General features: G+C 38.9%; 3 protein-coding genes across 3 annotated transcripts in view; 1 reads left to right on the top strand and 2 right to left on the bottom strand.

Moving 5' to 3' along the window:
- Positions 1-11,843: 11,843 nt before the first annotated feature.
- On the bottom strand, positions 11,844-19,693 carry LOC5565406 (putative tyrosine-protein kinase Wsck). Its single transcript, XM_001649703.2, has 4 exons — positions 19,229-19,693; positions 14,047-14,737; positions 12,859-13,737; positions 11,844-12,569 (listed from the first exon to the last, which is right to left on the bottom strand). The coding sequence occupies exons 1-4, from the start codon at positions 19,429-19,431 to the stop codon at positions 12,081-12,083; spliced, it is 2,262 nt and encodes a 753-aa protein (XP_001649753.1). The 5' UTR covers positions 19,432-19,693; the 3' UTR covers positions 11,844-12,080.
- Positions 19,694-32,368: 12,675 nt separating this feature from the next.
- On the bottom strand, positions 32,369-114,500 carry LOC5579516 (cholinesterase). Its single transcript, XM_021841821.1, has 2 exons — positions 114,481-114,500; positions 32,369-33,874 (listed from the first exon to the last, which is right to left on the bottom strand). Exon 2 carries the CDS (start codon positions 33,867-33,869, stop codon positions 32,385-32,387), a length of 1,485 nt encoding a protein of 494 aa, XP_021697513.1. The 5' UTR covers positions 33,870-33,874; positions 114,481-114,500; the 3' UTR covers positions 32,369-32,384.
- A 13,689-nt stretch (positions 114,501-128,189) lies between these two features.
- Positions 128,190-144,179, top strand: part of LOC5564960 — a 24,383-nt gene continuing 8,393 nt past the window's right edge. Inside the window, exons 1-2 of the mRNA XM_021841822.1 lie at positions 128,190-128,982; positions 129,554-129,729. Of these exons, the coding sequence (XP_021697514.1) occupies positions 128,937-128,982; positions 129,554-129,729 (222 nt within the window). The 5' untranslated portion in view covers positions 128,190-128,936. The remainder of the gene's footprint in view (positions 128,983-129,553; positions 129,730-144,179) is intronic.

Below are 144,179 nucleotides of genomic sequence, written 5' to 3'. Positions count from 1 at the left end.
TAAATTAGATCTGAAAGCGTCAATAATCATTAAAAATAATCGTCTTTCGAAGAAAAATATAAAAATAGGGGGTAAGGTCTGACGGAAATGGTCTATTGCTGAAAGTGCTCCTTCCACCTGGCAGCCACCGCCGTTTTATCGGTCAGCAAATTCCCTTCTCGGTCATTGCACATGGCGGGCACTGGTACGGTATTGTGCCGCGCACCATTGACCGTTGCATAAAATCTCCGCATATCATTCCGGCATGTCCGAAAAAGATAAAAACGTCAATGAAAAACTGAAATTTATTGTTTATTTTTCCAACACCCTTTATTGATTGACGTGATTCCAGGTTGGTTCCAAGTTGTTCCAGGGGAATGTTGAATATTCCGCAAAACATTATCTGCAAAACATGTTCATCGTTGGATTTAAATTGAGAGAAATGTAAATTTAAATTTTACCTCTAAATCCTCCATAGAAAAACAAAGGACGCATGACGGCAACTTTAACAAAAGTAATCTGAAATATAATTGAATAGACGGGGTTGGTGGTCTAATGGCTACCGCTTCTGCTTCATATGCAGAAGGGTTATTTTTCTCATACTTTGTACTTGCATCTTTCACTTGCTTCTATCTATCACACTCACACCCAACTCGTTCATAGCAATCGCTAGAACCAGAAACGGACAAGAAACCGTTTCCCTACGCCTGATACATAGGCAGTCTGCTAACCAAAGAGCAAACCTCTCTGCCATGCCTTTCCCCCAACCCATACACTTCCGCATGAACTGGCGTGAACGCGGTGTTATATAAGGTTTACGTGGGAGCCAGTTCAATGCATCATCAATTCCTCCCCCTTTCCCTCATTGGTCTGCATTCTGACGTGGCAGGCGCCATTGTTGCCTGAAAATAGAAGATCACCAGCACTTATATACTGAGGGTGTCTGTTAGTCCCAAGCAGTCATTCGGTTGGTTCCTTGTGTAAGTACAGCTGATCTGGCGATGCTGGAGTAGCAACCACGGGCGGCCAATCAAGCCCAAGCTCAAGCTCAAGTAATCTGAAATATAATTGAATGTTATAAAGATCGATATGTTTGGATAAATAAGGCATGCTTACCCAATAATGCACACTAGCGAAGATACAACACTTTACACGAACTGGTAAATAATAGTTACATAATTGATTAACAATGAATTAATTTTCACGGCTTTCTTCAAAAAGATGTCTGACAGTGATAGTTGTGAAAACAGAATTTATCAAAATAAATATTCAGTTAATTTTGAACCTTAAACATGATTGTTTACTTTTTCAAATCAAATCATAGTTTGGTTCAAACTTATGTTTCGGTTTGGTTTCTCGCAATCACTCCAAACAGAAACAACCTAGTTTATAGAAAAAGTAAATAAGATTTCGGTTGAAATGAACTAACATATCAATTAAATACAACTACAACCAATGTTGAATCAAACTGAAAGTGTTAGTTTAAAACATCGTCAATTTCAAGGTTGATTTAAACATTATCAGTAGTTTGTAGCAACAAATTCATGATTAGAAACAATCTAATTCTTAGTTTGAAAATCAACCAAAAAATTGGTTGTTTCAAACTGGCTTGATGTTTCTCCGTGTTAAGTAGTAGGGTGACCATATCCTGCAGATTCAAAATCAGGATATTTTGCAATACTCACAATTTACATGTGCAAATTCCATTTTGTCTCAAATTCTGAACATGCCTCAAATTCCTAACAGCAGTCATTAGAAAGATCTGGAGGTACTTCTAATAAGCGGCTATGAGCATGAGTAAAAATTCTTAAATATAACTAGCCTTTTGCTAAGACAGTAATCTATCACTTTTCAGAAGACGCTAGGGTTTAGAAATAGGCTTGGTGTCTGATCATGATCTCACTAGGAAATAACAAAGAATGTCAAAAAAAAAACATCCCAATTATGGTCAATAGTAGGGGAACTTACGTATTCTCGGCAGCTTAAGCAGATGACTTGCTTCTTTTATAACTTTCTCGGACATCAGCTGATAAATTCCGTGTTTGTCTATTTACATTCATGCGTTGCTCAATCCTTTAGCGATTCACACCGACAGACTTGTCAAAATGCTTTTGGAAACGTTTTTACAACGCTGCGAACATCCCTTGTCAGTGTGACTATTGTCGGCAGCCTCATTCTCTTCGGCAACTTTCCCATAACAACTGCTGGTGAATCTCTTCGGCATCTCCGGCGATATCGTTTGTTTAGTCTCGAAAATCTCGCCAGCGGGAAGCGGGCAGAACAAAAAATCATCTCAATGTTTCCACTGATGAGTTTTGATAGAAAAATACTGTGTATTTGGCGTTTGAAATTTGGTTGCCGATAATAGTCGAATGGTGCCGAAGCCGTAAGTCTCCCTATATTCAATGGAATCTGAAAAAACGGATTTTGAACGCTTAAAGTCTTTTTGGAGATTTATTACAGATCATTCATGGTAATGCCGCTTGGAATAATCGATCCATGATTTCACAAATAATCTGCTAAGAAGCTTTTAAAAAGTTTAAGAAAGAAGCATCCGTTAAGTTTTCTTTGAGATCTCGTGATAATTCGCCATAGATCACGCAAGAAATTTATGAAGTACTCCAAAAATTAACAGGGTGTCTACTCGTTTACCGAAATGAAATTCCCTGATATTTCTAGGTCTTTTCCAGGTTTTATAAATTAGTTCCAGGTTCAAGAAATACTCTAATTTTATATGACCAAAACAAACTAATGATAATTTCAAAAAGCGTTTTAAAGTGTATTCACTCTTCTAGACATTATAAAACAATGTGCTAACAACATTAAAGCTTAATTCGAATATTCATGTGAATTGTACTTAAATGATGGTGTTTTTTATTTTGTTTGTAAAAGTTCTGTCTATCATCGTGTTTATAAAACGGATAATAAAGTTCCCGTTTAATCGAATCCGACCTGTATAACATTTACAAATGTGGTAATTTAGGTAAATGAATAATTGTTTGCATTTCATTCGAAAACTTTCAAGAGCTCTGAATGAATCATGATTGTAAAAAAATAATTCGAAGTTGTTTAAATTCCAGATAACTTATCCGGAATCGGTTTTTCCGAAATTGAATATATTCCAATAATTTTGAAAATTGTTCATGAAGCATGGCTGGTAGTGTTTTGAAAATAGAAAATTCAGAAACCTCTTGCTTGAAGAAAGAGACCTAACAGTAATCGAAAAACAAATCGAAACCTAACAGGAACCAGGAGAAAAGAGTTTGATTTTTTATGGAATCAGACCTGACATTTCTCTTAGAATATTTTTTTGTTTGAACTTCCTCTAGATATTACGACAAATAATAGTGTTTGTATTACTGCTTTTTCAATGATTTTCTCAAGGAATTTCATCAGAAATCATCTCCAGGAGTTCATTTAGTAATTATTTCCCATAAAATCACTTCAAGAATTTTCTTAAGGTTTTTCGCTAAGAATTTTATTTTGGATATCTTAAATAACAATTTGTTTTTTTTTTTTCAAAAAATCACAGGAATTACCTCGAAGATTCCATCAGGAATTACTTCATGTATAATTTCAGATATTTTTCAAGAAAATCTCTAGTCCTCAAGGTTTTTTTTTCGGTGTTTTTCCCATCGGTTTCCTAGAACATCGTCCAAGGCTCCCGTTTTAAACATGTTGCAATATTCAACCTGAAATACCTTCAGGGATTTATCAGGATTTCCTATATAATTGTCCTTCAGAATTTCTTTAAGATTTTGACTACGATTTTCTCTAAGGATATCTTGAGAAATTACTCCAGAGATAGCTTCTAAGATTTCTTTGGAAATTACAGCAACAAGAAATCCAGGAAATTCTAGTATCAGTAACTCCTCCTGTAAAATTAAGAGATTTCTCAATGAAGTTTTCACAGATTTTCCCCAGCATTCTTCCATAAGTTTTTTCATGACGAATTTCCAAAGCAAATATTAGAGTAACCCCTAAAAAAACTTGTGTAAGTTCTTAAGTCATTCTTGATAAATAAGGTTTTTTAGGGAAACTCTTGACAAAACTTAAGAGTAATTGCTAAAATTATTGAAAAAAAAAAAACAGATCAATATTGAATCTCTGTGAAGCAACTCCTTGAAAAACGAAATCGCTAAGAAATTGGTAGGAATGATCGAAGGATTTCTTGGAAAAATAGTTGTAGTAGTAACTGATGTGGAATCTTAGATGAACTTTTGAGAATTCTATGGTATTTTTTTTATTTGATTCATTGAAGAATGTTTGGGACAACTGTAATCCTTGGTTGAAATGTAGAGGAAATTCCAAAAATAAATAATAGAGTAACTGAACCACGAAACACAGGTCGAATATGAAATGTTCTTAATAGATTTACTGATTAATTACTCGAAGATTTTTTGTAACAATTCTTTGGAGTGAATGTGGACATAATGGCGTAGAAATTCTTTAAAAAAAACCTGAAAGCTTATGAATCAACCTTTGCGGGCTTCTTGGAAGATATTCTGTGGGAATCTTTGGAAGATCTGATAGAGTTACAGCTGGAAAATTCGGTTGAAGAATTATTGAAAAAATATATCGAGGAAATCCTAGAATAGTCTTTGGAAAAACAATTTAAGTAATCTCTAAGGAAATGACTGGAGGTAGTAACGTTGAATTGCTTGAGGATGTCCTGAATCAAATTCTGGTGACATTCCCTTAAGCATCCTTTGAAAAATTGCTGGTAGAATTGGTAGAGGAATCTCTTGAAGAATTCTCTGAGAGAATCCTGCATTAGTCCCTGAAAGTATTCCAGATGAAATATCTGGAGAAAACACAAGGAAAATTCTTGGAACATTTTCTTTAGAAACATGTGAAGAATTTCTGAAAAAATTAGTTGAATAGTCTCGTAACAGGCTCTGAAAGTTTCTCGAGGCCTTATAGAATATTGCATCAGAATTCACTACAAGCAAGATAGGGAAAACGATCCTTAAGAGACCATATTGGTTAAAATAGGGACCTTTCATCATAAATAGAGACTTATTAGACATTTGAATAAAAATAGAGACCGTATCTGAAAAAAAACCCTGAAGATATTTGATGTTTAGATAAGGCGATAAAGTTCCATATCTGAAAAGATCCTCACTGAATAACTTAAGTAACGTTATGATAGCGGCGTAGCCAAATTTTTTTTTTATTGAAGAGAGTATTCTGGAAAGTAATGGTATCTCTGGATTTTAACGCAAAAATCCTTTAAAGTGAACATATTCTACCATGAATTACTGCCTCAAAATATTTTCCCTGATTGTAATTCAAATTCCCTGAGAATTCCAGGTTTTTTCCAGGTTGAATATAATTCCCTGATAATTCCAGGTTTTCCAGGTTTTTCCAGGTAGTAGACACCCTGTTTGAAAATGTTATTTTTAATCAATGTTAATCAAATTTTCGTTCTAACCAACAGGTAAAAGTTAATTTTGAACTTGTCTATAAAAATAATTTGTATTACGAACTTTGTTTTACAACAAAATACCCTACACTACGCTTTACATACCTCCACATAATTGTTGTTATCGCAATACTAAACTATCTTTGAGTTCATATTCTAATTATACTCAAAATTACACCCTGTTTTGCAGTTTACTAATTTTATAATAAAAATACAAAATACCTTGAACGAGCGGAGAGCATTGATATACTCTTTACTAGAATATATCCTGTAGTTTTCATTATTTCAAATAACATATTCGTTGCGGTTACAGCAATAATATTTATTTAACCAATGCCTATAATTATGTTTGGTAGTAAAATGTGAAATAAAAATTATAATTGCGCAATGATTTGATTGGACCATGGATTATGTACATGTATGTACATGTATGTATATCCACTTAAGAGCCAAAATTGGATTATTGCTTTAGTGAATTTATTTAGATTTTTGAAGATTTATGTCCGGAAAAAAGCGGCCTAAGCTTCGAGTTCGGTTTTCGCGTTGCCAGAATGAATTTTCGTGTGCGTATCGCGGATGGCTGCCCATTCACGGATGGATGTTTAATTTGGTGAGCCCGTTTACATGCTTTTATATTAAATTGTTGATTTTTATTAAATACTGTAGGCTCCGTGGCCGTGGTAGTGCTACCAAGCATTTAACCGCATCGAGTCAAAAAGTGTGGGCTCGATTCCCACTTCAGTCAGGAAAACGTTTCGTCAGGAAAGGTTTTCGACTGTGCCTGCTGTTACATGCTATTCCGTTGTCTAGTGTGGTGCTTCCATCAATGACAACGACATGAATCTTACTCTTATGCATTTATACAATAGAATCTGAATGGTTCGTCACTATAAGTGTCGACAAAAACTCTTGTTCATGTTTAAAAAACATACCTTTCCTTTCACCTATTTCTTGTAATTACAGAAACACCTTTGAATGGTTCAACACTGGAAGTGTTGACTTACAATAGGTTAACGTTTTCTTTAGTGTCTTATGTGTAATTTTTTGAACTGAGGCTGCGAAAATCACATCATTTACCAAGGTGAATCCTGATTGTGTAGCTTTTAAACCCTCCCTACAAATTCCTTCCTGTGACAACCATGGAGATGCAGAGGTGATCTCGGTCTCTAGTAATAATGGACGTCACACTCATTATCCTTCCCTTCCCCGATGACCGTAAAGACGTGGCCGGCGCCGTTGACTTTATAATGTTTGGGGTTCTCGAAAGTGTACATTGAAGATGGAAAGCTACTCCCAAGCTACATCTGTTGGCAGAGCCGTAGCGTGGCTTCATGGCGCCCTTGGCGAACCTCCATTTCAGCTCCCCTTAATCAAAGCCTAGCAAAAAACTGAGCGATTTCTACGAGAATTTTTATGAAAATCGTCAAAAGTGTCATAAAAGGTTATATTATTTCCTTAAGATCAGAACATATTAAATTATTGACTAAATCTCCTGCAAGAAAAAATAAGTATTCTTTTATCTTTCAATGAAAATTTTCTGAGTACTTTTGAATAATATCAGAAAAAATGCATTGACAAATTCCGAAGAAGTATAGAGTTTATATAGCTAAGAACAAATGTACAGTTTCTACTAGATGTTTCAAACAAAATTTGTAAATTTTGGTGAAATGCAAATTTTTAAAGAAATTCTCCTGTACATGTCGGACCATTTGCTTTCAAGCAGAGTTTTAAAATTTTTCGCTCTGAATAACTAGAAAGAATTTGAGAGCTTATGCCAGAAATACAACTCGAAAGCCATAGTAATCCTTTACAAAATTATAATTCTTAAACAAAGACCAACCTCATAATAGTAATCGTAAAGGAAAAATTGTTATATTTTCTGAGATATGATAGGATGGTTTAGATTCTTTGGACATTTTGAGAAATATAATTTTTCAGGAAATTCATAGAGAAAGCAAAGAAAATTCTCTAGGATTTAAAAGGAAATATTTTTATTTGAAATTTTGCGTAAATTTAACAAGACATCATTTAAAAGCTTTATTGCAAAACTGCTGTTTGTAAATCAAAAAAAAAATATTTGAAATATATCGAAGAGTTTTCAATTTACTTTCAAGGAATTGCTATTACCATTCTACTTGAAAGCATTCTTCAGTAAGGTATCGAAAAATGGAAATATCCACAAAAAATCTAAAGTTTTTTCCATGAACCTTTACGGTGGAAGAGAAGGTGAACATGGAAAATGTCAATCATGCAAACTTCTTGAAAGGTGATCAAATATTAACAATAATGTTAATGAAGAAGTCTAAATAGTTACATTCAACTTTTCCACCGCATTTTTTTTTTTTTACCAAACGAGTTTCAGCTAGTGTAAAACATGTTAACGGTTATCTATATAAATAAAAAAGAAATGGTGTTTGTATGTCACGAAATGGCTTACGAACGGGTCAACGGATTTGAATGATTTTTTCTCCGTTTTGTTCGTCAAGGGTTCCAACGAGTTTGTGTGTATGAAAATCCCAGGATATTCACCGGAAGGTTGAAAAAACGAGAGTACACGAAACTGTCATTTTGTATGGGACAATCCATAGCGTTTTTCAACAGACTACTTGATGGCAAGACGAAGTTTGCTGGGAGCACTAGTTAAAAATATATTACAAATTCTAGAATTATGTCTGGTGTGAGAATTTTCGTCTAGGTATAGAGCAGTTTACAAAATGATTAGAGTTATGAAAAAATTACGTAACATTATATCAGAATGACGCCTAGAATTATGTGAAAGACCGATCAAGATAAAGCAAGAGCCTGCTGCTTAGAATCTTGTAATTGATTCTGTGAGAATCTTGCCCAATTTTCTGTTGAAAATCTGCCCATAATTTCGTGGATCCGACTCAGGATAATCTTAGATTCATGTTCAGTATTCTGTGATAATATTTCTTGTAATTTTACTAAAATAACGAGTGATCGAAACATACAGTCTAAAAGTTAGCATACATACAAATCTGAATGATACAAATCTTTGTTTCTTATTATTAACAAACTTAATTTATGTGTATTTATTTGAACTTCAAACTTTAAAAATATATATAGGAATGAACAATATCTTTTGAAATACTTATTGCATATTTTGTTAAAGCCTTCCAAAACCTGTTTTGTATGTTTCTTTATTATGTCCTTTTTTTTTTTTTTGAATTGTTACTAAAAATAAGCCCTAATCTAATATGCACCTTTGAGAATTTTATCGAGTGATTCACGCATTTTGGCGCCCCCTTTAGGCTGGCGCCCTTGGCGGGTGCCAACCTGGCCAACCGCACGCTACGGCACTGTCTGTTGGTTCCTTCGATTATTCTGGTCAATCACGGAGTAGCAACTACGAATTGTACGGTCATCAATGTTTATGCTTATTATGTATATCCACTTGAGAGCTAAACTGAGAGAAATTCACAAAAAATTTTGGTTTCGAATTTGTTATAAACGTTATTGTAATCAACATTCTAAAGTATAAGATGCCGATATCCACTCGTAGCTACTCTAAAACTAGGTTTTTGAAACTTGTTTAATATGCGCAGTTATCAATCTTAAGGAATTGATCTAGAAATCTTACATCATTGTTCGACTTACTGGATTTGTTTTTAAGAAAAACATTGAAAAAGTGGTATTTTCATAAAATTTAATAAATTTCAAATATGTCCGCCTATGGTTGGTAAATGGCTGGGCCTCGCGTACCTAAAGGAATAAAATAGACCCCTCTGTGCGGTCCTTAGCTTCTTGCCCAGCAACTCCTATCCCCACCTCCTCGCGGGCTTTATAGTGATGGGTGATATGCAGATATGCGTGATCGGGTGGTGGCCGGCCGATCAATGAGAAAATGTGCAAGTTGAGGCTCAAAGGCCGGTTCTTCAACTTCAGCATAATAAACGTGCACATCCCTCACTCCGGAAGCACTGATGATGATAAAGACGCTTTTTACGCGCAGCTCAAACGCGAGTACGACAGCTGCCCAAGCCATGACGTCAAAATCATCATAAGAGATCTAAACGCTCAGGTTGGCCAGGAGGAGGGGTTCAGACCCACTATCGCCCACCGGCTGACGAATGAAAACGGCCTACGACTAATTGACTTCGCCACCTCCAAGAATATGGCCATTCACCTACTTCCAGCACAGCCTTCCATACCGATACACCTGGCGATCACCTCAGCAGACAGAATCACAAATCGACCACGTTCTGATTGATGGACGGCACTTCTCCGACATTATCGACGTCAGGACCTATCGTGGCGCTAACATCGACTCTGACCACTATCTGGTAATGATTAAACTGCGCCCAAAACTCTCCGTCGTTAACAACGTACGGTACCGACGGCCGCCGCGGTATGACCTAAAGCGGCTCAAGCAACCGGATGTCGTAGCGGCATACGCGCAACACCTCGAGGCTGCATTACCGGAAGAGGGTGAGCTGGATAAAGCCCCTCTTGAGGACTGCAACGTCGGGAGGAGCAACGTCGGGTACGAGGGACGGAGTCGACGGAACGATTGGTTCGACGAAGAATTTAGGCAGATTCTGGTGGAGAAGAACGCAGCGCGGGCGGTCATGCTGCAGCAAGGGACCCGGCAGAACGTGGAGCGTTATAGACGGAAACGGCAACAGCAGACCTGTCTCTTTCGGAAGAAAAAAAAAAAAAAAACGCCGCCTGTAGGAGACGGAGTGCGAGGAGATTAATAAATAAAAGCTAAAGTCTGGGAAACCAAGACTGACGTGGTGTTACTATCGGACTCATACCGCATACCAGCAAATAACGGAAACTGGGTGGCGAATAGGTCTCAACTCCCAGGTCTCAACCAGCTAGCAGCTACAGGGAGGACAGGACGATACCCAATCCAAGAAGTAGTCTCTATCTCAAATGACTTGTTTGCGATAGCAAAAATCAACGGCGCATTGCTGTTGTTGCGCGTCCCCAATGTGGTCGATCAAGGAATTTTCCCACATGGTCGACAGGATGATAGCCAAACTAGCTAATCGGCAGCCAGTAGTGGTGATAGCTGGTGACTTTAATGCATGGGCAGTGGATTGGGGTAGCCGCTGCACTAACCAAAGAGTCCATCTGTTGTTGGAATCCTTGGCCGCATTAAATGTAGAGCTGACAAAGCCCCTCCTAGAGAGAACAAGCCGCCGGTGTACTGCACCATGGTGATGCGAATCAATTGGGTTAATTCTACAAGTGGCGTGAGGTGACAATTCTCGACTCGAGTGAAGTGACTCGCCGTGAAAATCAAATGGAGAGTCACTTCACTCGAGTCGAGAATTGTCACCTCGCTATACGCTATTAGGGTCCTAAAGGCCTGTCCCAATTTTAATGCCAAACGCTTTAGTTTAGGCTAAAAACACATGTTTACTCATTTTTTTTTAATGTTTTCCTTTTGTTTAAGTCCAAAAAACATTTTTTTAGATTTTGTCACACTCCTTGGCTTAAACTCAAATTTTGGGTGTATTTTGCTTTCCGTGTCCCTTCCAAAATGTCAGATAGGAACAACCCCAGTGTTAAAACAAAAAGCCCTGTGGTGTTTTTGTCGATTAGGCGAAAGTCAAACATGATCAAAAGTGTCAAGGTTCATTTATGGATCCAATTTTTAAATTAAAGTTTAAATATGATGTAGCCGTTATTTGAGCGGGAAAAAATGCTAATAGTTGCAATAACATGCTCTTTCGTGTCATTAAATAAAAACAAGATTTCATTAAACATTTTAGGACCCAATTGTCACCTCACACCACTCGTAGAATTAACCAAAATTGCAAATCTTCGAGCGATCTGCCTTCGGGCTAGACGAAGAATGCAATGCGCACGTACATAAGAACAAAGAGAAGAACGCGGTGCAGCATTCAGAGAGGCAAAGTTGGCTCTCAAAAAGGAAATCAAGAGTCGAAAACGGACATGCTTTGATGCTCTATGCTAGAGTACCAATTCGAGTCCGTGGGGTGATGCCTACAGAGTGGTAATGGCTAAGACTACAGGTGCCATAGCGCCCCAAGAGAAGCCATCCGAGTTGCTACGATTGATAATCGATGTACTCTTCCCGCATCATCCCACAATCCCATGGCCCTCAGCGCCGTATGTGGCTGATGAAAGAGAAGGAGTGGCAAGGATGACGAACGAAGTGCTGGCAGAAGTCGTGAAAGATTGACTGAGGTGCAGCAGTCCGAGCAACAGGCGCTTATCTTGGTAGGTGATTGCACCATAGACTGCAAGCGATCCCCTAGGTATTTTGGGGTAATGATCGATGAAAAGCTCAGCTTCGCTAGCTACGTTGAATATGCCTATAAAAGGGCATCTACGGCTATAGCGGCGCTTTTGATGATGATGTCTAACAGCTCCGCTGTAATTGCCAGCAAACGCAAGCTCCTGGCTAGTTACATATCATCAAGTAATCAATAATACCTCAAAGTTTTACTCCATTTCAAAGGTTCAATATATTTCTGTGTAAAAAAAAACTAATACAACAATTTACGTTTATACTGTTAGGCACTATTAGCTAGATAAAAAATATCTTCCATAGTCTTAAAAAATATCTTTTGATTTGATAAAATGGACGGAATTCAGAGAATAGAATACTTAACGTTCCTAAAATATTGTCCTAAGGTTACAATTTGATCTTGGTTTTGTTGGATCGGAATCCACCTCATCACGGAATCAGCTCCAGGTCCGGTAAGTACGGAGGTATCTGCGCGTTTTGGGTCCGTTCAAAGGACAGCATGTAGCGCAGCATGGGCAGCGTTTGTCTCAGGTATCGGCTCACGTCGTCGAACTCGGGTCGGTCTGCCGCGTCCGGATCCCAACAGTTAAGGCACATCTGGTAGAGGTCGTCGTAGACGAAGCTGGGTTTTTCGGGCCTACTGCCCGCCCGGATGCTGGCAAACAGATTATCGGTGGTGATTGTCCCGAATGGGGTCGCGCCCAAACAGCAACACTCCCAGATGAGCAACCCGAACGACCAGACGTCACTCTTGGCAGTGTGGTTTTGGAACTTGATCACCTCCGGGGCGTTCCAACGGATGATGTCCACCTGCTGGCCGTTGTCGTCCCCGTAGAGTGGCGGCCCGAAGGCACTTACCTTCACCTCGAACTTGGTGTTGACGTAGACGGTTCGGGCGCAGAGCTTCTTGTTGACGATCTGGAATGGGATGATGACGGTTAGGAAGGAACACAAAATTGCCATGAATAGCAAATCAGATAAAAAATTATCTCAAAGAATCCTCCAGATTTAGGTATTTCAAAGAAGGCTTAGTTCCCCATAAAACTCATCCAGTTATTCTTCCATAGATTTTCTTAGTCTTGTTCGAGAAAAAACAAGCAATCTCTTCTCAGAAATTACTCCAGTTCAATCCAACTCAATTTCGGCGAAACCATAGATAGGACCGACTTGCGATTCAAAGGCACAAAACATGCTCGTTCATACTCACATTGTTCTCAACCAGGTACTGCATGCCGTCGCACACCAGACACAGAATGTTCACGACAATTTCCTCCGAGATGGTGGAAAACTTTGGACTGTTCACGTTATTTGGTATCCTCGCGTTGAGCAGCGTCTGCTTGAGGGTGGTCTGCATCTCCTCGAACAGCACGTAGCACCAGTCCGGCGTGACGCACACCCCGTAGAGCTGCAGAACGTTCGGGTGCTGTTCCAGCTTGATGACCCGCCGGAACTCGTTCAGGAAGCCAATCTGATCGATCTTGTCCATGTCGTCGGATATGACGTGCACCTGGGCCGGCAGTTCGATGCCCTCGCGCTGGAGGCTTCCTTTGAGTATGTCCCCGTACTTGCCCGAACCCAGGATGGTATTGATCTCCAGCGACAGATGCTTCCGAGGATGCTTCTGGTGCGGTGCTAGAGATTCAATGATGTCGTGCAGTTCCGCCTCGAATCCGCGCTGTTCGTAAATGTCCGGAATGAAGCCGTTGTTCTCCACTTCCAAGATCGGTCCCTGCAGGGCCATTTCGTGGTGATCCCGAAGGGGACGAGTATTTCTCGATGTTTTATAGCGCAGGTAAACGTACAGGACGATACTGGCCAACAGTACGATTCCGAAGAGGACGCAAGCCACGGCCAGTACCGTGATCAGCGCTTCGTTCCGCTCCGGAGCATTGGTAGAATTCACGTGGTGGTGATCCGGGTGCTGGTGCTGCTCGTGGGTCGTGGTAGCGTACCGCACCTTTACCACGTTGTTCAAGATGCTGACGATTCCGATGGAGATGTGCACGTGCTTCCGGGCAGGAATTTCCGGATTGAAGTAGTTTCGATAGTGTCGCTTGTCGCCAACGGTGAACAGCAGTGAGTCCTCCTGAAATAGATGGATTAATTTATTGGTAGTTTGAACGACAATTGACTAAAACATTTCTTCTTCTCCTCTCAGAGATATAAGTTTAGTTTTAATTTTGGGTAAAGTCAGAAAATCAAGCTAGTGGTGGCAATGTCGACAAAACAAGGATAATCCCCATTTGATTCAGACGATGAAGCACTTCATTGTAGTCGAGTATTGCCACCTTACTCCACTCCTAGCATAAGTCCAAATATTTGTAAAGGTCGAAGGGCTCTGATTCAATATTTTTTCATAATTACCAGATGTTATGACTTCAAAGATGCTACAAACCTTCATCTCCACCTCGGCAGCAATGTAGTACGGAACGCCCTTCTCCCGTGACCGTTGGTACGTATCCAGCAGGGTCTCGTCGAACGTTTGCACCAGATCATCGTCCACGTAGTGCACCACCACTCGGTAATAGTTAACCGGGCCGTTGTTGTTAATGGCCTTCTGAATCTGGATCTGAACGGTCGAATCCAGCCGTCGCAATATCACCGGTTCTTCCGGTTCCGGATCCGGAACGCCAATTTCCGTCTGGGCCACCATCCAAGCCATCCCTCCGGCGCCCTTTTCCGAAACACTCGTCACGGTTATGTTGTAACGCGTACCCGGAACCAAACTGGCCAGTTCGAATGACTGCGAGTTATTGTGGACACTCCAGCTCATCGGATACAGTCGATAGTTGGCAAAGGTGGACAGTGCGACGGCATTGATCTCATACTCGTCCACCGGCACTCCATCCAAGGACGGAGCATCCCAAGAAATTTTGATCGTGCTTTCCGTTTCCTTTTCTGCCAGTTTGAGATTCTTAACGGGTCCGGCCACATCCACCCCGGTTTCGTAGAAACTTTGCGCATTATCACCGCCACAAGAATGCTCCGCACTTTGGCGACAGCTAAGATTGCAATTTTTGTCCTCTATCTGGCGCAGACGAATCATGTTGAAGCAGAAGCACTGCGTATCCGATAGTGCCGCGTACCTAAAAAAGATGCGAGAGGTCATTTATTGGTTTCTCCATAATTCAAAGTTGGTAGCGATTGAGGGTTTCAAAAATTGAAATTCTAATAGATATCACAAAAAAAGTCTCAAAAAGAAAAAAACTGATTCAATAGGAGAACCAAAAAGAGGCCAATTGGGATTCACAAAAAATAAAAAAGGGCCAGGGAATACTCTAAGAGTAATTTTAGAAGAATCTTATAAAGATCCCTCAAAGAATCCGAGCAGATTTGTTTTTCAGAGGGCATTTCCGAAAAATTCGTGACATAACGCTGGGTATTACCCTAGGATTTTTTCATGATTTCTCCTAAAATTTCATAGGATTTAGGAAGTTGCCCAAAATTTCATTCATGTATTACTTCCAAGTTATGATCGAGATTTCATCCAGTGATTGTTTCATGAAGGCTGCTAGAAATACCTTCCAGATTTTTGTTTAAGATACATTCAAGAAGGCAAATAGTATTTTTTGAAAATGTCTTCATTATATACTCCAGAGATACCTTTAAATAGTATTGCTGAAATTTCTCAATAAACTTCTCAATGTTTTATGAACTTTAGATGACTCCTTTAGGAATATTCTCAGCGACTTCCTTAGGATCTCCTCAAAAAATTTGTTCAGAATTTTCTTTTTAACACATCTTTTGCTATCAACACTTTCTTGTAGACTGTACCTTTTCACACTTCCTTCCTCTGCCCAGAGCCTTGCGTGGCGTTATCGTGCATGAAGGTGGGGCGTGGAAGAAAAATCTCCACACGCGCGGGATAGAAACGGTAGGAAAAGGAAATACAAAAGATGTTCACGCATCGCATGACTTCTGACCCGTAACGCGGGTAGATCACCTTTTCGTGGTGCGTTACGGGGTAAGATCTACCAATTTGAATCCTAGTCTCATCTGGTTTGTCGGGCTAGGGTAATATGTTTTGGTAATTCAAGGATTCGCGGTACAAAGTCCTTGTTACTGGCAACAGTTTCTGAAAATTAATCTATTATACCTAGCAGATGGTTAAAGACTCGGAGTTGGTCAGTCCCGAGACTACACTTGAAGCCAGGATAACAATCATGAGTATTAACTAAACAAGGACTGTAAGTTCTGTTAATTCAAGGACTCACGTGAATTCTGATTACTAAACAAATTTTCTAGCTTGATTCGGTTTTGCTGCTAGCATAAAGCCCCTTTTTTTCCAGTATTTTTCTGGGACTAAACTAAAAGCGAAACAAGGATGGGACTAGAGTTCCGTTGCATGGTCAAATATCAGTAGTACCGATTTGGTTTCTCAGAAATTTAATCGATTATGTTTGCTAAGAAGCGCGCCTTCGCTGAGATGTAAATTTCTATGAAGGGTGTAAATAGCGGGACCTTTTCATCATAGTCGATTTGCATCAATATCTGAGGAATCAAAACAAGAACTGTACAGAAATCGATGCTTTATTACCTATCAATGGAAATGGAGTAATGCGACATGCACTATACACTAAGGATACGGGTAATGCCACAATAGATCTAAATACTGGTCGCGCCACTGCGAAAACTCCGAGCAGAGAAAAAAAAAGTCTATTTCTATATTAAACATCGTTTCTACTCGTGATCAAACGTCAACATCCCACCGCAAAATCGCTAGTGTTTGGAGGTGATTTTAACCTCCAAATTGCTAAATAACCTCCAAATCATCACCTCCAAGTTAGTTTTAATAACCTCCGTTATATGAAATATGGTGGCGCGTCGATCGTCGCAAGTTTATCGTTAAACAGTCAATAAAAAGCACTAAAACTTTCTTTATCAGTTTTAATTTTCTCATCTATTTTTTTAAATAGTAATTTAATTGTTTGTTCCACTATTGGAACAATAACTTGATTACTAAATTTTTCTAATCTATATAGAATCTTATTCTGAAAACTATGACATAGTATTCATCTTAATAGATTTATCGCGCGTTAGTCGAAAATCAATGGAGCTCTAGAGCTACCATGAAAAAAGGTAGTTAATTGTGCTAATAAAACGGATCCTATTCTTGGCACGACAGGGGATAAATTTGAATGCTACTAAAACCATATTTATCAACAAGATGTCCCTTAAAGTGATTTTAAAACGAAGGCAAACTTCGAATTTTTAGGTTCAAGTTTTAAGATCTAGAAAACCTGACAACCATTCGCGTTGAAAATTCGATAGATTGGTTACATTCTGGTGATAATCAAACGATCAAAATTTCAGCTCAGAGCGCTGTTTGGTTCTCTAGACTCGTGCTCTAGAGAATTCGGTTTGGCTTTGGTTTATAATCATCTTAAGTGCATCTTACTGCTGAGTTTCAGATAATTTGACAGACAAAAGCCCCAGATGCCTAAGTAAATCATCAAGATGCCCAAGTAGTTCTTTACCGTAATTTAAAGTATTTCATTTCTTAATCGTTTGAATTTGAGTTTGAGAGTTCTCTATAGTGAATGAGTTCAAAGTGGGGATTAAACAAGCACATGTAGAAGCACTTACTTAGGGCTTATTCACAATTTTAATAACACCGAAAATTATCATTTTTGACACCCAGTTGTTGATTTCGACAACTAGTGACAAATTGGAACCATTTAAAAATAAGATTGTTTTCAAAACTTGTTGTGGTACATATATTTAGCAACTACAGAAGAGTGCTAAACCAATCTGCGATAAGGAATTGGACATTAATTCAAAACTTCGAATAAAAAAGTTAGAGAAAAGATCAAAAATGTGAGCCCTGACAAGGCGAGAAAAAAAAATTCCAAAACATGCTTCCATTGCGAAGAATAGAGTGAAACATGTTTAAGAAATATGGTGCAGCATAGCAGAAATTAAGTTACTAATGTTTGAAACATATTTGTTCATAATTAATTCATAATTGACAATATCATCAAACATAAAACTTTCTGCAACTTATTTTATGGAGATAACAGCTGAAAGTGTGTTCGTTTAAAACGATTTTCCCGATGATCTTCTCAGATTCCCGGTTTTTCCCGTCTTTTTCCCGGTGGATTCGAATTCCCGCTTTTCCCGTTTTTCCCGGTTCGGTGGCCACCCTGAATTCTGGATAAACTACTTTGATTATTCATTTAAAAATCTCTGAAGAAGTTTCTGGACGAATTTCGAGAAGCGTTTGTGAGAAATCTCTGCATGAATTTCTGGAGGAAAGCCTGGAGGAACATCACTACTCCAGAAGAAATCTCTGAAAAAAAAAAATACAGAAAACAATAGCGTAAGAGTCTCTGAAGGCTTCTCTCGGCCCTCTAGAGTTCTACACCAGGAATCACTGTAAAGCCTCAAGCACAATGTGAGCGGCAGCGCGGTACAACGGCAAAACGGCAAGCCCATCTTGAGCTACACTCTACTTGTCAAGTCAATGTTGAAAAGGATTTAGTCAACATGGGATTGATAAGTAAAGTGTAGATCAAGATGGGCATGCCGTTTTGCCGTTGTACCGCGTTGCCGTGCACATTGTGCTTGGGGCCTAAGGAGAAAGAAGAAAATAGTCACTTTAGGGACAATTTTGGTTTAAAAATGACTTTAGAAACTTTTTATTATACTTAGTCTTATAAAAAAACCTGTATTAAAATAAAGACCAAGTCTGAAGAACGAGACCTGCTATCGGTCCTAAACCCTGTAACTGCAGACATCAGTTGAACAATTCCTAGTATGATTGCTGGACGATTTCTCGAAAAATGTCAGGATGAATTTGTTCAGGAACCTATGTGGAAAAAGTTTTATCTCCTGAACGAATCCACATACGATTTCTTGGAGGTTTTTCTCTCGAGGAGAACTGAAGAAGTAGGTAGTTCTATAAACTGGAGAAGTCGGTGAAATATTTTGCGGAAAAATCTCTGGAGAAAGTCTTGGGATAATTCCTAGAATTTTTTTAAAAGAATAATCCCTTTTTCCTGCAGATAATAGCGTTGAAGTGATATTTTGGAGTGAATTCTGGAGAAAAGTAGGAGGAGATCCTGAAAGTATTCCATAAGAAATCTCTAATGTAACCTCAAGTAAAGGAATGTCTAAAGCTTTTCCTCGAGGAATTTGAGAAAAAAAACCCTAAAGCACCTGTACAGTAATAGCGATAGATTTCTCTGAAGCCTCTAGAATTTTGTACTAGCAAGCCAAACAGGAAACAAGTTACTTTAAATACAATTTGAATTTAAGAGACTTTGGAGACCTTTCATTTAAAATAAACTTGACGTCCCTAAAAGGAAGCCTGCTACCAGCTTGGGAATCCTTGGGAGTTTTGGACGAAATTCTGTAAACTGAACATTCCTTGTGAAATCGCTGGGGAATTTCTGTACGAAGCACTGGGAGACTTGCTGATCGAATATAAGGAGGAACTATAAAAGGTATCCCTGAATGTATTTCAGCAGAATCTCTGGAGTGAGCACAGAAAAAATTCGATACATATTACCTAAAAGATTCGAGAGGTCATTAACCTTTTCCCCCATAAAAATTGAGCCCCACCTTTCGGCCATTACCTGAAGAAGCCAAGCTCGCAGTGGCCAACGCATTTGTCCAAACTGTCGGTCAGCAGCTCCAGCTGCCCGGATCGATCTCGCTGGTAGCACCCGAAGAAGATCCCTTTCTGGGCTTCCACCAAACGGGCCACAATCACCAAACAGATTACCGGAAGACACCGCCGAAGCGACATTGATGACGCATAACATTTTGATCGTGGCATCGTTTCTGTTCTGACGGGTTCCCCGTCTTAGATTCCTATCTGTTGTATTTACTAGAAACCGTCAAGCACTGAACATTTTCACTGAAATTTTCACACCACTCGGACGGAGCGCACATCGATTGAAAAATTTGGGGGAAAATCACGACGAAACAAAGGAAAACAACGGAAAACAATGATGGGAAAACACAACACACGCTCTTTTGTTTATGTTCAGTGCGACCGAACCCGACTGCGAATGACGATTTTGATGAATGATGATGATTGCAGCAGGTGACGTCAAAGTGACACACCCCGCGCGCGTGTAGCATTGGGCGAATTCAAGACCAACAATAGAAAAGGCCTCAATCCCAAAATGTATAAACAAATCGGCAAGCAAATCGGTTTCCTGGGTATATACACAGACAAACAGACGTCACACTCTCATCATTGTCCATCGACCACCTTTTTAACGGTCGATTCAAAAATATGTTAGGTGGCCAATCCGCCACCCGCAGCGCTTGCTTCGTTTTTGTTCGTGTTTGGCGTTTACACACTACCGCCATCTGTTGGCCCATCGGCCAAACACGCTGATTTTAACATTGGGCGTACATGTCCTCGTGACTATGATTTTGATCGAGATTTGTTCTAAGTGTTACGTCTGTTTGTCTGTGGTATATATTTTCGTGAAAACAAAAAGTTATTCAATGGAAATCGATTAGCTAGGTGACGATGATAAAATTCCCGTATAGTGAAGGCTTTTTATTTTATTTTTTTCACATGAACCGAATAATTGATTTGTAATCTATAGATTCGGAAATGTTGCAATGCAATGTTAGAAACACAGACAAACAGACGTAACACTTAGAACAAATCTCGATCAAAATCATAGTCACGAGGACATGTACGCCCAATGCTAAAACTAGTTCGTTTGGCCGACAGGCCAACAGATGGCGGTAGTGTGTAAACGTCAAACGCGAACAAAAACGATGCGAGCGCTGCAGGTGGTGGATTGGCCACCTACCATATTTTTGAATCGACCGTTAAAAAGGTGGTCGATGCACAATGATGAGAGTGTGACGTCTGTTTGTCTGTGTTAGAAACAAATTAGGTCTGACAGCTATCGAAGTTAAGTGAAAAGTAAAATCACTTTTTGAAGTTTTCAATCAAAAAGCTGAATGTTCAGTATTTTTCATGATTTACAATTAATACCCAGTGAAATAAAGTACCGAACAAGCAAATTCTAAATTCTGTTCTGAATTTCCGCAAGTATGAAAAAAATGTTTCTATATCAATTTGTTCCACACTAAGCTCACAGACAAACAGACGTCACACTCTCATCATTGTGCATCGACCACCTTTTTAACGGTCGATTCAAAAATATGGTAGGTGGCCAATCCACCACCTGCAGCGCTCGCATCGTTTTTGTTCGCGTTTGACGTTTACACACTACCGCCATCTGTTGGCCTGTCGGCCAAACGAACTAGTTTTAGCATTGGGCGTACATGTCCTCGTGACTATGATTTTGATCGAGATTTGTTCTAAGTGTTACGTCTGTTTGTCTGTGCTAAGCTCTTACGGTGAATTTCACCGTAATCTCAACAGCTGAACAGTTCGGTGAAATAAAACACCGTTACTTCGTCGGAATTTAACGGATTCCGGTGATTTTTTACCGAATACTGTGAAAATTCACCGTACTCCGTTAATTTATACTACCGAACTGTTCAGCTGTTGAAATTTCACAGGAATCCGTAAAATAATTTAAGTGTGTCACGATAGTATCATGAAACTTCGGAGGATTGTTTGAATGTATTAAAAATTTCATTGGGAGTCGTTTTTGAAGAAATTTAAATATAATTTTGGAAAAAGTTTTGAGAGAATGCAGGAACAACATAAAATTGATTTGTAGAGAAAATAGGGTGTTTTATGTATTTTGGACAGAGCGTTACGCGTATATAATTTGGCCACCTCCATTTGATTTTGCCGTAAATGGCTAAATTATATACGCGTAACGGTCTGTCCAAAATACTTTGATCACTCTAGCACCTATAGAATTTTCTGTTAAAAAATGCAAATTCATCTGCAGTGAACTTATCTGAGATTTTGTTAAGAACATTTTCCCAATTGGGTCCTTAGATGTTTAATAAATTTTTGTTTTTATTCAATAATACGAAATAGCATGTTCTTGTAACTACTTCAGCAGCTCAAATAACGGCTATAATATTTAAATATTTGAAATTCAATATTAAAAATTGTTCCAAATATGAATCTTGACATTTTTGATCATGTTTGACATTCACTTTGTCGACAAAAATGCCACAGGGCTTTTAGTTTTAACACTGGGGTTGTTCCTATCTGACAGTTTGGAAGGGACACGGAAAACACCCCCGCTAATTTGAACGGTACCTCATGCAAACCATCGGGGTTCATTTTTAATTTGAACATTTAGTCACCCTAGAAACGTGTTTCTGGTAACCTCTTTCACTGTTTTGTTTTGATTCTGCGTTTCGTTCCACAGCGTTCCATTTCACTTTTCTCCGTTCCATTTGCTAAACGACGTTTGAACCATTTTTAATCTGAACGATGTGCAAATTAGTGGGGTACAGATTAAAAAGTGTTCAGATTAAATGTGGTCGAACCAACGGGGGTACCCGGTATTCCAAAAAAATTGAGTTTAAACCAAGGGGTGTTACAAAATCTTAAAAACAATGAAAAATGTTTTATTGGCTTTATCCAACGAAATTCATTTATGAATTGAGTAAACTGTGTTTTTGGCCTAAACTTAAGCGTTTGGTATCAAAATTGGGACAGGGCTTTAGGATCCTATTGAATTTATATATCACTGCGAATTTTTCAAGCAATCGTCGAAGAATTTTCGGCAGATTTTCTGAAAGGTTTGTTGATGGAATCTGAATACCGTTTTGTCTCATATTCCGAACACTCGGTTTTTGTATGGCGATTTGGTTGAAATGTTTCGCTGAAATATGTCATCAAATTACAAGAGAATGGCAGTCAATTGCAATTAAATTTAAACATATTCCAATATGATGGACCTCGGAAGTAGTGATGATTCTCTAGTTCGAGGTCAGTAAAACTAACTCAGATAAATTTATTTGCAAAATTATTCATTTGAATACGATTTATTCGTGCTGTTCGGAATTTGAATCAAGGTGTTCGGAATATGAGACAGAATAAAGACAGTGTTCGGGATTTGAATTAAAATGTTGTTCCATACTTTTACATAAAAATAATACTAAACATGTTTAAATAAACATTTTTACCGGCACACCCAACAGCTAACAGTCAGACTTTGCGAAGAAATTGAAATTTTCACAAATATCATCTAATTTATGTCCATGAGATGCATTTACGGACCTGAAACGTAAATCACTCAAGTAAAATTTCTCCTTTTTACCCAAGTAATTTTGACAGCTGATTCAGTATGAGCGAAATGTCACTTTTACTTGCGGAATAATTGAGCGGCACATTTTTCCGTTCGGAAAAGTGACAGCTCCCTTTGATTTGTACGGCAGGCGTTACCGACGTTATGAAACCAGCTCTACTTCTCAGCTGCATACAGCTAAAGTAATTTCGGTAGCGGAATCATTCCTTGACCGTTTCTTGTCCTATCCTTTTGCACAGTACTTATGATCAGCGTACCGGCCATTACACTGAAATGAATTTTATTGTAGAAACTATCCCGCATAGAAAAATACAATTTGTCGTATTTTTCAAACTATAAGATTCTTTTATCTGTTAGAGTCAATATATCACAAACGGTACATTTTTTGTTGGACTATATGAATTCCACAGCTCTAGACTATTAAAAACTGTTTTTGTGATGTATGGAAAATAGTGACAGTATATGAAACTGTTCAGAAATTGTTAAATTATATGGGAATGAAGACCCGGTCAACCATTTCTTCAATTTTCTTCACATTTCTTTATGTCGAGCTTTAAAGACGCTCATATAACAAATCGATAGCGATCGTCATCGATTCATAAAGAAATTTAACGCTCATTAAGTAGCATCGTGAAATGTTGATACAGATTTTTATCAAAATTTCGAGACCAAAATCTCCTACTTTATCGACTTGCAAAAATTTTTATCGTGAACCAAAACATTTGTGGGGTTCTACGCACTTTGTCAATTTGTTTATGTTTATGATGAACTTTTTTGTCACTTTTTTAAATTGAGATTTGAACTCTAATGATACGGGAAATCGGAGGATACTTACCAACTAAGCCAAACTTTATTTTATAACTAAGGGTGGCAGAAAGTATTCATAAACTATTGATTCATTTGCAGTTCAATACAGGGGAAGAGTTGGCCTCAAGAATAGCCAGAACTTTAACTGCAAGCATGCTTACTGCCGAAAAATATTTGTAATAATACCTACTGGTTAAATAGCATCCTTCTGGTAATACGAAAGCCGATAATCCGTAATGCTTTGGATCTGAAAAGAATGATTTAAAAGAGTCGAGGAGAATCATCATTGGTCTCAAATAGTTCGATCTTTGCAAAATCAAAACATCGAAACCTGTCATACGATATACCAGAAAATCTTTACGCTGATTTACGAAATGATATTGAAAAGAGTAATAAAGGTGCCTCGATACCAAGCTTAATTTTTCGTTGTCAATTTATGACGTTACTTTGGCATCATTCGTGACACATTTTCCGATGAATATTCATAAAGGTAACTGAAGTTCCACCGATAAAAGATGATTGAACGAAATTTAGTACCGTTTCGTTGAAGATTTATATCGCATGCTTGATAAAGGAAGTTACTTATGAAGTGTTATGGATCGATGAAGATACATAAATAAACGTAACAAAATTATCAATAAAGTAAAAACGACAGAAATCTATATTATTGGATAAAGATATTTAAAGTAGCGCATAGGATGGTTGACCGGGGACTTGTGTGAAATTGTAGCATTATAAAACAACCATCTGTGAAATTGTTCGTACTGCTATTTGCGCAGCACACTTACACACATGTGTCTTTTACTTTATTTTACCTTAACATAACTGTTTGGGAAATAGTTACCCGCTATAGTATTCGTGAGCAGATTCGTGAGCGTGTCGTAACATCCACTGTTGAAAAATTCCCATAACAGCTATGTGATTTTTGCTAAGTGACATACTAAAATTTTAGTTTTATTGAATAACTTGATCTGAAAATATTTTTTCATTGTGTTTTAACACTTTTTGAACAAATTGCGTGAAAACAGATAATTAAAATAAATAATTTAGGTATGATTATAATAAAATAAGAAAAGCTGATGTGATAGTTTTCTAGCGTGTGTGTTTTAATCAATCATAACAAGAGTGAACAAAGTGAAAATAATTTTCTGGTTTGTATTTGGAAAATATTTGTAGTTTTTGAGCGGAACACCAAGAATTATTCGGTTAAATAGTAGTAATGGTGAGTAATAAATCGAACTAATCACAGGTAACACACGACTCATTTCATTTTTTTTTAATACTAACAGGCTTTGATGCAGATTTCTCTACGACGGAAACTGATGCGGAACCAGGCCCATTGCACGGGACGACTTTTAGCGTAGCCAACATGTCCATGTGTTTACTCATTTTCGGGTAATTTAAATCGAGAGTGCAATCAGAATGCAAAGTTTTGTTTAATGTTTATGATCCATACTCGAGCAAGTGTCGCAATCAAATCACTGATTGCTTGCAGGATGCCTTTTAATGTTTGCTCTCCTTCCAAAACTATCGAAATGTTGAATGTGCTTCAACTTTTTGGCACTTTGTTAGCTGATTTAACAATATCAAAAATTGATAATCAAACCATAACAAACAATTAAACAAAGCAATGGTCTTTATTTTCACAGTTGTCACAACTGACAGTGGGCGATATTCATTTATCGCCCGGGACATCCTGGCTACGAAGAACACTGTGTATCGATATATGGTTGTCATGGGCCTGTGCGGAACCAATCGAACCCTCCAACCCAGTAAAATTACCGGAACCAGACTGCTGCTGCTGCTACCCCCACAAGAATATGGAAAGCTTGGAGCTTGGAATTCAATGTTTTCCGAGACACATTTCCGTAAAGAAGCTGTTAAATGATTGGTATACTAGCGGAAGCTATAAGCTGCTCGGAAGATGCCAACTAGGAATCTATCGGAAACTTTTTCATTGCGGTCGGCAAAATAGTGTACACCCGATTCTGTTAGTGGAGAATAAAACATTGATAGTCTAAATTTTTCTTAATGTGGAATAATGCAACATGTTATCAATGCAGATTTTGTTCATTTGAAAGTGTTCTTTTGTAAATAAATGACCGGAGCTGAACGTATCAAAATAATTTTTCCTACAAATAACTTATTGTATTATTTCCTACATTTTTTCCTTTATTTCTTCTAAAAATATCTTCAGCAGATTTACAAATCGTATGGCGAGTTATGAAAATAGTTAAATTTGCCATACGATTTGTAATACTGCTTAAGATGCTCGAAATGGGTTATTTATTTTTTTAATGGTATAAATTTAAAAAAATTATACTGAATACAGTAAAAAGCACATAAAGTACAATAAACCAACAATTAACCAAACATTATTCATTTTCTTAGAATTTTATGGTTTTAATGTAACTTAACTGTTTACCATACCATAAATTTGAACTGTTCATGAAAAATTTTGTTTGAAAAAAATCGTCGTTTTCAAATGGTTACATAACTTAACCGCCTATTCCCAACATTGTTATTTTCTCATTTACTATTACCCAATCTGTCAGAACCGTTCGCCGTATGGTTCATTTATTGTTACATGGCATGTTGTATAAAATTATTCAGATACGGTTGGAAATGGTTGAGTACACTACGGGAAACAGTACAAATATGGTTCGTATCTATGCGGGTACTGAATCCATGGTAAAATTAAGAACTGCACCAACGATTTTCAACCGAATACAATAATCTGTTAACTCTACCAAAACATAGTCAACATCACTACACAAGAAAATTTCTTCTGTTGATTTAACCAGAGTTGTAGTATTTTTAACTAGAAACATTCTTGATTTGAGACGTTTAGCATCATACTTTCGACCACACTGTGTTGTGCGGTGGGTGTCACGGATTCAAATACAATGCTTTGTAGTGGATGCTACTACACGGGAAAAAAATCTGTGGTAAAAATAACTATTTTAGCTGACTACGCCCATTCTTAAAACTACCATGGAAATTCAGACCAATTTACTATGTTTACGGTACACCCCACCGCATTACTGGTACATTTGACAGAAATAATTTACAATAATCTGATTCCAACTACAGACATGGTAAAATCAAGTGCATTTCTGGTCTGTTGAAAATTGCCGGTGCGAGCGCTTAAGTTAACCCCCTAAAATGGTAGTTTTTACCGCACAATTTTTTTTGCGTGTATGGACATAGTCAAATTTACTGCACTGCTCAGTGATTTTCACCATTTTATAGTAAACTTAACAGATTTTAGTAGTCTGTTGAAAATCGTTGGTGCAGTTCCTAATTCTACCATGGATTTGGTAGATTATACAACAAAATTTTTTTGCGTGTACGGAAAAATGTGCCGCTCTATAATAGGCCTTTTCATGTGACAGATCCGTCTATGCATTTATTTACATCGGTGGAGGATCGGTGCTAACACGGGCCTGTCATTTTCATAGAAGAACTGTCAAAGTGTTTCCCGATCAGCTGATTTGAGACGTCATGTGAATAGGCCCATTCCGCAAGCAAAAGTGACACTTCGGCAATATATCGGCAATTATAATTGCCTTTCATTGTTTCAATAACAACTCGTAATTTGGTTCAAAAATATTTATTGTTGAATTTGACAGCTGGGTTAAATGCGGGGCAACAAAAATATTTTTTGTTTCAACTTTCTTTTTTTTTTTGAAACAATAATTTTCTGCATTAAAATAAAACCTATAGCACAGACAAACAGACGTTACACTCTCATCGTTGTCCATCGACCACCTTTTTAACGGTCGATTCAAAAATATGGTAGGTGGACGATCCGCCACCCGCAGCGCTCGTATCGTTTTTTTTAAACAAAATTACAATGTTTTTAATGTGATATTGTTTTTGTTTGAAATAAAAACTCGTTTTTATTTATCTCAGTCCTCTGCACTCTTTATTTTTTTTATAGAATAAACAGCCATAATCGTTCTGAATAGCCTACTTTATGTTCTCTTACGTAAGAAGTTCTTGAAACTTGCTCCATAATTCGTTCAACTGGCGAATGAATTTTATCCGCTCTGCGACAAGAAAGAATGAAATCATCAGCTCGTGTAGGAATTGACTGCAATAATTTAGAATGCATTAGTGGAAACAACAATTTAGAAAGAATGGCCGAAACTTACCAAAAACAGCTTCGATTATGGTTTATGGATACCTGAACTCCTTACACAGCAGTTTTTGCACGCTTTTCACTTAAATACAACGCACCGAATGAATATTTCCACTTTCGTGCCGTTTCAAATGAGAACCAAAATGGCTGGACAGTTTTCATGCTACACGCATGGTTAATTGAACCAACAGTGAAGGAAATTGAAACAAATAAAACTTTTATTTGATGTAATGATTTGCTTTTGTTGTTTCAACAAATTTCTTGTTGGGATTGCTCCTATTCAACTCAACAAAATTTTTGATTTATTCTGATAAAAAATATTGTTGTTCCAACGCATTTTTGAATTGCAACAAATCAAAAACGTTTATTTAAAACAATACAAATATTTATTATTTTGAATAGCTGCTAATTCTCTGCGTGTAGTTATTTCAGAACAAAGTTGACAGATGATTAGTTATTCTCAAATTCAAGGGAGCAGGAACTGTCAAGTTTAACCATGCTCCAAAGCAGGGTTATTTTAAACCGGAGGGGAAATAACTATCGAGCTTTCAAATTTTAACTAAAAGTTAAACGATTCGGTGAAACGGTTCACACCCTCAAAAGCTCCAGAGAACAGAACGAATTTCTGTATGCACAGTCAGTGCCGTAGCGTGCGGTTGGCCAGGTTGGCACCCGCCAAGGGCATCAGGCTTTAGGGGCACCAAAATGCGTGACGCACCTTAGAATCTTTGGGGATAAATATTTAGTGAGGGCGTTGCTGGAGTCACAGTGTCAAGAAAAAACAATTATAGACATAAACAAATAGCGATAGAGGGCTAATGTTGCATCACACACAGAGTTCCATCATTCCTCTTATATAAATGATTAGCTCTATTCATAACCTAGGTAGATTTTAACTATTTCTGGAACGATTTCAACAAAATATTTTGGAAGCATCTCAGAAGGTGTTGAATGATTCATCAATAGAAAGTTCAGCTAATGCACGGTGCCTACTTTAAAAATATCTATAAAATATACACAAAACGAATATGTATATTCTTCCAACTGGTAGTTAAAATAGTAAGATTACACAAAAAAAAACTGGAAGAATTTTCATACCACTCGGCATATAATTTCCACAAAAAACGTAAATAACTCCCTTATAACCGATATAATAAACCAATACTAGGCGGGTCCCAGACAGTTTTTTAAGCAGGATTATTTGATATTAGTGGATGGTTTTCTCACAAAACCTCAAGCCAGATTTGCGTATAATATTTTTAAAAAATTAAAAAAATCCTGGGCGAAAAAATCATTGAATCCCGAAAAAAATTATCAGATAATTATATACAGTCATCTCTCCCTTACTCGATATTGAAGGGACCATCGGGTTATGGAGGTATCGAGTTACAGAACACAGAATCAATGCAACTGCGATCCAAGGGACCATCGAGGTAGCCATGAAAACCAACTTTTACTATGGTTCTCTAACTCGATATCGAGATACGAAATATCGAGTAAGCGAGAGATGACTGTAACACTGAAATAATAAACTAAGTGATAAACGGGAGCAGGCCATTTGTCACGAAAGACTGTTATGCCAAATGATCATTATGCCAAATGATCGTTTTGCTAAATGCCCTTTATCTCGAATGGCGTTATGCCAAATGACTTTAAGCCAAATGGATTTATGCCAAATGACCCAGACCCGTGAAAAACAACGTCTCTTAAACACCATTCTGATCTGACTGATAAATGTTTGAATACGTACAGAACGTTTCGTAACATCCATTTCATTGAATGACAATGTTTGGTATTTAACCCGTAGGCTACGGGGCTGACACACAAAATTCAAATTACTCGTATTTGAGCATAACTCAATATTTTTCAATGAAGTTTTGAGGATTGCTTCACTATTAGTTGTAGTTTCATGAGTAATGGAAAAGTATACATTCGGATATTGTTGATAAAGTTATTCCAGAACATCTCTGGGTCAGGTAGGGTAAAAATCACATAAACTTCCTTCTAAAACTCATTCATCATTTGCAAACTAAATGTTTTCATACAAAAAGTGTACATACCAGTTATTTGTAATTGGTAACGATACACCAGGGGATTAAGAAATGTATAATTAACCTAGAATAATGCTAAGGCCTCCAGAAAATTATGAAGTTTTGACTATAATATACACAGGCTCATTAATTATTTTAAGCGATTGATGTCTACGTTTAGTAGTAGTATACATGGGACTAGGAACATGGGACAGTTATGCGTATAATGGCAGTACACTTTCCGAGCCATATGAAGCTTTATGGGTAGGAATGAGAATGTTTCACTAGAATTTGGGTGAGTATAGACTGTAGTAGATTTTGTAGATCATAAGGACCTGAACTCCAGGACGATTTGGATGACTTCCAATATCCAATATCTTTGCAAAGTTTGTGGGTACGTCTGTTAAGGCTTAATGAGTTCTTTGAAGCACTAAACTTAGACATCAATCGCATAAAATAATGTTTGAACCTGTGTAGATAATGGTCAAAACTTCATAATTTTCTGGAGGCTTTAGCATTATTCTAGGTTGATTATACATTTATAAATTCCCTGGTGCATCGTAACTTATTACAAATAATTGGTCTGTACACTTTTTGTATGAAAACATTTAGTTTCCATATGATAAATGAGTTCTTAAAGGAAGTTTATGTGTTTTTTACCCTACCTGACCCAAAGATGTTCTGGAATTGCTTTATCAACAATATTCCGAATGTATACTTTTCCATTACTCATAAAACTACAACTAATAGTGAAACCCTCAAAATTCCATTGAAAAATATTGGATTATACTCAAATACGAGGAATTTGAATTTTGTATGTCCGCCCCGTAGCCTACGGGTTTATTCTTTTTGTTATTTTTAATTATACTTCTATAGAAGATCTCAAGGTAAGATTTCCTTAAAAATCTTCTTTTGGTCTCTTTGAATAATTCCTGAGGGTAAAGTATCAAACATTATACAAAAATTCATTGCGCTACTTTGACAATTTTTTTTTTTAAATTACTCTTGTATGTTTTAAGGCAAAAATATTCGAAATATTCTTGATTATAAATGGATTTGATCGAGCACTTTTTTGAATCTAATCTACAATTGAATTGTTGTTTTAAGTTAACAAAATATGACTAATAAATAGTATTACCGAAATTTGTGCATGATTTCTCTGAAATATAAAAAAAATGTATTAAAAAAATATGGAGAAATAAATGCATCAACAATGTCTACAATAATCTTTTTGCAATTCGATTGCGTATCGGCTTACTTTTTATCAAGGAAATGACCTACATAACAGCCTACTTTTCCTACCGATACAAACAGTGCTGAAAAGTGTTACTTTTCAGCACTGATAACAGTATCGAAAAGTAGCACTTTTCAGTTCTGTTTTGGAAGTTACCGAATCGGCGTCGGATCACCTCCATACGTCATTTATTGAAATGCAATTCGGTTCGTCAAATGGATGTAGAATCAGAACTTAAGTTGATTCTTCATCCATTTGACGAACTGAATTAAATCGGATTCGGATCCTAGATTCAGAAGCTGGTTGACCGTGGGGATTCTGAGTCTTGCGAAAGTAGAGGATTTATGGGTTCACTATATAAAAGGACGGGAGCGTTGTAATCTTGGCAATTCAGCATATACAATATGGTTGAAAATTCTAAGCGGGGCGTCCTTACTTGGTCTGTCATTAAAAGTAGAATCAGCAATGGAAGTGTGAAAATTTGTTACAGTCATTCCACAGCCTACCTGATTGAGAAACATTGAGTTGCTACAACGCATGGATGGCCATGTGGATTTTCTTGAAATATCCCCAACAATCCAATAATACCGGCATTTTTCGTTATTGCAAAAAATGTTGTATGCAACTCGTTGCAAAACTCGATTTTTTCAGCACTCGTCGTATTTTTATCCAACGAGGCTCGCCGACTCGTGCTGAAAAAATCATCATTTTGCAACTTGTTGCATAAATAACTATTTCAGGTGTATGTATTTCATTGAACTTTGATAAAGGCACATTTAAGACGTAACGCCAAGCTCTGGGCAGCGAATCCAGTAGTTTTTTTTTCGTATCTGGCCATATAAACGTTAATTTTCTTTGCAATTTTTCAAAAAATTTCAAGAACTTCTAATTTTTCAGACAATTTACCTTTAAAAAAGATTTGAAAAATTTAGTATGACTTCTTGCACAAGCCTTTCCAAAGTAAGCTAATGTTTAAGTATTACGTGTTCTTTTTTAATTTCAATATTTTCAAGAAACGCTCTAGAATTTCGAAAAAAAAAAATCTTTAGAAACCTTGTGTAACTTTACGTAAACCTGTAAAAATAAAAAGTAGAATAGGAATAAGATTTTTGAATAAAAGGCGCTCAAATCACGGTTCTCCAAGGACGCCATGAGGCTACGCTACGGCTCTGTGCACAGTACGAGTTTACGATGCGCACTAGTAATACGATGTATGATACCTTTAAGTGTTGTAAAAATCATCATTCTGCAATTTTTTGGCTAAACTACTATTTCAATATGGAAAACATTTCACATCGGCATTGTGATATCTGTATAAAAACAATGCTTACAACCGGACGCAGTTCCCCCATCCGACGGTTACGTCTGGAAAAAATATTGTATTTGCATGTAAATAAATGATTGTAACAATATAAAATTCACTACTAGTACACTAAGGACTACGGAACTACTCAACATCGTCTGGTAACTGTTGCCGGCGCCGGCCATGTAGGTGGCGTTGCAGCATTGCGCCGCAAACTGGATCACGTTCGGGTAGTACTGGTTCCAAAACTTGACCGCCCCGAAGCTCATCGTCGAGTGGTCGCTCATGTTGAACGAGCGGTCGATGATTAGCACGCCCGGTTCGTCATTGGTGAACGTATCCCACTTGATGTACACGCCCACCTGGGTCGGGTTGGTGAACTTGGCAAAGTTTGCCCACAGGGTCATTACGATATCCGCTACCCGTTTGTCCGCACTGTCCCACTGCATCCCATCGGCTAGCATCAGCCAGTACGGAAGACCCCACAGGAAGATCAATTCAAAGTTGTGCGGCACTCCCATCCACTCGGGAATGTCCTTCATGGCCGCTTCGGTTCGCGGCTTAATGTCGAAGCGGTACACGTACGTCTCGGCCAGTTGACTCATGTGCATTGCCAGCTCTATCGTTGGCGCTACGAATTTTCTCTCCGTTGCAAACTCTATATATCGTCTTCGTAACTTCATCGGATCTGTCGTCGGTGGATAAGGTTTGTACTGGAACTGTACGGCATCCATTACAATTTCCATATTTCCACCGCAAAGTGTGTCGTTGAAATCAAGCTGATTCAGATCCATCATAACTGCATCTCCAAGCAAGGTTTCGAACATTTCTGATCCGATACCGTGCTCCAGCATATCTCCCATAGCCAACTCTAGTCCTTCCTCCATATCGGTATGGCCGATCAACAGAGGAACCTTCCTTAGTTTCCCCTGATGGACCAACATCATAGGAAAGTCCGGTATAAAGGGAGTCGTTATATTACTAAGCCCGCTATCTACCACCGGACCCCAATCAATGACCGGCGAATTCTCTGCCAAAAGCTGACCACCTACTCTGCGAAGACAATCAATCAAACTGGCCGTCGGTTTTCGAAAGCAACCAAAGGACGTGGCCATCTCATCCAGCGCTGACCCGTACATCTTGGGACTCTTGACCATAGCATCCAGCAGCACGCTTCCGGACATCATGATCGCTTTGTGGAACATCTCGTCGGTCCACTCGCCGGACATCAAGTGCAACCCGACGCAGACCGCTCCCGTACCGTGACCCATAATGGTCACCGAGGCCTCATTCCCATTGAACAGCTTGATATTCCGCTTGATCCACAGCAACGCCGCCGATTGGTCCATCAGGCCAAAGTTGCCCGGCGCCGAGCCGTCCATCGTCGTGAAGAATCCAAAGATGCCCAATCGATACTGGACGGTGATGACGATCAGTTTCTGCTTGAACACCATCTGGAAGGGGTTCAACTGGAACGGGGTGTCCCCATCGAAGTCCCCCGTCGGGAACCACACTAGCACCGAGTAGCCTTCGGTTGGCATCGTGGCTGGAATTAAAGAATGGAGAAAGGATGGGTGTGTTATTATGGGATAACATATTCGGTTGTTAAACTAGTCAGCATTTAACTTATTATTTTAATTGAGTATCTAAGAAAAAAATCTGAACACACTTAAGCGGATTCGCCGAGAACCCAACAGCTGATATCTCGGTAATAATTAGACGATTCTCGGTAACACTTTTACCGAGATCACGGTAAACGTTTACCGAATCTCGGTAACGTTCGCCGAGATCTCGGCAAAACATTTGGATTGCCGAAATCTCGGTAAAATAAGTTTCGAAATTCGGCATTAAAATTATCAAATTCTCAGCTGTTGGGTTCTCGGCGAAACGTTTTGCTGACAAGGGAAGGTCACGATGGTGTTACACGGGATTTTTAACCGGACTATTTTTGTTAGATTCTACATGTCGAAATATGAAAAACCCCAAAGCCTTTCGGGTGATGGACCAGTGGTGTATCCAGGAGGGGCTCTGAAAGGGGTAATTTTGTACGTATATTATATTATTGAGCTAATTAGAAATTTGACAAAAATATTTTTTTAGTATTTATTGTGATGGTAGAGAACAGAATTGACATTAATGTATGTTTAAAATGTATTTTCCATGCCATTGGCGTAACTAACATGGAATATGGACACCTAAAAAAAATTGGTTTTATTAGAATAGTATACCAATACTAAACCCATCCCGATTGCGCCTATCGCATGGAAAATACATTTTAAACATAAATTAATGTCAATTCTGTTCTGTTCATCACAATAGATATTTAAAAAATATTTATGTCAAATTTCCAATTAGCTTAATAATTCAATATACTTACAAAATTGCCCCTTTCAGAGCCCCTCCTGGCTACATCACTGGTCCATCACCCGAAAGGCTTTGGGGTTCTTCATATTTCGACATGTAGAATCTAACAAAAATAGTTTGGTTGAAAACCCCGTGTAACACTATCGTGACCTTCCCTTGTGAGGTCGGTGAAATAATTGAAGTTTGAACGAAGCCTTTGCAATGGCATAGGCTTCGTAGATTTTTGCAGTGGAGAACTAGACGGCATAGGACGTGACGGGAAGCGTTTTGCTTAGATCTATCGAATTACTATCTAAGGGAAGCAAACAGTGAAAACGGAAGCAAATCCGTTCAGAAATGGCTGTGTTAGAGCCTCTAACTTAGAGGTCACATACGAAGTCTTCACCGTGATCTAATCCTAAGGTGAAGATGCATCGAATTCAAACCTCAAATTTTAAAGAGCACAAATCTAGAGAAATCAAACGTCAGATTAGTGAACTAGTGCATCGGTCCATAGTCGTAGCGATAAATGCGCCCAAGCAACGCAGTGAAGAACATCATCACTGAGAGATTTGAATGCACAGGTTGGCCACGAAATTTAAGCGCCTGCTGGCTGGCGAGCTAGAGCACTGTCCATAACTGCATATTTGTATTATGTGTGGCGCAAAAAATTCTCGCGCCGGCGATCTTAAAAAAACGCTTGTAGATCGTCGCAGTCACTTCAGATAGTTTACTGAGAGCTTTATTTGCCAAAGTTGCCATTTTCGCATTAGTATATCGTGTGACATGGGTGGTAAATGACTGGACAATGCGTACCATTGGTACTTCGCGTACCTGCAGGTATAAAATAGACCCCATTTGTGGTCCTTAGCCTCTTGTCCAGTAACTCCTATCCCTCCTCCCCGTGGTGCCGCCTGGGATACGAGTAACCGTAGGGAAGATCGGGTAACCAACCCTGGTGGAACCTTGGTCGTATGCTGACAGGGAAGGGGGGCTCCTCTCTTCTGAGGGTGTAGCTTATCAGAGCGTCTGTTCTCCATGTTAGGAGCGGCTGATCATCGTCCTAGTGCCAGCGTGGGACTCTAAACAGTGCTGTGCACGATGATCCTCCGGCAAGACAGGGGGTTGGTGCAGGCCTTACAAGCCAGCCGTAAAAATCATCAGTACAGGAAGCATACAATGTAAATTCGGACCGGAACAATCGGCATAGACCCAGGCATCGAAAACGGACTAACGATTGGAAACTCGGATCATGGAACTGTAAGTCTCTCAATTTCTTGGGAAGTACCCGCATTCTTTCCGAATTATTGAGGGTCCGCAAGTTCGACATCGTAGCGCTGCAGGAGGTTTGCTGGAAAGGGTCGACGGTACATACGTATAGGGATGGTTATACCATATACCAGAGCTGCGGCAACAGACATGAGCTGGGCACAGCTTTTATCGTGATGGGCGAAATGCAGAGGCGCGTGATTGGGTGGTGGCCAATCGACAACAGAATGTGCAAGTTGAGGATCAAAGGCCGTTTCTTCAATATCAGCATAATCAACGTGCACAGCCCTCACCTAGCAAGTGACGATGACGATAAGGACGCTTTCTACGCGCAGCTGGAACGTGAATACGACGGCTGCCCAAGCCATGATGTCAAAATCGTTATCGGAGATCTCAACGCTCAGGTTGGCCAGGAGGAGGAATTTAGACCGATTATAGGGAAGTTCAGCGCTCACCAGCTTACGAACGAAAACGGCCTTAGACTGATTGATTTCGCCGCCTCCAAAAACATGGCCATACGTAGTACCTACTTCCAGCACAGCCTCCCGTATCGGTACACCTGGAGATCACCCCAACAGACTGAATCACAAATCGACCACGTTTTGATTGATGGAAGGCACTTCTCGGACATTATCGACGTCAGAACCTATCGCGGCGCAAACATCGATTCGGACCACTACCTTGTGACGGTTAAAGTGCGCCAACGACTCTCCGTTGTAAACAACATTCGGTACCGACGCCCGCCCCGGTACAATCTGGAGCGACTCAAGCAACCCGAAGTCGCAACTGAATACGCGCAAAGCCTTGAGGCAGCGTTGCCGGAAGAGGGAGAGCTCACCGAAGCCCCTCTTGAGGACTGCTGGATTAGTCTCAAAGCAGCCATAAACAACGCAGCGGAAGGTGCCATTGGGTTCGTGGAAGCAAATCGACGGAACGGTTGGTTCGACGAGGAGTGTTAGACGGTTTTGGACGAGAAGAATGCAGCGCGGGCGATGATGCTGCAGCAAGGCACCCGTGAAAACGTGGAACGATACAAACAGAAGCGAAGACAGCAAACCCATCTATTCCGGGATAAAAAGCGCCGCCTGGAAGAGTTGGAGTGCGAAGAGATGGAGCAGTTGTATCGTTCTCAAGAAACACGTAAGTTCTACAAGAAACTAAATGCATCCCGCAAAGGCTTTGTGCCGCGAGCCGAAATGTGCCGGGATAAGGATGGTGGTATCTTGACGGACGAACGTGAGGTGATTGAAAGGTGGAAGCAGCACTACGATGAACACCTAAACGGTGCAGAGGAGGAAGATCAAGACAGCAGGAGGAATGGCTTCATCAGTACGGCGGATGAGGGAGACGTGCCAACTCCCACAATAGGTGAAGTTAAGGATGCTATCAAACAGCTCAAGAACAACAAAGCAGCTGGAAAGGATGGTATTGGAGCGGGACTTATTAAAATGGGCCCGGACAGGTTGGCCATTTGTCTGCACCGATTGATAGCCAGGATCTGGGATACAGAACAGCTACCGGAGGAGTAGAAGGAGGGAATAATATACCCAATATACAAAAAGGGTGACAAGTTAGAATGTGAGAACTATCGAGCGATCACCATTCTTAATGCAGCCTATAAAGTGCTTTCCCAGATCATCTTCCGCCGTCTATCGCCACTGGCAAGCAGATTTGTGGGAAGTTATCAAGCCGGTTTTGTGGACGGGCGATCGACGACAGACCAAATCTTTATGTTGCGGCAGATCCTCCAAAAGTGTCGCGAATATCAAGTCCCTACGCACCACCTATTCATCGATTTCAAAGCGGCCTATGATACCATCGACCGCGAAGAGCTATGGAAGATTATGGACGAGAACGGTTTTCCCGGGAAACTGACTAGACTGATCAAAGCTACGATGGATAGTGTACAGTGCTGTGTGAAGATATCGGGTGCTTTATCGGACCCGTTTGAAACACGCAAAGGACTTCGACAAGGCGATGGTCTTTCCTGCCTCCTGTTCAATATTGCGCTAGAAGGTGTTATGAAACGGGCGGGCTTCAACATGCGGGGCACGATCTTCAATAAATCCAGCCAGTTCATTTGTTTCGCTGACGACGTGGACATTGTCGGAAGAACGTTCCAGGTGGTTGCTGAACAGTATACCAGGCTGAAACGTGAAGCAGATCGGGTTGGATTGAAGGTAAATACGTCGAAGACGAAATATCTGCTGGCTGGAGAAACCGAGCGCGATACAGCTCACATAGGCAGACGCGTGACGATCGACGGGGATGAGTTCGAGGTGGTGGACGAATTCGTCTACCTCGGATCATTGATAACGTCGGGTAACAACTGCAGCAGAGAAATTCGAAGACGTATCATCGCCGGAAGTCGTGCTTACTATGGACTCCACAAGACCTTGCGGTCTGGTAAACTTCACTTCCGTACTAAGTGTACCATGTACAAGACGCTAATAAGACCGGTAGTCCTCTACGGGCATGAGACGTGGACAATGCTCGAAGAGGACCTGCAAGCGCTAGGAGTTTTTGAACGACGTGTGCTTAGGACGATCTTCGGTGGAGTATGTGAGAACGGCGTATGGAGGAGAAGAATGAACCACGAGCTTGCGCAACTCTACGGTGAACCCAGTATCACGAAAGTCGCCAAAGCTGGAAGGGTACGATGGGCGGGACACGTTGTGAGAATGCCGGACAACAATCCCGCAAAAATGGTGTTCAACTCAAATCCGGCCGGTACAAGACGGAGGGGAGCGCAACGAGCTAGGTGGTTTGACCAAGTGGAGCAGGATCTTGGAAGTGTGGGGCAATCGAGGAATTGGAGATTAGCAGCCATGGACCGAGTTAGTTGGCGTAACATTGTGGCGCAGGTCATGTCTTGAAGGACGTAGCGCCAGCAAAAGTAAAGTAAGTAATATCGTGTGACATGTACGATTATACTCTATGCCCAGGGAAGTCAAGGTAATTTCCTTTATGAAAAGATCCTGGACCGCCCGGGAATCGAATCCAGAGCAAAGCCATGCTGCTTTGTAGCCGCGGACTCTAACCAATCGGCCAAGGAAGGCCCTATAAGGCCAATCTATAAGTATCATATACTTATCTATCAATAAGATACAATCTCAATGTGATTGTTATGCGGTTACAATTAGCAATGTGACATAACTACTTGGTATTTTTTTAATTTCTAGAACAGTCTCACAGATTTGAGTAAGCTGATTGAAAGTGTGGTTTGATTACTTTCCATGGTATCAACTATAAATTGTCTAAAATATAGAATGTGACGTACGATTGTAAATGATTGTATTGTCGAATGTAGAAGCCTACGATTGATTGTATGATGCCTCAAGAATATAGGGTATCCCAGAAAGTATGGGCACGTTTTCTTAGATTCCGGATGCCAGCAGAAACTTTTGAAAAAAAAAAAAAAATAGGAATCACCCTATTTTTTTTCAAAAGTTTCTGCTGGCATCCGGAATTTTCTTCAGCCAGTGAACCTAAAGGTGCAGGTGAGTGAATTATTATTTCACCAGCATGAACCAGAAATTTATGAACAGTTGCAAGAATTATATACCAACTATACAAATTGAAATTTTATTTATTGGCTCTTGACAGTTGATTGCTCTCAGATATTATGTAGCCTTTCAATAAATCTTTAGTATGATAAGCTTCCTTCCGCTTTGTTACAAATTTACAATCCAATTTCTATAGCTTCGTGATTAACTTCTGCTATTCCATAATTGGCACAAAAATGTTTGAAAGCATTTTCAACATTCTTCATATGATTTAATTTTACATCGGAAAAAGAATTAGCAGAAAGATTATCGATATCTTCACTTATGACTGTTTTTGATGGTGCTTATACTTTTTCTAGTTTTTCAACAAAAGCATCATTTTCAGAAGCACGGGCAGTGAAATACTCGACTCATATATAAAATTCAATTGCCAGTATTAGGTACTAGCTGTTGTCGAAGAAATCAAACAAGCATATTTTTGTTTGTGCTCAACAAAGAGCGATTGATGTTTCCTAGATACCTAATGGATAAATATTATTCCGAATCTTATGGCGGTGGTGGTCGTGGTTATGAATAAACAAGTAACAAAACCACGCATTTACTACCTTTGGTCACAGAGAACTTTGGTTTAAAAATAACTATAGTTCATATTTCCTAAAATCATGTTTTCTGACCACCCTATCCTTTAGATGGCTACCCTAAGGGTAAAATAAAAATAAATGTTATACGAAATAAATCAAAAACTTGTAGGCAAACAAAAAACAACAATATTCTGACCATCTGTAAACTTTGTTAAAAAAAATGTGGGGAATTGCGAGGTAAAAAAGTTCTTGACAATCAAATTTGGCATTATTTTCTAAAATGTTCAATTTATTTCATTTTTAATACCTTTTCTATTAGTGATCTGACATTATTTTAATAGTCCAACAGAAAGCTTCTGTAAAAACCTTTATGGGAACGTCTTCAGATGAGGTGCATTAATGAAAAATGTAATTGATCAATGGGCTTGAAGAAAAAGGGTTTTTTCGCCGAAAAGTGTAAATTTTGCATTCCTTTTGAAACTGTATATCTCAGAAACTGAGAAACAGAACTTCAAATTTTGGATTTAATTTAATAATATTGTTGGTGATAGGTAAAAAATAACAAAAAATGATTTAGGAAACAACATTTTTCGATTTATGACCGCCTGATCCCCCATAGTGGGCAGGCCGTTATTGACTTTATAATATTTTTAATTCTCGAAATAATACACTGAAAATGGTAAACTACTCCCAAGCTCCATCTGTTGGTTCCTTGTGCCATTTCGATTATTCTGGTCAATCACGGAGTAGCAACTACGAATTGTAAGGTCATCAATTTTCAAGCTCATGCTCATTCTCCACTTTAAGTTTTCTAGCTTGTAGTGTTTTATTAACATTCACTATATGCCTTGACCTCACAATATTGTAACCTTCTTAGGTTGATTGATTGACGGTAAGTATAGTCAATTTGGGTCACTGTCCATCGAAATTCGGTCAGCGACCCCTGCCATTCATACGTAGTCGTGCACGTTAAAATTTCCATATTGGTTTCCGTATCGCCACCCGTTCAAGATTACCAAACTTATCCTCTCCGTCGCTCTGATGGTGGGTATTGGAAACTGCTGTAAAGTAGCTGATGGATGGTGGTATGTTCTACTATGGTCTAACATGGGACTAACTGTTGAAAAAAACTGCACAACATATACGGATACAACCCGTACTATATTTTTAACAACTTCACGATATAAGTTAAAACAAAATCTCAAAACACTCCACACTGAACTACGAATATATATTGTATGGCAGGTACGAAGATACTCTATGCCCTGGGAAGCCAAGGAAATTTCCAACACGAAAAGATCCTGGACCGACCGGGAATCGAACACAGACACCTTCAGCATGGCTTTGCTTTGTAGTCGCGGACTCTAACCACTCGGCTAAGGAAGGCCCCTGCAAAGTGCTATTCCAGATTGTCTTCCGTCTATCATGTGTAGCTAAAGAGTTCATGGAAAGTTATTAAGCGGGTTTTGGTTACAAAGCAATGTCATACTGATGATGTCTGGGTTCTATTTCTTGTTGGTCCAGGATCTTTTTGTAATTAAAATTTCCTTGAATACCTTTGGCATAGAGTATTATGTGCCTGCCACGATAGACAAATGCGAAAATGGAAATTTTGGCTATGTAAGCTCTTGGTTAATAACTGTGGAAGTGCTCAGAAGAACACTAGATGAGAAGCAGACTCTGTTACAGTATGGACGTTAACGCCAAGAAAAAGCAGAAGAATTAACTGTTGGAAAATTTAACAGCTTTAAGGTGAAGATGAATCGAAACCAAACCTCAAATTTTCAAGAGCACGGATCTGGAAAACCGAACACCCGTTTCAGCTGAAAATTTAATCGATTGGTCACCACCAGCGAGTGACCAATCGATTAAATTTTCAGTTTAAACGGACGTTTGATTCTCCAGATCCGTGCTCTTGAAAATTTGAGGTTTGGCTTCGATTTATCTTCACCTTAATAGATCTTTGCCATTCAAATAATTGAAATTCTTAAAATACACTGCAGAATACGTTTTTGTCTCAGGCACCAAAATACCGCTATTTACTAAGCGGGTTGCTGAATCTATCGCAGTTTTCAAAAATAGCATAGCACGTCTAGTTTTTGAGGTATTGACTGTTGAAAATGCAAAATTTGACGATTTTGGCCAACTTGTATGCAAGTTCGCCAACTTGTATGACTATTTATACGCTTAATTTGCCACAGAATCCAAACTTCATGTGTTTTACAATTATTATCAATGGGGGACGGACCTGGTGTAGTGGTTAGAACACTCGCCTCTCACGCCGAGGACCTGGGATCGAATCCCATCCCCGACATAGTCACTTATGACGTAAAAAGTTATAGTGACGACTTCCTTCGGAAGGGAAGTAAAGCCGTTGGTCCCGAGATGAACTAGCCCAGGGCTAAAAATCTCGTTAATAAAGTCAAACCAACCAATTATTATCAACACAATTCGTAATACTTTCGATGCGCAGAAGTTATATTTTGATGGTTTAGAAAAGTATTGTATTTTGCCATATAACAGAAATGAAAAGTTTTGTATGGAGACTGCAAGCGTGTTGGAAAAATCTCAAAGTCATATATTGCATGTTAGATCACTGAAAAAGTTTGATAAATCATACTTTAAATTTCATGTATACATCAATGAAGCCACTGTTTTACACAACTTTGGCAACATGTAGCAAAACATTGTGACGTGTTGGAACATTTCTGAAAACGGCATCAAATTCAGCAAACCCAAATCAACTAAAGACACATAATTTGATGCTTGAGACACGCAAACATGTCATTTTTGTTACGCTGTGATATTGGATATCTAAAAATATTCGGAATATTTTATTTTTTTTCATCCGCGTGTAAAAACTTGACTATACAATTTTGTTTCTAACTTTCACGCCACTGTTCTAGCCACAGTTGCGGTTTTGAACATTGCATCAATCATTTGTTGCATTTTTTTTAGATAAGAATTCAAAATCAGAAGCACCGTGCTACCAGAACTGCATAGATACATTTCGGGAATATTCCGTTGGTGAGACAAAATTCCCCGTTGTTGTAAACGATGAATTTTGCTTTGTTATCGTACAATGAATTATACATGACATTTTCAATGTCCATGCCATACATACTATTAACAGATGCCACTTGTAGGAGTACGCTTCTTAAACTATTCTCAACAGCCGGAAATACTTTATGCTCAAACCACTAACTGCCGTGACCTTGAACATTGTTCCTTACTCATGCATTGGCTGACATTTATGAAAGGACGAACCTTCACGACGAGCTTGGGAAAGCCTCCCTGCTGCAATCGAAACAATTTGAATAAAGGCTAAGCTATGCGGCAGCCTCGTGAAATAATATAAGGCAAACCAAGTGCCCGTTTAATGGTGGGCCATTATGGAAGATACCAATCTAGGCGTTTGCCGAGCCAGTAAATATTCCACCGCATTCTGACTACTAACCGTATGAGCATCCCAAGGTGAAAACAAAAAATGGTGTGGGCCTTTTGCGGGTCCTGGTGATGCGTTGATCGAGCCCGAAGCCAAAATTGACGGCGAAGGAAACCAATTCGGGCCGCTAGTGGCTGCAACAGGAAATGCCTTCGAATCATGAAGAATGTTTTTGTACATGGCAACGAAGCCTCGAAAGTAATGAAAGCACCTCTCTAGGGTGCGGATTAGTTTTCAAAAGTTCCCAAAACCAATAGTTCATAAACTATCCTGAATTCGAATAGTATAAAAAGCCAAAAATATAAAGTATTAGAGATGGCGTAAGCGACTTGAGGTGAATCCTTGATTTCTAATATGTGACCTTTATTGAAGTTCATATATGTAACCTTACTTTTAAAATAATTTCTGAATCTTTTTGCATCATTTTCTCTCAAATGGAATTTATGAACAGTTTGTAGAAAATCTAATTTGTCTAAAATTGTGAAAAATCTTTGTAGAAAAGGAAGAACAAAAATAAGTTTGAATTAGTTTTTTTTATACAAAATTGTGCAAATTATTTAAAAACTTCGTGAATCTTTTCTGAGACTTTTAATAGTTTTATGTTAAAAAAATATGTAATAACTTAATTGTAATTATAATTGGTAGACATATTGAAACACGTGTTTTAGCTGAACATCATAACTCTTAATCTTTCAGAGCCAATTTCTTCACCTTCGCTCAGGCCTTAAACCTAGTTTAATCATATGGGTAAACGTGGTTTACTGTTTAAGCGAAGGTGACAAAATCGGCCCTTAGAGAAAATAAGTTGTTTATTGATTTGTGATTCATAAGCCTTATCTGTTAGATATTAAAACGCACGAGAAGACTCTTATGAAAAAATGTTTTTTTTTGGAGTCCGGAAGTGGAGATATGATACTTTCAGAACTTGTAAGGGTTGTCTGCATTATTTTGCTCTAGAAACAGGTATGCGAGCTAAAACTATCCCTTGAAAAAATATTTTTTTGAATTATTCTATGGTTTTAAAAGATAGCGTATAGCAAAAATCTCGTGTTTTTGTATGGCCGTCAACTTTTTAGAATGCAGAAAAAAATAGAAAAGTCTTGGGAAAAAGTTATAGTAGTTTACGCAACAAGTTGTAGAATGATGGTTCATACAGCACGAGTTGTACATTTGTCCAACGAGGCTTGTCAATTTGGATAATTACGACGCGTGCTTTAAAAACCGATTCCGCACCGAGTTGCGTACAACGTTTTTGACAATTTTTATGAAGACTACATAAGGATAGCACAAATTATTTTGGGATGCCTTCACCCTTTTTTTGCAGTTTCTGAATATTGTTCTGTAATGATTCATTACGCAACTCAAAACAATTGCATAATAAAAAAGCGTTTCATAATAGTCATTTTGCAACTTATTTGTGTTACATAATGATTATTTCGACACAGCATAATTCAGCGCATGAAAGAAGGACATAATTGCAATATTATTTAATAAATCGTGTCTTTGAAAAAGTTGTTTCTAATCGCCATCTCTACAGTCAAAAACTCCATATTAGAATGCCATGACAAAATATTTTCACTATATCAAGTGACAAGTTGGTGAGCTGTTGGCTTAATTGTATGTATGAAAAATATTGGAATTGAGCATAAATTTTGTTTTATTGATTTGATATAGATCACCAGAACCAGTTTTGGCTACATTTTCAACTTCGGTTCCTAGATTGACCAGTAATTTTGGTTTCTTATGTGAATGGTTAAATCAGGAATGCCTTGGCCAAATTAGATGTAAAGGAGTAAAAATCATAAGAGAAATGATTTTTTTTATTTTTGAAAAAGAAATGGACGATCAATTGAATGTTGCTCTATCATATGAATGTGTTCAATATCCAGTCATTCGACTGAACATCATTTGGCTTAATAGGATGATAGGCCGAATGCCATCTGGCCGAATGAGTCGTTTGGGCGAATGCCACTTGGCCGAATTATGAACTTAACCCGTATACTGCCGTGAATCGCAAGTCAGTCCCATCTGCATTTTGATGAACCGTGTTGTGATCATCTTTATATTTTTCTCGAAAAGATATCGTAGCGAAAACCAAATTGTGAAAGTTTCATTAGGATTTGAACATATTCCAATCCTCTGGACTTTTTTGAATATTCGTATGGAAAACGAGTTTGGAAACTTCACAAGCCATTTTCTTTTCTCAATGCCTACTTTTACAGATGGTACTGACTTGCGATTCACCAAATATATAACCGGTACTTCTACATTAGTTAAAAAAAGTATTATCCAAATTATTCCTCATTTGTTTTAGATGGTTTTGAAGCTAATTTAACTGTGTGTAAATAGTGTAAACAAAATACATAGCAAAAACATTTATTTTTTGACTCGATTATTTTACAAAAACTATTTAAAAATTGATTGAAAAAATCAATTTTAAATGTAATACTTTTTTTATTCATATTACAGACACTTCCTAAGTAACCATGCTGCTCAAACTGCAATTCATGCATGAATATGGAGTATATAAAGCTAGCATTACTGTATAACAACAATTAAAGCTGATTTAAAGTAGCAAAGGGCCCTACTAGAGCCGTATTTAAGTTATAATTCATTCGATATTTGTGGCCCTATCTCATTTTAAATCAACTTTAAATGTGGTTAGTATATTATATACACCGTATTTATCCATAAATTGCAGCTTGAGCAGCATGATATATAAGTTAAGGCCTCGGTGACGTTTAATATGATTTCTTAGTATTATTCAGCTTTGTAAACTCTTAACTTTCGAATGATGATTAAAGATTTCGTTTCTGCTACTTGGATTATTTAAAATAAATAGAAATGTGTGGCCTTTTCATGTTCCTTATTTTGCACGCTTCCATACTTTTGGCTCATATTTTGGACACTTAGATTCAAATTCCGGACAGCTCATGAAAGCTATGTCTATCAAATCATCAATTGAAATCACCCAACCACTGAGGCCAGAGACAAATGCGCCATTTCAATAGATATCTGTGTAAAATGCTTATGAACATGAGCCTCGAAAGAGAGAACTTTTGAATGCCAAATATTCCGTGTGAAAAGTTTCTCATACAAAATAGAGTGTCCGGAAATTGAAACTGTCCGAAATATTTGTGTTTAAAAATGAACTTAAAACCATGTGCTGAAACCATTTCAAGGATTAACAATGTAGAATAACCAGTTGAATCCCTTTTAGTGTGAAATTGATTAAAATTTCAAAAATATGGAAAGTTAAGCATCTAAGTCAAACGATTTTTAATAATTTGTTTTATTTAAACTGTTTAGAATCAAGTTATATTTGAAATGTTTTTTTTAGTAAAATTGGGAAAAGCATAAGATGCTTTTAATCAATACTGTTTATAGTTTTAGACAAATTTGATATTTTACAAACTGATCAAAAATTAAACTTGTAAGAGGATGGTGCTTAGTGATTCAATATTGCTTGAAAAATAAATAAGTTATGTAAACTTCACTGAAGGTATGTAATGTGAGGTTTCTCTCTTCTTCTTCTTGGCATTAACGTCCTCACTGGGACAGAGCCGGCTCCTCAGCTTAGTGTTCTTATGAGCACTTCCACAGTAATTAACTGAGAGCTTTCTTTGCCAAAGTTGCCATTTTTGCATTCGTATATCGTGTGGCAGGTACGATTATACTTTATGCCCAGGAAGGTCAAGGAAATTTTCATTACGAAAAGATCCTGGACCGACCGGGAATCGAACCCAGACACCTTCAGCATGGCTTTGTTTTGTAACCGCGGATTCTAACCACTCGGCTAAGGAAGGCCCCAATCTCTATCTGATTTAAATTCAAAAGTGCACATGAACTTTAGTTTTTGAAAACTTACATAAAAACCACACCCTACTCTGCCCCTCATACCGAAAATCAATAGGCAAATTATGATAATCTGTCGGATTTCAGCTTTTGGGCACGCGATGCTGACGAAGTTTGTCAGTTTCATACGTCACACCACCTTTTCGATGAATGACGAAGTTCGTTCGTTGTGACTTGGATCTCTAACCTGAAGACATTTACCATCCGCCCTAATTGCTGTGTAGAAAGGAAAACATTTCAGGTGAATGTTATAACCAAACGTAAGGAAACGTAAAATTTCATTAGTCACTTTGCTGACCCAGTTATGACTGGAAAGAATCGTCTAGCAAGTATGATTTAAAAATTACCCATTCTAAGAATATTGTACACCAGAAATCGCTTTTTAATTGAGCTATTCCAGCGGGACAAGTAATCCGATACGAATTTTAGGAGAAACCTGATCAACGGTAAAAACCCACGTGCTTGATTATACAGCGCCGCACGACGAAAGTCCAACTAGAGGTGCCTATTTATTCACGCCTCCAAAAGTGACAGTGAAGTCGCCGTAGCTCGGTTTGTCCTTATAGGCCAAAATTTGTCTCGCCACCCTCTCAACCAGAGATTCCTTCAATATCGTACCAGAAGGGGTTGCCCGTATCAACCCGTCCACGTTGCGTGACCCTTTCTAATTACCATTCCATGCAATGTGTTTCAAGACGAAGAAAAGCAGATTGTGACTCACCGTTAGTAAGGGTAAAATTGATCCACAAGTGTCATTTTGATTTCATTCGTTTGAAATAGTGTTTACTCAACTAGGAATAGTACAGTTTAGGGTGGTTCAAAATATAGTGTTGCTCCTAAGTCAAATTCAGAGTGTCCTTCAAACATTTGAGCTCATTTGGATGAAAACTGCACAAGCTCTTGAAAGATTGTATGAGAGTTACTATGTAACAATGTAAAACATACACAAAAATCAATGTTAGATAAAAATGTAATTGAGGTTAACGCAAACACATTTTTAGCTTGTTCTGGAAACAAATATAGTAAGGGAGACTTTACCCTATTTTCATAATGCGGCTGTAACTCTGTATGTAAAATATAATTTGACAAGACTTTTGCACAGGCTCTCAAGTTAACATTTTTGCAAGACCACATATTATAAAATGGTTCTAAATTCCGTTTATGATTCTCAAAATGTCTTTTTTATGTTTTACACACTAAGTTTATTTTACTGGAATACGTGTATTTCATCGTACTCTCAACAGCTGAACATTTCGGTAATAGTAGTTTACGGAACAAGTTGCTGAATGATGATTTTTACAGCACGAGTCGTAAATTTAAATTACCACGAGTGCTGTAAAAATCGTGTTCTACAACGAGTTACGTACAACATTTTTTGAAATTTCTCATCGTAATAGGCTGTTTTTCATCACGCCAATCTGTCATGAAACGGCCTACTTTCCTGCACTGAAGTATGCAGTGCGGGAATAGTCATTACGCAACTGAAACCAGTGCTGTAATGATTCATTACGCAACGCTTTCTCATTACGCAACTGCTTTGAGTTGTATAATGAATCATAACAGAGCAATTTCACAGAAATTGTAAAATAATGGTGAATGCATTTCGATGCAATTTTTGATACCGTCAAGTGGTCTTCTACGAAATTGCAAAAAATGTTGTACATAACTCGTTACAGAACTCGATTTTTATAGCACTCGTCATGAAATTTACAACTCGTGCTATAAAAATCATCATTCTGCAACTTGTTCCGTACACTACTACAGTCAACTCTCCCTTACTCGATATTGAAGGGACTATCGAGTTAGGGAGGTATCGAGTTACAGAACACTAAACCAATGCAACTGCGATCCAATGGACCATCGAGTTAGCCATGAAAATCAACTTTACTATGGTTCTCTTATTCGATATCGAGATACGAAATATTGAGTAAGGAAGAGTTAACTGTATTTTGCAATTTCCTAGAAGACCACTTGAGGGTATCAGAAATGATATCGGAATGCAAGTTATCACCCAGTGGCCCACGCACCACAGCAAAGTAAAGCAATCGTCATTCGTCAGTTGGTCACACGGATTATCGCTGACGACGACAAAACATCCGCGCGGTATCGCGTATCATTCTGATTGTTTAGGCTAGGAGGCAATATCGTTTTGTTTATTGTGAGGTTTGATGAAAGTAAAATAAAGAATGTCCAGGCAGTTCATTTCTGACCGTGATCGAGAGTAGATTTTTTTTAAAAAGCCGAACCGTCCGTCGAAGACTTAACTTGCATTCACCATTATTTTATAATTTCTGAAAAATTGTTGTGTTATAATTCATAACGCAACTCAAAACAATTGCGTAATGAGAAAGTGTTGCGTAATGAATCATTACAGCACTGGTTTCAGTTGCCTAATGACTATTTCCGCACTGCATACTTCAGTGCAGGAAAGTAGGCCGTTTCATGACAGATTGGCGTGATGAAAAACAGCCTATTACGATGAGAAATTGCAAAAAATAAAACACCGTAGTGCCGTCGAAAATTTACTGATTCCGATGAATTTTTACCGAAAACTGTAAAATATTACCGTATTCCGCTGATTAGTTTTACCGCACTGCTCAGCTGTTGAGATTTCATCAGAGTCCGTTAAATAGTTTAAGTATATATGGAGCATTTTAAGAAGTTTGGTGACATTTGATTCTCTTTTGAAAACTTGTATTAAAATAAGAGCTAACGCATTTGAAAAAAAAAGGAATATAATTATAAGACTGTCGCAAATTTTGAAGTTTTTGCTCCCCTATGCTTAAATCGTGTCAATTAAGATGAAAATAATTCTGTAATCAGGTGATTTAGAAGAAATGTATCTGTGAAAATGCCATTTGAAGTTTATATGGAAAACGTCAACGTTTTATGTGCTATGCAGCCCTTTAGCTATTCGTCATAAATCGGCTTTTATGGCCGTCATTCTGGAATCCAAGAAAGCATCCTCCAAGAATCCTCCTGAAATCTAAGAAAGTTTCACCTTAATAACCAGTTACATCTACGAATTTGGTGAGGTTCATCATTGTACACGATTTGAAGCATTTAGTTTAATGGTATTTAGCTTACGAAACGTAACCATATCAGTTTACCCGTAATTACGGTACTTTTTGTCCTGTTCCTTTGGTCCGGCATGTCCACCAGTGAAGCTCTTGCTTTTTTAACTAGCAAGTTGAAAGCTCCTTCGTTCGTCTGTGTTTGCGCTACTGTCAGAGACGTGTTCTGGTAGTATATAATCAACGTAGGTAAATTAGTACATTCACCCCAGATTTCCCCCCTTAATATAACTTAGTTTCATGAGAGCTGCGTTGGTTTTCTACATAACTCTAGCTCTACTTTCAGAATTGTTAGAGAGTTGTTTCTTTGACCAGTCTGATTGTTTCTTTTCCTTAAAGTATCGTCAGAATTACGCCTAAGCAAAGTTTAATTAATGGAAAAACTAAAGACCGTTTTCTTCACCTTCGCTTAAGCCGTAAACCATGTTTACCCATATGGCGATCAGGTGGCCAATCAACGGAAAAAAATGACTTGTACTGATAGATCAAACACAAACACAAGGTATACGTTGAATGAAATATACACTCCAACCATTTTTATGACCGTTCTTTTTTTTACGACGGTTCTTTTTACGCCCTTTTCTACGACCGAAATGTAGATTACCGACCGTTTTTAAAAATGCTCAATATCTTTAAAAGTAATCAGGGTCATGATGTTCAGTGGATAAAGGGCTAACATCTGGTAATAATTCAGATGCGGAATTCTGCCACCAAGCGGCGCTAGTTGCATTGAAATTTTGTTTTTCTGATATCTCAGATTCCTGACTACTTAGAAAGATGGCTTCTTCAGCAAAGTTGTTCAGTAAGTCAAGGATTATATTCGAGCTATGAAATTCCAGATTTTGCCACCGGGTGGCACTAGTGAACATTACAATTTTGTTTTGCAAATATCTAAGGATTCTGACCACTTAGAAAGATGAAATAATTAAAACGGCCGCTATGAAAAGCACAGATAGCGCCACCGATAACCACCAGATAGCGATTCTGTCACAATGTTTTATCCCATATACGATAGCGCCGCTGTTTTGATCCGATGAGTGCCGAAAGAGTTATCTTCAATGGTCCATTGCTTAAAATCTATCATTACTCTAGCCAGAAGATTCGAGATTTTGCCATCAGGTGGCGCTAGTGAGTATTATACTTTTGTTTTGCCGATATTCGCGAATCTTGGATGCTTAGAAAGATGGCGCCTTCGACAAACTTGTTCAGTAAGTCAAAGACTACTATTTTTCGAGCCATAACATTCGAGATGTTGCCACTAGGTGGCGCTATTGATCATGAATCTTTTGATTTGCGGATATCGCAGGAACCTGACCACTCGGAACGATAGCGTCTTCGACAAAATTGTTCATAAGCTCAAATGCTATCATTTGTTGAGCCAAGACTTTCGACATTTTGACAGCATTACTAAATAACTTTGCCGAAGTCACCTTATTTATAAGTAGTCAGATTCCTGAGATATCAGCAAACAAAAGTTTATTGCACACTAGCGCCGCCTGCTGGCAAAATTTTAAATAAATTATCACGAACAATGAAAGCCCTTGACCAAGTTAACAACTTTACCGAAGACGCCATCTTTCTAAGTGGTCAGGATCCTTAGATATCCACAAAACAAGAGCTTCATGCACACTAGTGGTGCCTGGTGGCATAATTTCGTATCCCAATGACCATCGCATAATGAGCCCTTGAGCTATTGAAAAACTCATTCCAAGACACCAACCTTTCAAATCATCAGAATCTAGAAATATTATATGTTCCAGGTTAACATTCTAACCTTTCGAGGTTCAAATAGTGCAAGTTCGAAAAACGGCCCTACGAATCTATGACAATAGGTCGAAAAACAAAAGGTTCAAAGGTCGAAAGACAAAAGGTCGGAAGGACAAAAGGTCGAAGAACAAAAAAGAAGGGAAAAAAGGTCGAAAGTGTTTTTTCAAAGAAGGAAAAATTACCCACCAAGAAAATCGCTTTCGACCTTATGTCCTTTTGACCTTTCGTCTTTTCGACTTTTTGCCTTTCAACCTTATTAGGTTTATGGACAAAACTCGCCGAAGACATTACTGTGATAACTTTGAACGCATATTCATCAACACCCCCCAAATTGATGAAATCGCAGAAGCTCTGATCCTCCTATAACGCCCTCAATCATCTTATAAGAGAGCTGACTGTATTCGCATCATTTTATCAGTGTTGCCAGCGTAGGACACAAGTCTGAAGGTTAATAAATTCCAAACTTAACTAATTCCAGGATACCTTGGATCGATACATCTCCTATCAGGGTCATTTTAAAATTATGATAGGCTTCACTTGATAATTTTCAAACACATGTATTCTGTTTTTTTTTTAATATCATGTGAGTTTTAAGAACGGTCGGTATTTGAGATTTTCACAAAATCGGATGCTCAGACAACATTTAAAACATAACATATTTTGGATGTACAAAACATGTATCTGAGAGTTTTTAGAGCTTTTTGCAAATGCCCAAGGATTTTTTTTATGTGGGAACTTTGGGGTTAGAAAGCTAATATTTCTTTCATTGGCATCCTGCTTTTCCACAGAAAAAAAAAGAAGATTCGGTTGCATTCTTTCCTATCATTTCTCATGGTACAAATCATTTTAGAGACAAATTTTTCATTGGGTTAAATGTCACTTAGATAAATAGCTCCTGACCTCCATGTCAAACAATCCAGCTTTTTATGCTCGCTATAAAACAACAAGGGGCTATTCACATTTGACTTTTGTTGGCAACCGATTTTATAGCTGTATCTTAGTAGGCAGTTATCTAGGGTTGTTGATTCAAACGTCAAAATTTTTTACCGATTGGTTCAACATATTTCCAGTACTGTGGCTTATGAGTCTTAATATATTTTTTTTTATTTTAGGTACCTACAAAAATGCATATCTCGTCTTCAATCTCAGGGGGAAATTGGAACTCATTCTAAAATTTGATGGTTTTAAAAGTACAAATGAGAATAACGAGCAGAACAATAGTCACCGTGTCCTAGGTCTATCTGGCGGAAACATATCTAGTCTGGCACATAATATTTGTTGCAATTCTTTGTATGCCCACTGATCAGCAAATTCGTAACGTAAAAAACGCTGAATTGACAAGAAAGATTTGATTGATTGAAAAGGTCCGGTAAAGAGTCTGTTAAAATGCTAAATATCATTATGTGCGAAGCTATTTTTTTGGCCAACATCTTACGGTGAAACGCTCTCCGATTACGGCTAAAACGTACCAGTTATTAAATACTGCCAACATACATTATTGGACACTTATATTTGTCAGTGTCTATATCTTATCAAGCACCACATATTTATAATTTTCATCCATTACAAAGTGATTTCTTCACCACCGCTTAAGCCTTAAACTCTGTTTAACCGTATGGCAAATGTGAAAAATTCTGCCGTTAGTCATTTTTGTAGTGTCGTAATTCTCCATACGCCTAAGACCATGGTTCAGCCTTCAGCTTTCCAGAAAAGGTTTTATATGCTTAACTCAATAGATAGCCCCAATCTTTGAACATCCATTTGGAACTTCTGGCAGTTCCCTTATGCAGCTGAGTGGTTCCTGTTGAAGCATGTGCATCGTAGTAACCTTGCAATCCAGAATACTGAAGATCTCAATCATAGTAGTCATTATACTATAATGTCAGAAATAAATCCATTCCTTCCATCACCGTTAGCCTAGCTACACGCATTTTCCTTAATTCTAAGAGGTTGTGGACCCAGTAAGAGCTAGGTAAAGAGACCGAGAGCAGCAATACGAAATGGATTCGAAGCTCGGTATAGAAAAGCTGACAAACGAGAACTACTCCCAGTGGTCGTTTGAGGCGGAGATGTTATTAGAGCGTGAAGATCTCTGGAAGTACGTCGTCGATGCGACTCCGAACCCGGTTACTGCAGCGTGGACAACAGGGGACAGGAAGGCTCGAGCGACAATTGCTTTATTGGTCGAGAAGCGTCAACATCCACTCATCCGAGACGTCAAGACTGCGAAGGAAACCTGGAATCGATTGAAGGAGCAGCACCAGAAGACTACAATGTGTTCAAGAGTATCGCTCATCTGCCAAGTTTGCGATAAGAAGCTTCCAGAAGGAGGAGATCTTGAAGCACATATGTACGAACTGGAGGAACTGTTTTCAAGACTTCAAGGTGCAGGAAAAGACCTGGGAGAAGATGTTCAAGTGGCAATTCTTTTGCGAAGCCTTCCGGCATCCTACGAAAGCATCCGGACAGCCTTACTGGTTCTGAAGGACGATGAACTGAAGATGTCTTTCGTCAAAGGAAAAGTTTTGGACTACGCCCGGAAGCTACAGGAGAATGATGCTGTAGTGGATGAATCCGCGTTTAAGGTAGAAGCAAAGAAGATCATCTGTCATTTTTGCGGAATGAAAGGGCACAAGAAGAAAGATTGTCAAGCCTTCAAAACATCAAACCATCCCAACAAACCTACGAACAAGAACTCGAAACTGAAGCACAATCCTGGCACTGGTAAGAGCAAGTCTCATGACAAGCTGTACGCGTTCGTTCTTGATTCTGCTGATCGAAAAAGGGTTGACTGGATCGTTGATTCCGGCGCGACGTCTCATGTGTGCTGCGACAGAAGTTTCTTCGAAGAAGTGAAGCCAAGTTCGGAGAAGAGTGTTTATCTCGCGAACGGGAAAGAGGCCAAAGTCCAAGGAATTGGTACGGTGAAGATTTTCTGCGTAGATTCCAACGGTGATCGGACGATTATAGCCTTATCCGATGTTCTCTACGTCCCTGGATTGGAAATGAACCTCATCTCGGTGGGTAAGTTGATCGGAAAAGGCGCAAACGTGCAGTTTGGAACAAACGGTTGCCAAATTTTGTCCAAGACGGAAGTAGTAGCTGTAGCAGTCAAACATGGAGGCCTGTACCGGTTGAAGATCCATGGTGAACGAGCGATGGTTGCCGGACAGAATCACACCGAGAGCTGCCAGCACACTTGGCATAGGCGTTTTGGACACCGGGATGAAGCCGTCATCCAACAAATCATCAGCAAAAATTTGGCGAGCGGAATACAGGTACGTGACTGTGGAACCAACGAACTTTGTGAACCGTGTCTCAAAGGAAAGCAAGCTCGGAAGCCGTTTCCGAAGTCCACCGAGAAAAAGTCAACGGCTACGTTGGACCTGATACACACCGACGTTTGCGGCCCCATGGATGCGTACTCACTAAGTGGTTTCAAGTACTTCGTGACCCTGATCGATGACCATAGTCGCTTCTGTGTGCTTTATTTTCTGAAGAAAAAATCGGAAGTTCCGGAGAAAATTCAAGAATTCGTACGAATGGTCAAGACACAACAAGGTCGAGTTCCGAAAGCCATACGATCGGACAATGGTGGAGAATATGTCAGTGCAGAGCTGCGGAAGTTTTACAAGCAAAACGGAATCCAAGCACAGTACACTACAAGTTACTCGCCGCAGTCCAATGGAGTTGCTGAACGAAAAAACCGATACCTGTCCGAAATGACAAGATGCATGCTGGCTGATGCCAAATTGGACAACCGATTCTGGGCGGAGGCAATGAATACGGCGGTTTATCTTCAGAACGTACTTCCTTCGAGAGCCGTTGATGTCACTCCACATGAAATTTGGTACGGACGGAAACCAGATATGAAACATTTGCGTGTTTTTGGAGCAGAAGCATATGTACATGTCCCGAAGCCACTCCGGAAGAAGCTGAGTCCTGTGTCGCAGAAAATGACGTTCGTTGGATATTCGGTGGACCATAAGGCGTGGAGGTTCCTGGACATGAAATCGCTGAAGTTGGTTGTAAGCCGAGATGCGGACTTCATGGAGCTCAATGCAGGAGGACATCAGGCCAATCAAGACATCGCGAGAAGACCGGAAGTTTGGGAATATGACCTGGATGAGCAGAAACAAGAACTGATTCCTGTTCAGGAAGATCCTGAAGCAGATATCGTAGATCAGGATGAACGAGACACTGATGACAATCTTCAGGAGGAGTTTGAATCTGCTGTCGAATCGTCGTTCGAAGACCAGGAGGCGGAAGTCACCATCACACCAAGGCGTTCGGAACGAATTACCAAGGGAATTCCTCCACTTCGTTATCAAGAAATCACCGGCGCGGTCGTTGGTAATTTGCAAGATGAGCCTCTTTCGTACACGGAAGCTGTCAGTGGTACCGAGCGCAATCAGTGGGTTGCTGCGATGCAGGAAGAATTGGACTCTCTGGCGCAGAATCGAACGTGGGAAATGACTGAGCTACCACCCGGAAGAAAAGCCATCGGTTGCCGCTGGATTTACAAACGCAAGACGAACGAACATGGTGAAATTGTACGCTACAAGGCTAGATTAGTGGCCCAAGGTTTTTCTCAGCGCTATGGCTTGGACTATGAAGAAGTTTTCGCTCCGGTTGTAAAGCAAGCCACCTTCCGGATCCTATTGACTGTTGCTTCTCGTGAAAACCTGATTGTCAAGCACGTGGACATTAAGACGGCCTATTTGTACGGTGAGTTGCAAGAAACCATATACATGAAGGTACCTCCAGGAATCGAACAACCCAGTTCCAACACAGTTTGCCGATTGAGAAGAAGCTTGTATGGCCTCAAGCAAGCTGGTCGTGTTTGGAATAAAACGCTGGATGAAGTACTTCGGAGAATGGGATTCGTTGCGTCTACGGCGGATCCATGTTTGTACAAGAGAGTTACGAAGAAGAGGAACACGTTCATCGCAGTTTATGTGGACGACATGGTAATCGCGTGCAGCAGCGAAACCGAATTTCAAGAAATTATGGCTACTTTGGAGAAGAAGTTCAAAATGTCGCTACTAGGAAATCTAAAATTGTTCCTGGGAATGCATGTGGAGTTCAACAATGGCTGTTACATGGTGAGTCAGAAGGCGTATATTTCCAAGCTTGCGGAGAAATTCGGCCTTCAAAATGCCAAGCCGTCAGCAATCCCCATGGACCCAGGATATATCCAACGAAAGGAGGAGGATTCTGAAGCACTACCCAGGAGTGACGAATATCAAAGCCTTATCGGAGCACTATTGTACGTATCTGTGATGACCAGACCAGACATTGCTATCGCTACATCAATCCTTGGGAGAAAAGTGAGCAGACCTTCTTATGCTGATTGGACAGAGGCCAAAAGAGTGTTACGCTATTTGATGACCACCCGGGACTTGCGATTGAATCTAGGCGCTAGCAAGGATTATCTGAAGTGTTTCGTGGACGCCGACTGGGCAGGTGATGTCAGCGACAGGAAATCGAACTCAGGATATCTCGTATATTTCGGTGGAGGATTGATTTCATGGGCCGCTCGCAAACAGAACTGTGTGGCGTTATCATCAACCGAAGCTGAATTCATCGCTTTAGCTGAAGCCTGTCAGGAGTTACTGTGGTTGAAGAAATTACTGGACGATTTTGGTAAAAACAATGAGCCGATCAAGATTATGGAAGATAATCAAAGTTGTATACACCAACTGGAGAACGAGAGAGTTGAGAAACGATCAAAACATATTGATACGAAATACGCATTCACGAAAGATTTGAAGAAAAACAAAGTTATCGACGTAGAATATTGCCCAACAAGTGAACAAATAGCCGATATGATGACGAAGCCTTTATCAAAAACCAAACTACAAACCTTCAGAGATGCATCTGGATTGAAATTGATCAAGAAAACTACGCTTGAGGAGGAGTGTTGAAGCATGTGCATCGTAGTAACCTTGCAATCCAGAATACTGAAGATCTCAATCATAGTAGTCATTATACTATAATATCAGAAATAAATCCATTCCTTCCATCACCGTTAGCCTAGCTACACGCATTTTCCTTAATTCTAAGAGTTCCGACGCCTAGATTCTGCTGAAATAGATTTTTTGGTTATAATCATTCGATAAATTTTAACAAAACTATTGAACGTTGAAAACAGTTGACATTTTCAATGTTTATGTAGATTTTTCAATCAGGCACGGTTTACTGAGATGCAACCATAACAAATTATAGTGTTTGCAGCATGCGTCAAATGGGGGTGATCCAAAATTTTATGGCAGCCACGCGTAAAAAGCTGGATATTTTGAAACGATTTATAGCGTAACGGCCGTAAAAAGCCACTAGTGCGACTATATGGGACTGTCTACGAAGGGAACACTGACCCTATGTAATCACCATTAACAAATTATCCCCCAACTACGTTACAAGTTGACGCCTATGCATATATTATATTCAAATAGTTTAAACTGGGCCGAACTTGTATCAAAAACTGATTCACTGTAATGCACGCAAAATATTGTTAAAATTGCTATAATTTATACCGTGCTGCATCAATATCCGGACGCCTAAGACACGCCAAATCTTCCAGACCATTTTTCACTACCTCATTATATTAATTTATCATAGAGTGGTCTGCATACAACTAGTTTGAGGTCACATGATGATGAAAACGAAGAATATTCTACCAAAAAAAAAAAAACTTTTATACAAAAATCTTGAAAATTATTCAGCATGTCATGTCCTTAAATCCGGACACATGAATCAATCAGCCGGACGCTGGTGAATCAAAATCCGGACAGCTTAATTTTAAGTGCTCAAAACCATAAACCTCTCCGGGAAAACCGATAAAACTAGAAAAGATCTGAATTACCGTAACCGTATTATATGCACTTGCCACATTATACTATGAAACACATAACTTTATATTATATTCAAGCTTTTATTACCTCCATTCCTTGCTTGTAGTTTGATACCGGAAGTTATGTAGTACACAGAAAAAAATATTTAATTTTCAATGTGATGTAAACTGAAGTCTACTGTAAAAATAAATCAAATTCGTGTGTTGTTACAGCATCATGTAAATTTAAATTAATATACATTTAATTGTCAACTAAAAATGGTTGAGTATTACATGATCGTGTAAATTTAAAGTGAATTCGATTGAAAAATAATGGATTGGTCGTTGAAATTTAGGTTTATTTTGATGCTCCAAATATGTGCATGAAAATAAGCTTAAATTTACAACATATTTTAAGCTGTGTAGAACCATTGTAATTAGCATTGTTTCGAGCAGATTTTCTTCGTAGAACTATTGTTGTATCACTTATAATGTTTATTTCTTCTGTCACTACCAATTTTCTACAAATATTCTTCACAAATTTGCGTTTACATTGCAATTTTTAACGTTATCACCTTATGTCCGGATTTAGAATCACTGGCTCGCAAACCCGGACAGCATTTATCTATGCATAAAATAATCAATTAATAAGGTAATTTGCACATACGCGCACCACTTGCCTCCATTGTAGCTTATAATTTATCACCACGATCACTATTTCGAACCAAACAATTATTAAATCAAACGTTGAGAAACAATACTTCGAATAAACCAAGCTTGGTGGGCCAGTGCAAATCATCACAACGCGAACTTGTATCGCGCAGGAAATATGCCAAACTGCGGTTGCAAATTTGTTTTTATTTTTAATATTATTTTTGCAAAGGTTACTAGATGGTATAAAAAGTAAAATGATTAAAAAGTTTAAATTTAGAAATACGAACAAAATATGGTGCTGTCCGGATTTCGATTCATCACGGTAATCTAGTAAATCATTCCTAATAATTTTAGGATATCGATATTTAAAATAATATTTTTAAATGTACATAATAACTATTGTATCAGGATTCTGTGTATATGCGAGTCAAAGATATTTTTTGACGTACAGCACTTAATTACATAAAATATTGAAATTACATAACAGGGGGACGATTCTAGATAAATGTTACAGGGGGGCGATTCGAGATAAATGATAAATATCAGTGATTTCCAAAGTGGGCGAATTCGCCCCCCTGGGGGCGATTTTCATGTCCCGGGGAGTGAAAATTTGTAAAACTGAATTTGGGGGGCGAAAATAAAGTTATGGGAGCAATTGAGAAACAAAAATATACTCAACGTTTGTAAGAGACATTCATTTAATGAAAACATTTACATCTGAAGAATAATTTATTTGACACCTAACATGCCCTTCTACGTTTACTTGTCCCATGTTTTATGTAAACCTTATAAACCGTGGGACAAATATGAGTAGAACGGCAGTAATTGTTTCATCTGTTCTTGAATGTACCTCTAAACGCGCTCGTTTTTAAACTATAATAGACAAAACATGACGATTGTCATTGAGATTTGAATGGTTTTTGCCAAAGATTACAATGAATGCATTTAGAAAAAAGAAAATATGTGAGAACTTTTGGCGATACTTGAAATTTATTCCGAAGTCCAAATTAAAGTTTGATGGCTTTTTGTTAGGGAATCTTTAGAAAAAGACAGCTTAAGTTTTTATAATTTTTCACACATTTGTTGTACTCTTCATTTTGATATTTTAATAATACGACTTCTAATCAGTATTTTTAGCACAATTCATATCATAAATAAATTTATGTGAATTTTGTGGAAAAAAATCTCGTTCAAATGATAAAATCAATAAATTCCACATATATAAATCAAGGGCTCTAAAAAAATCTAAATTGCACTGAAAAAAATAAAACATTTTTATAACTTTTTTTAGTGAATGAAGAGTGTTAAACTAGTCTGGGTTTATTATACATTTTTATATTTTGTATGTCGATTGGTATGTTTCCAGAACAGCCAAAACTGTTTTACCTTATATTTCATAAATTTATTTCAACAAATTACATTAAAATCGAAGAAGAAAAAAACTGTTTCGATGATCGCACACATTTGCAGGATAATAGATTTGTTGATACAAAATAAATCATGCATATGATAGATATTGCATGACTTTTTATGAATATACAAACAGAAGACGTTCTTCTTGGGGTATTTTAATTGGAGCATCATGATTGACTACTACACCCTTGTAGTTTGTCAAATTTTTGGTATACTTACGAAGAGATATTGATTAAAACTTCAACGTAAGTTTATTGCTTAATGCAACCATTTAAATTTCACATCAGGGGGGCAATTCCAAAAAATGTTGGTCTCAAGGGGGCGAAAGTCAAAAAAGTTTGGGAAACATTGATCTAAATCATGCTGAGATGATCATTCAATTACTTTCAGAGCAACACTGCTTTTTGGCTGTAGAATAGACCTATTCATATTTTCAAGAATGTCGGGAAATCAACCAGTCAACCAATATTTAGATTTTTCATGTTAAAATGAACTTCTGGTCAAAATTTCCATCAATTTGGAGAAAAATTAGGTGTGCTTCAAATCAATTATGTATTTTTAGGATAATTTCAAGCTTTAAAAAATCATAACTACCGAACGGAATACCAAAAATTATTGGAAATACCTCTACACAGTAGTTGATTCAATTCTACCAACTTTTGTCGAACATGATTTTAAGATTGAAGTAAGTTTTAACATAGTTTGGTTGAGGTTTGTGCTTCAAGGTTCTTGAAAATCACTATTTTTAGGAAGTGTTCTATCTAAAAAACATACCTGTATGAAAATTTAGGATTTTTATCTTCCAGAACATGATGACTACACATATCTATAACTCAATCCCGTTGAAAGTTACAAGTTATCTTACGAAAATAAATTGTAAAAAATAGTAACTTAGGAAGCACATATGTGAATCCGCTGTGGGGGAGCAAAGAGCACCTTCGTGAGCTTTGTGGAATGTAAAAAATGAACACGTTAGCACTGCTTTTTCTCAGTCGATGATGATGATTGTTTTCAAATCGTTCTGAATCGTCAATGAAATGCGATCAAAACAATCATCAATCGGAAAGAAAAAGCAATGCTAACTTGTTCAATTCATTCATTCGTCGGTACATGTGTCATGCGTGATTTAGCTATCATTAGGTTGCGATGCAGTGCTCGATCTTTGGGCATTTTTTGTTATTTATTGCCTTAGGTAACATGTAAGCTGTTAATGGTTAATGAGTTCATAGCTTTACAATGTTCTATTCCCGTTGACTATGGTCTGAAAAAATAATGTCAATGTGTGTTTTTGTACCATATATATTCAAAAAACTGTGATTTCCGGGTACTGCAGAAAACAAATCTCGATCAAACAATGTTAAAACTCAATTTGATCTTATTAGCGCGTTCGACAAACTTTAACAGAAAAGAATTAGCTTTCAAGTAGTGGTAATAGCAAGTGGTTTTGATTTTCCAAATGCTAGTTATGTTTTTTCAAACTTTGATATAAGCTCAAAAACACATTTTCAACTTGAAGCATATTGAAATCTTTATCAAATGAGCTGAAAATTTGACCACACATTGTTCTTAGCATAATAATTCGGAATACTGCTTGACCGGTAGATTTCCAGACATTTTTTCAAATATGAACAGGTCTACTGTAGAACATAGTAGCCTAGATTACTTTGATCTATTCTACCCGCCAGGAGCACCACTGTTGCCTGCCGAGCAGTTGGTTAAGCATGCAAAATGTTTAAGCAAACCCAGTTTATGATTATGTATAGCAATTTATCCTGACGTCCAATTATAATGTGGTCTTCGGCAAAGTTGTAGCTGAAAGGATTTCACATGAGAAGAGTTTGTTCACTTTTCCATAAAATATTATGACGAAGAGACAGAGGGCTGAACACAAAAGGTTGACGTAATCTGCATATAAACTTTAAATGGCTTGTGCACAGTCAAATTTCTTCCGAATCATTTCAAATTTTGGGAGGATGCTATTTACCATAATATAAATCGTTTAAGCATAGGGGAGCCAAAATTTCAAAATTTGCATCACTCTAATACCCCATACAAGATTTTTGTATTCATCAATATTAATAATGCAAACATAAAGCACAGATCAGCACTCCATGCTCATTCAAAACCAAAAAAAAAAAAAAAAATAGTAGAGTTGATTTTGATGTTTGATGTTTGTTTAAATCAAACTACAGCTCTTAGTTTGAAATAACCCTACTTTCTTGGTTGTTTCAAGAACTGTCCAACCAATGATTTGTTTGTGTCAAACGAAGATTTGTTAAAATTATCTACAATGTTTCGGAACGAACAACATAAAATCTCAGTATGTTTCAAACGGTGCATCTTGTATCGAACTACGATTCGAATCCCACTCAGTTCGGGTCGTCAAACGGATGTAGAATCAGAACCTAGTTGCTTAAGTCATTGAAAAATTCACAAAACTTGTTTAAGATATTGGTGCCCAAGAAAAAAACAACTGAATAATAAGGGCGTTAAAACCAACTTTCATCAATCAGTCGCAATCAACAGAATTGAGCACCTGCCTATCATGCCTTATGCAAATCATGAAAAATCTCATTCCACTCTTGAACTTAACTTCTATTTGACATTCATCATGAGAACATTGCATGAGCATTCCACGGAATCAGTTTTGTTAGTATTTTTAGAGCTAATTGTTCAGCTACAGCGTTTACAGAACCTTCTTCACAGTCCTCCTGACCTTGAATGCGTTGGTTGACCAGTTCGGCCGGTTAACGACATTTCCTGATTTCTTCAACTGTAGGAAACTTACTCAGCTGAATTGAGTTAGCTGATAAATCAGCGCCACCAAAAAGGATCATAAAAATAGTGCTGGAAAGAAAAAAAAAACATCACGAAACCGCTTTCGGAAGGAAGTTTGGATGATGCATAATGATGGGAGGAACAATGATGATGAATCGAAAGGAATAATTTGAATTTCTGGTTGAGTTAATGAGGCAAACACCGATTGCGGGCGTCAACTCGACAACGTTCGGTTCGAGAACCTTTTCAATGTCAGTCGATGCTAATAAGGCGCTTAGCCACCCTGGAATCTGACATAGCGAAAGGTGAAGTTCACCAGACCTTCGTGAAAAGGCCCTCGAGCGAAAAGTTTCCTCCTAATTAAATTGGAAAGTTACCTGAGTGCACCACTTTGAACGCATTGCGAAACGCATCAGTTACCAATCGATGGTAATTGCCGTTAAACTTTTGCATTCAATTTTGCCACCTGTTGCTGTACAAGTTCTGTACTCTAAGTTCACCAGGACGAAATCAGGTGCAAATACCTAGTTCGACTAGGCTTTAGTGGAATTGAAATTGCTGCTATAGTTTAAAAATAAAATCGATAATTATAAACTATTGCTTCCATCCTACCATGGTAACAAACTTTTCGCGTGTGTCTCAGTAGGGAAGTTTATGGGGAATCATAACTTTTTCATTGCACTACAAACCCACATTCTCGTCAAAGTCAGCACCCGGTTTTCTAGGCATTCATTGACTATACTGTAGGGAAGGTGTGGGCTCGCTGAATAGTGATGATGAAGACAGTTCTGACAGCAGCTGTGCAAAAGTATACGAACTATTTGCTCATGCAAGCAAAGGCTATGTCTAGCTATATGTGGGACTCTTGTTTGGGTGCCCTCGTGGAGATATGCGGAATTAGTGAATTGTTCTCAGGGGGAAACTTTATCCGAACATGGTATCAATGCGTTTCCGTTTTGATTTGAGGAATATTCCAGTCAACAATGTAATATGCGTTGTTTTGCTTATTATGTTGGTTTATTTATCGGTCTTATAGTCAGGGTTATGAAATTGTTTCAACATTTTCGACCTCGATAAAAATACAACGGTACTTTTCAGTGCTACTTTTTCTACCTATTAATCCCTTTACGATCCTTGTGCTTTCGATTTTTCGTTGGACCCGTTAGCGAAAGCTAGCGGTGGTAATTCTTCTTAGACACCGTCTTGGGAAAAAAACCTCTTCAAAGGTCACTTCTTCTTTCGTTTATTCACTTAACATGGTTGCAACTACTAACAAAAGGAAGAGTGAATCTCTGGTGTTACAACTTCCTCCCAAAATAGCGGGATTAAAAACTGTCTCTAAATGTGAAAACCATATATATTCTATAGAAGAAACGACATTTCTCCGGAATGCGCGCTTTCTTCCAAGGGTGAAATGATTAATGTTGATAATTGCATCGAAATAAGCATTCAGAACAAGGTATTGCTGTTTGCGTTTGACGTGCAAATCTTGTCTAACTGAGCTGCAAATGCGGTAACACAAAGCGATCAAAGAAAGCTTTGCAACCATGATCCATATCACCGCCAACCTAGCAAAGAAAAACGATCTTTGACTTCGCCTTCCTTGATGAAAAATCTTACCGCGTTTAGTGTTCCCGCATTTGATATTTGCTTTTCAAACGCACACAGCAATATTATAGATAGGGTTTTGTTCTTCTTCGTCGTAAGCGCTACTATTCGTCGTATCAAACTTTAAATGTTCCACTACGGCGGATATTCAAACTTACCTGCAACACAAATTCATTATCCAAGTGTAATTTTGTGAAAGCTGTTATGATTTGTACACTTGTACACCAAAAATGCAATAAAACTACTGTATTTCGGTAAATAACTTCAGTTCAATTATCCACTTTGCACTTTTTCACCGAAATCGCATGGACGAACACGATTTGAGAGAAATGCTTAGCGATCAGTGATGCCACATACACAGATTTATCTGTAATTACACAGATTTTTTCCTGTTCTTACCTACAGATATCTGTGATCACAGATCACAGATTGTTTAGATTAAAAAGATTTCGAGGACTTTAGGATATTTCACGAGTTTAGGAAACGGCTTCGAAAGATATAAATCAGAAATGCCGTTTCTCTGTTTATTTTTCCTGAAAAACTTAAGTATTTTAATATTTTAGACACTATTTTGTACTTTCCACTTACTTTTAGAAGAAAAAGTTCAAATTAAAAATTGTTGACATGCCAAAAACAGTCATATTATAAAAACATTTGGTATTTTTGCGACACAGATTTTTACCAAGATTTTTGTAGGTTGACTTAAGATAAAAAAGATTTTTTCAGCCGAAAACACAGATGAGAGTCGGAAAAAATGTGGCAACACTGTTAGCGATCGACTGAGCCACACCACTTTCCAACACAAGTTTCTTCCCGCACCCGTGGGTGACTTACTTCGCCGGGCACTTACTTTCACTATGGAAAACCTTCGTACTTCTTCACTGAAGGATTTCATTCCAATCACACGCCGTAAAACTTCAATAAATCACCAAATTTCCTCAACCACCGCGTATAATTGAGAATGTAAACAAAGTTTAATCCGTCGTACTGAGAAAAAAAAGCTTGTGCGCATCAATGTGTGCGCGACTCTCGACGTAAAAATACGGTTTCTTTGGTCGAATTCGTTTTTGAACCTAGGTTGGAACTGGCGCATCCCGTTCTGAATCACAGTTTCAACTCCAACCCGATTCAGGTTCGACCGGACTACAATTTGCTTGACGATTGTTTGTTTATGTGTTGATCACCGACCCAGTTCCTAAAAACGAAAACGACATTTGATTGTGTTGTTTTCGCAGTACTGTGAGCAGATGCCATAATTGTACGGTCAAAAGGAATTGTGTTCATATGTTTGGGCTGAATTTTGATAACGAACAAAGAATTTTAAGGGAAATTAGGATATTCCATCATGCTGAAGGAATGGAGGGAGATGCCAGTAGATCTATATATTCTAGTAAAACATTTTATTATAGCTTTGATATGTTGTGTTTTAACCATTCAATACACACAGTGAGCCGTAAGTTGTGAGACGAATCTGGAAACTGATTGCGACGGAGTTGAAAACGATACGACGGACTGAGAATACGGTAAGATCCATTTCCTTTGCATTATTTCCAAAAAGAGATCAAGATTTATCAAAATGTTATTGTACAATGCTAAAGCCGTTTTAAAAAAGAATTGTTTGGCATCGGTTTGTGTCAGCATCATTCACTGCAATACTGGGAAAATTGCAGTTCTCACTGATCAATGCCTAATACGATGGATACTAGCACATCACCCTACCTTGATTCAGACTAGGCAAAGTTTTCGAACATCAAATCGAAGTAGCCTCTAACCCAGGCTCCTTGATTCAAGTGAAGAAACAAAGAATGCGGCCTATCGTGGTCAGTTGTTCCGAATTTGGGGGATTTAGGCAGGAGATCTTGAACTTCATTAGGGAAATCAAGGTTTCCTTCCAAATAGCAAAGAAAGGAAACGGTCGCGTATTGTCGGGAACTCTTAAAGATCACGAACTTCTTCTCGAACATCTTGAAGAGAAGAAGCACATTTTATTTTACTTCTGACGTTTGTTCAAAGTAGCCTTGAAAGGTCTCTCAAGTGATTATAAGTCACCTGAAGAAATCAAAAATGGAATAAAGGATTTGCTTGGATTTTCTCCAGTCCAAGTAATCATTATGGAAAAGAGAACCCAATCTGGCATACTACGGAAAGGGCTTTCTCAAGAATATTATTCAGTTCACTTTAAAAAAAAAAGTGATCTTAATAATATTAAAGTTTAGAAAAATCAAAACTTATGTTCGATGTCCGTGTGACATGGTAACAATTCCTGAAACGTGGGGGAAATTCCCAGCACCCCACTAAATGCCGTCGGTGTTAAAAGTGGTACAAAACATTGCCGCATGGATGCTAAATGCATGATTTGCGGAGGTTCTTCTCACGCTAAGGACTTCTGTCCAGTGAAGGATGATACCACAAAATTCGTATGCTCTAATTGCGGGTATCAAGCAATCCCAAAATCAAACTTTTGGGATTGCCCTTCGCGTAGGCAAGTTGCCGAGGCTCGTGCCAGGCAGATGAACGGTAAAGTTTTTCGTAAGAATTCCCAAGACAAAATCTCTTACAACGCTCATTTTTCAATTAACGATCGCATACTTAAGAATCATACCCATCAGGTAAATTATAATCATGCTCATTCACAGACTAAATATCTTCCACCTGGTAACCGTTCGAATCTTTTTCAAATTCGAATGGAAATACCCAAGGAATTTCCTATGTCAATGTTGTAGCAAGTAATTTCAATTCCTCTCCTTCAAATTTTCTTTCTACGGGTAATGCCCCAAGCACAATGTAAGCGGCAACGCGGTACAGCGGCAAAACGGCAAGCCCATCTTGAGCTACACTCTACTTGTCAAGTCCATGTTGAAAAGGATGTAGTCAACACTGGATTGATAAGTAAAGTGTAGATCAAGATGGGCATGCCGTTTTGCCGTTGTACCGCGTTGCCGTTCACATTGTGCTTGGGGCCTAACCGTTCGAATTGTTTCAAATCACATGGAAAAACCCCTCCTTATGCCGTCGCAGCTAACTCTTATTCAGTCTCTTCATCATCGGAAAATCCCAACAAGAAAATGAACAGAAAATTTACCTACTTCTAGCAATGTCTCCCTCTGATTTTGATTTTTAAACCAAATAATTGAATCAAAAAATCGATGCAATGTGCAAATCCACCACCATCAGTGAAGCAGTCCAAGTTGGTGCAAAATTTACTAATAAATTTATCAGCTTATAACATACATGGGTTGCAAAACGGGGAGTCGACAACCAGGAAGGAGCGTCCAACATAGCTCTGGTCCTCGCAAGCCCCTACCTCACGCTTCCACGTGTCAAACGATGACAAAGACCACTAGCTAAGGGTTGCGTACTAAGCTGGTAATGCAACCTGGGCACTGTTGTCCTTCTGACATCAGCTAGAGTACCCCCTCACTCACGTCCCGAGCGTCTGTTCACCAGGAGGTGCGGCTCAAACAGCGTCTGTTCTGGTATTCAGCGGCTGAGTATAAAATGTTGTATCTCGTCAACTAACCTAAGGTGGCAGCCCCATCAACGTGATGTAGGTAGCGCAACCCCGGTAAGGTAGCATACCGAATTTCTCACCTACCACGAAAAATGGAGAAAGAAGAAATAACGAACGATATTTTCGGCAACCGACCTGGCAACGAAATAAGGACTATGATTGGAAACTCTGTACCTGGAATGTCAGGACGTTAAATGAACCCGGACGAGTGAGCCTTTTGGCTCGTGAATTGCAGAAGGTTGGAGTGAGCGTGGCTGCTATTCAGGAAGTAAGATGGCCTAGAACTGGAGAACGTGAATTCAGGGCGGTGGATCCCGTCGCCAACACACCTTTCAAATACAACATCTACCATAGTGGCAGCGATAAGGCAGAGCATGGCGTCGGATTCATAGTGATCGGGAAGCAGATGAAGCGTGTTATGCGGTGGAAACCGATTAATGAACGAATCTGCGTATTGAGGATACGGGGCAAATTCTTCAACTACAGTCTGATCAACATCTATGCGCCGACAAACGATAAACCCGACGACACGAAGGATGCGTTTTATGATTGTCTCGACAAGACCTACAGAGAGTGCCCAAAACATGACGTAAAAGTTGTTATCGGGGATGCCAACGCTCAGGTCGGAAGAGAGGATTTTTTCCACCCTATAATTGGTACGGAGAGCCTTCACTCCGCCACCAATGACAACGGCCTAAGGCTAATAACTTTTACTGCAGCTAGAGGGATGGCCATCAGCAGCACCTACTTTGCACGCAAAGACATCCGAAAGCACACCTGGATGCACCCAAATGGCGAGCTCTGCAACCAAATAGACCACGTTTTGGTGGACGGTCGGCATTTCTCGGATGTCATCGATGTGAGGACCTTTAGAGGCCCAAACATCGACTCTGATCACTATCTCGTTGTAAGTAAAATTCGTGCACGGTTGTCTACCGTGGCGAACACAAGAACACAGCGACCGTTGCGTTTCAATATCCAGCGCTTATCAACAGAAGGTGTAGCAGACGAGTACCGCCGGAAGCTTGATGAGCGGATAAGGGGATACAACGTAGGCGAAAATCTCAACAATCTGTGGGAGTCTATCCACGGTGCGATGAGCACAGCAGCGCGAGAGGTGATAGGTACTGCTCAGAGACGACCCAGAAACGGTTGGTTTGATGAGGAGTGCCAGAATGTGACGGATGAGAAGAATGTTGCCAGAAGTCGGATTTTAGTGTCTGGTACCCGGCAGAATAGAGAGCGGTACAAGGAAGCTAGAGCAGCCGAGAAACGAATTCACCGCAGAAAGAAAAGGCAGTATGAAGAAGACATCATTACTGAGGCGCAAAACAGCATCGAACAAAACGATATGCGGAGATTTTACGAAACTGTCAATGGCGTACGGAGAAAAACTGCGCCGTCTCCCGTCATGTGCAATGACCGCGAAGGTAACTTGCTGACAGACAAAATCTTGGTGGCTGCCAGGTGGAAAGAACACTTCGAGCAATTGTTGAATGGAGAGGACACGAGCGCGTCTGAGAACAGATTAATCATCAGCAACGATGGACAAGCTGTGGAGCCCCCGACGCTAGATGAGGTTAGAAGAGCGATTAAGGAGTTGAAGAACTGTAAGGCTGCTGGAAAAGACGAGCTCCCGGCCGAACTTTTCAAGCACGGTAGTGAGCAGCTGTACGGAATGCTGCACCGTACTCTGTTAAGGATATGGGAGGAAGAAGAATTGCCTACTAGCTGGCTGGAGGGCCTCATCTGCCCTCTGTATAAGAAGGGCCACAGATTGGAGTGCGCCAATTACCGAGGAATAACGCTCCTCAATTCGGCGTACAAAATAATGTCACGTGTTCTGTTCAACAGATTGAGACCGCTGGAGGAGTCCTTCGATGGCGAATACCAAGCTGGTTTTCGTGAGGGCCGATCAACGACGGATCAAATGTTTACCTTGCGACAAATCCTTGATAAGTTCCGGGAATACAACTTGCAGACACATCATCTGTTCATTGATTTCAAGGCGGCGTACGATTCAGTAAAGAGAAATGAGTTATGGCAGATAATGGTAGAACACGGTTTTCCGGCGAAACTGATTAGACTGATTCGTGCAACGTTGGATGGATCGAAATCAAGTGTGCGGGTTGCGGATGAGACTTCAACCTCCTTCGTAACCTTAGATGGATTGAAGCAAGGAGATGCGCTTTCGAATCTTTTGTTCAACATTGCTCTCGAAGGAGCTATAAGGAGAGCGGGCGTGCAAAGAAGCGGTACCATCGTCACCCGGTCGCATATGCTCCTGGGTTTTGCGGACGATATCGATATAATCGGAATTGATCGTCGAGCCGTAGAAGAGGCATTCGTGCCTTTTCAAAGGGAGACAGCGAGGATTGGACTTACCGTCAACACCAGCAAAACTAAGTACATGATCGCTGGTAGACAGCGTGGTTCCAATCGTGACGTTGGTAGTGAAGTGGTGCTAGGTGGTGAAAAATTTGAAGTAGTGGAAGAATTTGTGTATCTTGGTACTTTAGTGACTTGCGGGTAACATGTGAGGTGAAAAGGCGTCTTGCAGCTGCGAATAGGGCTTTTTACGGGCTCCGTAACCAGCTTAAGTCCCGTAGCCTGCAGACGAAAACAAAATTCGCGCTATATAAGACTCTTATCCTTCCGGTTGCTCTATACGGCCATGAATCCTGGACGTTAAAAGAGCTCGACCGGAAAGCATTTGGAGTTTTTGAGCGTAAAGTGCTGCGAACAATACTCGGCGGTAAACAAGAAAATAGCATCTGGCAGCGTCGCATGAATCATGAGTTGTACCAAGTATATAAAGAAGTGGATAATATCAAGCTCATAAAACACGGCAGGCTGCGTTGGGCTGGTCACGTGGTACGAATGCCGGAAGAACGACAAGCAAAAATAATATTCAGTAGAGAACCCGGACGAGGCCGTCGGCTTCGTGGTAGGCCGCGCACACGTTGGCTTTTTGCAGTTGAAGAGGACTTAAGGGCACTTAACGTTCAGGGCGACTGGAAGCGATTGGCTCAGGACCGAGCCCAGTGGAGAAGAATTATCCATTCGGCGTAGATTCAACGTAGCGGATTGTAGCCCATCAAGTATCAAGTAAGTAAGATGCAGCTCCGTCAGACATAAAATATATCTTGTTGACAGTTAATTTGTGATCCAATCGCAAAAAAAACTATCATTTTAGATGTGAATAAGTTGACAGATACAGAATCGTGGCGCAAATCTTCTGAAATTATAACAAAACTTAAATGAATGACTTTGCCATCTTGACGATAATACATTACAAACGGATGCAAAGTAGCTTGCTGAGCATTTCAATATACAAATATACAAAAAGATGAGTAGTACTGTTCCTTTTAATTCTACTATTGTATCCTTCGACAGATACGTGTGTTTCAACCTCAACTGTAAAGCCGTCTTCAGTGTTGTGTACTTGACTTGACTTGGTTTGTGTTGTTGAAATTAAAATAAAATTTTCCGGAATGGAGAAACACGAAATATGTTTGAAAAGGGCCTATTTTTCTTTTTTTATTTGAAAATTTTATATAAGTATGAGTATATCTCGAAATTGATGCAACCTAGAAAAATTTTACTTAAGTACTCTTCCAATGCATTTTCTGTACTATCAAATAAGCACATAAAAAATATTGTTTTCCTTTATTTCGATTTTTTTTTCAAAATTTGTAATATTTTATAAAATTATAACTTTTTTGTCCATAATTCTTCCATTATGAAACATTGTGCAATAAATCACATAAGTTGTTCCCTAAAACATGTCCAAAAATAATAAAAATCACAAATGCATTTTCATAGAAAATCGATTTTATTTTTTTAATTAAAAAATCTGTCATTATTTTTTACCGTGCATATTTTTTTTCCAAATAGTCCTAAACAATACCTACAACAACCGCAAAATATATCCAAAAATTAAAAACATCAATTATGCGGTTTTTAAGAACAATGAACTTCAAATTTTCATTTGAAAATATCGTTTATATTTTTTACCGTGCACTCTTTTTTCAATACTTGAATAAATGTTTTGATCAAACGATAAACGATTTAGCTAAGATTCGCTCAATCAAAATATTTTTTTCTGGACTGGAGAAACACGAAATATGCTTGAAAAGGGCCTATTTTTCTTTTTTATTTGAAAATTTTATATAAATATTAGTATATCTCGAAATTGATGCAACCTAGAAAAAATTTACTTAAGTACTTTTCGATTGCAATTTTTCTGTACTTTCAAATAATCACATAAAAAAATATTGTTTTCCTTTATTTCGATTTTTTTCAAAATATACAATTTTTTAAAAAATCATAACTTTTTTGTCCATAATTCTTTCATTTTGAAACATTGTGTAATAAATCACATAAGTTGTCCCCTAAAACATATCCAAAAATAAAAAAAATCGAAACTGCGTTTCTGGAGAAAATCGATTTTTAAATTTTGTTATTGAAATAAAAAATAATCTGTAACTTTTTTTTACCGTGCATATTTTTCTCCATATAGTCCTAAGCAATACCTACAACTTTGTGGAAGATGTCAAATCGATCGGACAAACCGTTTTCGAGTTACAGTTTTTTAAAGATTTGCCATGCATTTTCCGATACGCCCTTCTCAAAAATAAGGCGAGGTTCAAATTGGAGGTCTGAAAGTGCATAATGGCATTTTTGGTCATAAAGAATTTTCAGGCGAATCAAAATATGCAAAAATAATCGGGTTTGCAAAACGGCGTGGAACCGCTCTTCTGATAATCACGGCCAATAAAAAACCGTTTAAATATCTCAGATTTACTTCGAATTTGTGAACTTATACAATCAAAAGGGCGTAACTTAAAAATGGGCTTTACGATTTTTTTTTAAATTTTGCTCAGATATGCAGCTTAGCTATAGAAAATGACTGGAGAGCACAGATTAGATGGAGATTATTTATCTTTATTAGGAAGATTTTCAGCCCTTGGCTGGTTCATCTCCGTAAAAGATGGAGATTTTTTTCTCATCATAACGGTCAGGGGAGCACCGTGCATAAAGGACATCTATCCCCCTTTTCCGTTCCCAGTTAGAAAAGTGTAGTCAAAAAACGAATTGGTTCAAATTGTTTTCTGAGCAACATGTTCATTATCGACTACAAATTTGGAATAGCCTATATAAGGCACCGAAACACTAACACGGAGAGTACTGAAGGTAGTCATAACGAAATAACGAGAGGTGAAAAAACGGCTTCAGACAGTGTAGGATATACCAGAGAAGATCCTCAATTCAGCGGAGCTGTAGAGGATGCATAAATGGCCGATCCTACTCAAAAAGATGAAGCTGATGGACTTGAACTCGAAAAAACAATTATCATGGAAAATGGTTATGAAGGCTCTTCAAAAATCTATAAAGATAAGAGCGACAAAAACCTAAACAGATCCATTAATCCTCTACCGGGTTCCAGCAAGGGTGGAAACAACTCTCTGCCATACCGGCAAATACGAGGGCACAGACCAAAACAGTCAACAAAGGCTGAGTAATCTGCCTGCAAAACATTAGAAACAAATAAACACGAATAAAATGACGCACAGAAGCATAAAATTCATTCAAGAGAACCTTCACCACGCAAAGGCAGCTTCAGCAATCTTATCTAGAACTTTTACAAAGGACAAAATAGACGTGGCGCTTTTACAAGAGCCATGGACGAAAAACCACAAAATTTTAAGAATCAATATATTAGGATGTAAGTTAATCTATGATAATACTCAGCTCGTCCCGAGAGCTGCAATTCTAGTTAACTGCAATGCTAAATTTACATCAATTACAGAATTTATCGGAAAGGACATTGCTGCAATTTCTTTAGAGGTGCCAACCGCGAAAGGAAATACGCTAATATACGTTGCGTCCGCCTATTTTCCAGGCGATGTTGAAGAAGTACCTCCTCCAGAAGTTGGTTCATCATCGGATGTGACGCAAACGCCCACCACACTATCTGGAGCAGCACCGATATCAACAGTAGAGGTGAGCCTCTTTTCAGTTTTATATCTCAAAATGATATTGACATTTGTAATAGGGGTAACGCCCCTACTTTTATTAATGCTGTGAGGGAAGAAGTGTTAGACTTAACTCTCTGCAATCCAACAATATCGGGTAGCATTGAAAAATGGCGGGTATCTGATGAAATATCGCTATCAGATCATAGGCAAATTTTATTCGAATTTGCTACCAAAGATATAGTAAGGGAAACGTTTAGAAATCCCCGAAAAACCAATTGGGAACTTTATGATTCTCGGTTACGATTACAAAATGAATCAACTTCTAACATCATTAACACATCCGTTGAACTTGAAAAGGCAGCTGACTGCCTTACTACTTCATAATAGAACTAACTTGGCTTATAATGAAAGCTGTCCAATAAAGGTACACTCTACTAGTAGAGATGTTCCTTGGTGGAATGATAGATTAGATAAACTAAGAAGAAATGCTCGTAAGCTATTCAATCGGGCAAAACGTACATCGAACTGGTCTCAGTATAGAGAGGCCTTAACCAATTACAACATAGAGATAAGAAGATCAAAGCGGAAAAATTAGAGACACTTGTGTGAAAGCATACAGCATCGGACATATAAAATGCACCAAAGCCGTTTTCCCATACAAAATGGTCAAGTTCAAATAGCTATATTTCCGCCGTTTCTCTACCGATTCTTTTCATTTTTTCTGTGACGAACTACAAATTTCTTCAATTTTCAAAAACTAATGTTAAAGTTGTATGAAAACTATTGATTCAAAAGTTACAGATAGGTTGAATTTTGACATAAAAATGCACCAATACACAAAGTGATGTAGCAGAAAAACTACGTGTCGTAGCATCTTGGTGTCTTCAGCGCATTTGTTCATTGAGTGATAAGGACCAAATGCGCTGAAGACACCGAAAGGATACGACGCATAGTTTGTCTGTTGCATCACTTTTCGTCTTGGTGCATTTTTTATGTCAAAATTAAACCTATCTTTAACTTTTAAACCAATAATTTTTACACAGCTTCTAAAGCTTTGGACGCAATGTTGAATCTACCTTTGCAAGATTTTATACAAATGGATGCTGTTAAAAATGCTTCACGACTCAGAAGGTCCTCTACTATTAATGTTAGCGATCTCAAAGGACATATGAGCATCGTAAAAACATTAAATATAAATCCAATATTTTCAATAAGCGAAGAACTTTTTCGATCATCTCTTTTGTGTTCCTGATATAACTCGTCATGACTGGGAAGTGGGACAACCGAACTTCCGTTCTGGCTCAACAATCTTTTTTACAGATGGCTCGAAGCAAGATAACCTTGTTGGTGCGGGAATATCTGGCCCGGGAGTAAACGTTTCACTACCACTAGGTTGTTGGCCAACAGTTTTTCAGGCGGAAATTTTTGCCATCTTAGAATGTGCCGACATCTGTCTAAAAAGGCGCTATAAAAATGCTAATATCTGTATTTGTTCGGACAGTAAGGCAGCTCTCAATGCTTTAAAGTCGAACGTTTATACATCTAAACTGGTCTGGGAATGCACCATGCTACTGCAGCAGTTGTCCTGTCGCAATAAGGTCAATCTTTATTGGGTTCCTGGTCATTGCGGAATAGAAGGGAACGAGAAAGCTGATCAGCTAGCTAAAATAGGGTCATCCACTCAATTTATTGGACCTGAGCCTTATTTTGGAATAGCTCCATGTGGTCTTAAACTAGAATTAAAGAATTTAGAAAGGACAAAGATAAAACTTACCTGGACCAATACATCCGATTCCCGTCAGGCGAAACGATTCATAGAACCGGACGCCAGAAAAACACTAAAGTTAATAAACTTGAATAAACATGAGTTAAGTACTTATACTGGACTAATCACAGGTCACTGTCCTAGTAAATACCACTTAAAAATAATTGGAAAGTTGCAGGAGGATAAGTGTCGCTTCTGCAAGTTGGAGAGTGAGAGCTCTGAACATTTAATGTGCGAGTGTGTTGCACTTTACCGTAAGCGTTGTAGATATCTTGAAAAAGGCTTATTAGAGCCTTGGGAAATCTGGAACTCTCATCCCAAACAGGTACTAAGTTTCATACGAAATGCAGTACCTGATTGGGATACACGCCAACTGATGGGTGGATAGTCACTTCTTATAGTAATGAGTCCTCTCAGCGCGGCAAAAACAAAGAGGATGACACCACAAAAGATCAAATAAATGGTCGTAGTGGTAATATGTCCCCGACACTGAAAAAAAAATGTTCATTATGGTTTAAAAAAATCCTTAGACAAATTTCAGAAACATTTCCCCAAAACTAAATTCCGATTTTTTGCAGGCATCCTCAAATTAGTTTTTTGAATTATGGCTTAAGCAATCTGTTAGATATTTGCAAGAAAATGCCTCGGGATTCCTGTAGAGATTTCTTCAGGATTTGATTTCTGTGTTACCTCTGGTTATATTGTCATTCAAATGAAAAAAAAAACACCTCCCCTGCCCCCCTCTGGCTACGATCATGCTTGTTTTACTCTTCCAAAAACCCTTATACGATTTATTTGGTCTTAAACAACTCTAGTCACCTTGGTAGCCAATTGGTCACTCATGCTGATTTTGATTCTTATCATGTCCCTGTTACATTTCAAATATCCCATGAAGCGATTCTCAATTCTATCAGATCCACTTTCAATTATTTTCGAGCCGACTGGAATATATATGAAACTTATATTAATAGTAATCTTGATATTAACATTTTTTCTACAAACAAAACTTGATATGTTCTTGAAACTTTAACAAATTTCATTGTTGAAGAAAGGGGCATTGCAATACCTAAATGAGAAGCAAAGTTTGATGCCGTGATTATAGACGATAATCTTAAACTCTTGATCCATCTTAAAAACGTGAAAAGAAGGCAATTTCAACGCACTCGCGATCTTGTTATGAAAATTATATGGCAGGAAAGAAAACAAGTTTCACTCAATTAAAAAACAAATATTTTCAAATGAACCTTTGGAAAATTATTGAAAATTGAAAAAAAAAAAATCTCAGATCAATTCTGGCATTGAAAGAGGAAAACAAATTACTACTAACTAAAAGACCAAAAAATTACTATGCAGTTTAAAAGCGCGCTCAATTTTAACTTAGGAATCACTAGTCCAATTGAAAATAAAGTCACTCAGGATTTTGAAAGCATTCTTAACATCCCATAATAACATTTTACCAAGAAATTTTTGCAGGCATTACCCCAGCTGATATTTCTACTTTTTTCTATCTTCCCGTTTGCCATCAAAACTATTTCAAATGCAGAATCCTTCACAAATTTATCCACGGATTTTCTAAAAAAAAATGTTTCCTCAAAACCCAGAGCAATTTCTCACGAATTCATCGATTATAATTGAATTAGAATTCCCTCGAAAATTCCACAAGAAGTTGCATTAGGACTTACGTCTAACTGAAAGTACTTCCGGAAACTTCTCCATGATTTTTTTTAATCTCCAAAAAATTTCCTGAATTACTAAACAAAGTCACTTCAAAATATCCGAAATACCATCAAATTCAAATTTGATATTGAACAATGGAGCGAAAACATTTAGATAATTTTACATAATTTAGAATTCTATGTTAGTCCGACATACGAGAAACGTGTCCAGCCCAACGCAGGCTTCGCTGTTTTATTTGCTTCACAACATCCATCTCTTTCTACATGAAAAAAATCATTTTTCTTTCGATGGACCCATTGCCCAATTTGCTTGATTAGCATTTCAAACATGCAATAGTCCATAGTTTGTTACCAATACTGTATGACCCTCTTATATAAATGTTCCCAATTATGGAATAGTAGAACTTACAAGGCTCACCTTGAAGAATATGCCAGACAAAAATTGCTGCAAACACCAAATTACAGTATCCTGCATGATTATCAAAATGACCCACAAACTTGAAATTGACTGTTACACGCTGTTTGTTCCACTTTTCGAGAATAATTGTTCCGCATAACGTGTATTAGGCATTAAGGTTACTGTTGCGAGTGAATCCTAGTTTCGAAGATTATTAAGAAGTATACTGCAGGCTAGGTCACGAACACGGAACACTACTTCTTCTTATCCTACGGAGGTGCCACTTGTACCACCCATTTTCTTTGTTACCAAAATTCAAACTTTGAAGAACAAGCATTTTCCATTTAATATATGAACACCGTCTGACACGTACGGGTTTCCTTCGGTGCTGGTAAGACGTATAGGCACCCACTTAGCAGAAACTGTTGCCGAAGTATAGCAACGCGGTAATTTGGCCTAGTTTGACTTTTCGGTGTTGTCGCGCGACCTGCAATAAGTGTAATTTCCAAGACGCCGAGTGATTCGGAAACTATTTAATGCTGCAAAAACACGCATCCTCATTCATTGTCCAACTGCGCGTGGCGATAGGAGCGTTGCTAAACATTATAGCCGTCATCACGACAAACAACGGCATTTCAGCGAAAGCAAAGCACGTGCTCAACATCAATCAAGAGGGTATGTAATGATCGGACTCTTGGAAAAAAAGTATAATTGGTATGGTAGTTTGGTCAAAGTAGGCGGAAGATCAATATCTGGTAGTGCTATGAACTTCTAAAGTCCGCTCAGAGTCTTTAGACAGCCCGCCAACTTTGATTTGGGCCTTCTTTGTGAGAGCTTTCTTTACTAAAGTTGCCATTTTTGCATTCGTATATAGTGTGGCAGGCACGATGATACTCTATGCCCTGTGAAGTCAAGGAAATTTCCATTACGAAAAGATCCTAAACCGAGCAGGAATCGAACCCAGACACCTTCAGCATGGCTTTCCTTTTGTAGCCGCGGATTCTAACCACTCGACTAAGGAAGGCCCCAACAGACTTATTTCCCGCAAATCAAAGAACACCCATGCTTGCAGTACCGCACATTTATTTATACTTCGTAGATCGGTGTTTTCATCATCAATAGAAAATATATGTGCCATTTAAACCGATTCAAAAAGCGTATACATTATTTAAACATAAATAATGGGGCGTATATCATTTGTACGTAAGCCTTTGCACCATGACTTGAAGGACTGTAATAAAGATTTTGAATAGTTTTCTCTTTGCCAAAATATTGCAAGTGCTCTTTAAAGATTATCATGAGCCGTGACTGTTTAAAATTTTGATCGTTTTAAAGCTGAGAAAATTTGCCATGTTTTTTTCAGTGTAATGTAAAAAAAAGTTACATCTTCAAGGGCGAACAAAATTCATAAACTGTTGTTTTCAAAATATCTACAAGGTAAGATTGCCTTTCAGATGAGACATACAGAGTTCCAATTAGCCGTGATTTCCCAGAGATATGGACAAATAATTTTTGGTATGTGTTTTATGGGGTGACCCCAAACTTTTTCACTGGAGTGTATCTCATAAACATTTGGCGAAATTATATAGATAAACAGAAAGATACGGTGTGTACAATTATTTACTATAATATCTGACTAGCTATTATGTAGCACTATAAAAAAAAACTCAAGTAAGGAAAACATGTCCATCATGTTATGTTGCATGTGTAAATTTAATTACGTCCAGCAATCAAGTTCTTATCGTCCGTCAGCCATGATTTGCCGAGGCGAGCAATATCCTGGTACAATTTTTACCCCAATGTAACGTCTGTTTACTCATGTGGAAAGTAGGTGGAAATCTTTCAACGGAAAAAAAATTAAAACCCTCATGGATTGAAGTTCATATTTTAGCTTGCAATTGCGATAAGCGAAACCAACTGTCTAAGATTATCGATTACAATAAAAAAAAATGGAGACGCATTATGCTTCATCGATCATTCCGACACTAAATGGGTCGAAAACCTCATTCATAAAATGAAATCGAAAAAAAAGCTCCACTAAATTCCGCAGCAACCTCTGATTTCACCCGTACATGACTTTGCTTTTGTGATTTCGTAGGGAATTCCGCACAGGTTTTTAAACTTGATAAACAAACTTTTCCGCCGTTGGAAAATCATTCCACGTGGATAGATGGGTGTACAGCCAGTCTGCAACTGTTGGAACGGCGGATAGAATGGCTGGCACACAGGTCAATGTTGATTCTCGAGGAATTCGATATTATTTGGGGGGAATTCAGCGCGTGGCTGTTGTCGGTGACGACAGGATTGCATGCCGGTGTAGAAAACCTGGTTAAGTACAATGCACAGTGGTCCAGGAATCAGTTTTACGCGGAAAGATGCATTTTGAGCTTTAGAATGAAACATTAGGCAAAAATGGTCTTCTACAAAGTTGTTTGTATTAGTTAAGCCATTTGTTTGGTGTTATTGAAAATTAGGGTGGACCACATTTTCATAGAAACTGTGTAACTAACTTTCTTATTTGTAGAAATTTTATTATAAATGCTTTAGCAAAGTTATAGACCATTCAATTTCAAGCAACTTTTCCAAAAAAAAGTTTTTTGTATCTCTTAAATTGACCGATTTAGAGCTTTTTTTCCTACGGTGACATAGGGTGGTCCGAACAAAACTGGTTTTCTGGCTCTAGAGTTTTCAATTCAAATTTCTCATCAAAGTAGTCTATGAAACACTTTTAGAGCTTTAAAAAATGCGTAATTTGGTGAGTGAAGAAACTCGCTATCTCCTTTCTTTTAGGAGTTATTGTTGTTTTTCTCTCAAAAACATGTCTACTTTGATTGTGAATATCTCTGATTGGGGCAAACATAAAAAATATCTTTTGACAGCATTCAAAAGAAAAAATAAAATTGTATATTATATCAAAAAATTACAGATGTGTTATTTTTGTAACTCTAATAAAATGCTTTGAAAAACAAATGTTTTTAAGCAGAAAAACTTTAATAACTTTTGAACTAAAATAGATTTCATCAATATTTTTGCATGAAAATTTGCGTTTTGTAAAGTTCTTAAAGTCGTTCATAGACCGCTTTGACGAGAAATCTGAAATAAGAAAGATAGGGCTCTAAAACTATTTTGAAGATTTTCATGGTATGTATTTCTTTGTTATTTTACATTTTGAGCATGAAAATGAAATTTTAGACAAAAATGATCTTCTACAAAATTGTTTCTAAAAATGTAAGCTTTCATACTGTGTCATTTGAAACTAGGGTGGTCCACAAAATCACACATATCATATAATCAACTTTTTTATTTGCAAACATACTGGTATATGCTCTTAGGCAAAGCGGTAGAACTTGAAATTTTGATCAACTTTGCCAAAAAAGTTTTTCTGTAGCTCAAAATTTGACCAATCTAGAGCATTTTTTCCTAATCATCGCAGGGTGGTCCAACAAAAACAAGTTTTTTAACTCTAGTTTTTTTAATATTATTTTCTCGTCAAAGTCGTCAATGAACGACTTTATAACTTAACAAAACGCAAGTTTTCATGCAAAAACATTGTTAATATCTATTTTAGTTCAAAAGTTATTAAAGTTTATGTGATAAAAAGTGTTTGACTTTCAAGACGTTTTATTAGAGTTACAAAAATAACACATCTGTAATTTTTTGATATAATATACAATTTTATTTTGTCTTTTGAACGCCGTCAAAAGATATTTTTTATGTTTGCCCCAATCAGAGAAATTCACAATCAAAGTAGACATGTTTTTGGAAGAAAAACAATAATAACTCCTAAACGGAAGGAGATAGCGAGTTTCTTCACTCACCAAATTACGCATTTTTTAAAGTTCTAAAAGTGTTTCATAGACTACTTTGATGAGAAACTTGAATTGAAAACTCTAGAGCCAGAAAACCAGTTTTGTTCGGACCACCCTATGTCACCGTAGGAAAAAAGCTCTAAATCGGTCAATTTAAGAGATACAGAAAAACTTTTTTGGCAAAGTTGCTTGAAATTGAATGGTCTACAACTTTGCTGAAGCATGTATAATATAATTTCTACAAATAAGAAAGTTAGTTACACAGTTTCTATGAAAATGTGGTCCACCCTAATTTTCAATAACACCAAACAAAGGGCTCAACTAATACAAACAACTTTGTAGAAGACCGTTTTTGTCTAATGTTTCATTCTAAAGCTCAAAAATGCATCTTTCCGCGTAAAACTGATTCCTGGACCATAGTGCAATGGACTGCACCAATATAGCGTTGTTAACAAACGATATCTGGATCTTCAAAATTGAAGCAATGTTGACAAAAATCTATCATTGAATTGTACTTGCTATCTTTGATGCAGTGATAGATTTCTCTAGGATTTCCTTAAATTGGAACGAAATGGCTGTTTTTTTTTTTTATATTTGTGGATTGTTGATGATTGAATGATGGGTTCTTGAGCCTGAACAAATTTCATAGTTTAAACAGGAGCATAACAATTTTTTTGGAAAATTATTTTAAATTTTGTAAAAGTATTGAGGCTAATTCTAACGTTGAAAAAGGAAAATGAAAATACTGTCAAATAATTTCCCAAAAACAGGTTATGCAGTAGGATGCGGCTTATTTTTCGAAAGTTCTTCTTCTTCTTCTTCTTCTTGGCACTACGTCCTCACTGGGACAGAGCCTCCTTCTCAGCTTAGTGTTCAATGAGCACTTCCACAGTTATTACGAAAAAATCCTGGACCGAACCCAGATACCTTCAGCATCGATTTGCTTTGTAACCGCGGACTCAAACAACTCGGTTAAGGAAGGCCCCATATTTTTTAAAAGTTCACAGAACCAAATTCGTGTGCTCTCTTGAATTCAAATCACATGAAAAGGGAAACATCAAATTTTGAACCCAAAATATTGAGGATTAGAGGTGACGCAAGTGACTTCAAGATGAATTTCAAGTTTTGAAATATGACCTTCAGTGAAATCTTCAAAACTTTGTTATACTGTATTTTAAAATTCTTAACATCATTATCTACAAAATTAAATTTATAAAAAGTTAGTTGAACATAAAATTTGTCTAAAATCAAAACTTTTCTTAGTTAAAAATAATTTTCTTAAAAAAGTCTTCATTTTAAGAAAGTATATCATAAAAACTTTGAAAGATATTCATAAAACGAATCATGTGATCAATTGATTGGGACTTAAATTAGGATTCGTTTTCCACATGTTGAAAACACTTAAAATATTTTTTTGAAAATGACCAGTAACAATATCAAAATGTGAACAATTTGTATTCATTTTGAACTCTGAAGTTTTGTCAAATAATGATCTCTATTGATATCTATCAATTCAATATAACCAAAGTGAGTAATACATTGAGTATTTATCATAAATAATGCTTTTGAAATTTCATTTTTTTATATGATAAATATTTTTGCATTCAAGATAATGTTACATACATTACATTATTCTTCAATAATAGCACTGCTTAAATCTGTACCGTGCTTGGAAAGCAGTGTGCTTCTTATAGATCAATTTTAAAGTTGTTTGGCATAAGCTCACTATAATCTAAAGATTTTTTCTAAGATGGTAGCTATAATTGCGACCAACGTTGTACCCAAAAAAATAAATTTTTGAGCCCTTTTATAAGATTGAAAGCCAGGAACTATTTTCTATGACCATTGAACTAGTCAAATATGATTATATGCAAATGATTGATTCTCGATTAAACAAACATACACTGAAGTTTTTTTTACACGATTATTTTTTTTGAACCTTTATTTTTTAAACGGCTTTTTTTACACGCCTTTTCGGAATTTACACGGGTCTTTTTTTGCACGGAGTTTTGGAATTAACACGACTTTTCTCTCATTTACACGGATTTCGGAATTAAACACGGTACTTTTTACACAAATTCCGGAATTAGCACGGTTTTTTGCGCGGATTTTTTTTTGGCACAACACGCCATCCCCCCCGTGGTTAAAAAAAACCTCAGTGTATTATGGGGTAAAATTTAAAGTTCTATCTGAACTGTTATAAAGTTTCGATTATCATCGATCTTAATCAATAAGCCCTTCAACCATAGCAAAAATCATTTGAATCTCACTCACAATCAGTGCTGTAAAACGGTGAACAGAGTCTGTTCATGCACACCAGAAAAATGATACCGCATCGGTGGTCATTTTGTGCGATTTTCGTTCTTGCTTTCTTTGCTCACGATCGCGCTGAACACATATACTGTAAAGGGCATCGCATCATTTTATTATGCCATGCAATCACGCGTCCGATTCCCTGTGATATTTCTACAATAACACCATATATCGATCAATTTTCTCAATTACTGTCGTACATTAGTTTGTAATCTATCTATTATAATCATAATCCATCCAATTATTCACAAAAATAGCTATGAACGGAAAAAAGAAACGGCTGTAAGCAGACTCTGCACATCCAGCAATCAAGCTCTTTTTACATTTGTTTTGTTCTGGTTCTCCGATGCAAGATTCTGTGACCAAATCGGTCGCTGTTGGTTCGTGAGCGTGTGAGCGTGGATCTTGCTTAATATTGGTTCATTTTGCGTAACGGCATGATTATTTCCACCACTGCTCACAATACACTTTCCAATTTTCAGTAAGAAACGAATAAACCATAACACCTGTTGAAAACCCATCGATACGCCAAATATGAACATTTGTGATTTTTCTAACAAAAGTATCACAGTCGACTCTCCACATCTCGATGTTCTACATCTCGATATCTCTCCTGATGTCGATGGTTTCTTCGATCCTTTTCATTCTGCATTACAATTGTCTCTCTCTGTATCTCCTTACCTTCGATAATCTCCATAATCTCGAATGGGTTCCTGTTTGATTTTTTGTGTCCCAATTTTTCTCCGGTATGTCGCTATGACCATTATCAAAGGTTGTTAGGACCAAATTTTTGGGATCCAAAAACTAATTAGGAAGGGCCTAATGGCGTCTGATGGTTAATGATATTCTCCTCGGTAACGGTAGTGTTTTTTGATCTAGTATCATTTAAAAATATTATTCATTTTGTCTTCGATCCCCTCCATATCTCGATGGATCCCTTCGGATATCAAGAATTGTATTATGTTGTTTGGAATCCATTCAGACAATATTTCGAAATCTATATGGAGCGCCCAGTTATTTCCAGAGAGAGTCGCTAAAAATAAGTCGTAGGGAAGCAAGATCCCTCGCTGGATCTAGTATTTCGAACCCAGCACTCTTCGGGTTTATCATTCCTCAGAGATAGCGAGAGTTAAAATGCTACACGAAGCAAAAATTTTATGGGGTGAATAATGTTTTATTAATAGCTAAATATGTCGCTAAAAGTGACGCAGCCACATTTTTTGCGAATTTTAAGCAGTTTCATAAAAAAATTGTTTCAACGTTTTCGGATTTGGAGGGGGTTCTGACTCTTAAATCAACCACCCACCCCCTGCCCTGAGCAAATGACTTGAATATTTACTGAAAAACCTGAGTAGGAACTTCGAAGGAATGCAAGAAAGGATTTACTGAAGAACTTTTTCAAAAACTCTAGCAAAAAAACTTTTCTGGGGTTTTCTGGGGTGGAATTGGTGAAAGGATAACAGTAAGACCCCGGTTGGTAAATGACTGGGCATGGCGTACCATTGGTACCTCGCGTACCTGAAGGAATAAAAAAGACCCCTCTGTGCGGTCCTTACCTCTTGCCCAGCAACTCCTATCCCTACCAGCCATCGCGGTACTGTCGGGGTACGAGTAACCTTAGGGAAGATCGGGTAACCAACCCCCGGTGGTAACTTTGGTCGTATGCTGATAGGGAAGGGGGGGTTTGCTTTTGCTTTTGCTTCTGCAAACCTTGAGCGTCTGTACTCCATGTTAGGAGCGGCTCACAACAGCGTCTGTTTCCCATGTCAGTGGCGGCTGATCATCGTCCGAGTGCCAGAGAAGGACTTTAAGCTAAACTGTGCACTTTGGTCCTCCGAACATCGTGATCTGGTGGTGGCCGATCAATGAGAGAATGTGCAAGTTGAGGATCAAAGGCCGGTTCTTCAACTTCAGCATAATAACGTGCACAGCCTCACTCCGGAAGCACTGATGATACGACAGCTGCCCAAGCCACGACGTCAAAATCATCATAGGAGAGCTAAACGCCCAGGTTGGTCAGGAGAAGGAATTCAGACCGACGATTGGAAAGTTCAGCGCCCACGGCTGACGAACGAAAAACGGCCTACGACTAATTGATTTGCCGCCTCCAAGAATATGGCCATTCGTAGCACTACTTCCAGCACAGCCTTCCATACCGATACACCTAGAGATCACCACAGCAGACAGAATCGCAAATCGACCACGTTCAGATTGACGGTCGGCACTTCTCCGACATTATCGACGTCAGGACCTATCGTGGCGCTAACATCGACTCTGACCACTATCTGGTGATGGTCAAACTGCGCCAAAACTCTCGTCATTAACAACGTAGGGTACGACGGCGCCCCGGTATGACATGGAGCGACTCAAGCAACCGGATGTCGCAGCGGCATACGCGCAGCACCTCGAGGCTGCATTACCGGAAGAGGTGAGCTGCCCCTCTTGAGGACTGCTGGAGATCAGTAAAAGCAGCCATCAACGATGCAGCTGAGAGCAACGTCGGGTACGTGAGACGGAGTCGACGGAACAATTGGTTCGACGAGGAGTGCCAGGAGGTTTTGAAGGAGAAGAATGCAGCGCGGACGATCATGCTGCAGCAAGGGACCCGACAGAACGTGGAACGCTATAGACGGAAACGGCAACAAGAGACCCGCCTCTTTCGGGAGAAAAAACACCGCCTGGAGGAGACGGAGTGCAAGGAGATGGAACAGCTATGCCGGTTTCAAGAAACGCGCAAGTTCTATCAGAAGCTCAACGCATCCCGCAACGGCTTCGTGCCGCGAACCGAGATGTGCAGGGATAAGGATGGGAGCATTCTGACGGACGAGCGTGAGGTGATCGAAAGGTGGAAGCAGCACTTCGACGAGCACCTGAATGGCGCTGAGAGCACAGGCAATGAAGGACGGGTCAACGGAGGAAATACCTTCGTCAGTACTGCGGAAGATAGAAACAAACCAGCCCTACTTTGAGGGAGGTTAAGGATGCCATTCACAGCTCTTCAAGAACAATAAAGCTGCTGGTAAGGATGGTATCGGAGCTGAACTCATAAAGATGGGTCCAGAGAGGCTGGCCATTTGTCTGCACCGGCTGATAGGCACAATCTGGGAAACAGAACAGCTACCGGAGGAGTGGAAGGAAGGGGTAATATGCCCCATCTACAAGAAAGGCGACAAGTTAGATTGTGAGAACTTTCGAGCGATCACCATTCTAAATGCGGCCTACAAAGTATTATCCCAGATCATCTTCCGTCGTCTGTCACCTGTAGTAAACGAGTTCGTGGGAAGTTATCAAGCCGGCTTCGTTGGCGGCCGATCGACAACGGACCAGATTCTTTACTGTACGGAAAATCCTCCAAAAATGTCGTGAATACCGGGTCCCAACGCATCACCTTTTCATCGATTTCAAGGCGGCATACGACAGTATCGACCGCGTAGAGCTATGGAAATCTGGACGAGAACAGCTTTCTGGGAAGCTCACGAGATTGATAAGAGCGACGATGAAGGTGTGCAAAATGTGTGAAGGTTTCAGGCAACACTCCAGTTCGTTTGGATCCACCAGGGACTACGACAAGGTGATGGACTTTCGTGCCTGTTGTTCAATATTGCGCACAGAAGGTGTTATGCGGAGAGCCAGGCTTAACAGCCGGGTACGATTTTTACGAGATCCAGTCAATTTGTTTGCTTCGCGACGATATGGACATCATCGGCCGAACATTTGAAAGGTGGCAGACCTGTAACACCCGCCTGAAACGCGAGCAGCAAAAGTTGGACTGGTGATGAATGCGACAAGACAAAGTACATGCTAGCTGGTGCGGCCGAGCGCGACAGGGCTCGCCTAGGTAGCAGTGTTACGATAGACGGGGATACTTTCGAGGTGGTCGACGAGTTCGTCTACCTCGCCTGTGCGCCCGGATAGACTCGTCTCATATGCTTACTCGAAGCTGCGCTAGCCATCGCTAACCAAGCTGTTAAACAACTGCTTAGTAACGAAGCGCCTCTATAACTTTTATTATGTAGGTGTCTCCGCAATCGCGCAATCCGGGAGTTAAAATTCAATTCTCGTTGGGGGCGTCCATTAGTTACGTAAGGGGTCCAGAAACCAGTTTTAAGGCTTAACGCGGAAAGTAAAAATAATTATTAGCAAAATTACAGGTAATCAATGCGCTTGAAAGATATTGTTTGCAAGCAGTTATTTGCTACGTGCTACTGCAGTGCGCTGTTGACAATTTGATCAGCAAATTCGCTAAATTCCCAAATGGATGTTTTCCAGAAAATTGATTACGCCTTAACCGTTGTTTGGTCGTAATTTTGTATGGTTGTTTACTTTTTAGAATCAGCGACACGTTGGGTAGCAGTAAAGAGCCGCCAGTACCTTTCTTGGCTTTTTCATCTATAGAGAACAGTGAATTCTCTTTAAAGCTACTCCGTTATCAAAAAGTACATAATTGGGTTAACCAGTTGCGATATAAAAAGTGATCAGCAAAAGATATTGTAAGCTTTATTAAGAAATGAATAGTTTTAGACATCACTCCAACTAGGTGTTAAACAGGATACACGATCAACAATATTGGGCAACAGGTAACACATAGCGTTAGCGTTAGCGTAGTTACGGTATACTTCGTAGATTGGATACTAGCAACATTCATGTTTATTTTTAATAATCTCATTCTGACTACTTTCAGGAACAAGGCAGGGGAGTATACTTTTCAAATCATAAACAAGAATATACTAAAAGCATTAATATCACTATTCCCGGCCACGTCCATCTTTACCGTAACTTGGGATTGGGGAAAGAAATGTTGATGTAGCACTTACTTAATGAGAGGCCACCGACTCAGCGACACCCTCATAAGTGCTACGGAGGTTGGGGAAGGTATATTGTCAGGATTCGCCTAGAAAGCTGGCGATAGACATAAACATTTGTTGTTTAAGTGTTCTCAATTTATTCTTTTGAATGCCGGCAATCAAAAGAGAAACAATAGTTTATTTATAGTATAAAAGTCTTTCGCGAAATGCTTGTCGATTGTGCAGTATATTTTTGCTCAATAGCCAGTAAAAAGCAAAAACCGATCCTCCAGAGTCATCGGATTGTATAAAATAACGATACGCGTGAAAAAAAAAATCTCCAGCGACAAAACACGCGTGAAACGTGAGCAGAATCTATCGCACGACGCAAAACCGAACTGTCCTGCTTGGGCTTCACGAAGCACTACCCAGCAAGACGCTCCGAAACAGAAAAAAATCTCCGGCGACAAAACACGCGCAATCCGTGAGCAAAATCTATCGGATGTCGCAAAACCCAGAGTCTATGAATGGAGAGTTGCGCGAAGAGACTTCTTTGAATGGTTGTTCTTCTTCGTCTTCGAAAATAGCCCTGGTCTGCTGGTCTGCTCGATAAATAACGGTTTGACAGTTTCGATAGGTAGATTTGGTTTCACTCTTCGCGCAACTCTCCATTCATAGACTCTGGCAAAACCGAACTGTTCTGCTTGGGCTTCACGAAGCACTACTCAACAAGACGCTCCAAAACAGGAAAAAAAATCTCCAGCGACGCAAACACGCGCGAAAATCGTGAGCAAATCTATCGGACGACGCAAAACCGAACTGTCCTGCTTGGGCCGAAGCACTCTTGGCAATAGGTAAACACATAGTCAGCAAGTGTGGCAATAAATCCAAAGGTTTGCTTTCAATCGCTACTCATTTAGCTTGCCTTTCTACATTCTGTCTGTATGAATTTTTGCTCTTTAGACTTTTTTGTCCATTTGACCTTTTTTCCCTCGCTAAGCTATAAAAAGCACATATGAAACAAATCAAAGTAGTGATTGTTCAAATCATCATCATTGTTAATTCATCATCGTTTCATTCATCATTGATTGTTTTTGGACTATGATTTAATGTACAATGTTTAAAATCAAATATTTATCGAAGCGAAAATTAACCTGTACTTAAATCGAGCGAGACAAAATAAAGCACAATAAAGTTTAACAGTGATATACCGTTTTTGATTCATATTACGGACGGCTTCAAATTCCGGACACTCTACTTTGTATGGAAAACATTTCACACAAAATGTTTCAATTTTTGCTGTTCAAAAGTTCTCAATTTCAAGGCTCGTTTTAGTAAACTTTTTCCATAAATATCTTTGAAAATTTATAATGCCCAAACTTAGATGTCTCTTTGGTGGTTTAACGATTCGATTGATGGTTTGACTGTTCCATTAATGATTATCATGAGCTGCCGGAATTCGATTCAAAGTGTCCGGAATATGGGGCAAAAGTATTCATAACGGTAATCGAAAACTACTGAACTGAAAAAGCGGGAAAGCCGGAAAAAACGGGTGTGAACTGAACTGTCATTTTGTACGGGACGTTTAATAGCGTTTTTCAACAGCCTACTTGACGGCAAAACAAGTTTGCCGGGACCACTAGTCTTCTATATAAATAAAAATGGAGTGGTGTTTGTATGTCACAAAATAACTTACGAAACGGGTTACGGATTTGGATGATTCTTTCTCAGCTTCGTTCGACAAGGGTTCCGACGTGTTTGTGTGTATCAAAAATCAAGATATTCACCAGAAAAGGCGAAAAAACGAGAATGAACGGAACTTCATTTGTATGGGTGATTCAAATCGTTTTCTAACAGTCTACTTGATGGCAAGACGAAGTTTGCCGGGACCACTAGTATGAAATAAAAAGATTGACCAACCTTTGCAAACCGAGCTTACATCAATTCTAGGCTTATTTCGTAAAGTTCTCGTGAACGTACCTACTAACAGATAGGAATGAATCAGCTTTTACTTACGATGGTAAAAAAATCTCAAGAATTAACGAAATGCGCCTGGTGTGAATGTGACAAGCTTTTGTTTGCAAAGCTTGTTCAGAATTTTTCGCAACAAACAATTGATGAAAAGTGTACAGTGGAAGTTCCAATTATGGCAAGATAGATCTCTGAAAGAGTTTCAATATAAGTATCCTGAGGTAATCACTGGTAGAATTTAAGTTCTTTATCAAAATTATGTGGAGGAATTACTGAAAAAACCTTTTGAGTGAGTTTTTAGGATTCTCTGCAGTCTCTAGGATTAACGCCAAGCAATAATTAAGTACCGGAAAATATTGTACATGAACACTATATTATTTTTCTCATATTCGCAAAAATCTGTATATATGTTGCTATCAATTTGCGTAACTTCTGAAAGTAATCATTTTGAAGGAACAAACCACCACCCACAACCTACCATTTTTTGAACTAAACTAAAAATCTTTGATTATTATTTTCATCTTTGAACAACCTATGAATGCTTTAAAAATGACTGCAATGTAATGAATTTAATGTAAACATTCAGGTTATTTGCAGATCATTTTCGATTTTAGCCAATTCGAGCCATCAAAAGCTAAATACAGAGCCCGAACTTTGGTTTTGTGCGAGGAAAAAGTATTTGATTAACTGTTGTCACTGAATGTATAAAAGAAAATTGTATAGGGTGATGGCACTAATGCACTTCTACGATGAAATTATTGGAAAAAAAAAACAGTGATTACAATAATATTGAACACAATATTAGAAAATATGCCTTAAGTTTTTAAGTCTCAAAAGTTTTAAAAGTTGTGTATTTTTTTTCGCAATTTTTTATGTCGCTCCATAAGCTATGAAAAGGCATGGTCCGTGATTGGTGCCACCAGCGACATCAATAACCATTATTTGACCCCAACTCAAGAAAGCCACTTCATTAATGCTGGAAATTATGTGTATTTTCTATTGGAACGTTTTTCTTTCGTTTGTTTTCCGTTATGCAAAAGTCCAGAATGTGCACTGCAACATGCTTCTTCTTGGAGGAAGTTGAAATGGGTCCGTTTCGTAATGTTCGTAATGTTGTTAGCGACGACGGAAGTAGCCAGATTTGCATAAATTTGAATGTGTCCGAGTTGGTTGAAAGTGACGCTAATTATGATATCCAGTACCCAGTTTTTTACGATTTTATTTCCTGAGCTCTTTTTTACTCACATCCGAACGTAAATGTTCAAAAACAGGCAATCCTCGTCGTACTGCTTCTCGTATCGTCGGCAGGTTTGATCAGCTCCAGGAACAACTGGTTGTGCCGCCGATGGGTTTTCCCGGGGGATGGCCACATTGTGGCCGTAGGTACGCGTTCTTAACTCCTTCCCAACTGGGCCCCATCAACGACCGGAGGCGCGAAACGTTCTCGTTGATCGGCGTTTGGGCGTACGGAATTCCCAAATACGCATCACCGTTGAGTTCTGAACATCTTCATGAACGTTCCATCACTTCCTGTTGGAATTTCCACCGAGGGAGGATCCGAGCCATACATTGCCAACTAATGGCACCCACTAGCACTGAACCGCCACTTTAACAGTGATCTATTGCGCTCATGTTTCTTCTTGAATTTAAACTTTTGCACTTACTCATATATGAGAGGGGACACGTTCACTGCTCCGAAATATGCAAACCGATAAAACTCCTTTATTCCCTTTATTGCTGTTGTCTTCCAGTTAGATGGGACCCGCGGAAATGGAACACCAGCACTGAGTAACATAAGCACTAGAACAACACACCTACAGCTACAATCTAAAGCGAGGGCCGAAAGCGACTGGTAACCTAAAAACAATACGGAGCAGTAAATCAGCTAATGGCCTTTAGCTGGTAGAAGGGGTGGATTTTAGAATCGTGAACTTTGCAAAACGACTGTGCTCGTTGAATCCTGCCGGTCGGACGAGTGCTGAAACGACGAATGGACGAATCTCAGCCAAGCACTTGGGTACCCGGGCTAGGAATTTGTTCACATACAAGAAGCGAAAAAGCAACGGACGAGACACGCGATTGGATATGAAGCGCATACTACCGGAGCAGCCCTAATAGCCCCCGCGGAGAACTGAGTCACGACGACGGAAGGTAGAAAACTTTGTCCTGTAGGGAAAACTGGTACTTTGTCTGTACGACAGACAATGTTTGAGCTGGAAAATTAAGATGGTAAGAGAGGAATATCTAATAAAGCTTTCACTGATAATTTGGCGCACAAATGAGTGATTCCTCAAGAAAAAAAACGTATAATATTTTTAGAACTTATTTTATAGCATTTTAATGCTTTAAAGGGAAGAATTCTCAGTTTTTCAATTGATTTTTATAAACTTCGTCAATTCTACACAAAAATTCTTGCACAGCCCATTGCAACTATTAATGCTATTTTTCCAAAAATTATTACTAAATCAAACCGTGTCTACTATTTACTTATTATTAAACGTACGCTTGATAATCCCAAATATTTGATCGTTGAGTATATCGACAATCTGGTTGATTTCTATTTATTCACTGAAATCGAAAATTATTGTGCTAAGTAGTATAACCATTTATTATTATTTAGTTAACATCTAAATAGATAACACTGAATAACAATTTCACGCACCAATTACTCGGTTCGTGCGCATCTCTCCTATCCTCGGTTTTGCCCCAGCTCCCAAATCGATACGCACTTGATCCCCACCTAGCTAGCAGCGCTCCACGCCTTCTTGTACCAACCGGATCCGAAGCGAACACCATCTTTGCTGGGTTGCTGTCCGGCATTCTTACACTCACGCTGCCCATCGTATCCTTCCAGTTGGCCACCTTCTGGACTGGGTTCACCTAGAGTTGGGCAGCGCGTGGTTCATCTTAGCCGCCACAACCGCCGAAGATCGTCCTAAGCACCGACGTTCGAAGACTCCAAGTGCTTGCAGGTCTCCTCGAGCATCGCCACGTTTCATGCCCGTGAGGACTACACCGGCCTTATGAGCGTTTTGTACATGGTACATTTGGTACGGGCGTAACTTTTTTGACCGCAGCTTCTTCTTGAGGCCATAGTAGGCCCGACTTCCACTGATGATGCGTCTCCGTATTTCACGCTAACGTTGTTGTCAGCGTCAGCAAGATCCGAGGTAGACGAACTCGTCGACCATCTCGAAAGTATCTCCGTCTATCGTACACCTGACCTAGGCGAGCCCTGTCGCGCTCGCCGCACAGCAATGCATGTACTTTGTCTTGGTCGCATCACCACCCAGTCCAACTTTTGCTGCCTCGCATTTCAGGCGGTTGTACAGGTCTGCCACCTTTTCAAATGTTCGGCCGACGATGTCCATATCATCCGCGAAGCAAACAAATTGACTGGATTTCCGTAAAAATCATACCCCGACTGTTAAAGCCCGGCTCTCCGCATAACACCTTCTAGCGCAATATTGAACAAACAGGGCACGAAAGTCCATCACCTTGTCGTAGTCCCCGGTGGGATTCAAACGAACTGGAGTGTTTGCCTGAAACCTTCACACAATTTTGGCACACCTTCCATCGTCGCTCTTATCAGTCTCTGAGCTTCCCGGGAAGCTGTTCTCGTCCATGATTTTCCATAGCTCTACGCGGTACGATACTGTCGTATGCCGCCTTGAAATCGATGAAAGGTGATGCGTTGGGACCTGGATTCACGACATTTTTGGAGATTTTGCCGTACAGTAAAGATCTGGTCGTTGTCGATCGGCCGTCAACGAAGCCAGCTTGATAACTTCCCCACGAACTCGTTTACTATAGGTGACAGACGACGGAAGATGATCTGGGATAATATTTTGTAGGCCGCATTTAGAATGGTGATCGCTCGAAAGTTCTCACAATCTAACTTGTCGCCTTTCTTGTAGATGGGGCATATTACCCCTTCCTTCCCACTCCTCCGGTAGCTGTTCTGTTTCCAGATTGTGCCTATCAGCCGTGCAGGACAAATGGCAGCCTCTCCGGACCCATCTTTATGAGTTCAGATCCGATACCATCCTTACCAGCAGCTTTATTATTCTTGAGCGGTGAATGGCATATCTTAACCTAAAAAAGTGGGGGCTGATTGGTTTCCATCTTCCGCAGTAACTGGCGAAGGTATCTCCTCCGATCACCTTACGCTCGGTCCGTCAAAATGCTCCCATCCCTTATCCTGCAACATCTTCGCTCGCGGCACGAAGCCGTTGCAGGATGCGTTAAGCTTCTGATAGAACTTCCACGTTCCCACGTTCTGCCGGGTCCCTTGCTGCAGCATGACCGTCCGCGCTGCATTCTTCTCTCCAAAACCTCCTGGCACTCCTCGTCGAACCAATTCGTTCCGTCGACTCCGTCCCACGTACCCGACGTTGCTCTTAGCTGCATCGTTGATGGTTGCTTTTACTGTTCTCCAGCAGTCCTCAAAGAGGGGCTTCGTCCAGTCTCACCCTCTTCCGGTAATGCAGCCACGAGGTGCTGCGCGTATTCCGCTGCGACATCCGGTTGTTTGAGCCGCTCTAGGTCATACCGGGGTGGCCGTCGGTACCGTACGTTGTTAACGACGGAGAGTTTTGGGCGCAGTTTTGACCATCACCAGATAGTGGTCAGAGTCCGATGTTAGCGCCACGATAGGTCCTGACGTCGATAATGTCGGAGAAATGACGACCATCAATCAGAACGTGGTCGATTTGCGATTCTGTCTGCTTCGGTGATCTCCAGGTGTTATCGGTATGGAAGGCTGTGCTGGAAGTAGGTGCTACGAATGGCCATATTCTTGGAGGCGACAAAATCAATTAGTCGTAGGCCGTTTTCGTTCGTCAGCCGGTGGGCGCTAAACTTCCAATCGTCGGTCTGAATTCCTCCTCCTGGCCAACCTGAGCGTTTAGATCTCCTATGATGATTTTAACGTCGTGGCTTGGGCAGCTGTCGTACTCGCGTTCGGAGCTGCGCGTAAAAAGCGTCTTTATCATCTTCAGTGCTTCCGGAGTGAGGCTGTGCACGTTTATTATGCTGAAGTTGAAGAACCGGCCTTTGATCCTCAACTTGCACATTCTCTCATTGATCGGCCATCACCCGATCATGCGGCCTCTGCATATCACCCATCACTATAAAAAGCTGTTCCCAGCTCATGTGTATTGCCGCAGCTCTGGTAGATGGTGTGATTACCTCTAAACGTTCGTACCATTGATTCCTTCCAACACACTTCCTGCAACGCTACGATGCCGAATCCGCGGTCCTTCAGCTCGTCAGCGAGTATGCGTGTGCTCCCGATGAGTTTGAGAGATTTACAGTTCCACGTACCGAGCTTCCAATCGCTAGTCCCTTTACGTCGCTGTGGTCTTCGCCGATTGTCCCGGTTCGTATTCTCTCGTTGATTATTCGTTGCTTAATTTATTACGGCTGGCTTGCAGGGCCTGACACCAACCCCCTAAGATTTTCCAGAGACCATTCCCCTAAATGTTCGGAGGACCATAGTGCACAGTTTAGCTTAGAGTCCTTCTCTGGCACTCGGACGATGAATCAGCCGCCCCTGAACCTGGGGAACAGACGCTGTTGTGAGCCGCTCCTAACATGGAGTACAGACGCTCAAGGTTTGCAGAAGCAAAAGCAAATGCAAACCCCCCCTTCCCTGTCAGCATACGACCAAAGTTACCACCGGGGGTTGGTTACCCGATCTTCCCTAAGGTTACTCGTACCCCGGCCAGTACCGCGAGGAGGTAGGGATAGGAGTTGCTGGGCAAGAGGCTAAGAACCGCACAGAGGGGTCTATTTAATTCCTTTAGGGTACGCGAGGTACCAATGGTACGCCATGCCCAGCCATTTACCAACCATAGACATTAGTGTGGAACAAAATTAGATTGCCGCTCAATCCACTTTTTGGATTGCATTTAGGTCCCATTTTCTTCTATAAAAATTTTGAACAACAGATCTAGATTTTTTTTAATGAAGCATGTACACTTGGCTTTCACAATCAATTTAATATCGAAAAAGAACTACAGTTAACTTTCCCTTACTCGATATTCCGTATCTCGATATCGAGTTAAGAGAACCATAGTAAAAGTTAGTTTTCATGGCTAACTCGATGGTCCCTTGGATCGCAGTTGCATTGGTTTTGTGTTCTGTAACTCGATAGTTCCTTCAATATCGAAGGTAAGGGAGAGTTGACTGTACATGTCATCGCTTTGAATAATAGGCAATCGGGTCCAAAAAAATCCAGCTGTTTAAACGCGCCAATGGCTGCCGCAAACATGCTCACTTTCAGGTAGGGATTCAGTCGATTTGACGTTTGGCTTGGGTCGTTTACATAGGCCTTTTTCATGTGACAGTCCCTCTATGCATTTGTTTACATCGGTAGAAGACCGGTGCATACACGAGGCTGTCATTTTCATAGAAGAACTGTCAAAGAACTTGCCCGATCAGCTGTTTTGGAATGTCATGTGAATAGGCCTATTGAACGGACCCAAGCTAAACGTCATATCGACTGATCCCTACCAGAAAAGCGAGTTTTATTGCGGCAGCCATTAGCCGCTCGTAAAACCCCTGGATTGGGGTTTTTCGTAATATTTTAAGTAAATGAAAATTTTGAGCGTAATAAAAATTCTATTTCTGCTCAAACATGTTCACTACACTCAATCAAGCAAATTAATGTCGAAAACAGTATATGTCACCGCTTTGAATCCTGGCAAAGGACGCGGTATCGTGGGTACTCAAAAGACAACTCTTCGAAGAGGAGAAATCTTTGTGTACGACAGCACTTCCAGATCACGAATGATCTTGAAAAACGTTTTCAAAGAATTTATTGAGGATTTCCTCCAAAAATGTTCTAAAGAGATGTTATGGATTTTTTTCCAGAAATAGTTGAAAGGAATTCCTGAAAAAATCTGGTGGATATTTCTGAACTAAATCATGAAGATCTCATCAATTCTGGTAAAGTAGATAATACATTCCTACGTGGGATATGCCTTTCAAAGATTTCCGGATTTTCTTTTGAAATGTCTTAGATAAGTATCCCGAAAGAGAAAATCACAGGAAATTCTCGAGTGTAACTCTTGAAGGAATTACATGAATAATTGCTGTGATCTTAATCTTTCGGTTGTCGCGTGAATTTTTGTAATGCGAGCAGTCACGCTTTGTACTTTGTACAACACCATTGGCTTTTCGTGTTCAACATGAAAAACCTTTCGATATAGGTTAAATATAGAAAAATCGTTTTCGATAAAGTTGTTTCGGAGATCAAGGGCTGCCATGCGGCTGCGATTATTCAGTTTCGGAATTCCGCCACCAGGCAGCGCTAGTGTGCACGAAAGTTTTGTTTTGCAAATATCTCAGGAGCCTGAGCATTTAGAAAGATGGCATCTTCGGAAAAGTTGTTCAGTAGTTCAAGGGCTATCATTATTTGAGCAAAGAAATTCGAGATTTTGCCACAAGGCGGCGCTAGTAAGCAAGAATCTTTTGTTTTGCAGATATCTTAAGATCCTGACAACTTACTAGGATGCCGCTTTCGTCAAAGTTGTTCAGTAGCTCAAGGACTATCATAATTTGATCCAAGAAATTCAAAATTTTTGCGCCAGGCGGCACTAGTGCGCATGAAACTGTTTATTTGGAATCTCAGATACCTCAGAAACATGACCACTTAGAAAGATCCTCTTGTGCAGAGTTGTTAAATAACACTGTTCGACAAAAAAAGTCGATCTGAATGCACAGAGACTGGACAACCCGGGCTTGACAGTATAAAAATAAACAAAAATAATGGCGTTTTCAGAATGTTCGTGTCTGCCCCAGGTCATTTTTAAAATATACTTGAACTTTTTGCATATTTTATTTAAAAATCTAATCTGATCAATAAACCGACACAGTGTTTTATATTCAGGACAGCGGAATTCATGTACCATATAATGTTTTAAACGTTAAGTCCAATATGAAGAGTTGTAATAAGATTTGCAGAAAGCCCTCCCCCTTTTTTTGCAACCTCCCCATTTTTAAAGTATCGCAAATGATGGAATATTTGATATACAGGGGGTTGTCAAAATAACTGGGACAGGCAAAATTGGGCCAACTTTGGAATGCTGTAACTTTGACAAAAATTGACCGATTTGAATTCTTTAAGAAGTAATGGACGGGTCAACTAATCTAGTTTTGAGGGAAATCCACGGAGATGAACTATGACCACCGGATACCGGTGATAATCCGGATTTCCGGAAGCATGTCTTATGCAGTAAAATTATGACATGTTTTAGCAAAGGTCTCGGCTAAAAATTCAAAATTTTATTACACATGAAGATAGAAGATCAAATTCTGAAGCGATTGGTGCGCCAAGTATTTAAGATCGATCCAGAAACAACCAAGATATGGCCATTTCCCCGGAATCGGTGCCGGTAGTGGATCCGAATTGGGATCAAACAATTTATTCACTCAAAATATGTCGCGCAATATTGTTTTCTCCCTAGCTTATCATAAAATACCCTATTATAAGTTGAAAATGAGTCTTGTACAGATTTGGCCATTCATGGCGCCGCCCAGTGCCCCGGGGGAACCTTGCATAGGGGACATTTCGATTTCGACACCAAAGCATATCATGCGACGGCTCATTCTTCATGTCTTGTCGTAAATAGGGCAACTGTAGACTCAAAACGGATAGTTGACAACAGTGACTACTTCCGGGACCACCGGATGTCCCCGAGGGAACCTGTAATTAGGGACAATTGAAATTGAACTCCAATACATATCGTGCGACGATTCATTTTTTATGTCTCGTGCTAAATAGGGCTAATGTAGACCTAAAATGGATAATTGACTACAGTGGCCACTTTTGGGACCACCGGAATTTCCCGGAGGAACCTGTCATTGGGGACATTTCTGTTCTTACACCAAAACATATCATGCGACGGCTCTTTCTTCATGCCTTGTCGTAAATAAAGTAACTGTAGGCTCAAAATGGGAATTTATTTGAATTGGTCACTTTTGGGACTACCGGGTGTCTCCTAGGGAACCTATTATCGGGGACAATTGGAATTGAGCTCCAATACTCATCGTGCAACGGCTCATTCTTCATGTCTAGTCATGAATAGATCAACTTTAGACCGAAAATGGATATTTAACTAGAATGGCCACTTTGGGGACCTCCTATAGTTCCCTAAGGAACCTATCATTGGGGACATTTCGATTTTTACACCAAAACATATCATGCGACAGTTCGTTCTTCATGTCTTGTCGTAAATAGGGCAACTGTAGACTCAATGTGTATATTTAAATATTGTGGCCACTTTTGAGACCACCGGATGTTCCAGAGGGAACCTGTAATTAAGGAAAATTGAAATTGACATAAAAAAATCATTTTTTATGTCTCGTGCTAAATAGGGCTATTGTAGACCTTAAGTGGATATTTGACTACAGTGGCCACTTTTAAGACCACCGGAATTTCCCGGAGGAATCTGTCATTGGGGACATCACAGCCTCCCTCAGGGATATCCGGTGGTCACAAAAGTGGCCACTGTAGTCAAATATCCACTTAAGGTCTACAATAGCCCTATTTAGCACAAGACATGAAAAATGAACCATCGCACGAATATGTATTGGAGTTCAATTTCAATTGTCCCTAATTACAGGTTCCCTCTGGAACATCCGGTGGTCCCGGAAGTAGTCACTGTAGTCAACTATCCGTTTTGAGTCTACAGTTGCCCTATTTACGACAAGACATGAAGAATGAGCCGTCGCATGATATGCTTTGGTGTCGAAATCGAAATGTCCCCTATGCAAGGTTCCCCCGGGGCACTGGGCGGCGCCATGAGTGGCCAAATCTGTACAAGACTCATTTTCAACTTATAATAGGGTATTTTATGATAAGCTAGGGAGAAAACAATATTGCGCGACATATTTTGAGTGAATAAATTGTTTTGATCCCAACCCGGTGCTAGGCAGCCATGTTTTCGTGGTCAGCATCAAACTCAAGAGCAACAACGTACATTGGCCTAATCATATTAGGTAATTTTTCCTCCGATACTAAAATGTGTTTCTAGCTAATCACATCAACCCAAATCGACTTGCTGTACTGCAATCCAATAGTTTGCAACCGTTTGTTTGTTCGAATAGCTGTTGTTATGCGGGAAAAGATTTTTTTCGGAGAAAAAGATTTCGCCATCATCGATTGTTATTCCTCAAACGGTTATTTGTTTACAAACATTGAGCTGTCAGTGGGAACTGTAGAAAGAGAGGAATAAATATAAATTACAGTTGACACTAATTACACACCTTCATTAAGAAAAACACGAAACTGAAAATATTTCAGAATGAAAGAAATTGCCGATACATTAAGTGATAATCTATTCCTAAGTTGATTGCATCATCTTTCTCCACCAACGTTGTGAAAATTCCCACATGTTTGCTTGTCTGCCATTCGTTAAATTCATTGCCCAATAGCATGCTTGTTATGCAAAAGGTCTGCCATTTGTCGAACTCAGCAACCAATAGGAAGCGAAAACGGATTCCACGCGAATATAAATAAGGGCGAACTTTGAGCAGAGGCTCATTCTTGAAACGGATTTCTCGAGCGACACATCGCCTTCCGCTAGCAGCAGCCGCAGCACCGACTACCCGCAGCAGACACTATCCGAGCAGCAGCCGATGAGAGAAATGGAGAACGTGGAGAGGGAAGACGACGACAATGGCGCAGTCATCCACATCGTGAGGTGAGTTGAAGAGAACAATGAAGTGTGATAGTGCCACGAATCAAATTCCGATGGAAATGGACGGAATGTTGTAATCGAAAAAAAAAATCATTTTGCTTTGCTATCCCGATTGAAATAGGCGGAATAGATGTCGATTGGTGCTTGGTGTTCGGTGGAAATAGACGAATACAATTCAAGCGTTAAACGTGTGCGTAAGCCTCTCCGGTGGAAATAGACGGAGAGAGATCATATTTTTATATTCCGATGGAAATGGGCGGAATACTTTTTCAATACAGTGGTTGAAAACTTCCGTGGAAAAGGACGGAGTATTTTACTAAAAGTGTTCGGTAGAAAAGACGAGCACGACGAGCAAAAACAAAATACCTATATTCATTTATCAATTGTAGTCCGATTTTCGTAGAAAACGGAACGCATACATTTAGTGCATTGAAACTCATTTTGTTTCCACCTGGACCTGTGTGATAGCATTGGATTATACGGTTAGACTAGCTTATTTTTTTTTCTCTCGAATCTAATTTCAGAGAAACGAAAACCGCCATCAAGAAGCGATTGCGTGCCGCTCTTGAAGAAAACGATTCCTTGCGGGCGCGTATTGCTCAGCTCGAAGAGTCAATGCCCGATGGTCATGACGATGACAGTGAAGAGGACCATTCCAATGTCATGCGACGGCTCATTCTTCATGTCTTGTCGTAAATAGGGCAACTGTAGACTCAAAACGGATAGTTGACAACAGTGACTACTTCCGGGACCACCGGATGTCCCCGAGGGAACCTGTAATTAGGGACAATTGAAATTGAACTCCAATACATATCGTGCGACGATTCATTTTTTATGTCTCGTGCTAAATAGGGCTAATGTAGACCTAAAATGGATAATTGACTACAGTGGCCACTTTTGGGACCACCGGAATTTCCCGGAGGAACCTGTCATTGGGGACATTTCTGTTCTTACACCAAAACATATCATGCGACGGCTCTTTCTTCATGCCTTGTCGTAAATAAAGTAACTGTAGGCTCAAAATGGGAATTTATTTGAATTGGTCACTTTTGGGACTACCGGGTGTCTCCTAGGGAACCTATTATCGGGGACAATTGGAATTGAGCTCCAATACTCATCGTGCAACGGCTCATTCTTCATGTCTAGTCATGAATAGATCAACTTTAGACCGAAAATGGATATTTAACTAGAATGGCCACTTTGGGGACCTCCTATAGTTCCCTAAGGAACCTATCATTGGGGACATTTCGATTTTTACACCAAAACATATCATGCGACAGTTCGTTCTTCATGTCTTGTCGTAAATAGGGCAACTGTAGACTCAATGTGTATATTTAAATATTGTGGCCACTTTTGAGACCACCGGATGTTCCAGAGGGAACCTGTAATTAAGGAAAATTGAAATTGACATAAAAAAATCATTTTTTATGTCTCGTGCTAAATAGGGCTATTGTAGACCTTAAGTGGATATTTGACTACAGTGGCCACTTTTAAGACCACCGGAATTTCCCGGAGGAATCTGTCATTGGGGACATCACAGCTTCCCTCAGGGATATCCGGTGGTCACAAAAGTGGCCACTGTAGTCAAATATCCACTTAAGGTCTACAATAGCCCTAGCTTATTTTTTTTTCTCTCGAATCTAATTTCAGAGAAACGAAAACCGCCATCAAGAAGCGATTGCGTGCCGCTCTTGAAGAAAACGATTCCTTGCGGGCGCGTATTGCTCAGCTCGAAGAGTCAATGCCCGATGGTCATGACGATGACAGTGAAGAGGACCATTCCAATGTTGTGGCTGTTGATAAGTTGTCAGAAAATCACGATGAGCTTGCGGTTGCAAGGAACGATTCGAATTTGCTGTCAACTATGAGCAGCTGGACATTGAGCACGATCAATATACCCGAATGCACCCCATCGCAGGGAGAAGACGAAATCGATAAACGTGCCTACGAATACTGGAAGGACACATTTGTTTCTTCCATTAAGCTGATAAATGTTACTGATGAACTCGTATTGTTCGGGCTTTTCAAAGTTAAGGCGGGATCGAAGTTGCGAGAAATTTACCAAACAACGGTGTCAGACCCAGGGATGTCCAATGAAATCTCGTGTCCTTTCTCGAATGCTATGGAGCGTTTGGACGAATATTTTGGTTCTCGGACATACATCCTTGCCTAGAGAGGCAAACTAATGAATATGACTCAAACACCTACAGAAACCAGCATTCAGTTCGTAAGGCGTGTGGGAACCGCAGCCAAATTGTGTAATTACACCGAGGAAGAAGAAATGGAGGCCGTTGTACGAGTTATGACAAAGGGCGCGATGGATGCTAGGGTCCGAGTTCTTGCTCACCGAAATTGGGTTAAACAGGGATCGATGAAGGACCTCATCGATCTCGTAAGAGATAGAGAACTCGAAAGAGCAAATGAGGAAGAATTCCAGCGGAGTCACAGAGTCGAGGAAACGAAAGCGATTGCAGCTCTTTCACAACAACCTCGAGAATTTCCCAGACAGACGCAGAACTATCGTCCAAACCTATCTGAAAACTGGCGCTTCGGATTCAGAGGTCGACATGGATCAAACCGAGGACGGGGTCGAGGATTACCAAATCGAGGATTTCAGCACAATCGATCCTATGCCCCTACCAATAACTGTTGGCGTTGCGGCAGTGTTTACCATCAGGCTAACCAGTGTCCGGTGATTCCAAAAGTTTGCCGCAACTGTGGAATTAAGGGGCATATTGCGCGAGTTTGTTCGGAAGTGCCAGGTCAGATGTGGCAATCAGGACCTCGTAAGCGTCACAACGTTGTCAAAGAGGAGGCGATCAGTCCCAAGATCGCAGCTATCGAGGATGTAGGAGATAGGAAAGATGAGGTACGAGAAATTGAAGAAGTTTCTCCTTGATTGATTTTTTTTGCTGTTTTTTTTTCTTTGGGAAAGTTTGAAGTAAATAAATGAACTGTTGATTTTTTTTTTACTGATTACAGAGAAAACAGATTATTGCATCTGAAATGGAAATCGCTCAACAAACTTCAAAATCCGCCGAAAAAACCATACAATTTGATAATTTCCTTCCGAAGCACGATATTCAGAGAATCGTTACCGAAAGCATCGCTTACATTGATACTCATGTGGCGAAAACACCCGTGAAATTTTTCATTGATTCAGGAGCGCAGGTCAACACCATCATAAAGAAGGATTTTGAGAGAATTCTAGCTAATACTGACGGCAGAGATAACATTCTGGCGTTGGAATATTCTACGGACAAGCGTCTTAAAGCGTACGCTTCTGATAATGAAATCAAGGTGATTGCTAACTTTTCGGCTGAACTAGTTATCTCTGAAGACAGACCAGTATCGATTGAAAAATTTTATGTCGTGGATGAAATACGATCACTTTTGGGATTTAATACGGCCCTTAGATACAGTGTTCTCGAAGTGGGGTTGGATGTTGCAGTCAATGCTCTTCGCGCGAACTCCTCTTGGAAGTGTGAACTCGACAACGATTTGTGCTGTCACGTGCTTGATCAGCAAAAGGAGTTCCCGAAATTTAACATAACTCCGGTATCATTGAGATACGATAAGACCATGCCGCCCTCACGTAATGTTTACACACACATACCGGCGGTGTACAAAGATCTCACTAAGAAAAAGTTGAATGACCTGCTGTGTGCCGGAATAATTGAGAAGGTGACGACCGATATGGATCGATCGTTTTGTTCATCGCTACTAGTTGTTCCCAAAGGAAAACACGATATTCGTTTAGTGACCGACCTCCGGGGACCTAACCGGTGTATTTATCGAACACCATTTAAGATGCCGACTTTCGAGTCAATTCTACTGGAGCTTCATGGAGCACAGTGGTTTTCAACTATTGATCTGTCAAGTGCTTTTTTCCATGTGGAGCTTAATGAAGATTCGCGCCATCTCACCAATTTTTTTGCTGGTGATCAAATTTATCGATACCGACGTCTTCCATTCGGCCTGTGCAATGCACCGGACATCTTTCAGGAGGCTTTACAAACTATCGTATTGGCCGGGTGCAAAGGAACCGTTAATTATTTGGACGATATTATGGTCTCCGGAAGAACTAAGGCAGAACATGATGAAAACCTCGCAAAGGTTATGGCATGCTTGAAAAATCATAATGTCAAGATTAACGAAGAGAAATGCGTTTTCGGTAAACAGTCCGTGAATTTCATAGGACACACGGTTTCATCCAAAGGATGGATGATTTCTGATGACAAAATTGCAGCCATAAGAGGATTTCGAAATCCAGAAACGATATGCGAAGTGAAAAGTTTTTTGGGACTCATAAACTTTGTGGATCGTTTCATTCACAATCGAGCGGATAAAACTCAAAGGCTCCGAGAACTGGCAAAATCAGACCATTTTTATTGGAATAAGGATCTCGCGGATGAATTTGAATATCTAAAAAACGATGCACTGAACGTGATTACCAAATTGGGATATTTCAACAAAGACGACAAAACGGAAATATATGTGGACGCTTCTCCATATGGCTTGGGTGCAGTTCTTGTGCAATTCGATGAACATTCAGTGCCTAGAGTGATTGGATGTGCTTCCAAAGCATTATCGGAGACGGAGCAAAGATATCCTCAGACACAACGAGAGGCATTGGCTATGGTTTGGGGAATCGAGCGTTTCTCTATGTACTTGATGAGTTTAAACTTCACAGTAAGAACAGATGCAGAGTCTAATGAGTACATTTTCGGAGGATTGCATCGTATTGGCAAAAGAGCGGTATCGAGAGCAGAAGCTTGGGCTCTGAGACTCCAGCCATACCAATTTGACGTTGAACGTGTTCCGGGAAAAACAAACGTGGTCGATGCACTCTCCAGACTGGTTGAAAAATCTCAGACAGCGGAATCCTTCGATGATATGAACGAAAAACATTTACTGTTTCTGCTGGATTCAGGTATGCTGGAAATCTCATTGAACGATATTGAATCTCACGCACAAGATAACGAGGAAATAATTCGAGTTAAAAGCTCCATCGAAACTGGTTTTTGGGAAACTGATTTGCGACGTTTCGAATGTCAATCAAAAGAGCTACATGTCTTTGGATCATTGGTATATAGAAATGAACAGATTGTACTCCCAGACACTCTTCGACAAAAAGCAATTGATGCTGCTCATCAAGGGCATGTTGGAGTAGGTTCCACAAAAAAGAATTTTGCGAGATTACTTTTGGTGGCCACGGCTGAGCAAAGACGTAGAGGCTCGTCTAAAACAATACGAAACGTGTCTTAGATTGTCTAAGAAGAATCGACCCATACCTCTGAGTAGTAGGAGTCTTCCAAGCGGCCCGTGGGAAATACTGCAAATAGATTTTTTCACGGATAAAAGTTTTGGAACTGGTGAGTTTCTAGTGATAGTAGATACGTATTCACGCTACCTTCACGTTATTGAAATGAAATGTATGGATGCAGAGACTACCAACGCAGCACTCAACAAAGTTTTCTTGAATTGGGGATACCCCTTAATTATACAAAGTGACAACGGCCCCCCATTCCAAAGCTCCAAATTTGTTAAGATATGGGAGGATAAAGGAATTAAAATTCGAAAGTCAATTCCCCTGAGTCCACAGACCAACGGCGCTGTTGAGAGGCAAAACGAAGGCATTAAAAAGGCGTTAGCGGCGGCCAAACTAGACAACGTGAACTGGAGACAGGCCCTTGATAACTACGTACACGTGCACAACAAAGTAAGACCTCTTTCAAGGTTGGGCGTAACCCCCTTCGAGCTTTTGGTAGGAAGAAAGTTCAGAGGCACGTTTCCGTGTATGTGGTCGGGTGCATCCGAAACACTCGATCGCCAGGATATTAGCGAAAAAGATGCTATGTCAAAGTTAATTAGCAAGCAATACGCAGACTCAAAACGTGGTGCCAAATCTTCAGATTTAATCGTGGGAGACAGAGTATTTTTAACTCAGTTGAAGCGATACAAATCCGACCCAAACTTTGGCAGCGAGAGGTTTACAATTGTAGCCAGAGATGGAGCAAAGATAGTGGTACGCAGCGATCGAGGAATACTTTTCGCCAGAAATGTAGCAGACGCGAAGAGAATCGAGGATATCATGGATGGTACAAATGTCGACGATGATTCACGTTTGGAAAACAATACGGCATTTGGTAAGTAAAAAAAAAGAAGAAACGTTTTGAGCGGTTTTGGGTAGTTCTTTATCCTCAATTTTTTTAATTTTCTGCAGACTTGCTTCACAAAGAGCATCAGGAGATGGAAAACGTGAGTGATCGGCGTTCAGAGGGAACATCGGAAGTGCCCGAAGAAAGTAGCCTGCTCCAGGATCAATGTAAACCCGATGAAGTTTCATGCGGAAGACCCAAGCGTAATTATCGAAAACCGAGAAAATTTGATGATATGGTTCTGTATACGATTTTCGAATAAGTGTAGAGGTGGGAAGACATGTAGAAAGAGAGGAATAAATATAAATTATAGTTGACACTAATTACACACCTTCATTAAGAAAAACACGAAACTGAAAATATTTCAGAATGAAAGAAATTGCCGATACATTAAGTGATAATCTATTCCTAAGTTGATTGCATCATCTTTCTCCACCAACGTTGTGAAAATTCCCACATGTTTGCTTGTCTGCCATTCGTTAAATTCATTGCCCAATAGCATGCTTGTTATGCAAAAGGTCTGCCATTTGTCGAACTCAGCAACCAATAGGAAGCGAAAACGGATTCCACGCGAATATAAATAAGGGCGAACTTTGAGCAGAGGCTCATTCTTGAAACGGATTTCTCGAGCGACACATCGCCTTCCGCTAGCAGCAGCCGCAGCACCGACTACCCGCAGCAGACACTATCCGAGCAGCAGCCGATGAGAGAAATGGAGAACGTGGAGAGGGAAGACGACGACAGGAACCACTTCCCAGTAGGAAGCAGAGATGTTTGCTCGTTATTTTTCAATGGGGTTGTATAGGCGATGTCAGAAGACTGTTTGATCCCAATTCGGATCCACTACCGGCACCGATTCCGGGGAAATGGCCATATATTGGTTGTTTCTGGACCAATATTAATACTTGGCGCACCAATCGCTTCAGAATTAGATCTTCTATCTTCATGTGTAGTAAAATTTTGATTTTTTAGCCGAGACCTTTGCTAAAAACACGTCATAATTTTACTGCATAAGACATGCTTCCGGAAATCCGGATTATCACCGGTATCCGGTGGTCATAGTTCATCTCCGTGGATTTCCCTCAAAACTAGATTAGTTGACCCGTCCATTACTTCTTAAAGAATTGAAATCGGTCAATTTTTGTCAAAGTTACAGCATTCCAAAGTTGGCCCAATTTTTGCCTGTCCCAGTTATTTTGACAACCCCCTGTATATCAAATATTCCATCATTTGCGATACTTTAAAAATGGGGAGGGTGCAAAAAAGGGGGAGGGCTTCCTGCAAATCTTATTATAACTCTTCATATTGGACTTAACGTTTTAAACATTATATGGCACATGAATTCCGCTGTCCTGAATATAAAACACTGTGTCGGTTTATTGATCAGATTAGATTTTTAAATAAAATATGCAAAAAGTTCAAGTATATTTTAAAAATTCTGCAGACACGAACATTCTGAAAACGCCATTATTTTTGTTTATTTTTATACTTTCAAGCCCGGGTTGTCCGGTCTCTGTGCATTCAGATCGACTTTTTTTGTCGAACAGTGTAAGTCTAGGGCAATCGTCATTCAAGCCGAAAGATTCGAGATTTTTCCACCATGCGGAAATAGTGTGCATGAAACTTTTGTTCTGCAGATATTGTAACCGGTGGTTCCAATAATTACTTGCCGGCTCCACCGCAAGGTCCTTTTTCCTCCATTAAACCCACCGTGCACTATCACCACTCAATACGGGCGAGAGTAACTCTCTTGTCGGTATTCAGTGTGAGTGCCGATTAGATCTCAACACCAACATACATGTCATGCATGATATTTGTTTGCAGCGGTTTGAGCGCAAGCAAAAGACTGAAAGCTTGCCTTACGTTTATCACTGGCCTTCAGATGTCGCATGCTGGAAGGGTTGCCAAACAGTCAGAACATTCCGAATGTCGGCTAATTTCGTGTTCGGTCGTATCATTTTGATCATTAAAAAGCTCAGCTTTCGGCTCGAACTCTTTAGTCTGTCCGTAACCATAAACGGGAGTAGTAGTGCGCGTCGGAAAATTGTTACTTAATTTAGACTGTGAGTTGAATAATTAAAAGTGGTGAAATTTTCTAATTATTGTTTCTCTTTATTAGGTGGTAAAAGTAAAATTTAAAACGATACGTTATAATAACGAAAACACAATTGTTGAAGAAACGAAGATTACATGTATGGTTAGTGACACAAAAGGTGCATTGTTAGTAGGATAAAAACGGTATTGTTATTTCTTTGTTAATAGGTTTTTGTTAAGCCCAAAACACACGTGTACATAAAACAGAACAAATAGTGTTAGTTTGCGGAGAAAAAGGTAAATTTAATGTTAAAACATGTATATTGTACAAATTAAAAATCACAGTGACGTCACAAGGGTACTAATCACGGGGGTAGGTCCTGTAAGCGGGCCTTTTTCTCTTTTCTGCATTGCTTGGCGGAGCAAGCGGTGGTTATTTCATCCACAGGACAAAAGCGGCCCCTCTTTCACTTCAAGCGCACCGATCTTCATCTCCCAAACCGCCAAGGACGGACAGACGCTGAAAAGGGTGCCCACGTTACGTGCTACAATCTCCATCCGGAGCACGAAACCGGCCATTTTGGATTGGCCACGCTCAGATCCCGGGCGTCGGTCATTGTTCTCGGCCATCACATTTGGTCTTTATCATCTGGCCATTGTCTTCACCTGTGCCCAAAACCGCCATTGTTCCGTGCCACCAAGCCGTTCAGGAGAGCGACTACAAAGCCGTCGAAGCCAACAAAGCCATTCTATCCATTCCGGACGTTATCGGGACTGTCGTACTCCAGCACCCCGGTCCAGGTCCGTGAAGGATTCCATCACCCAAGTTCACGGTGGGACAGTTGCCAAACTTCCCGTGGAACCGATCAAGTCACTCCGTAGTTCGCCTATCATCATCTAGTCCGCCGGCTGGATATCTCCCATACACCAACCCGCGGAGAATCGCCGCCTGTCGCCACCAACCCGCCATCAACCACCACCACCTGCCACCAACCGTTGCCGCTTCGAGCCTCCAGTCGCCGCCCTGCCAAGAATGTACCAAACCGCAAGTACCCTACCCCAAAGTGTTGTGTCGTCACTATTCAGCCGATTATGGCTAATAAATTAGCATGTTAGAATGAGAAGTTAATTTGTACAGCGCATTCATTTAAAGAGCAAGCCTTGATTAGTCTCTTTCGCCACTTTCACTTTGCTTTTCGTTACCGGACTCACAAAGGAGTCGTCAAGCCTCGCCCGTTGTGGTTGAGCCAGAATTGATAGTTTGAGCAGCTTTTGAGTCCCCCTAGATACGACACTGATTGCCGATTTTTCCTCCTTGTTGCACTGGTGGGCACGTGTCGCGCAACACACGTGCGTGTGTAGCTCCTACTGTAGGTGAGTACCACCGTGAGTGTATGTAATGTTGAGAGTAAGGTAAACGACCCTATAATTGTCTCCCTTCCCTAGCTTCGGTGAGCTAGCAGGTAACAATATCTGACGACAAAGTTGTTCAATAAGCCAAGGGAAATCAGTGATCGAGCTAGTTGATTCTAAATTTTTCCTCCACGTGACGCCAATGAGCATGATACATCAATTGATACAACAAATTTTGTTTTCTAAATATCTCAGGAGACTGATCACTTAGAAAGATGGCGTCTGCGGCAGAGTTGCTGAGTAGCTCGAAGGCTATCTTTATTCACGCTTTGAAACTGGAGATTGACTAAAATAATGATAGAAAGATGGCATCTTCGGCAAAGTTGTTCAGTAGCTCAAGCACAACTTTGCCAAAGACGCCATCTTTCTTAATAACTTGGATCCTGGAATATTCGCGAAACAAAACATCCATGCTCACTAACGCCACAAGGTGGCGAAATCTCAAATCTCTTGGCTAAAATAAAGTTAATTCTTGAGATACTGAACAAGTTTACCAAAGACACCATCTTTCTAAGTAGTCAGGCTCTTGAGATACCTTCTTCTTCTTCTTGGCATTACATCATCACTGGGACAAAGCCTGATTCTCAGCTTAGTGTTCTTATGAGCACTTCCACTGTTATTAACTGAGAGCTTTCTTTGTCAAAGTTGTCTCTTCGCATTCGTATATTGTATGGCAGGTACGATGATACTCTACGCCCCGGAAAGTTAAGGAAATTTCCATTACGAAAAGCTATTAGCGACCGGGAATCGAACCCAGACACCCTCAGCATGGCTTTGCTTTGTAGTCGCGGACTCTAACCACTCAACTAAGGAAGGCCCCTGAGATATGCGACTTCTTATACATTTGTTGATTTTACCGCATTATAGTGGGCCAGACTGTAAACAAAAACTTTTGATTATTGTTTTTGGGAAGATTTGGTTTGGTATCGATAAATATCTTTGTTGTAAAATGATAGCATATAAATCACAGCTGTTGTACCAAGTACAACAGTGCGACAGCCTGAAGGTTAAACGCTAAATGAACTGGTCAATTAGAAAATTCATTGATAATTCATTTTAAAAATAATTTAACAAATATTTGAAAAAACTAACATTATCTGGAGAAAAGAAACCCCGGTTGAATTTATTGTAAAATTTATGGAAGAATTCCTAATAGATTTTGTGGGATAGTCCCAGGTAGAATTTATCGAACAATTCCATTGATAATCTATGGGGAAAATTTTGTAAAGCTTGTCACGCGGTGCTCAACCCCCTCCCCCCTTGGAGCGTAACATAATTTGTGCATGAACCCTAATAAACAAAATTGAATCTCAGGTCGAAACTAGTTAAGCATTATTAATTTTCATAGATTGCTATAGAAAATGTTTAATAAAATCATCTTTCACATTGGAAACTTTTTAACAGCAAATTTCGAAACATTTCGAATTAAATCTTTCCCATACAAAGTAGAGTGTCCTGAATTTGAAATTGTCCGGGATTTGAATCAAAACGGTACTTAGATACACACGATTCTGTTTTCGCACGGGGAATGCGTACCGTGCAAAAAAAGTTTTCAGTTCAAATATTAAAAAACCGTGCAAAAAAAGTAACAATCTTTCTCGAAATTTTCATGCAAAAATAAGATTTTGGTGGAAAAAGATGTATGTATGGATTCAGTTTCCCCTGCCTCCCCTACACAGAAAGGGATCGAAAGGACCAGCCAGCGGGTTTTTATTTGGATTGCGTCTGCTTGGTGCTGGTGATGGAGGTAGCGTGCAAGTTGTGGATGTGGTGCCCGGGTACCGATGGCCGTCTTTAACCAACGTACAACGTGGTGGGTTGGAATGTAAATCTCTAGCGACGAAGCCGTCGTCGTCCTAGTGTCATTGAACGGGGTTAAACCGTTGGAGTACGATTTTATGAACCCATGGTAGTGTTGAAATTTAAAGTGATAAAAATGCGATAAATCAGTTAGAATTCTCGAAACCATGAAGTGAAATTCGAATTTGTTATTATTTTTGTCTTCTTGTCTTCTTGTCTTCTTGTCTTCTTGTCTTCTTGTCTTCTTGTCTTCTTGTCTTCTTGTCTTCTTGTCTTCTTGTCTTCTTGTCTTCTTGTCTTCTTGTCTTCTTGTCTTCTTGTCTTCTTGTCTTCTTGTCTTCTTGTCTTCTTGTCTTCTTGTCTTCTTGTCTTCTTGTCTTCTTGTCTGTATTGATAAAATTCTCATTATGACTAGAATTTGAAAAACATGCAAATTCGGACAACTTCTGTTACCACATTCGCTGAATTTTCTCTTCTTAACCGTTATAGTTTCTTTCGCAAGGACACTATTTCTTGCCTACACACTGCCTACGTTCACTGTCGTTTTTCCTAACGTGCGTACACTATCCGAACCCCCTCCCAATCATTACACTGAACAAAAAGGAAATACTAGCGTCCAAATTAGCATATTTGCGATAGAATCACTTTCGAACAAAGACGAGGAAAAACGAGAGTGAAATAGGCACATACGCACACAACTACTAACCCGAACTGAACTGTCGCCAATTTGCTCCTTCCTCCGGGTTTCCCTCTTTTCAAACTTGGGGTGGTTTGCGAACAGAATCAACGCAACGGAAAACGGTTCGGCAGTCAGTGGGGTGGAAAGCAGTGGATGGCGGATAAAAAAATCACAACAAAACTTTGAACGGCTTGGTGGCTTGGTTGCAAAAGAAGGATCCTTGTGTGCTGGCTTCCTCGCTGGGCGCTAGGTGACGTGAGGACAAAAACTATAACGACAGAAACGACGCGCCAATGTCCATCAGACATTTCCGTTTTGGTTGTGCACGTGCACTTTGTGCAGTTTTTTTTTTGTTCAATAGGCTGTCTGCCCCATTTTAATGACTTTCGTCTAATTTCAGAGGAGAGACAGAAAATCTTACCATTCTTACCATTATACAATGCTCATTGAAAGATTTGAATTCCGATTAATTGCTTCAATTTTAAGATTATTAATTTGAAAGAGGTGTTTATCCCGGAAATAATTGAAATGAAATTTAACGTAAGCGTTATCGAACTAACGTTGATATTACTAAAGGCTATAACGCTAAGGATTCCTCGTCCCGCTAGTATCCCCTTTTGGATAATGCTAGTTTGAACAAATAATGGCAACATCAACGCATTTCAGGACATGAGCTTCCTTGTGAGTAACTTTCCTTCTTTCTTCTAGTCGCTGTATACAAGCGGTCGCTCTCCGTTTAGTCTGCGAGGTTAGGTCATTGTGCTAATTGTAGCAATCTCGAAAATGCATTCGTCCCTCGTGTGCATTGTCGGGTGTGTCGGGTCCACACCATGGTTTTGCAAGTGACACCACCCCTTAGTCCTTGTGACCGTGCAGTTAGACCATTAATGCGAGTTCATTAGGTGCTGGCAGTTACGTGCACGAATCGGTTCCAGCTCGTGCAAATGTTATTTAGGACGTTTGGTTTATATAATTTGGCATTACATTTTTAAAGCATGTCGGATTATTAAAGGAAATGTAATTATGAATTCAAATTCCTTTAATTGGGAAGGATTTAAGAAAAAACGAACAAAATACCTTTAGTGATAAACGCGCAGCTATTCAGCCAGACCAAACTAAGGGTGACGAGGCCTTCCTTAGCCGAGTGGTTAGAGTCCGCGGCTACAAAGCAAAGCTATGCTGAAGGTGTCTGGGTTCGATTCCCGGTCGGTCCAGGATCTTTTCGTAAATAAAATATCCTTGACTTCCCTGGGCATAAAGTATCTTTGTAGCTGACCCACGATATACGAATGCAAAAATGGCAACTTTGGCAAAGGAAGCTCTCAGTTAACAACTGTGGAAGTGCTCATTGAACTCTAAGCTGAGAAGCAGGATCTGTCCTAGTAAAGACGTCATGCCAAGAAAAAGAAGAAACTAAGGGTGAGGTGTTCGAATCCCGTCGATCGGGGATGTTTTAGGTTTAGACATTATCTCGACTTCTCGGACCTTAGAGTATTTCTGTGCTTGCCATACGTACACACATGCACAAATTGGAGAAAAAACTAAGTGAATAACTGTGGAAATACTCATATGAATACTTAGTTGAAAAGCAGGCCCTATCTCAGTTTGGACGTATTGCTACACCCAAATAAAATTTATTTACCGTAAAACGGGTTAACTTTGATAGTTTTTTGGACAAAAATCTTATTATTTAAGCATTTAGTTTTAAATATTTTTAATGTTTTATGTTTTTAAAACGAGGACATACTGGTAACTTAGTTATTGGTTGCAGTTTGCAGTTGATTAATTTTGAATACGCTTCGTTTTCGGGACGCCGGGAGTTTGGTTTCGTTTCGGGCAGTGCTTCGGAAAGCCCAAGCAAGACGCTTCGTTTTCGGGACGCCGGGAGTTTGGTTTTCGTTTCGCGTGTTTTGCTGGGCAGTGTGGTTGAAAAATTTTGTCATCAAAGTGTGTTTTCGTTGGAATGCAAGTTGGGAAGTGTTCGTGGAGATTCCAAAACTGTTTCTGGAATGGTCTCACGTCACACAAAAGCGTGCTGGAAGCAGACATTGCTGGAAATTGGATTAGAATATTTGGTGATTTTGTTCCAATTATTTGCTTTTGGATGATTTTTTTTTTGTTCGTTTTGTGTACCGTAAAACGGGGTAACTTTGATAATGCGGGTAACTTTGATAGTGCGTAACCCACCGCATACCAAATGAAATATCATAATTTCTGTTAATCAGTTAAGCAAAACGAATGCAAAACTAAAGAATATTAGTATGACACTTCATGTAAGAACGGTTTTCATTTGGATCAAGAACATTTTAAGCTTTTTATACGAATTTAAAAAATTTACACAATTTTAGCATTTTCAAAACGCTTACAAACAATCTGTTCTACGATCACTATTTGATGTAGTTTTGAGTAGTTGGCCACTTATCTTTGATAGCCTAGTTATCATAGAACTTGAATACGGTCTCAAATCTCTTAGCGAAAAGCATATTCACAAACTGGGACCATTTTTGTAATCTAAGTCAGAAATTTCCATATAACGTTAAACGCCTAGAGGTATGCAATGCCCTACAAATGTTCGTTATTCATTCAATTTTGTTCGAATCATACTCCATTATCAAAGTTACCCCAAAACAGAAAACCAACTTTCGATTATATGAAAAATTATATATCCATTCATAATGAATCTTTTGCCAATTTATCGACTGTAATCGATAGCTAGGATGCCAGTACTTGTTTTAAAAATATAAATTGTAAATCTTTGAAACAGCATGCAAAAATATTCAAGTTTTCTTCGAAAAAACTATCAAAGTTACCCCGTTTTACGGTATACCGTAATCCGGGGTATCATTGATCAGCGGGGTAACATTGATCGGAATGACTCACCTCATCAAAAGTACGTATTATCATTTATTGATGAAACATTTCCAAATCATGAATGGTGCTTCTCTTTCTTATATTCATGAGCTAATAAATGTTAATATTTTTGTGAAAATTGCGTTTACCTTATGCGTAAATTTGTCAACTTTTCGAAATAATGATTTTAATTGGTTAGGATACGATATACGCATGCCAAAATGGTCATTGGCATAGTAAGCTCTCAGTTAATAACTGTGGAAGTGCTCATAAGAACACTAAGCTGAGAAGCAGGCTCTGTCCCAGTGGGGACGTAACGCCAGAAAAGAAGAAGACTAAAAATAACATCGCCGAAAACGATTCCGTTGTCAAAACTTTTATAATTATGCTCAATTAAGCAACATTCCCGAATTACTGTTAAGAATTCCCTTAGGAAATTGCCTACCTTTAGGCGTATTCCGTGGTTCGAGGTGTTTTTAATTTTAAAATAGCTCAAAAAGTAAATGACTGGTAAGCGTTTGGCCTTCATTTTCGGGTTCAGGGATCATGATTTAAGTTAGTAACGACATTTTCAGTATTACCGAACGTTGTTTATATAGGTGATCAATGTTACCCCATATCAACTAAATAAAAAAATCGCCTAAAACATGTTTTTAACATGCTTAAATCTTTCAATAAACAAAATATAGTATATAGTCTCGAGCTATGGGTGGCAGTACTTGTTTTAAAAATGTAAAACCTGCAACATTTGTATTTTCAAACGAAATATTGAAGAAATATTCAGAAAAATGATCAATGTTACCCCGGATTACGGTACCCCTTTTGAATCGGCGCGTTCTTTCCTCACGACACTATATGGTAGTAGAATTAACACGAAACGGATTGATTTTTTTTAATGTGTTTAGGATATTTCTTTGCTTGCTAGTTAGAACGCGTTTTTATTTATTTATTTATTTATTTTTTTTTGATGCGATGACGCGAAATAGATTGCTCATACTTTGCAAAATAGGAAACATATAGAACCTCTTCCTCGGTCGTGTTTAAAACTTTTTTTTTGTTCCTCTTTTTTTTAATACATTTTTTGTTGATCCGATGACCCTGGAGGGATCGGTTTCGCTGTCTACTTGTTATTGAGCGGATAATCTTACATAAATCATTTTATCGTTGACTGGTTTGAAGTCAAAAGTTTCGCAAAACACTGTTAAAAAAAAAACATCTTTTGATTGCCGACATTCAAAAGAATAAATTTCAAAACACTTAAACAACAATGCCTAGGGTCGATCGCTAGATTTTCAGGCGAATCCTATGACCTTTTACCCCTCGCAACCTCCGCCTCCGTAGCACTTATGAGGGTGTCGCTGAGTCGGTGGCCTCTCGCTAAGTAAGAGCTACATCAACATTTCCTCCCCGTATTCCAAGTTACGGTAAAGATGGGCGTGGCCAGGAATAGCGATATTCATGCTTTTAGTTATCTTGTTTAAGAAAGAATCGAGGTTCACTCCCCAACCTTGTTTCTGAAAGCAATCCGAATGAGATTATCAAAAAAGAAACATGAATATGGTTAGTATCCAATCTACGAAGTATACCGTAACTACGCTAACGCTAACGCTAACGCAGTTTGCAGTTGATTAATTTTATTTTAAATAAATTTTAAATACACTCATATTTTTTCTTACGAGCGAAAGTAGATTTTAAGTTGAGGGGTAACACACAAGGAAACACATAACAAAACATCTGTTTGACATGATTGCAATTGGAACTGTATTGAAAAACGTCAATCGAGAACGTGGATCAAATTTTATGCATTCAATTACAGAATTTATAAAAAAAATATCTGATGAGTGTTTCTTTTTGAAAAAATGTGTCAAAAATCATATTTGTATAAAGTAATGTTTCTGAATAAATATCAATTGATTATCATTTTTCGACATTGAATTAAGCATAAATCAATTGTTTTTGGGGTATAAATAAGAGTTATTATTTTGAGATGCGCTATCGGAATCAATTTTAGTACTGAAGCTTTTAACTTTTGGACTCATCACCAGTGGATGATTTACCCTTTGAAGGAAGCACCACACTAGACAACGGACTAGCATGTCACCTTTAATGAACAAGGACCTCTGAAATTATTCCTAATCTTGTTTCCTATGTGATAGGTCACAATCCAGATTTGCTATATTTTATTTTTTTTTTCTTTTCATTTTTCATATATACATTTTTCTTTTTTTTTTTTTGTAAATATTCATACTTTGTAAATATTTTCATAATTTTGTAAATATCTGGAAATTTGTAAATAATTATGTTTAATACTAGTTTAAATGTAAATATGCTACCGTAAATTCGGGTGTAATTGATCAGAAGGGTGAAATTGATCATCGTATCACACAATTTTATTTATTCGTAATGGAGCACAAATATCAATGTAAGCTGCAGTAAGTGAACGTTGTTTGTCGTAACTATTATTGAATTATGTGTTGTGAAGTTTTCTGCGTTAAAGAATGTTTATTACTATGAAAATAATGTAAAATTTAAAAATCATACACGGTGAAGTATTAACAAACACCTATGAACTTCTATTTCTAAGCAAGGATTTGAACATGGTATAAAGCTGAAAGTTTGTGAGGATGCTTGAGATATATCCCCAAACCAGATTTCATCACCAAAACTCGTACCAATTAGCTCATATGGTTGAGGTAATTGAATTTCTGTTAGAAATCATTGAATTTCTTAGGAAATTGCATACATTTAGGCGTTTTCCGCGTAATTCTTGAAATTTAACTATTCGTTATTTATATAAATATAGCATTGTTAAGAATTTGACAAGCATATTCGGATTCAGGGAGCTCAAATATATCATGTAGAGTTGTTTTAAAAACTAACAATAATGGCATTGACAAGTGATCAATTTCATCCCGAAATGAGATCCCCTGATTTTTTATTTTAGATATATTTGTTAACACTAAAATGACATTTGTTGGAAAGTTTCGGTACATAAGTCGATGAGGCTCACCTTCGTACTTGTTTTCCTGCATTTAGTTGTTTTGTTTTGTTAACATTATAGAAAACAGACTTGAAAAAACGTGAAAAATGATCAATTTCACCCGAAATCACGGTAATATGTAAATATAATCTGTTTTTCTCTATCCTTTGATACCAGTTATCCGTAATAAAAATATGAATTGAATAAAAAAATGTAATGAATTTGTAAATATAAATAATTTAAATTTGAATTTGAAATCCTACCAAATAAATCCCTGGTATCCCACCATCAAAATCCTTCCCAACCATATATGCACTGATACATCATGGCTCCCAATACCAACTGTGCGAAGACAAATCCCTCCCGGGAAATGTTCCACTGGTGGGGTTTGCTGCATCATCCTAAGGGATATAAAAAGGATATGCAGGCCAAGGAAATGATCTTTTGGTAACGAAATCTCAAGAGTTTATAGTTCATTACTTTAATCCCTGTAATTATCTATTATCCAAATAGTAACGGAATCTTGAGTCGCGTGTGACAAGTTGAAACCGCTTTTGGATTGTGCGTACGGATACTAGGTATTCTCCAGTGAATTCCGTGGCCACTGTAGATCAGTGGATCGAAGCATCGCTAAAGTGCTAACAGGGGTTCAACCGATGTTCGAATTGGCCAACTGTCGTAGAAGTGATACGATAGCGGAAACTGAAACTCCGTCAGACGACCGTGTTGCTTCCAATTCAGCTACGGTGAAGTGCGATGAGATCGAACGAGCCCAGCTCAGAATGTTCGTTGGAACCACTGTCGTATTCAGGTGATTTACAGTGCACTTCCTTTCAATTTTCCTTCCTTGAACCCTCAACCCTGTTACCATTAAACTAATTGAGTAAAATTATAAAATGTTTTTTTTTGCAGAAAATACAGTGTTGAAAGCATAACTATTTCACGCGCAATACCTTTTTCCTCTCTCTTTGGTGGTGATAATTAAAGTCGCGAAGCAAGTGTAGGTTGTGAGTTTGCCCCTAAACGATTCTCCGGGGTAGACCCTGAGAGGGCTAAAGTGTAAATAGTTTTGAAAATTTTGCTTGTTGATTAGTTTTTTTATAATTTTAAATTGAAATTTTCCAAGTGTTGATTTTTTAGTTTTCATTTTGTTTCCTTCTTATTATTATTCTTCAAATTATTAAATGAATAAGTAACAATTTCTTGAGGAACTTTCAGAAGATTTCCTAGATAATTTGCTTAGAACCGATAAAAAAATCAATCGAAACTCGGGATAGAATTCCGTAGGATTTTTTAAAGAATTTTCTCGAAAATTATAGGTATACGCGTAACGGTATGTCCAAAATACTTTGATCACCCTATTATTTTGTTTTCAAAAACTTTGGAATAAAACTTTGTGGATTTCCTTGGAAGAAATTCTGTACAAATATTTGGAAGATCTCCAAGAGTAAGTAATACCTGGAGAATTCAATTGAAGTACTAGTGAAAAATATCTGGAGGAATAAATATGAAGACCTGATAAAGACCATATTATACTACCATAACAGAATAAGCTATCAATAAGGTCTTCTCTTTGGCTTTTTGTAATATAAAGTGTTTAACCCTTCAGTCGTCGTGCGGTTCGCTCCCGTCAAAACCACCACGCTGCTGTTGTGAATGAAAAGCGAGCTTTTTTCATTAGTGTTGTACAAAAACAACAGCGCGACGACTGAAGTGTTAAACTCGCTTGAATACAATTTCCATGAAATGTTTTGTTGTTGATTTGTGATTCAATAACTTAATTTCCTCGGAAGACAATCTGAATCAATTTTTGGAAGATAACATTGATAGAACTGGTATAGGGCCTTCCTTAGCAGAGTGGTTAGAGTCCGCGGCTACAAAGCAAAGCCATGCTGAAGGTGTCTGGGTTCGATTCCCGGTCGGTCCAGGATCTTTTCGTAAGAGAAATATCCTTGACTTCCCTGGGCATAAAATATCATCGTACTTGCCACACGATATACGAATGCGAAAAAGCTCTCAGTTAATAACTATGGAAGTGCTCATAAGAACACTAAGCTGAGAAGCAGGGTCTGTCCCTGTGAGGACGTTAATGCCAAGAAGAAGAAGAAGAAGAATGTCCTAGCCACTTTCCACGCCGCTGATCGTGAGCAACAGTGATGAATTTCACTTGAGCTTACGGTATCGAACAAACCCCAAATCTTCCTAAACATCAGGATCTGGAGTAATCAATTCTTATAAACGTTGTATGCAGGTCCCTTTAAGATCTTTTCTTCTGGTTGTCTTCTTGTCGTTTTCTTGTCGTCTTCTTGTCGTCATATTGTCGTTTTCTTCTCTTCTTTTTGTCGTCTTCTTGTCATCTTCTTGTCGTCTTCTTGTCGTCATCTTATCTTCTTGTCGTCATCTTATTTTCTTGTCGTTTTCTTAGGGGTCGTACACAAATTATGTCACGCTCCAAGGGGGAAGGGGGTCAGCAGTACCGTGACCGACAATTTTTGGAAGACTCATATAATAAGCGTGATAAGTAGGGGGAGGGGCTTGAAAAAGTAAAAATTTAACGTTACCTAATTTGTGTATCATCCCTTTTCATCTTCTTTTCATCTACTTATCTTCTTGTCGTCTTTTTTCATCTTATTATTGTGTTATTGTCGTCTTGTTGTCGTCTTCATGCCAACTACTGGTCGGCTTCTTGTCATCTTCTTGTCGTCATCTTATCTTCTTGTCGTGTTGTTGTTGTCAACTTATCGGCTTCTTGACGTCTTCATGCCAACTTCTTGTCGTAATCTTATCGTCTGCTTATCGTTTTCATGCCAACTTCTTGTCGTTTTCTTGTCGTCTACTTGTCGTCTTCTTGTCAACTTCCTTTTGTCTTCTTGTCGTCATCTTATCTTCTTGTCGTGTTATTGTCGTCTTTTTGTCATTTCTTTGTCATTTTCTTGTCTTTCTCTTGTCGTCTTCTTGTCGTCTTCATGCCAACAAATTGTCGTCTTCTTTTCATCTTCTTGTCTTCTTGTCGTGTTATTATCGTTTTATTGTCATCTTGTTGTCGTCTTTATGCCCACTTATTGTCGTCTTCTTGCCATCTTCTTGTCGTCTTCTTGTTTTTTTTTGTCGTCTTCTTGTCGTGTTATTGTCGTCTTCTTGTCGTCTTCATGCCAACTTCTAGTCGTCTTCTTGTCGTTTTCTTGTCGTCTTCTTATCGTCTTCTTGTCGATTTCTTATCGTCTTCTTGTCTTCTTCTTGTCGTCTTCCTGTCGTCTTCTTGTCATCTTCATGCCAACTTCTAGTCGTGTTTTTGTAATCTTCTTGACGTCTTCTTGTCGTCATCTTCTTGTCGTCTTGTCGTGTTCCTGTCGTCTTCTTTTCATCTTCTTGTCGTGTTATTGTCGTCTTCTTATCGTCTTCTTGCCAACGTTTTGTCGTTTTTTTGTCGTCTTCTTGTCGTCATCTTATCTTCTCGTCGTGTTGTTGTCACCTTCTTGTCGTCTTCATGTCAACTGCTTGTCGTCTTTTTGGTGTCATCTTGTCTTCTTCTTGTCGTCTGCTTGTTGTATATTTGTCGTCATCTTATCTCTTTGTTGTGTTATTTTCGTCTTCTTATCGTATTTTTGTCATCATTTTGCCGGCTGCTTGTCGGCTTCTTGTCGTCTTCTTGTCAACTTCTTTTCATCTTCTTGTCTTCTTGTCGTCCTCTTGTTGTCTTTCTGACGCCTTCTAGTCATCTTCTTGTCGTCTTCTTGTCGGCTTCTTGTCGTCTTCATGCCAACTTCTTGTCGTCTTCTTATCGACTTTTTTTCATCTCCTTGTTTTCTTTTTGTCGTCTTCTTGTCGTCATCTTATCTTTTTGTCGTGTTGTTGTCGTCTTCTTGTCGACTTCTGTTTATCTTCTTGTCGTCTTCTTGTCTTCTTCTTGGCGTCTTTTTGTCGACTTCTTTTCATCTTCTTGTCTTCTTGTCGTCCTCTTGTTATCTTGTTATCTTCGTCTTCTTGTCGTCTTTTTGTCGGCTTCTTGTCGTTTTCTTGTCATCTTCTTGTCACCTTCTTGTCGTCTTCTTTTTGTCTTCTTGTCGGCGTCTTGTCGTTTCATTGTAGTTTTCTTCTCTTCTTCTTGTTGTCTGCTTATCGCTTTCTTGACGCCTTCTTGTCGTTTTCTTGTCGTCTTCTTGTCAGCGTCTTGTCGTCATCTCGCCATCTGCTCGTCGGCTTCTTGTCGTCTTCTTGTCACCTTCTTGTCGTCTTCTTGTCTTCTTCTTGGCGTCATCTAATTTTTTTGTCGTCTTCTTGTCGTCTTCTTGTCGACTTCTGTTCATCTTCTTGTCGTCTTATTGTCTTCTTTTTGACGTCTTTTTGTCGACTTCTTTTCATCTTCTTGTCTTCTTGTCGTCCTCTTGTTCTCATTCTGGCGTTTTCTTGTCGTCTTCTTATCGACTCTTTTCATCTTCTTGTCTTCTTGTCGTCTTCTTGTCTTCTTCTTGTCGTCATCTTATCTTTTTGTCGTGTTATTGTCGACTTATTGTCGGCTTCTTGTCGTCTTCATGCCAACCTGTTGTCGTCTTCTTGTTGTCATCTTGTCGTCTTCTTGCCGTCTTCTTGCCAACTTCTTGTCGCCTTCTTGTCAACTTTTTGTCATCTTCTTGTCGTTTACCTGTCATCTTCTTGTCGTCTTGTCGTTTTCTTGTCGTTTTCGTGTCGTCTTCTTGTCGTCTTAATGTCAACTTATTGACGTTTTCTTATCGTTTTCTTGTCGTTTTCTTATCGTCTTCTTTTCGACTTCTTTTCGTTTTCTTGTCGTATTCTTGTCTTCCTCTTGTCGTCTTCTTGTTAGGCTGACCATACGTACCGTATTTAACGGGACTGTACCGTTTTTACTACTGGAACGAGCTGTCCCGTCGTATTATTCAAAATGTTCAAATTGTCCCGTATTTTTAGAAATTGATAATTGGGACAGCATATTAAACAACAATTGAATAAAATTCAGCAATCTAGCAAACAGCGCTTAATTATTTTTGAAAATATTATATCTCAATCATCTGTTTTCTAGTAGTTATTAGTTTCTCATTCAGAATTAAACTTGATGTTTAGAAAGCATATGCTTGTGATTAATATTTTTGGGTGTGTGCTCTAATTTTCGACTGTTTTTCTAAAATTTGGGCCATTATTATCCTCTCACGACGAGGACCTGGGATCGAATACCAAAACCAAACACTAGCCCAGGGTTATGAAATGCCTGTTGATGATTATGAAATAAATTTCACAATCTCAATAAAAATACAAAAAAATATCATATGAGACCAAAAAAATATTTTCCTAAAAATTTTGATTAAAATTTCATATGGAATCGCAATGTTTCCCGAACTCGAACCTAAAATTAAGGCTGATTTTCTTGAACTTGTCTCACTAGACATAAAATAGTTACCCAACGAAAAAAATATTGATAAAAAAGCAACTAACTATTGATTTTCAATGACATTTAAAAAAATGATTTTGAATAATGACGCCGTTTTGACAGCTAAAATGTCGATAAAAGCTGTGGGAAAGAAAATGTTAAGAAGACCAATTTTGGTGATAAGGATAACAATCGAACCTATTTACAATCTCCTTTCAAATTTTCTTTGACGAAACTTAGAATGAAACTAAACAAACACTTTTTTTAACGCTCGTCGATATTATCGACCAAAATTGGAGACCATCGATATCGACGTGTGTTATAAACATATTTAAAATACATAATCCCAAGAAAAAAATTATTGAGAAAAAAGTTACCTACAATTTACTATTGCTATATAGGGAGACTTACGGCTTCGGCACCATTCGACTATTATCGGCAACCAAATTTCAAACGCCAAATTCACAGCATTATTCTATCAAAACACGTCAATGAATACATTCAGATGATTCTTTGTTCTGTCTGCTTCCCACTGACGAGATTTCCGAGACTGAACAAACAATACCGCCAGAGATGTCATCAACTCAAATGAAGACGCTTCAAAATGCGACTGATTTGGAGCTGCCGAAGTGATTCACCAGCAGTTTTTATGGGAAAGTTGCCGAACAGAATGAGGCTGCCGACAATAGTCACACTGACAAGAGATGTTCGCAGCGTTGTAAAAACGTTTCCAAAATCATTTTGGCAAGTCTGTCGGTGTGAATCGATAGAGGATTGAGCAACGCATAAATGTAAACAGACAACCACGGAATTTATCTGCTGATGTCCGAGAATATTACAAAAGAAGCGCGGCATCGGCTTAGACCGCCGAGAATACGTAAGTTCCCCTATTAGTTCACTTTTCAAATCTATCTTCTAAAACCTATAGATCTTGTCATAGATACACTATCTAACCATCATTTTGAATTATTGCTGTTTGCGTTTGACGTGCAAACCTTGGCTAACTAGGCTTCAAATGCGGTAACACAAAGCAATCAAAGGATACTTAGCAACCAGGATCCAAATCACCGCCAACCTAGCAAAGAAAATCAAACTTTGACTTCGCCTTCCTTGTGGAAAATCTTACCGCGTTTGGTGTTTCCGCATTTGATATTTGCGTTTCAAACGCACACAGCAATATGTTAAAGGACGATTTCACTATTGATATCGATTAGATTTACTTTTGAAAAGAGTGGATTTTTTCAAAGAATTATAACAATTTACGTGTGGTATGGTCGTTATTATTAAAACATTTCCATCTTACTTACCTAAGAGGAAAATTCCCCTTAAAATCGCATTGAATGTTATAAATAATTTTCTTGGAAATGAAATTTCTTAAGAACGCTATTTCTCAGAAATCATCATATAAATTTCTAGCTTCCGAACTATTTTCAAGTGAAACATAAGAAAATGTAGTCTTAATATTGTTTTTATTTTTCATGGGCATTATGTCCCTAATGGCACAGAGCATGCACAGTTATTAACTTAAACCTTGTCATTTTTGTATTTTTTACCATTTTTGCATTCGTATATCGTGTGACAGGTACAAAGATACTATGCCCTCGGCAGTCAAAGAAAACTCCATTACGATAAGATCTTGGATCGACAAGGAATCGAATCCAGACAATCTCAGCATGGCTTTACTTTGCAGCCGTGAACATTAACACTAGGCTAAGGAAGGTCCCTATGTACATAGTCTATGAGAGCATTATTTATGTTTTTGTAAGAATGTCCCGTATTTGTTCCTCATTTGTCCCGTTTTTATCTGGTTAGCTTATGGTCAGCCTACTTCTTGTCGTTTTCGTATCGTCTTCTCGTCGTCTTAATGCCAACTTATTAACGTTTTCTTTTCGTTTTCTTGTCGCCTTCTTGTCGTGTTATTGTCGTCTTCTTGTCGTCTTCTTGTCGTTTTCTTGTCGTCTTGCCGTTTTCTTGTCGTTTTCGTGTCGTCTTCTTGTCTTCCTCTTGTCTTCTTCTTGTAGTCTTCTTGTCGCCTTCTTGTCGTTTTCTTGTCGTCTTCTTCTCTTCTTCTTGTCAACTTCTTTTCGTCTTCTTGTCTTCTTCTTGGCGTCTTTTTGTCGACTTCTTTTCATTTTCTTGTCTTCCTCTTGTTGTCTTTCTGGCGTTTTCTTGTCGTCTTCTTGTCAGCTTCTTGTCGGCTTCTTGCCGTCTTCTTGCCAACTTCTTGTCGCCTTCTTGTCAACTTCTTGTCGTCTTCATGTCGTCTTCTTGACGTTTTCTTGTCATCTTCTTCTCTTCTTCTTGTCGTTTCCTTGTCGTTATCTTGTCTTATCTTCTTCTTATTGTTGTCTTCTAATCACCTTTTTGTCTTCTTTTTGTCGTGTTCTCGTCATATTTTTGTCGTATTTTGTCGGCTTCTTGTCGTCATCTTGCCATCTTCTTATCGTCTTCTTGACATCTTTTTATTGTCTTCTTCTTTTTATTGTTTTCTTCTTCTTGTCCGATTCTTCTCTTCTTCTTGTCTTCTTATTTCAAGAGTACCAGTCTTTTCAAATTCTTAACAATGTACAGCAGTGTGCCTTTTCACATCCCTCGTCTAAAAACGGCACATGCGCACAATCAGGACATTCATGCTGTACCATGTTGATGTAGCTGAAAGGACATCGAATGAACTGCAGTTCTTGTTGAATTCAAGCACGTTAATTGTCATCAATCAATTTGGTCTTTGTTTGATAACAGTCCCCAAATCGGCATTCATTTCGGTTATTCTGCTCCTACGTTGATTTTGGTCAGAGAACGTCAAAACGAAATGTATGTAGCTTTAAGCTTTCCTTAGTTCATATCGTTTTGTCTGCAGGACACCATCAACTCGCATCGCAACAAACATAGACGGGGTGGATTCAGTGGTGATGTGAATAATTGGAAGATATATTAACTGATTGCCTCACCAAGAGAATTAAAGAATTTTCAGCAATAGAATCCTGATTCGATGCAGAATGTGGTCCTGACCGAGTTTGGTATTCACGGTTAGTGTGACAGAAATGTGAATGTAAAAATAAGTACCGTGTCGGTGAAAATCGCAACAAAGAAGAACAAGAGGTCCAAATTTTTAGAGTGAAAATTTGGTGCAAGTTTTCTGTGTCAGTGTGTTACGTACTGCAAACCGAAGTTAGATCGTGCATCATTTCGGACGGACACCAGGACTTTGGTGGTCAGCCAGCAGTACCGTTTACAAACGAGGACCAAACCCTCAAACATAATGATGCAAAAATGTCAATTATAATAGCAATTGTACTGATGGGATTCATTGAGGCAGGTAGGTAGAGCTATATCAATTGAAGGAAATATCGGTTTACATTTCACAGTGGTTTGAATAGCATCAAGGTTAAAGATTTTTTTTATTAATTTCAAAGAACGAGTATCCTAAATAAGAATTTTGTGAGTTTTGGATTCATTAGAGAAAAGTAATCCAATAACAAATGTGTTCATGAATTTCACACCAACTTGGACAGTTTAAGCCGCATTGCATGAATCATTAAATGATTTGATTTTGTTTCATTTGTTCAGTTAAGAAATCAAAATCAAAGGCAGACATGTTACCAGAAGCGGGTACGTTTAGGGAATTTCCGTTGATGAATTGGGGAAATTTAAATTATGTGTACCTGCAGCGACGTTGGCATAAGTTGCTCAGCGTGAAACAAAATTAGTCAGGACTGAGCCTATCAACTTTACAGAATACCGCTTTTGTCTATGCTTTATTTAAAAACCTTCAGAAGCACCTCTCGTCATAAATCTGCTTTCCGAACCACTGTGCGCTGCGATGCTCGATTGAGCGTGATAATTGGACATGGCGATTAGCTTTTCCCTATACATATCTGTTTTTCCAGGTCGCTCGCAGTATTTGACCAACACCGTGCACAAAACTCCGGCCGCGTCCGAGAAGGTAAACGAGCTCTCCTGCTACTCCTGCAACGCCACCGAGGATGGCGAGTCGTGCATCGACCTGACCGGAAACAATGCTTCCTTCGTCAAGAAGTGCTTCTCGGACGAGTTCATTTGCATGGTGAGTGCTTGCGGGAGGGTAATGCTACATGAAGTGAAAACCGGGGGATGATGGGGAAGGGCGATAAGGGTTGCCCTGCAGCAGTACTTAGAACGTACAGCTATCTAAATGTGTTGGATGGGATTGACTGATGACGAGTATATTTATAGTTATGTTGGAATGCTTGATGCGTATTTTTAGATCGTCCTTTGCTCAGCTAGCCTGTCATAAAATTCTATATTTAGAATGTTCTACTCAGTGGTGCTCAAATTGCGGTTATTTGATTAGTTTTCAGCTTACACTTATAGGTAAGCTAATATAGTCATTTGAATTTTAATCAAGCTTTAATTATGTATTCAAATTTGAATACCCAAATTTTTCTTTTCGATCTAAATATCATTTATAGTTATCTAAAATCGTTCTAAACACGTTTTGGGCAATAAAAAAATTCAAGTTTTCACGGTACTTTTTTTTATTTTCCGTGTAATTAACGGAAAACAGATTTAAAATATTATAATACCACCAAGCTCTTCTTCTGTGATAGGTTGATCGTTGAAAAATATAAAAGGTACGATTATCATATATATAAAATCCCAGAGTTGTCTGTCTGTCGTAACGCTTTGAAATGTTTCATCGAAAAGTTTCATTGAGAGCTACAAAGAAACTTGAGAGCACACAACAGCTATTTTTAAATGTTAGAACATCACAACTGCATATTGAAAGCATTACAACAGCTGTTTGCCAGAATAATCTAGAGTTTTGCAGCAAAAATGTTGCAGTTCTTCCCAATTCGTAGAATACTCTCGAACTTTTTTCATTGTCGTTTCCGTTTTTAGGATCTTGGTTTTTGATCAAAACGTAAACAAACCAACTTTAAGCAAATTGTAGTTCGGTCGAATTTGTGGTTTATTGTTTAAACATTAATTCAGAAAGGGTTTCGTCAATTCAAACCTAAGTTCCAAGACGATATTGACTCATTGAAGCATACTAAAAACAAAATTTTATGGTTACAATAATGGTCTCTTAAAACAGCTTTGCAAAGCATTCCTTTTCCACGCTTTAATAATTATATGTGTCGATGGTCCGTCCTCCCTGATGCAACAGCTATAGATTCAGCAGAAGATGAAATCTTCTGGGGCGTTTGAAATGTTTACTAAAAACGAAACACTATAACAGCTCAAAAAGCTGTTCTTTTTTCAGATTAGAACATTACCAAGGCAACGTGCTCGATGGTCTTATCTTCTTCTTCTTCTTTCTGTTCGGTAGCACTTTCTTTTGTGTGCTACCTCCTAATGGACCGGCATCTTAGGCCATATGTCCAACTTGATCTATTTTTTATACTCCGTAGAGTTTACAATTCGTGTTCTTCTTTATCGACACTGCGGTGTGTTTGTTTTTCAGTCCGTAGACTTTACAATCATTTTAACGTCCGTAGACTTATTCATTTCTTTTATAGTCAGTAGACTGTATTCTACCCCTCCACCCCTGGAGGGAGTGGGAATTGAACCCAAGACCTTCTGATCCTCAGTCAGAAGCGTAGACCACTACTCTACATCCCCCCCCGATGGTCTTATCCACTGGTGTACTAAACTAACTCGGTCGAAGAATTTTGACACTGGAGCGAGTCCAGATCACGTGGGGATCATACGGGAGCGTGCCCCGCTCAAGTGTCATAATTCTCAGACCGAGTGAATTTAGTACACCGGTGGATTAGACCATATAGTATGGCCAATGCATAAATTTAGGCGATTTTACGGTCAATAATATGCGCTCTAAAAGATTATAGGGTACTTTACGGCTTGGACACCATTCGATTACAGTGGCCCAATTTCATATTCGTACAGGATACTGTTTCCACATCAAGTTAGTAAAAAACTATTAAATGAAGTATTGAGCTACAAATACTTTATCCTAATTGAAGGTAACAGGTGTCATCTATTGTTTGCCAATCACAAAATGTTTCCATTTACATTCATCTTTGGATTAATAGAAAAGTATTGAACTGATGTCTAAAATTCACCCAATTCCATATTCGTATTGAGGATTTTGCCCTCTAATAGACTCACACCTAAATAATTTTGTCACACCAAAATATTCTCCCACCATGTTTGCCATATATTGGATGGCGTCGTAGCTAACAAAACTAACAAGTAACGCACATGTAACGCATTATGTTGGATTGTACATTGAATGCAAGTTGCGTGCTTCTATTAAAGTGCCATAGAAACTGACGTGTGAGTATTTATTTTTCGACGTTCAAAATTTGCACGAAAATCTATTCCTCAATAAAACGAACAATACACCTACCAAAATTCATACGCACAACGTTCAAAACTAAATTTAGAAGCTCTATTTGATTACTGAAATGCTTTATTATGATGTTCAGATGTAGTGAAATACATTTGGGCAATTTATTAGTGGACATATATGAAATTTAGGTAAAGTTATGAGAAATGCCAGTTTTCCAATGATATTTGCTATTAAATCCTATAATTCGAACAATAACGTTTATTTTTGTCATTGGATCCAATCTATAGATTATACTCGTAAGCTCTGATAGAAATTTAGTTGAAACATATATAGTTTACAGAAATCATAAACAGTTTTTATCCCTTTTGAGTTCAGAAAATTGTTGTGCCATAAGTTCAAAACTCTTCTAAAATGATATTTTTATTCAATGTAAACCAAATTTTCATTCTAAACAACAGGTAAATGTTAATTTTGAATTTGCCTGTAAAAATAATTTGAACTACGAACTTCGTTTTACAATAAAGTACCCTAAACTACGCTGTACATACCTCCACATAATTGATGTCAACGTAATATTCAATTATCTTTGAAATAATATTCAAATTATATTCAAAATAGCACCCTATTTTGCAATTTATTGATTTTATAAGAAAAGTACAAAATAACTTGAATGAGCAGAGAGCATTGATATACTATTTAATAGAATATATCCTGTTGTTTTAATCATTTTAAAAAACGTTTGTGTTGCGGTTATGGCAATAATATTTATTCTTTAAATCTCTATAATCATGTTTGGTAGTAAAATGTAAATTAAAAATGATAATTACGAAATGTTTTGACAGGAACATTATTATTGGATTATGTATATACATTTAGGAGACAAACATAAAGAAATTGACTCAAATTTTTGGTTTTGGATTTGTTATAAATGTTATACTACCTAAGATTCAAAAGTATAAGTTGTCGATATCCACTCCTAGCTACTCTAAAACTGATTAGGGGAAGGGGTGGTAAAATGAACACCTTAAGGATATCATCTTGTTTTTAATAGAAAAACGAGGAATTTCTATAGTTCTATCGCACAACATCAAACTGAGGGATGTTATCTAAAGCAGCGACACGAATGCAGACTAAAACAGCTAAATTTTTACATATTTTTATCGCTAGCAAAAAACGATGCAAATGTTCATTTTACCTGCACTATGTGGGTAAGATGAACAGCTGTTGGTGGTAAAATGAACATCATGCGAAAAACGTGAGCAAAACAAATATTTTTGAAAATTTTCATTGCCAATCCGAAAATACATCCATTAAAGATTGTAACCCATTTGAAAAGAAATTGAAAAATATCAGAATTGCCATCATATCATAACGATATTCACCTCACTGAAAAACCTCAAGTCTTCCGAGCAAAAAGCTACGTCAGTTCTAATTTTTAAACGTGATTTTCTAAATTCTTAGTTTTCGTTGATATTTTTACTTCAATTGATCTCCGTATCAACCCGAACACACCGATTTATGCTCTAAATCGTCCGTACATGATAAAAATTCATTGAAATTTGATTTTTCTCGGTAAAAGGCTCGGTGTTCATTTTACCACCCCTGTTCATTTTACCACCACTTCCCCTATAATTTTTTGAAACTTGTGCAATATTCGCAGTTATCATTCTTAAGGAAGTGATGTTGAACAAAATGCAATTTATTGTTCGACTTACCGAATATTTTAGCAAAAAACATGGGAAAACTGGTATTTTTTTCTAAATTTACTCAAGTTTCAAATATGTCCGCTTTTAAATTTCCCAAATGTATTCTACTGCATCTGAACAACACAACGAAGAGCTTAAGTAATCATCTAGTCCAGTGACTCCCAAAGTGGGTGAATTCGCCCCCCTGGGGGCGATTTTCAGACTCAAGGGGGCGAAAATTTGTAAAACAGAATTTGGGGGGCGAAAAATCCAGAAAGGGGGCGAAAAAGCTAACATGGGAGCATTTGAAAATAATTACTCATAACCTTTGAAGGACACACATCTGAAGGTTAATCAATTCCAAACTGAAATATTTCTAGGACTATTTTAACTTAGATTGTTATATCTCTAATCATGGTCATTTTAAAATTATTTTAGACAACATTACATAATTGTCAAACACAACATATTTGAGTTATTCATTGAGCTTTTTAAATAAGATTTGAAAGTTAATCATTAGAAGATTTGGAAGTTAAAATTTCTGGCATTCTGCCTTTTCCAAAAAAATCTACAGTACCATTTGTGATGTTTTTAATCATTTTATAAACACATTTTGGAAAATTTAGCCTACAAAAATCGCGTTTCAGCGATGCCAAAGCCAAAAAAACTTTATTTATAAATAGATATGAAGAAATTTCAGAAATGCGTTGGATTTATACCTCCAGAACGTCCGAAAAATTCGAGTTTTTCTTGGTGTTAGAAAAACACCCTTTTGATAAATTTAACGGATAATTGAGTTGAAAAAACATTCTGGATTTTCATATAATTTTCAGGGTTTTTGGATTGGATAAAGAAAAGCGTTAGAAACGTCAGGCAATTATTACTCACAATTTCTGAAAATTATTCCAGTAATTTAGGAAATAGCAGATTAATCACAATTCACGGGGTGAGATCTTTCAAAAACGAAAAATTGCGAACAGAATCATTGCAGTTCACCAAATATGACATATTCATGTAAAAATAAAAGGTTTTGGTTCAGTTTTGGAGAACTTCGCCCCCAACTACGTCACAAGGCGCCACATTACATTTGTTAAGTTGAAACTGGACCAAACTTTTGCAGCCTAAATCAGTAGCCTGTAATGTACGCAAGATATTTTTAAAATCGATATTTTAATTTACATTCCAGGCTACCGATATTTAAGAAAATATTTTTAAATGTACATAATAGTTATTGTATTATGATTCTTTGGATATGCGCGTCAAAGACATTTTTGGTCCTTATTAAAATATTTGAATCACATATCAGGGGGGCGATTCCAGATTAATATTAGCCTCAAGGGGGCGAAAGTTGAAAAAGTTTGGGAAGCACTGATCTAGTCCATTAAAAATTAGCTTTGAATGCTGTATATTTCTTTTTTGTTAGGTGTACGAATATGGAATTGGGTCAATTATAGACACAATCTCAATACTTTTCCATTACCGTAATCCGGGGTAACATTGATCAGCGGGGTAAAATTGATCGCAATGACCCTCTTCGTAAAAAGCTCGAATCAACATTTGTTGATGAAATATTTTCAATGCATGAATGGCGATTCTCTTTCTTCTAATCATGAGCTAATAAACAATAAGGTTTTTGCGAAAATAAAGTTGTGTTCATGCCTATATTTTTCAACTTTTGTAAACAATGATTTTCATGATTATGGATGACACCATAAAAGAATCATGTCTCACATGAGTTCTGTAAACGATATGAGCAAGAGAAATGCGGTTGTTACTAAAAATGACATCGCCGAAAACGACTCCTTTGTCAAAATTTTCATAAATATGTTCATTAAAACATAATTCACAAATTATTATAAAGCGTGAAGAATTTCCTTAGGAAATTGCATACATTTAGGCGTATTCCACAATTCAAGGTTTTTTTAATTTTAAAATAACTCAAAAAGTAAATGACTTATAAGAGTTTGACCTTCATGTTCGGCTTCAAGGACCATGATTTTAGTAAGTAATGATATTTTCAATATTACTGAACGATGTTTTCATGATGTGATCAATGTTACCCCATATCAGCTAATTCAAAAACTCACTTAAAACATTTTTTTAAACATGCTTTAAACTTTCAGAAAACAAAATACGCTACATAAACACGAACAATGGGTGCCAGTACTTGTTTTAAAAATATAAAATCTGCAACACATGCATTTTCAAATCAAATGTATAAGAAATATTCAAAAAAATGATCAATGTTACCCCGGATTACGGTATTCCAAAGATTTAAGCAAATGAATACAGTTTGTCATTGCCAAACAATAGATGACACCTATAACCTTCATTATTGATAAAGTATATCGAAGTCCATGCACCATTTAATAGATTTATACCAACTTGATATGAAAACAGTGCCCCGTACGAAAATGAGATTGAGTCACTGTATCATCGGCAAACACATTTCAGACACCAAATACACAGTATTTTCCTATCAAAACACACAAATGAAAACATTCAGACGATTCTTTATTCTTTCAGCTTCCCCCTGACGAGGATTCCGAGAATAGTCACACTGACAGGAGATGTTCGAAGCATTGTAAAAACTTTTTCAAAAAATGCTTCTAACAAGTCTGTTAGTGTGAATCGATGGAGGATTGAGCAGCGCATAAATATTAACACACAAACACGTAATGTTTCTGCTGATCGGGTTAGACTGCCGAGAATACGTAAATTCTCTTAGGGTCGTATTTTGGATTCCTTAAGGAAGTGATTTTGGGATTTCGTCCCACATAATTTGTTGCAAAGCATAACCAAGTCAATGAATTGTGGAGCATTGTTTTTCATTATTTCGGACACTCCTATACATTTTGGACCCAAAAAGTATATTTTTTTTACCATTGGCGTTTACATTCGGTTGGAGACAAAGCCTGACAAACTGTTTGTTAAGCTATTGAACATAGTCCAATCAATTATTTACAATGGAAAACTAAATAATTTGTATGCTTTCAACATAGAAATTTAAAAAAAAGTTATTGTTTACATTCGTACTATTTTTGACGTCTTCAATTTCAGTGTGTAACGTGTTGTAACGGTTACATGAACGGTAGATGAACCAATTGAATTTAATTAATTATAGTCATAATAAAGTTATTTTCCGTGCGCAAACGCTTGATGCAAGTGTATAACAGTCCTATCCATCCAAATAACATGCAAACTGAGTTGGTCTTTTGATTTAAACTGGGAAATTTGTAAGAAAATGACCCAGAGGATCCAAAACATATAGAGGTCTAAAATATATTGGTTACCCTACATAGCCTTTCGCTTTAAAATTTCGTTGGGACGTGGCTAGCCACGTTGGGTAAACTAGTCATATATATATAAAATCCCAGCGTTGTCTGTCTGTCAGTAACGCTTTGAAATGTTTCATCGAAAAGTTTCGTTGAACACAACAACAGTAATTTAAGAGCACTACAACGGTTAATTTTAATATAAGAACATTACAATTGCAAATTGTGGAGCACTACAAATGCTCTTTGACAGAATATTCTGGAGTTCTCTGGAACTTTGTTCATTCCAATTCATGGAATATTCTCGAACCCTTCATCATTGTCGTCTATATAGGAATTTGGTTGGTGACTTAAACGTGAACAAATCAACTTCAAGCGAATTGTAATTCGGTCGAACTTGAATCGGATTAGAGTTGAAAATGTGAAACGGGTTTCTCCAGTTCAAACTCAGGTTCAAAAACGAGTTTGACATATTTTAAAGCTAGATAAACATGAATGAGGTGAATGTGCGCCATATATTCGATTTTATTAATTTACAGCGAAATCTCCATGATGTTCAATGACTCGATATCGACTCATAGATGCATACATAAAACAAAATTGTATGCTTACTATGATGATCCCTTGAAACAGCTGTCCAAAACATTCCTGTTCTATGGCTCGATATTTCCCTGAGTCGATGGTCTTTTCACCACAACTGTGATTTTGAAAAATGACAATGAATCATACTACACTGCAGCAGCTATTCTGGAGAATATGCTAGAATGTTTGATAAGATTCTACTCTCTATTTCATAGAATCTTCTGGAACTTTTGAAATTGAAACTTAACGGGAAAACTTACAGTGCCAGGCCAACTCAAGACGCAAGATCTCTCCGGCAATCCCAGGGTCGGCTAGCTACTGGGTAATCAAGGGCTTTTCGCGATACAAAAACTAACTCACGGAACTTTCACTTTCCTTGAACATTTATTTAAAAATCTCTAATTGTGTCGAGTGCGTGTTGTTCTGTATTTTGCAATTTAGTGTAAATTTGTTGTGTGACCTAGTTCTATTACTCGTACCGGTACATACCGCTGCCGTTGGTTGGTGGATGCGAATGGCCGACACAGCGACTCAATCCTGCTGTGCGGCCGGAACTCTCGCCGGAATGGCGAAGCGGGCGGATGTACGGGCTGGTATTCCGGTCCGTTGACGGGCCAGCGGGCGTTGCTGGACGGTGGGATGCAGGCGTCTTCCCTCTTAGACGCAATCGGCCGGCCGTGGCATGGCCACCTTGGACGGCCGAGAGGGAGATCTCCTTGGCGATTAGGGCCAAGGGCCCGAGATATTGGTCCTCTGTAGAGGACTTACGGTCTTTGACGATTAGACGCGGAAGCCTGACGGCTTCACGTGCCGAACCGTGTGCTGGACGGTGAAAATAATGGCAAGAACAAGAGGTCCTGAGCTCGGTTTGTTCCACACATCTACAGCACACGGACGCCTGATAGTAAAAGAGGCCAATTCTTGGCAATGGCCGTTCTCTTCAAGAATTCCCGTATTCCGTCATTCTACATATTTTCTACCTTTAGCCATTTCTTCTGCCATTCTGCAGCATTGGTAGCAACGAAAAACATTCACAGCGGTACAGGACCCTTTCACTACTGTGGTATTTCTGCTGTATTTGCACAAGAAACGTGAAGGGTCCGATATTCAACATATATAACAAAAACAAAAATCAACAATTTGTAACCAAACGGTTACACTATCCACCACCCCGATGAAAAAAAGCGAAAGCACGAAGAGATTTTGCATTTTGACGTTGGATAACGTCTTACGGCAACATACTGGGGTACAATTTCGAAAAACGAAAAATCGCTCGCGTCACGAAAAGTGGTTAGATTTTGACTGTTAATAACTTACTAACGCCCGCATAAATTTTCAAGATTCTTGCACCAATCGATTGGATATCTTTCTACGAACCTACATTGCATGACTAAACTATTGAAAAATTGGTAAATATCGAGGCATGTCTTATTTTTCGTAGAAAAGCACATTTTTCTTGCTGTTATAAGGTTTTGACGTTTTGAAGTTTACATGTACCGTAATCCGGGGTAACATTGATCATTTTTTTGAATATTTCTTAAATATTTCGTTTGAAAATGCAAATGTTACAAATTTCATATTTTTAAAACAAGTACTGCTACCCATAGCTGGTGACTATATACTGCATTTTGTTTTTTTGAAAGATTTAAGCATGTTTAAAAAAATGTTTTAAGTGATTTTTTGATATTGCTGATATGGGGTAACATTGATCACCTTTATAAACAACGTTCGGTAATATTGAAAATATCGTTGCTTACTTAAATCGTGGCCCCCGAAGCCGAATATGAAGGCCAAACTCTTACAAGTCATTTACTTTTTGAGTTATTTTAAAACTAAAAACATTTCGAACCACAGAATACGCCTAAAGGTAGGCAATTTCCTAAAGGAATTCTATATTCTTTTCAGTAATTCGTTAATGTTGCCTAATTGAACATACTTATGAAAGTTTTGACAACGGAATCGTTTTTGGCGATGCCATTTTTAGTAAGAACCGCATTTTCCTTGCTCATATCGTTTGCAGAACTTATGTGAGACATGAATCTTCGGTAGTGTCATCCTTAACGATTGAAATCATTGTTTCGAAAAGTTGATAAATTTACGCATAATGTAAACGTAATTTTCGCAAAAATCCTCACTTACATTAGCTTATGAATATAAGAAAGAGAAGCACCATTCGTGATTTGGAAATATTCCATCAATATTTGATGATACGAACTTTTTACGACATGAGTCATTCCGATCAATTTTACCCCGCTGATCAATGATACCCCGGATTACGGTACCGTAATTTCGGGTGAAATTGATCATTTTTCATGGTTTTTCTTGTCTGTTTTCAATCATGTTGAAAATGCCAAACAACTGAATACAAGTACGACGGTTAGCCTCTTTGGCTAATGTGCCAAAATTTTATAACAAATGTGGTTTTAGTGCTAAAAATCATCCCTCAAATAGAAAATCGGGGAATCCCATTTCGGGGTGAAATTGATCACTTGTCAATGCGATTATTGTTATTTTTTTTAAACAACTCTACATAATGAATATGAGCTCCCTGAATCCGAATATGCTTGCAAAATTCTTAATTATGCAATATGTCAAGAAATAATGAATAGGTAATTTCAAGAATTGTGATAAAAACGCCTAAATGTAGGCAATTTCTTAAGGAAATACCTGATATCTAACAGAAATTTAATTATTTCAACCGTATGAGCTAATTGGTACGAGTCGAAATCGGGCTCGGGGATATATTTTAAGCATCCTTACAAACTTTACTTACTTTGAATAATGCCGTTGGTGTCGTCGCTATCTACATGTAAATGCATGCTAGAGCGATCAGAGTATCAATTTGGCAAACAAAGAGCTAAAACTAATCAGCAACAACTAACTAGAAAACTAATCAACCAAAATTATAATTGATAAATGAATAAATTAATTAATCAATTAATAGTTATAGATGAAGTGTCTCTGGTCGAAACTCTTTTACATCGAATGCATTGTTGTTACCCGTTTTGTTTGAAATTGTGCAATTCAATTTAAGCGCGTTCTCCACGGATACGACGAGTCAGCTGGATGTCCTTCGGCATGATGCTGACACGCTTGGCGTGGATCGCGCACAGGTTGGTATCCTCAAACAAACCAATCAGTTAGGCCACTCGCTTCCTGCAGAACCATGACGGCCGAGCTCTGGAACCGCAGATTTGCCTCTACATTTCCTTGGATACCACTATGAAGCAGAAAAAGTTCTTCATGGTGCGGAATTTCTTCGAGTATCAAGAGGAGATCATGCCAATCATCATGACTGGCGACTTTAACATCGATTTGAGCAAAGAGGAGAACATGGAGCTCGCGGACTTCATGGAGAAGTACCTCAACCTCAAACTGGATTCCGAACCTACCTTAACCAATCATAGTGGATCATGCGTGGACCTAACGTTCGACCGGAATATTTGTTTGGGAAGCAAGAGTTATCGCTCATGCTTCTTCTTCCATCCACCGAGTCTATCGGTGTTAAAGTGTTGACCGAACCAAACTTACACCACAGATTTTCTGTGCCAACACACAATGTCCATAATAGGTCAGAATTCGCATGCAACAAATAATATGAAAATTGATTGGATTTTTATCAGTAGAAATCTTTCATAAGTTTGTGCCGGTCTCAAGCCAGGATATAGATGAAGCTAACGTTATCCAACGTCAACTTGGCGGTTGTATCTCGGAAACAACCTCTTACTTTTTTTTGATCCACTCCTTCAAGTCATCTTCGGCCGCCATCGGTTTGTGGATGTCAAACAAACAAATTATCAAATACAATACAAAACAAATTGAAAGCTTTTAAAACTACAAACGCGCGAAATCATAATTAAACTTTACTACAAATTAAAAATATAAATAATAAAACATGCTAAAATATTCTTCATGTACGTGCACAATTCTACAGATTAAAAATTAGAAAATGAAATAAATTAAAACATGCAAAATATGTACAGAACCATTTTAAAAATCTTATAAATATCCCGTATTATGGGTAGACAACTCTATTTACACGTTGCGCAACGAAAACAATTTTACAACCCTTTTTTACAATTATGTACAACACTTTTAGATCACTTTCCGCACGGCCGAACCCCTGGCGGGATTTATTCGCCGGCGGGCAAACTGTCATTCGTTGACAGTTTGCGAAACGTCATGAATCTGTCAAAGTGAACTGTCACAGCGTATCGATTGTTTATTTATGCTGTGCAGTTGGAAAGTGCAATCAAAGTGCTAAATTTGAGAAAGTGGCCGTTTTTGGAATACATGTATTGGTAAGTAGTACGTACGATACTAAAACATACCGAAGACTTATCTTCGTATGTCCTTCTCTTTTCAGGTGAATGAATTTCATTCATTCATGGGTTGTGGAGTATGTGGCAACAATCTTTTCGGTGAAAGATGGCCCATACAAACCCATAATTGTCCGGGACAACCGTGATCTCCATCTAGTCTCTGCAAGATGAAATCAGGTATGTAATGTGTACACATTAAAATAACCGAACCATCTGGAATGATTAGTTTTAATTATAGATATGGCCAATAACAACAATGGGCGATCCCCTCACGGCAACTCCGCAAGTGGGGAAATTGAGGGTTTTTATTTACCCCTCGCATCTTCCCCCGGTCCTGCTAGTCCCGATATGGATTCCCGAATTCAATTAAGGTAAGTTGGATCTAGTTTTTTATTGCATGCTAACCCGTTCTAACGACTGTTCGGAGTCTTTCATCCGTCGGTCAGACTAATCTGGGCCTAGACTGACAGCGTAATGATTCTCATAACAACTAACACAATCGACTAACAAATTCCATAGTCCTTCGGTGTTATTGAATTGCTAAAAATAGTTTATTTTCTCTTATTTTCCAGGTCATCCAATCAGCGATGTTTGCCGTCGGGTTAGTGGGGACATACCGAAACTCCCGCACCTCATCCCATTAACGGAAGCTGCCGACGGATTGTAATGGAAAAAGCAGAGAAATAAAGTGATGATTTTAGAGCAAATTTTGAGAGTGTTTCTTTTCCTTTTTGTTGGAAGAAAATACCTTTTTAGTTCCAGGTGTGCGTCCGGAACGGGGATTGTTCATTGAAGGTTGGGTTCCAAAATCGAAGTAGGTTCGCTGCACAGTTCTTTTGCCGTGGGTTCCGCTCGAAGTTTTAGGTTGGCCTTTTTCCGGATCTTGAACGATCGCGTCTGCTTTCTTAGGGATTCGGGGTTCGAAGATTGGTCATTTGAAGATTTGAAAGCTTCACCAGGTAAGTCTCGGGAGTATTCTGCAAATTGAAGTAACGACTTACTGGTGCAAAACGGGGAAAAATAACCGGAAGAATAGCGTGACGTTGAGCTTCGGTTCGTTTCCATTGCGACCTGAAGATGGTCTTCCGAAACAGATTCGGACTCGCTGAAGGAAATTTCCAAATCCTCGGAATCGGAACTAGGGATTATCAATTCGATTTCCTCCTCTGGTTCTGATTCCGGTTCCCTGTATTCGCATGTCGCGCTTGGGGGCAAATAGCGAGAATTTACATCGCATGTGACGATGTTCATATCACGCATAAAAAGGTAGATAATTCGTTTAACTTTAATGACGTCTGCTGGCATCATGACTCCCGAAGTCCTCTGCTCCCTGATGGTATGCAGAGTCTCTTCGAGGTCCAGCTCTAACTCCTCTAGAGGGTAGTTAGGGTGCGTCGAGAGCAACGGACTAGGCATCTCGTAAGATTCCTCTAAGTCCGACTCGTCCGCATCATACGTCTGTGGCTGCCAATTGATTGGTTTATAATTGGTTTCAGCCTTTGCTCGTCGCTTGCGTGCCATTGTAAATTGTATGAGAATCAGTGTTTTGGGTGGTGTGGGTAAAACAAAATAACGAAAAACGTAGTGATGGACCAAAACAAAACAGATTAAAATGAATTGGGTGCGTATGTTGTCATTGTGATTGGACAAAAACAGTAAAGTTCAATTATGATTTATGTTGTACCACTTAATTAACGTTCACGAAACACAAAATTTGCCAACATTAACGAATTTTCAGACGGTAAAAACGACAATTAAGAGCAAATGTGTCCGTGATGTGCTCAGGACCTCTTTTGAAGGCAAAAACCTTGTAGTAATGCATTTTTAGCACCTCAGTGGAAAATTGTGCATAAGGGGCGAGACATTCGTGCAAGCACGGATTCCTGCCACCTCCTGTCGGCAAAAATCGTTAGATTTTTGTATGGTACACCGGGACATGGGTACCGGGAGGTACACCCCCCGTGCCCGGTGCCGGTCCACCGCCATCTTCATCATCGTCATCGTCGTCTCCGTCTCCGCGCCCACCACGGCGGTATGGACCTCGAGGATCACGGATGCACGCTCCATCAATGCACCCGACATCAAAAACAGGTCTCGCAATGTCTTTGTCCATAACAGGGGGCAGCTGGTAAGGATCCTGTTCGATTACATGCACATGACCGAGAGTAGCAGCTGCTTCAATCAAGTCCTCTGGCAGGTTACGGTAGGGGGATGGCTGCCTGCCATCAGCTACAAGTGGCCATGGCTGCTGCTGACCACAGACGAGCACTGCCTCACAGATTGACAGGAATGCTCTATCTTCTTCTCGCAGTGGGATTAACGGTAGTAGATCTTCTCCTGACGCAGCAGTATATCGA

Source organism: Aedes aegypti, chromosome 2, assembly GCF_002204515.2.
Source record: "Aedes aegypti strain LVP_AGWG chromosome 2, AaegL5.0 Primary Assembly, whole genome shotgun sequence".
Classification (NCBI taxonomy): domain Eukaryota; kingdom Metazoa; phylum Arthropoda; class Insecta; order Diptera; family Culicidae; genus Aedes; species Aedes aegypti.
The sequence above is the reverse complement of the archived record's forward strand: the minus strand, read 5'-3'. Positions and strand labels throughout refer to the sequence as shown.

Bases quoted from the DNA above. Each gene is read 5' to 3' on its own strand.
- LOC5565406 (XM_001649703.2), bottom strand. From the start codon at position 19,431: ATGCCACGATCAAAATGTTATGCGTCATCAATGTCGCTTCGGCGGTGT. The intron at 14,738-19,228 runs GTAATGGCCGAA...CATCTTTTTTAG, and splicing joins TGCGAGCTTGGCTTCTTCAG to GTACGCGGCACTATCGGATA. The intron at 13,738-14,046 runs GTTTGTAGCATC...CATCTATTTCAG, and splicing joins CTGCCGAGGTGGAGATGAAG to GAGGACTCACTGCTGTTCAC.
- LOC5579516 (XM_021841821.1), bottom strand. From the start codon at position 33,869: ATGCCAACCGAAGGCTACTCGGTGCTAGTGTGGTTCCCGACGGGGGAC.